This window comes from Hakea prostrata, chromosome 9 (assembly GCF_041222555.1).
Source record: "Hakea prostrata isolate BN-2017 chromosome 9, UWA_Hpros_2, whole genome shotgun sequence".
NCBI lineage: Eukaryota > Viridiplantae > Streptophyta > Magnoliopsida > Proteales > Proteaceae > Hakea > Hakea prostrata.
Genome location: NC_142608.1, coordinates 10097932 through 10242110, shown reverse-complemented (window position 1 = coordinate 10242110; position 144179 = coordinate 10097932). Strand labels below are relative to the sequence as shown.

General features: G+C 38.0%; 8 protein-coding genes across 8 annotated transcripts; 3 read left to right on the top strand and 5 right to left on the bottom strand.

Annotated features, from left to right (window-relative positions):
* Positions 1-4665: 4665 nt before the first annotated feature.
* On the top strand, positions 4666-5397 carry LOC149004588 (cell wall protein precursor). Its single transcript, XM_089168986.1, has one exon. It carries the CDS (start codon positions 4750-4752, stop codon positions 5146-5148), a length of 399 nt encoding a protein of 132 aa, XP_089025112.1. The 5' UTR covers positions 4666-4749; the 3' UTR covers positions 5149-5397.
* A 3734-nt stretch (positions 5398-9131) lies between these two features.
* On the bottom strand, positions 9132-13647 carry LOC149004587 (uncharacterized). The gene is made up of 7 exons (XM_089169363.1): positions 13014-13647; positions 11917-12057; positions 11689-11802; positions 11420-11593; positions 10926-11041; positions 9665-9746; positions 9132-9570 (listed from the first exon to the last, which is right to left on the bottom strand). The coding sequence occupies exons 1-7, from the start codon at positions 13524-13526 to the stop codon at positions 9565-9567; spliced, it is 1146 nt and encodes a 381-aa protein (XP_089025489.1). The 5' UTR covers positions 13527-13647; the 3' UTR covers positions 9132-9564.
* Positions 13648-18202: 4555 nt separating this feature from the next.
* LOC149004586 (chalcone synthase-like) lies at positions 18203-19781 on the bottom strand. Its single transcript, XM_089168093.1, has 2 exons — positions 19495-19781; positions 18203-19361 (listed from the first exon to the last, which is right to left on the bottom strand). Exons 1-2 carry the CDS (start codon positions 19670-19672, stop codon positions 18355-18357), a joined length of 1185 nt encoding a protein of 394 aa, XP_089024219.1. The 5' UTR covers positions 19673-19781; the 3' UTR covers positions 18203-18354.
* Positions 19782-20738: 957 nt separating this feature from the next.
* On the top strand, positions 20739-22425 carry LOC149004585 (chalcone synthase 2-like). Its single transcript, XM_089168092.1, has 2 exons — positions 20739-21077; positions 21199-22425. The coding sequence occupies exons 1-2, from the start codon at positions 20900-20902 to the stop codon at positions 22203-22205; spliced, it is 1185 nt and encodes a 394-aa protein (XP_089024218.1). The 5' UTR covers positions 20739-20899; the 3' UTR covers positions 22206-22425.
* Positions 22426-23916: 1491 nt separating this feature from the next.
* Positions 23917-25613, bottom strand: LOC149004584 (uncharacterized). The gene is made up of 3 exons (XM_089168897.1): positions 25439-25613; positions 24506-24711; positions 23917-24391 (listed from the first exon to the last, which is right to left on the bottom strand). The coding sequence occupies exons 1-3, from the start codon at positions 25526-25528 to the stop codon at positions 24115-24117; spliced, it is 573 nt and encodes a 190-aa protein (XP_089025023.1). The 5' UTR covers positions 25529-25613; the 3' UTR covers positions 23917-24114.
* An 8670-nt stretch (positions 25614-34283) lies between these two features.
* On the bottom strand, positions 34284-38287 carry LOC149004583 (serine carboxypeptidase-like 31). The gene is made up of 10 exons (XM_089168194.1): positions 37935-38287; positions 37045-37152; positions 36772-36867; positions 36373-36465; positions 36204-36286; positions 35689-35973; positions 35161-35291; positions 34967-35062; positions 34732-34837; positions 34284-34631 (listed from the first exon to the last, which is right to left on the bottom strand). The coding sequence occupies exons 1-10, from the start codon at positions 38224-38226 to the stop codon at positions 34485-34487; spliced, it is 1437 nt and encodes a 478-aa protein (XP_089024320.1). The 5' UTR covers positions 38227-38287; the 3' UTR covers positions 34284-34484.
* Positions 38288-50271: 11984 nt separating this feature from the next.
* LOC149004582 (Cyclophilin-like peptidyl-prolyl cis-trans isomerase family protein) lies at positions 50272-74068 on the bottom strand. Its single transcript, XM_089167611.1, has 12 exons — positions 71923-74068; positions 61509-61769; positions 61292-61381; positions 60500-60595; positions 56429-56536; positions 56305-56354; positions 54244-54346; positions 53448-53501; positions 51747-51905; positions 51528-51650; positions 51320-51369; positions 50272-51174 (listed from the first exon to the last, which is right to left on the bottom strand). The coding sequence occupies exons 1-12, from the start codon at positions 72094-72096 to the stop codon at positions 51063-51065; spliced, it is 1380 nt and encodes a 459-aa protein (XP_089023737.1). The 5' UTR covers positions 72097-74068; the 3' UTR covers positions 50272-51062.
* A 4824-nt stretch (positions 74069-78892) lies between these two features.
* CLUB (TRAPP II complex TRAPPC10/CLUB) lies at positions 78893-143432 on the top strand. The gene is made up of 21 exons (XM_089168177.1): positions 78893-79212; positions 81511-81740; positions 94877-95058; positions 98273-98456; positions 98859-98949; positions 99769-99932; positions 100414-100503; positions 108196-108357; positions 108730-108791; positions 108985-109075; positions 121280-121443; positions 125466-125676; positions 128347-128895; positions 129009-129221; positions 129403-129793; positions 129886-129976; positions 130088-130172; positions 136453-136642; positions 141384-141682; positions 141905-141995; positions 142281-143432. Exons 1-21 carry the CDS (start codon positions 79149-79151, stop codon positions 142454-142456), a joined length of 3780 nt encoding a protein of 1259 aa, XP_089024303.1. The 5' UTR covers positions 78893-79148; the 3' UTR covers positions 142457-143432.
* Positions 143433-144179: the final 747 nt, after the last annotated feature.

Sequence of the window (144179 nt, the reverse complement as noted above, 5' to 3'; positions counted from 1 at the left end):
ACATGGCCCTCGATATTAGAATTTTTTTTTTAGTTTTTTTTTTTTTTTTTTTTGTATTGATGCTTTTTTAATACTGAAAATGAAATGCCATCCACAAAAGTTGAACCCAAGACCTCTCCACTCAGAAGTATGGATCTTTACCACTCAACCAACCTTGTTCTTCAATGGTGTCTAGTTGACTTTTGACCAAGTCTGTTCTGTCTTATAGGCTAACAATATAAAATTATGCATTATATCATTGTTTTATGATTAGGGTCAAGGATTGAAGTTTAGTGCATAACCCTAGCTCGGCCTGACCTGACTCAGCCCTCAAAGACCAAGATAGAGGTAGGGAATTCAAGTTAATGTCATGATTGTAAATATCCTGTTCTTACCTCACCAGACAACTTAATTATACTCCCTCATCTTTTTGGATAGATTATGGGTTTGTGGTTTTGAAAGATTGAATGAAAGCTCAAGTTCTATCAAAGAAAATTTAAGACAAGCTTTTTTCCTCACCCATAAATGAATCTAATTTATAAATCTTCAATCCTAAAACTTCGTGTTGCACCCAAATTTGATTCTTTTTGAGTGGACCACACATGATTCTAATTTATTAGTATCGGATCTGTCCACAAAAGAGAAAGTGAGTGCAGGGCAACTGTATGGTTAGTTATTCGTTTCTCATAACCTTTAAATCAAATTTAGGAACAACACTACTTTAGGAAGATTTTTAACAGAACTTAATAGGTAGAGCAGGAGTAAATGAGCATTACCATTAACTGATAGGTTAGTATGCGAGGGTATATATAACTAAACTCGACGAATCACAATTGCCGTTGGATTTGCTTAGCTGGATAAGAGTTTTTTTCGCAGGCCGACATGTCATTAGCTCAAGTTACCCACTAAAAAAAAAAAAATCTCAAATCTCTCAATAATGTGGTAGATGAACATAAGATACATAGATATAGACTCCAATCGGATAAATGTGTCGACCCATCAGGTCGGGTTGTAGCATATCGCAGAACTCCACCCCTCACTCCCTCCACAGATCTTTACAAACAGGTCATTCGGGTCGCTCACCAAAATATATTGGTACGAGTCTATATTTCAGATCGGGTTAAGAATTCGTATCAAAACATAACTTCTTATGTGGTACATGTATAATGTATTTAATTCAACTACTTCCTAATATAAGACTCGTGCATGTAAATACAAATTCAATTCTACCAACAAAAAAAAAATACAAATTCAACATCATTACAAAATCATGGAATGCAAGTGCTGAATGCAGCTGCCGCTAGTATAAGACTTACGATATTCAAGTGGCCTTATAATCTGGAAGGTCAACTGTAGATCATGAATGTAAGTAACGGAGGAAACTTCTCATAAGAAAAACAAGAACGTGAAGGAAACTGGAGCTACCAACTGAAGATTTTCCTTAGAGGACTAATCTCTAGAAAGTTTAACATTTTGGGCCGCCTCATACGGTCCCACCAGATAATGGAAGAAACTTCTCAGAGAAAAAGGAAAAGCAAAAAAACTAGGAAAATGAAACCAACAACTAACATGTTCTTAAATTTAAATCTATAGGAATTTGGTTGAATCTATAGATTTCATTCTATAGATTCATCCTAAAAAAATAATTTTATAAATGTAAAAATGTTTAGTGCTTTTATAGTATTTGGTAAATACCAGAGAGTAAAATCTCACTTCATACTCATAAATCTACGAATTCACGTATTTAGTGTAAAAATATGAATATTTAAATTTTATAAATTCGAAAATTTTTATAACCAAACGGGTATAAATTTTAGATTCATGAATCAAAATATTTGAAATCTTTGTATTCATGTAACCAAATAGGCCTTTGAATTCATGAATTCATGTTCCGTTAATCACTTTTTTTACCAAAAAAAAAATAGACCCTTAGATGATTGATCTCTATCTGTGAGAGTAGAGAAGAAGAGAAAAATTCATCTAAACAAGGGACTTCGGATTTTATCTTTTTCTTTAATGGTTGAAAATTCGATGTGAAGGAGTATTATTGGAAAAGAATAATTCTTTGCATTCCTTAGCGGGCTTAACCAGTTAACCCGTGGACATGGGAAAGGAAAACTTTCTACGACCATCAGCGTGTAAACCGTGGTAATGGGTGTACATCACAGAAAGGAATCGTGCACTCAGGAGTGGCGGGTCCCACTCTCAACTAATGCAAAGAAGGGTCAAGTCAAGGAGCTCTCGTAACGGTTCCAACTCCACACTCTTCCAGTTATCTCTAATATGGGATATTCCTTCTTTTTTTTTTTTTTTTGTTTTCAAGTCAACAAAAGCAAAAAATATCTAATTACCTCTATTTTCTTCTAGTTCCAACCATTGAACCGAATTAGTGTTGACTGGTATTCATCAAAGCCGACGCCTTCGTAGTCAAAGTCTTCGAAGACACAACGAAGGAGGGGAAGCAATTGAGCAAACCGTGTCTCTCTGTTTCTGTAATTGTGCCCATGTATATTTATTCTTGACAAGAAGAAGAAGAATTGCCCAACAAGGCACAAGAAGAAAGTAGGAGAAGGAACCCCCAGTTCTGGAGAACTAATCAAGAAGAAGAAGAATTGCCCAACAAGGCACAAGAAGAGAGAAGGAGCCCCCAGTTCTGGAGAACTAATTAAGAAGAAGAAGAATTGCCCAACAAGGCACAAGAAGAGAGAAGGAGAAGGAGCCCCCAGTTCTGGAGAACTAATTAAGAAGAAGAAGAATTGCCCAACAAGGCACAAGAAGAGAGAAAGAGAAGGAACCCCCAGTTCTGGAGAACTAATCTCGCTTCTCAGCTCAAGAGAATGGCAACTATCAAAATCCCACGAACTCCCACAAGCAACAGATACAACAGAGAGATGGGTTCATGTCAGAGAGAGAATTCACCAATACCATTTCCTACAAAAGCACGAGCCCAGGCTTTCTCATCGTCCATGTTCCAGCTCAGGAATCGTCGTTTTAATAATACAGCAGTTTCATGTACAGCGCTGCAGCAGCAGATCAGAAGGTACCCTTCTCAGCGAGAGCTCCTCAAAAGGGCACTGGCACCACCTGTTCGTCGCTTCACTCACCGTAGGCAGAATTTCCGTCCCACCCCTAGTCGTCTCTCTAACATGTCTATGGCATGTGAATCTTGATAGAACTTTTTTTTCTCTTCTCTTTCTATTTTAATTTAGAGAGATTAACGTGTACATGAAGGTCTGTATAATCCTAGTGTAATCAAATAATTGCTTCCGATATAGATGTAACTGCATGGGTTTCTAATGGTTCAATCCAATTGAATTACTTCTCAGCAGTTTTCAATTCATATGGCCTCATAGATTTCTGTTTATTTCTTTTTCTCTCCTCTTCTTCTTGTGTAGAGAGAAATGTTCAATTAGTTTTTTTTATTGTTGATTGTTTTATAATTTAGCTTTTAAGTAGTGAGAGAAAGGAAGGAAGGTGGGGGAAAAATCGAAGGAGAGGAAAATTTAAAGGAAGTGAAATCTTACACTAAAAGGAAGAAAACTTGAACATGGAGTAAGGAAGAATCCTCTGAATAGCAATTACCGAAGACTGTACAGATGATTTTGGGGAGAGATTCACACAAATCAGTTATTACATTATCGTTGCTGTATTATTTGTTTTTGTTGGGTTTCCAAAAAAAAATCCTAATGGTTTAGGGTCGTTGTGGGTACAAATTGGGATAATAGTTCAGATGGTGTTGGCTTTCCAATTACCTTATGAAAAACATTGTGTAAACCTAAGGTAGCAGAAAATTCTTCTAGAATATAAGAATTCTTTTGTTCATGAGTAAATTCTTCTAGGCCTTGGAAACGCAACAAAGTTAAATTTTATCAGAAAAAAACACCAGGGAATTTCCTTCATTTTCATCCACAGCTCAAACCACCACCCACCACACCATACCAGTAAGAAGGGAAATCAAGAAGATAATAAATCTGTAGAGTACTCAGGACACATTAACTGACGACATGGTGGTGAGAACATGCTGCTCACTGAACTTGTCAGTTATGGTGCCCACTCCCCACTAAGCATTATAGTGAGAAGCTTTATCTATCTACGTCTGCCCTGCCATAAGCAGCTTTGGTTCCATGTCACGGCTATATTAAATAGCCACCACGAGCAGGTAGCAGAGTAGGGGAAGTTGGAATTCAGAAATGAAGAACCAAGAAAAGAAAAACACAACGAAATATAATTACAGACCCAAGAGCCTTTGCCGTGGGTGAAGGGATTAGTACCTCCAGGCAGATATAAGAGAGCGGAAAAGATCCAAACCTCAAAGATAAGAGCCCAAGAGGTGAGGTTAGCTGGACTGCTTGAGACCGATCCTCCCCATTGATTCTTGAATGTGCATTTACTTCTGCAACGTTATGACGTCCTCCATCTGCCAACGCTATACGTTCAACATTACTATGTTCAACCAAATGGGATGTTTGACAAGAGACATTAGATAATCTTTCTCTGTTTGGTACTATGTTCTCTGTAAGTTTCTGCCCAGTAATTCTTAGTTTGTTCTCTGTATGTTACTGTCCAGTAATTCTAACTCTGTTCTTCTACTGTCCATGGTGTCCTTCAGGAACAGTGGTATCTTAACTCACCGCCAGGACACCACCAAACTCGCCAAGTTTTCATAGTATAAGAAGCCATAGAGCGTACCAGTACCTCGTCAGTAAAGACTCATTTGCTCTTTCTTCTACTTCCCAGAGTGAAGAGTCCAGCTTCTTTTAGGCTCTAGAAATGGCAAACTACTCATTTTCTTCTCTTTTCACTGTGTTTCTCATCTTCACCATCTTAGGTGCAGTGGCAGGGCGTGAGGTTCCAACCAAGGCCAATGCAACAGACAAGAAACAGCCCGAGTGGTTCATCGACAGTGATGGAAGTGTGCTCATTCCAGGTATAGGAAGAGTGCAGGTGCCTGCCCTAACTGGTTTTCCACACTTCCCACCCAATTCAGGTACTGGTACAGGTACAGGTACAGGCAACAATGGTGGGGCTGGAAATAGTGGCACTGGTAGCACAGGGGGAGGGACTCCCAGTTATGTTCCAGGTGGTGATGACACCTTTATTCCAAACCCAGGTGTCGAAGTGCCCATTGGAGGTGGTGGAGTTCCTACTCCTCAAACAACTCGCCCATGAGTTTCCTCTTCTTAAATTTGCTACCTCAAGAGTTCTATTATTATCGTTAATGTTTTGAACTTAATTTGGTAGCTGGTTGCAGCAAGCTTTCTATTTTGTATTTTGGTTGAATAAAATGCATGTAATGTAATAAGTAGCTTTTAGGAAGTCAAGAGTTCTTGAAGTTGTTATGTTAGGTTCCATGTTGTTAACAATGTAGTACACTGTAGTACACGCTTTAAATAAAAATCCAGTGAGTCATTCTCTACATGCTGACAATGCCAATGTTGTTTTTCTCTTCACGTACTTCTCTATGGTTTCTTTTGTCTATCTGGTTATATATTCGGCAGTAGAGAGACAAATGTGGTAATTTTTAAAAGGGTGTTATATTGAAAGTGCATTCCTTCATATCAATAAATACAGTAGTGAGCAAGGGGGCCATTCAATAAATACAATAGTACTGCCCAGAATTTAATCTGATAACTTTTAGCAACATAAGGCAAGCATCTTTAAACGGTGTTATAAGGTGTACAAATAGAACCATTTAATAAACACAATGTGCTCCACAATCTGATCAACTTCATTAACCATATCCATCAACTTTGTAAGGCAAGTATGTATAAAGAGGGTTAAAAGCTACAACCAGATTCTAGTAAATTACCAAAATCTGCAAATTGAGTTGATAATGAACCTTACAAAACGGGAGAAAAATAAAGGTATACTTTTACACTCTATGGCTTCAAGTTGACACTCTGGGTTAAAATCTGATTTGGTACTTAAAGGACAGATCAATAATACTTGGAATGTTTACCTAGAGATGAGCAGACAAATTGCCATCATACAGGTCATTTTCATCTTACACACACGCACACACAGCTATGCATGGGTTGACATTTATTGCAGAAGTAGAACCTAAACAGACAACACTAAGCTTAATTTACTCGGACCCATTCCAGAAAGGCTACAAGTTTTAGACTTTTTTTTTTGTTTTCTGTTCCCCTACTAACCACTTTCCCCCAAACAAAAGAAAAATAAAAGAAGCATTAGCAAGAGAAGAAAACTATGGCATCTTCTATGTGCTAATGTTGATAGATCCAGCATAAGCTGACCTTACTTTCATAACATATTCTTGGTATGGGCATGAAATCATCATTCACATTAGGTTGATTAATGCTCCTAAACTCTTTAAGGTTATCGAGCAGCCTTGGAAGGCATAGTTCTTGCTCATGTTATATTTTATTGTTATGATGATCATGTATATGGTAATAGCAAATCTTAGAACCACAAGATCAGAAAATAGTCCAAGCAGACCTGTAATATACCCATAGATAGTTTTGCTCAGAATTTAAATCTTTAAAATAAAATGCAATGGAAAAGCAACCATTGCATGATTGCAGGAAAAAGATGAAGATAAGCAAATAAATATATAAAACAAATTACAGCATCATTTTACAAACAGACGATAGGAGGAGATCGTCCAGCCCATTTAGACCGAATTCTATTAAAGTCCTTAATTGTGATCTTAAGCAAGCACACTTCTTGCTCCACTTCTCTGAAGATCACTTTAAGCTTTTCCCTTGCTCATCCCACCCAAAACATTAAAAGATATTTGTTGGAAATGAACTGCTTCCAAAGCTTAAGTCAGTAGACATGGTCGGATTAGATAACGTACGGATTTCCTGATTGCTGACCATGAGAACCAATTTTTAGTCAACTAGATGGCATGGATCAAACCCAGCAATTTCACTATTTATCATTAAACCAACTATTACAGTATAACCATCCTGTACCGCATAGAAGTATCAAACGTAAATGCATTTATGTTCATTGACGTGTAAAATATAACTGTCCATATGTTTTGTTGCTTATACTACAATTGCATATAAACATGGTTGATTGGAATTTCAAAGACATTTAACCAATGAAGAGAAACTTAAAATTTCATCTGTTCATATCAGTACAAAGAAATTCTACAACAAGCACAATCAGGCATTGCTTGGCTAAATCGCAGTAAAGATTAGAATACTAAGTTGAAGATGATGAAATTCAATCACCTCATTCTGGCTGCAGATCCAAAGGGAGCACTTAAAGATCTTCCCTTCTCTCTATCATATTCTTTATCTTCTTCAGCTTCGCAATGAAAATCAGATCCACATGATCTTAAGCAGGAAAAAGCAGAGTATTCCAAAGAATATGAACAGGAACAGGTAATCAATGAAGACGAAGAAAGCAGTGGAGCCATGATTCCTGTTCTTCTTCTGATTCTCCAGTGGTTCCACCCTCGCCATTGATTAATCCTAGGCGAGACTGAGCTCTCAAGTTTCCATGCGAAAATAACAGATTCACTGATTACCAGATCTAGGGTTTTTCCTGTCTCGGGCTTCTTTTGTAACGGTTGACCGGGTTGTGGTTTTCCTGGCAACATAACCCGTTTGATCTACCATGGCCCAGTTTTAAGATTCCCGCCAAGCTCGCGCGCAACGCAAGGCATTCCTCCAAGACTGGCCATACGCGGCGTTGCAGAGGGGCATCAATGTGAACGTCTCGTAGATCCAGGGGAAGAAAGATCCTTTGCTCTCGACTGGTTGGGCCTAGGGGTGTAAATGGATAACCGAAATCCGCTTCCGAATTTGCATCCGCATCCGTTTAGAGGTATCCGAATCCGTCCGATTACTAATAGGATACGGATATGGTATACCCCTTTCAATCCGGTTATTATCCGTCCGATAAAATTATCCAATTAAGTTACTTATTTGGATTTGTTTTTCTTATTTTATATATTTTTTACTTGAAATATGTGAGTATTTTTCTAAATTTTTTGTTAAAATAACTACTAAAGTTGTTAAATTCTTAAATTTGAAACCTAACCCTTACAAATAAAGTGGTAAAGATGTTACTAGGTAGACGAAAACTTGTATTCAATATATATTCATTGCCATTTAGAATAATTTATTCAAGAAAATAACTATCCGATTATCATCCGAATCCGGCTGAATCCGTCCGAAATCCGATAGGATATTATCCGAATCCGTCCGAATATAATAGGATGCGGATATGGTATTACCACTATCCGATCCGAATCCAATCCGTTTACACCCCTAGTTGGGCCTACTTGGTTGTTACAGCATAAGGCCAAAAACAATTCTGTGGTCATTGGCCTCTACTTCTGATTTTTTTTAATATTTATATGTGTACCCCGCCTCCTCTATTATATGGTTCAAAACTATTAGAGAAGCACATTGTTCTCTCCTCACGGGGAACTGATCCAGACTCTGCTTAGGCCAGGGTATGGAACTTTTATTTGCTATAATATAATACTTGGATTATGACACGTGATATTTTTAGATCCAACGTTAATTAGAAGAGCATTAAAAAGAGAGTAGGATGGTTATCAATCAATGCCTAATGATTAGAATCTCAATTGTTATAATACGATGGTGGAGGCATGCGCGAAGCTAACCCAAGACCGCCATGGCCCTGATTTTTCTTAATTTCAATAGAGTCTAGGTTATCAATCAATGCCTAATGATTAGAATCTCAATTGTTATAATACGATGGTGGAGGTATGCGCAAAGCTAACCCAAGACCGCCATGGCCCTGATTTTTCTTAATTTCAATAGAGGCTAAGTGATTTCGCCCATTGGCCTTCTTTTCAGTGTGTGAAACACCAACCCCAAGCTGCACCCCCCTAGATTTTTTTAAATTTCACCAAAGAGATCGCTCTAGCCCTCTCTCTATGTGTGAAATACCAATGGCCCCAAGTGGATGTTAAATCCTAGCCCCACCCCTGGGTGAAGGTCAACCAATGCCCAAGAGCGGAAGTGCCACTCGATAATCCTTATTGTCATCCAGGTAAACCTTTTTCTTTTCTTTTTTTTTCACATTTACAAGCAACAGTAGAGGCTCAAGAATTACTAAATGAGACTCTGTTATGAAACTTTGTTGAAGGACATAGGAGATTTGTTTTAAGGAATTAAGCCAGGACAATAATTTGCATGTGAAAGAACACCAGATCTTCCCTCCTAATAGGCCTGCTTTTTACATTCCCAAGATTAAACTTTTGAACAAATGAAACCTTTCGGTAACACAACAGGAAGACGGAAACAAGGAGGTTTGTTCAAAGAAGTGGGCAAAGGCAATACTAGGGATGTGAGAGAAACTTTTCAAATGTGTGCTCCAAATATAATCTGTTAGATACATTTGATTATTGGTATCAAGGATCAACTACATTCTTATATGCAAATGGAAAGGAAGATGCTATGTATACGGATACAAGTTCCTCATGAGGCTTGTGATGAAGGATAAGCCCAGGTCCAGCTGCATTTCCCACCAGCTGTGATTGATTTCAAGCATGTCTTAACAAGAACTTGATGAACATGCTTTCATGTTTTGCCAGTAGCATAAAACTAAGCTCAACGAGTTGGTTTTCCCATTTCATTACTCCTGATAATGATGAAAGATGGGAAAGAAACACGTTAGTATCTGGCAGTAACGCAACGTATGCCTGGATTAGACAAACATAACTGCTATGCTATACCTGAGTATCAATTGAGGAAGAAATTGTTTTGGCTTCTGGCAATTCCTCCGAGTTCCTTGCTTCTGATTTTTCATTTGAGTACCTGGAAAAAACAAATATAATCAATTTAGGTATAAGGACTTAGCTAAAACAAACGGGCCATATTGATGCATGAGAATAGAGACGATTGCCATATTATTTTGAAAAATTATTTCAAAGCATTTGATAAAATGGCCAAGTATGTGACATGAACACAACCGAAAAAAAAAAGTGATACGAACATAGAAGGCTAGGACGCATAACATTTTGGCCCAAAGGACAGATTCTTCGCATATCTCATAATCACAGCTTATGATTCCTAAATGGTCCACACATGAAGTTGCTGGTTTCAGAATATGTCTTGATAGAGAAGCTTCCTTTGTTATGTCGACCACAAGAGCATACAGCCTTGTGGCTTCCACCATGATTCATGTCTGAAATGTCATCAACCATTTGATGTACAGATACCTATGCAGATATCCTAGCATGATTGGATGGGCATGAATTAAGGTTTTTAACCACGGACCAGTTCTTAAATGGTTCAAGAACAAAAGGTAGTCAGTCTATCCAACTGCTTCGTCGACGATCCAAATGTAATGAAACAGAATATCTGAAATTTTAAGCGAACGTTCCAAAGAACAGCACCAAGGTCTGGTTGCAAACAGACTGTAGTCCAATGGACTTTTTCTATAAAAGGTATTTGTTACACAGGGATTGCCCACTGTCAATAGAAGAACTCCTTGAAGGCACACAAATGCACCTCATAGGTGAAATACCAAATCTTCATTTAGATAAAGTGAAGGCTTTAGAGGACCTGGACTTCCCCATGTATAAATTTTGCCCGTGCAAGTGCAAAATATGTAAGCTAAGATAAGAAGGATAGGAGGGTGGGCTTTGGGGTGGGTTTGGTGCAACAGTAAGGTTGCTCCATTATGATTAAGTGATCGCAGGTTCAGGTCTGGAAGCAGCCTCTATATGAAAACAAGGATAACCACTGACCCTTTCCAGATCTTGCAGTGGCTGGAGCCTCCTGCATGGGGTACTCTCTCTTTTTAATATGATCAGAGGGAGTCAAACCTATGAGGATAGTTTTTTGATGGGACCAAGAACAAGAGCATAATACAATAGAGTCTTCCTCTGTATCTGGTCTGAATTTGCTTTATATGAGAAAACTTCGCCTTGTTGAAGAGGTTACTGGCCTAGAGGGGCCTAAATTGGATGAAAATAATTGACTTATACTTACGTAGAGAGTATTGTAACCCATATTAGCTCCACGCAGTCCACCCAAAGAAGCCTTTGTTCCACGGGTACCACACCATAGGTAATCAGGTGGGCGAAGGGCCAAAGCTTCCATCCTGCCTGTCAAGCAAAGCATAGCAAAGCATAGCATAGCATAGCATATCATAGCAAATAAAATTTGTCAACCACACCATGTTCCACATCTATATGACATAGGTAACATATATAATAATAACCAGATTAAAAGTAATAGCATATATGATGTCCTAATTAAGGGATTGTAAATTCAACCCATTTCAACAATCAAAAAAGTGTAAAAAAGTAGCTTCTGTCATTTTGACAAAATGATTGAGCCTGACAAGTTGTGCTTCAGTTGCATGAAGGACAACTCAGGAAAGACCACGGAATCTAGTTACTTTTGATTTTCCTAAAGGGTTCTGCATCCGAAGAACTCAAAACAGAAACAAACAAAAATGCAAATTAGAAGATTTCACTTACAGTAAGCAGGGGCCAAAATGTTGCCTTAAGTTCACTGAAAATGGTGACTGGGGATTCAAATCGCAAGAATCCAAGTACAACATAGTAGATGCTGTTCCAAATTGCAGCCCATACAGTTTGGTCAAAAGCAACTTTAGCAGGGACCACCCACCAGTCCTGGAAAGGAATAAGAGCCTGGAAAACAAAGGAATATGTTTCAGTTTTCCAAAGAGAATCAAGAAATGAGTACAGACAAAAACCTGATTGAGAATGCAAAATAATTTAGTTACCTCACAAAACTGGTAATAGTAGTGAGAAAGGGAGCCATGAAGAGAGAACCCAACAAGGCCTGATCTGAACATCCGTGTTCTGTCAAACTCAAAAAGTGGTTTTCCTTCATAGCACTGCAGAATTACTTAGGCTATTAGGAAAATAGTAAAATAAGTCAGAAAATTTAGGAAAAGAAATAACTTGAAGAAGAGGCAACAACAAAATCTCCTTTAAGATTTAAATCATACCTGTGCAATCCAATCTCCCAGCGAGTAGACAACCCCACTTATCACCATTTTGGCCAAAACAGGATTTTCTTTAAGAGCTTCCTCGTAAGCATACCAGTTGTGCTCGGGTGCATATCTCAGTATCTCATAGATAGTCCACCCCTAAGGAGAATAAGAAAGCACATGAATTCCGATGAACAGAGAAACAAAACAAACAAATTTTCTCTGTATAAATAGAATGACATTAGTATTTAGAGATACAGATGAACTTCATCTCCCACCCAAAAAATAATCCATTTTCCTAGACCAAAAATAGAATTTCTAAACCCCAATATGCGAAGACAAAACAAAGTGTTCTGCATTCAAGCATTATATGGAATCTGGGCAGAATACCCCATCTAAGAAGTCCAGGACCAGGAGAAAAATCTGACTACAATGTAAATAATTGTCAAAAGCAATCAATCCAAAAAATCAGGTTGAAAAGGTTGCAATTGACCAGCCAAAATCCTACATGATTTTCACTTCACGAAGAGCAAACAATAGCAAACATCGGAATCTTGCATTGCAATATGAAGATTTCAAATTCAAATAGAATTGAAGTACAACATCATTGAAATTGTAATAAAACCAAATGACAGAGTAAATAGAACCCAAAATTAAAGTGCAAGTCCTCCGGGATTCGGGTTTGGGCGAAATGGGTGGAATGAATTTTCATTTTAAGCATGCCACCAACAACTTTTAGTTTTAGCAATGCCACCAACAGATTCATCACTAAAGATAAAAGGTGAAAACCAAGTATAGAAACAATTCTACATAAAAATGACAACGAAGTCTTGTTTTTCTCCCTCCCCCTTCCATCAAGCAGCAGTGATAGTAGTAATACCAGTAGTAGCAAGCTAAGAACTCTAATGGGCAGGAAAAGAAAAGATGTCCACAAACTGTCTAACTTAAATGCATAATATGACATGGGAACAAGCATAGAAATTGTCAGCATATTTACCAGAACCCTCAACCCAGTGATCCACATGAACATTACAATTTCATAGTAGTTTAAATATTTCAACTTTAAAAACAGGCAAATTGAAAAACTGAAAGGAAGAAGAAATGAAATCACTCACATGCCAGTAATCACGGTCGATGGTGAGCAATTTAGTGATGGCAAAAGTACCAGCACCGAGGACTATAGCGGTGTTAATTGCTCTATTAATTAACTTGTACATATCTTCCCCCTCTGCCTGAACGTCCGAGATGGATGAAGAAGAAGAAGAAGGGAACCCTCCAGCTCCCTCAAATGAAAACTGACCCTCACTAGCGAACCCACCGACCTGGTTTGCGCTATCTCCTTCTCCATCTGTTTCTCTTTCAGTTAGAACTACAACTCTATCTTGTTGGTCTGTTGAATCACTACTCTTCACCGAAATTACATCAAGATCATCCACAGCTGAACCAACAGATAGGGTTCTTCTCTTTCCTCTCAAGAAACCCGAATTCGCTGATTGGAGACATATGAAGAAGCCATGCCAAGACGAACCAGAGCCCTTTACAGAAGAACTACATCTTGGCTTCGATTCTGTAATAGATTTAGCGATGGGAATAAATCTCTGGGTTGCGACACCATATACAGAAGCCATGGCTGGCTGAGTTCGGGAAATAGACCACCCAAGTTTCTCCGAGACAAGAAAGGATCGGTTTGAAGATTTTATACAAAACGATCAAATTTTCTGCTCAAACGCAGAGGAATAATACAGGCCACACAATGTCACAATGAAGAATTTGATTTTGCTTCGATTTTGAGTTTAAAACGTATGCCCCTTAAGATCTAGATAATGAGCATTCACACTTAAAAACCAGCCCAACTATATCCATCAAATTTGTATTGCCAAAAAATAAAAAAAGCTACATGCTACGAATTTTTACCCAAATATTAAAACTATATCCTTCAAATCCTTTTTGGGAAACTTTGAAGGGTAATGATATTCAGTCAAGATCGTCTATCCGTCCGGATAAATGTTTGTTTTTCCCTCACAAATTTTTTTTTTTTGTAACAAATAAACGGGGTTTAGCAATTCTAAAAAAGAAAACTACTCAAGAATGTAAATCTTATCCGTCAGTAGGATCTCCTCCAATTTTTGGGGTGGATCCAGAAAAAATCGCGAAGGTTCCCCTCTAAGAAGTCGGTCTCTTTGTGATCCAGTCAGCAACGTAGTTGGACTCCGGATACGCATGTTGGAATCTAATTCTTTCATAATTTTCCACTTCTTCTTTTGTTGCATGCACCACTCTTGCTATTTTTCATTGTATTCTTGCATTAGGCTTTAACAGATCAATAGCTTTGAAAGAATTTGATTCCACATATAAAGCCATAAAATTCTTTTTGCGTGCAACGTTAATTCATTCATAGATCGCCTGCAATTCAGCTTCTAAAATATTTATCTTCATTTTTCTCTTCACAAATCCTCCAAAGAAGTTGCCTTCTGTGTTGCGAATTACACCTTCTATCTGATTGTATTCTCCTTTGCATAGTTTCATTATATAATAGAGGTAGAGTTCATGTTTGATCTAAGGGATTTTTAATTTATTTCTTAACATTGAGACATGACATTTACTTTGTAGTAGAGAAAAATCTTTTAAATTTTTAGGAGAATTTTTTTTTTTTTTTTTTTTTAAAAAATTTTTGTAGAAGATAAGTACATACACCGACTAAACATTGTGTAGCCGGGGGGGGGGGGCCCGGGGGGGGGGGGGGGGGGGGTGAGCCCACCCCCCAGGGCCGGCCCGGCGGGGGGAACCTTCCTATTTGGGGTCCCATCGCTAAATTATTTTATTAAATTAAAGAATAGACCCATATATATTTTGTGCGGCCCACACATATTTGAAAAAATGATAAATTATTGATAATGATATATTTTTTTTCGACAAAATATAGGTAAAATTAAAGCAACAATATAAAAAATATATATACACATGACTTCAACCCTAAAAAGTTAAATGCAAACCAAAATTTTCATTGGTAGGAGATGTAAACCAAAAATTTTTTTTAGGTAAGAGATGCAAATCAATGGTAGTTAGTTACCTATTAACTATAGACATTTTATTCACAATACAAAATCAAATAACAAAAATTGCAGAAGAAATAAAGAAACATAGAATATAAAATCAAATTAAAAAGAATAACAAAATAAAAGAGAAAAAAAGAAACAATGAATAAATTGAGAAAGAGAAAGAGACTTAATTGTGGAGTAGATTTTTTTCCAAATTTTCTTAAGCCACGCTTATAGAAGGGGAAGAGAATAAATAGGAAAAAAAGAGGATAGAGGAGAGGAGATAAGAGATTAAATAGGGATGAAGAGTTAGTTTTTAATTATAAATAATATTTTGATTTTTGAATACCTAATAAGATTTTTTTTTTCCAAAAATTTCCTTTAACCCACGTTTATAGAAACATAAGAGAATAAATAGGAATAAAAGACGAGAGAGAAGAGAGGGAGAATAAATAGGGATTGATGGATTAGTTTTTTTTATTAGGAATGACATTTATACCCATCATTTTACATTTAAAAGTTGTTCACAATATTGGGGGGGGCCAAATAGTGACATTTCACATGTAGGAAGAGAAAAAACCGGAAAAATTAAAGGAATTGGGGAATATGGATAAAATTTAAAAAAATCCGGGGGGGCCATGGCCCCCTCCGGCCCCTTCATGGGTCCGCCCCTGCCTAAGATGATGAGGAATCATTGTCATTTTCATACTTGTCTTCCATGTAAAAGTGAGAAGTCTAAATGTCTCCACATCATCATTTTTTTCTTATGTGATAGACAATATTTTTCCTTTCCTTCTCTCTTATTTATGGATCTTTTTTAGTTGATAACAAAGTTCAAAAACTCTTTTTTTTTTTTGGTAATAAAATGCTTTATTGATGACATGTTCCAGACGTGGCTGAGCATAACTCTAATAACCACTCAAAGGAACACGGCTAATCGATTGAGCATGACACACCGCAAACACGTTTAGTGCTAGAAATTTTTTTTATCTGATTTGATTTTCTAATGATATAATTGGGCATAAAAGCCCAACAGTTTCGAGAACAAATATATGAAAGTATGATGTCCTCCAGTGGCTTCAAACTAGGAGTGGACTTCTTGATTCACAAGAGAATGAAACTTGGGAATCATATTCAACCTCCACATAGTCGTAGCCTTACCTCGCAGCACATCACAAACCATACATGAATGCCATTGCTTCTCCTCTGAGCACAAAATTGAGTTGGAAAGGGATAGTTTTCCAACAAAAAATATATATTGCAAAGGGATCAAGATCCTCTTCTTACCTATTTTATGGCAATCAATAGTGTTTCGCTTGTTGGCCAAAAAAATGGAAATCAGTAGTGGAAACCTATTTTCCTAGAACACAAAAATCTTTTGGAAACCTCTGGTGATTAGTTTACTACTGATTATTTTTAATAATATTTTAAAAGAATAGTGAACGTGTTTTTTTCTGTACCCATCTTTTAGGTCGGTTCCTTCTGGAAAAATTACAATAAAACTAAGAAGATGACAATCACGGTCGGAATAGTCTCATCTTCAACTTAAAGCCCCAATGGCCGACAACTTATTTCATGCCTTCACATGCAAACAAAAACCTCTCTTCCCTTCCTTACCTCTCTGCCTTTTTTTTTAATCTTTTCCCCTTCCTGTTTTTGAACAATATCCAAGATTAAACAAACCTATATATATATATATTATTACTATTATAAAAGCATGTACTCTTCTTTTTCTGCAAATCTTTTTCTAATTTTCCTGTCCTTTTCTTTTTTTCAAATACCAATAATTTTGTACTGTTTTTTTTGTTTTTTACTTACTTTTACTTTTACAAGGATAATTTTGACATTTTAATCATGAATCATTATCAATTTATCATTAATTTTAATCCCTCTTGGTCTCTCACAATCTTATTTCAAAATTCGAGCTTGGATTCTGGAACTGGATGGAAAAGACTACCGGCCATGCGCGGAGAGGACCGTAGGGTTGGTTTAACATTCATGTTACATAATGGCTTTTCGATCAAGTTCTCACAGACGGTGCCAATTTTTGATACGAAATCTTGCTCGTCCTTCCCTGTCAAGTACCTGCAAAACACGTGCTCGACCTAGGGGGTCGAAGTACATTTCCGACGAGCAAGTCAGTACCAATGAGATATGATCACAACTACTCAATAGAGAATTCAAGTAATTGATCACACAGAATATGAATACTTACTACATAAAGCCTGCCTAAGGTGCTTATATAGCTTTAGATATCAGAGTTAGACTCCGAATATAACTCTAAGAAGAGTTGTGTTAGGAAACTAACTCTAGGAAGAGTTATTTACCTGACTTATCCTTCTAGGTAGTTGACAATTGATAAAAGTTTACCTTGATCGGGCACCCTTAACATGATGGTCGGATCGTCCATTAACACTATAGTCGAGACAACTGTATTAAACCCACTGGTCAGATCGGTCAGGGTAGAATGACTATTTTAGTCATTAACATTATCCATGAACCATATCTCCCAAACTTCCGAGAATTTACGAATGAGAGAAGTAGAAGTTGCAGACAGTAAAGGAAGATGAAGAAATGAGTCATGCGTAAGGTTTTTGTTCAAGGTTATTCTTGTCTTTCTGAAATGTTTAACTTGCTTAAATCAACATTTAACTATGATTTCCTAATTGCAAGGGATGTTACTGATGTATTTTCACCCTATAAGGGGTTTGAATGATAAATTGGATTACTTAGGGATATTGCTGAAAATTTTCTTTCTTCAAAAAAAGAGAGTGAAACACTTTTCTATGTTAAGTAGAGAAGTAGACTTATGGAGTGTTGTCATATGCCACACTCTCGAATTGAGCTCTTTTTCTATAAATTCATGACTAATATAAACATTGATTTTCCCTTAGAAGGGTGGTATAGCAATTCCAACTTGGAATGACAAAGTACGTGTCAAAAAATAATTTCATTACCCTTAAATTTATTACACAAGTACATATAAAACATATATGATACAAAAGTTATTGTTACCCTTAAATTTTATTACAATGATTCATAATTCCTTTGTCCCTAGGGAAAAAAAATGCCTAGAAAGAATGTAATGCAAAAATGATTCAAATGTATCATTTCAAAACAAGATCTAATAGTTATTGAATTGGAAGAAAATGACAAGCAAGATTGCTTTGCTTCGCTCTGGAATGAGTTTAAAATAGAATAAAATAAGATTAAAAAAATGAAACATCTTTTTCTAGATAAAATTCAATATGATACTTTATTGAGATGACAAAAAAAAATTACAACAATAAAAATTGAGGAAAGAGGCCATTGATTTCGACATTAAGACAGAGCTTCTACAAAATAGACTATGGTAAAAATAAAGCAAATGAAATGATTAAATATTAAGCTATAAACATACATAAAGAGAGAGATTTACTTAATGAGTTGAAATTGTGGGAATGCTGCGCAACACAACTGACTCTATTGTAAGACCAGGTCCAAACCCTAATAGCACACCCCATTCAAAGCCATCACCAGTTGTAGTTTTCCCTTCCTCCTTGGACTTCCTTCTCATTTCATCCATAATGAACAGTACTGTGGGGCTAGACATGTTACCGTATTCACTTAACACTTTCCTTGATGCCTTTAGTTTGTCTTCTTTTAGTCCAAGTGTCTTCTGGACAAGGTCCAATATTGCAGGCCCACCAGGATGACTAACCCAAAAAATGGAGTTCCAATCTGTAATGCCCACTTTGCTAAATGCTTCTTCCAAGCATTTCCCAATATTAGCGGCAATAGTTCTAGCCACATCCTTGGTTAGGCTGATCGTGAGTCCAGTTTGACGTAGGTGTCCAGCAACCATTTCTTCTGAATCTGGGAGTATTCGGGTCCCTGCTGAGATGAGCTGGAATATTGGACGTTCGATTGAGGTGTCAGGGTCAGCACCAACTACCAAAGCTGCAGCACCATCTGCAAAAATTGCCATCCCTAGTAGGGCATGTAAGTCTGTTTCATCGGGGCCTTTGAAGCCACTGATGGAGTTCAACTCTGAGCAAACAACGAGCACACGAGCCCCTTTATTATTCTCTGCAAGATCTTTGGCTACACGGAGCACTGAGCCACCACCATAGCATCCTAGATGGTACATCATCACACGTCGAACAGTTGGGGAAAGGCCAAGGAGTTTGATAAGTTGGAAGTCAACACCCGGTGCATCAACACCAGAAATGGTAGTGAATACTATGTGAGTGATCTTTGATTTTGGCTGCCCCCACTCGTTGATAGCTTTGGTTGCTGCTTCCATGGCCAGCTTAGGTACCTCAGTCACCATAATATCTTGACGTGTGTCAAGAGATGGAGCTATTGGATCATAGAGACTAGGGTTCTCTGCGATCATTTCATCAGTGAGGAAGGTGTGGCGTTTTATTATCGTCGAGCTTTTACCTGTTTTAACAACATAAAAATGGATATTAGCTTTGAGAAAGTTGAAAATCAATTATTGTGATGAGAAGATCATCGAATTTGCCATCATTTGATGAAAATATAAATGTTGCAGGAAATGATATATAGTACTTACAAATACGTTTGAACTTCTCCTTCAACTCAAGCTTGTCCTCACTCTTGGTGGTTCTGAAGTAGAAATCTGGGAAGTCAGTTTGGTACATGATGTTGGATGGATTTGCAGTTCCAATAGCCAACACAGTTGCAGGACCTTCAGCATGGTGAGCATCATAGACATCTCCGATTGATCCCATTGCTTCTTGTTTTGCTTTGCTGTGAGGTGATCGATTGCAAGAGGAGTACTACTGTCAAAGACGAAAGACCCGAGAGAAGATTGAAAACAAAACAGCAGGTGATGACGAAGTAGCCGTGCCAATGCATATATTTATAATGAATGGATGTTTGGATGGATTTCTTTAATACTTAAACTGAATTATTACTTAATACGTGTGGTGTATCAAGGAACAGAAGAACTGGTCACTGTGATTTGGGCTAGTTCCTGATGACTAATTCATATAAAAGCCAATATTAATGAGATTTTAAAATGGCTCGCCTAATCTGAAGATGCTAATCTCCATGGGACTTTGACGAGGTTTCCAAAGCCCATATCCTTATAATTAAAGTATTTGAGAAGTAAGTCAACAGAGGGAGATGGAGTCAAAATAAGCGGCAAAATCCTTTTTTTGACCAGAGAAGTTACTGTGAAGGTTCCTGAGAGTTTGCCCATGGTTGTTCCATATAGGACCGTTGTGCAGAAATTCCAATGGTTGAGGACAGATCATCCCCACAAAACTTCTGCTGATGAAAAACCAAATAAACCTTGGATCCGTATTCTCTCCTGCCTAGCACTTCATCATCTTGACTGAAACTCTTTTTCAGAGGTACCCTTCTTTAAGAAGTTAAGTAAATTATTATGAATTTTATCAAAAAGAAAATCTATTTAAGAGTTTGGCCTACATTCAGAATTATAAGTCTATAAAATGTTTTCTTATTTTGAGGAAAAATTAAATTAAAACTATTTCACTAACTTTCTAATATCTTCAAACGGTCAATGTAATTGGAAAAATAAACCCACCTTTCAAAGCTAGACAAGAAAGATTTGGCCACACTTTGTTGACTCCACCTCCCTCTTTTAATTGACTTGGCAATAATACTCGTCACCCACCAAAATAGAAGAAGATATTACAAAATTCTGGGCTTTGGAAATCCCGTCGAACTTCAAGAGGTCTACTTGACTTAGCTGTAGAATTGTATTATTATCGTTCTCCTTGTTATATACACATGTTAGAAAGCCAAATTAATCAAGTTAGTTGCGTTATTGATGACGAAATGGTTGTTTTCCAATCTATTCAACCATTCTTGCTTTATAAATACCTGCATCCATTGGCTCTGCAACTTCATCATCACTCATAGTCATTCTTTTCTCCAGTTTTCGTAGTATTTCTCTTTCGATCACCTTCAAGCGAAGCAAAAGACAAGCAATGGGATCGGAGGGATACATCTATGAAGCTCAGCATGCTGAAGGTCCAGCAACGGTTCTGGCCATTGGAACTGCAAATCCATCCAACACCATGTACCAAACTGATTTTCCAGACTTCTATTTCAGAACCACCAAGAGTGAGCACAAGTCTGAGTTGAAGGAGAAGTTCAAACGTATTTGTAAGTACCATATGTCGTTTCCTGCAGCATGTTTTCTTCAAATGATGGCAAACGGATCATTTCATATAGATTGATTTTCAATTTTCTCAGAAAAATGACCATTTTGATTTTGTCAACACAGGTAACAGTTCAACAATCATCAAACGCCATACCTACCTCACCGATGAAATGATCTCAGAGAATCCTACACTTTATGATCCAAAAGCTCCATCCCTTGACACACGTCAAGATATTATGGTGACTGAGGTACCTAAGCTGGCCATGGAAGCAGCAACCAAAGCTATCAACGAGTGGGGGCAGCCAAAATCAAAGATCACTCACATCGTATTCACTACCATTTCTGGTGTTGATGCACCGGGTGTTGACTTCCAACTTATCAAACTCCTTGGTCTTTCCCCAACTGTTCGACGTGTGATGATGTACCATCTAGGATGCTATGGTGGTGGCTCAGTGCTCCGTGTAGCCAAAGATCTTGCAGAGAATAATAAAGGGGCTCGTGTGCTCGTTGTTTGCTCAGAGTTGAACTCCATCAGTGGCTTCAAAGGCCCCGATGAAACAGACTTACATGCCCTACTAGGGATGGCAATTTTTGCAGATGGTGCTGCAGCTTTGGTAGTTGGTGCTGACCCTGACACCTCAGTCGAACGTCCAATATTCCAACTCATCTCAGCAGGGACCCGGATACTCCCAGATTCAGAAGAAATGGTTGCTGGACACCTACGTCAAACTGGTCTCACGATCAGCCTAACCAAGGACGTGGCTAGAACTATTGCCGCTAATATTGGGAAATGCTTGGAAGAAGCATTCAACAAAGTGGGCATTACAGATTGGAACTCCATTTTTTGGGTTAGTCACCCTGGTGGACCTGCAATATTGGACCTTGTCCAGAAGACACTTGGACTGAAAGAAGACAAGCTAAAGGCATCAAGGAAGGTGTTAAGTGAATACGGTAACATGTCTAGCCCCACAGTACTGTTCATTATGGATGAGATGAGAAGGAAGTCCAAGGAGGAAGGGAAAACTACAACTGGTGATGGCTTTGAATGGGGTGTGCTATTAGGGTTTGGACCTGGTCTTACAATAGAGTCAGTTGTGTTGCGCAGCATTCCCACAATTTCAACTCATTGAGTAAATCTCTCTGTATGTATATTTATTGCTTAATATTTAATCATTTCGTTTGCTTTAGTTTTTACCATAGTCTACTTAATAGATGCTCTCTCTCAAGGTCGAAATCAATGGCCTCTTTCCTCAATTTTTATTGTTGTAATTTTTTTTTCCTTTGTCTTCTCAATAAAGTATCATATTGAATTTTATCAAGAAAAAGATGCTTAATTTTTTTTTATCTTATTCTATGTTAAACTTATTCCATAGCAAAGCAAAGCAATCTTGCTTGCCATTTTCTTCCGTTTCAATAACTATTAGATCTTGTTTTGAAATGATACATTTGGATCATTTTTGCATTACATCTCTTTCTAGGGCATAATTTTTTCCTCGCAGTTGTGGTGACTATTCCCGATGCACATGGGTTTGCTTCATGTATTTCAAAGCACATGTTAATTCCTCTATTCTACATTTCTTGGCAATGGTTTATACCCAGCTTCATACCATTGTTTGATGCACTGGTTTTGACAATGGAGTCGATTTTTCAATAAACAGATAATTTTATTTTTTTTGGGGTAAAACAATCAGATAACTTTTTACTTTCCATGCAATGCGGGTAATCCATATATCTAGTTGTCTCTTTACCCTTCAACAAAATAGGGTTTGGACATGGTCTTACAATAGAGTCAGTTGACACCCTTACCATAATCCATAATAGACAATGGATTTTTTAGGCTTTTTTATTATTTTAAATAAATAAAAAATTGATAATAGATGCCAAACAATTTAAAATAATGAAAATTTCTCATAATTGAGAATGATAATTGATACCAAAAAGAGCCTTAGACCAAACTACAAATAAGTTCTCTATAGTTGCAAATAACCATTGGCCCTTTTAAATTCTTCCCATCATGGAGGTGCGAAGTCTTGGTGGGATATCGTTGTTCTCTGGTTGCCAAAACCAACAAATTAGCGAAATCTCGCCGATATACCCTGCACGTGATAGGGTATAAAACTAGAGTGACTGACATCGAATTACGTGTGTGGCACTTACAAAATACAAATACAACTGTCATATGTCAACTCAACTTTTTAACTTTAACAAAAAAAAATTCAATTTTTAACTTTGATGGAATACAGCTACACAAGATGAGTTCGTCGTCTTCTTTAGTTCTTCACTTCTTCTCCATCAAAACATGGACTTTGCCGGTGATAGAAGGATTTTGAACATAAAACTGAACACTGAGATAACGTTTTTGGTCAATCGAACCGAAGAGGCAAAGAAGAACATGTAACTCGAATGTAGTAGTAGATCTAGGTGGCAATCAATCCATTTCCAGCAATATTTTGCAAGTTTGGTGGCGATTTTTGACAGATTCGGCATTTTTCCGGCAATATTTAGCGATTATCTGGCAATATTGTTTAACCTCATGTTTTGGTGCATCTTTCCGTTCGCTCCTCACCAAACTGGGCAAAATTTCAGCAAATTTCGCGGAAATGCTTTACCTTCCCACTTGAGCATCATTAATATCCATAATACCCCTGAAAGAAAGTGTTTTAACAGTTTTGCCCTTTCATAATCCACCTCATCCTGCAAGAGCTCCCACCCCAACCCCTGTCCACATAGCATGGGCATCTCCATTCCCATCTCCATCTCCACCTCTATCATTTTAAATGCAAAAACATCACAAACCATTTTCAAGAATGGATTCCTTCCAAGTAAGCATCTCACTGTTACCCTTCAATTTATTTCTCCTATATGCAAACTCCGTTCAACTAGCTTTAAATTCAAGTTTTCAAAATTTTATTTCTTGAAACCATTCAAAGGAAAAGGGTTCTCCACACAATAGTTGTGACAAGGTAACAACTTATACTTGCTAACTGAACATTGCTCTAATGCAACAATTTACAAGAACTGCAGCAAGGGATATCTCCTCTAGGCTTGCTCAGCAACCTCAGCTACAGTAACGATCATTGGCTCTGTTATGAACTGATCAGAAGACAACTCAGTGACAGCCTTGGCAAAGTAACGGTGGTAGCACTGTGTGCATATGGAAGTGAGCAACGTGAAAGCAGCACCTGCTGCAAAGACACCTTCTCTTAGGGTTTGGCAAGAAGGAGGTTCATCACCAAATATAGTCCTGTATCTGGTGTGTTGAGCATTAATCAAAGAACCCCAAACCAAGCATACTTCCGTAGCAGAAAATGTGATCCTGTGAACAATTTAAGTAAACAAAAAACAAAAATAAATACTAGAGATTCATGTGAAGAAACCTAAACACTACATCAGTATGAGTGAGAATGTAAAGGGGAAATGAATAGCTCACCAGGATCCAACAAATAAGGTGATTGTCCAAGCCCTTGAAACCTTGGAATTTAGTGCTTTGTCCAGAAAGAAGAACCCAGTTTTAGCCATAACAAGGATATGACTGGCCATCAAAAGTAATGACGCCCCCATGCCTAACTTGGTGGCGATGTTGGAGCCATATAAACAATAGCAGTAGTTCGCTTCAGAATCCACAACGACTTTGGCCTGATCAAGACAACCGGATGGATAAGTACCAAGAGTCAAAGCCGGGCTTGGATTGTTTAATTGCAGAGCAGACAGATCAAGATCGCATGGAATTGTTCAAAACAGAACGAAACCAAACCAAACTGACTTACTGTAATACTTTTGGCCGTCACCCAAATTCCTAATGCAAGCAAAATCCTAAACAGATCCCGTTTTATCTCTCATATTTCAATCCAATTTGGCTTTCTCAGAGGGCAAAACGAAGTACTTATTGAGAAATAATGGGCTTTTAATGGAGGATTTTGATTCCTCGCCTTCAAGACCTAAAACCTTATTACCCCTGTTGTGAGTTATTCGTATCGTTATCTATGCCCAATTGGCATAAATACCAGATTAAGCATCAAGTGTTCGAATCCCCAGTGGTACCTGGGAGAAGGGCTACTTGGAATAGAGTGAAAGGCCACAACCTGCAACTCTTTCATCCATACCCTTTTCTTTCCTGTGTTCCCGCCCCTGATTTCCTCCCTCAAACTCCACTTCTATCTCCTCCTCCCTATAGCCTGCTCTATTTTCCTTTCCACACTAAATTCCAGACTCATCAGCACAAGAAAACACAATAATCACACCCATTATGGACAAAATTTACGGGGAAAGCACATATAGAGCTCGATTAAGGGAGGGGGGGAATGAAGTAGAATAATATGTAATTGTTCCTGTGCAAGAAAATTCCAAGCAGAAAAAAACTTACTGTACTCCTATTAAGCTCAGCTTCGATAGCCAGGATGAAGGCTACCAGGTTCAATACGAACATGATAGAAGATACCATGGTGGAACCCATTAGTTCAGAGCCTTCAGAGCGTGAAGATTCAGAGAAGACAGCGAGACTTTGTGATCAATAGAGAGCGATGCAAAAGATTTTTTTTTTTTTTTTTTTTTTTTGGTAGAAGCGATGCTAAAGACTTTAAACAGTGAAAAGGCAAGGTCTTCATTCTTGGAAAATAAAAATAATGCTCTTTGGGTAAAGGTCTTCTGATGTGAAATAGACAAACTAACCTTACCCCAAAAAAAAAAAAAAAAAATAGACAAACTAACAACTCCACCATTCTTAGGTGTGAAATAGACAAACTAACTACTCCACCACCATTGATGATTGACTCCTTCCTTTCTTTCTTACTTTTCTTTTTCTTTTTTTTTCTTTCTTTCTTTTATTTATTTTTTTTTTTTTTTTTTGGTGGGGTCGTCCAATAGAAAGGATTGAAGTAAAGGAGATCACTTGAAGATTAAAAAAAAAATCTTTGGAGGGTTTCACAAACCGAAGGGGCATTAGTGCTGAACTTCTTAAATGTAATATAGTCTTCACATTGACCAAATCCGGTTTAGAGTCAATATTGAACCAAATGTGAACCTTTTTATTTTTTTGCTTTTTGGTAAAGAGGTGAATTTATTTAAAAAAAAAAAACCTCTAGGGTATGGACAGCCAATGGCATCAAAATGCAAAGACTATAGAATAAAAGGGGGAGGAGAAAAAAACAAAAAATAAACTTAATTAAGTGCAGCATGAAATGCGAGTTTATCAACAATTGAATTTCCTTCTCTAAGGGAGTGTTGAACAGTAAGAGAAACAAAAGCTTAAGTTAGGTTGAAAATATCCTAAAGATAATGCGTGATCTTTCATGGTGGAGTTCTATTTCTATCGTTGATCATATGAACAATCGCTTCATTATCGCTCTCAATGATCACTTTCTTAATGTTATGAGTCATGGCTCATTGGATTCCTTTCCTAATAGTTGTTGCTTCCATTTGGATTATTGGAGCATTTTCTCCTTTGAAATAGAAGCAAAACATAATTTGTCCTCAATGATTTCGAGCCACTCCTCCAAAATCTGTTTGGTGTGTATTATTTCCTTTGTTTATAGAAGCCCCTGTCAACATTAATTTTGATGAAAGATGAAGGTGGGGCTGTCTATCTGATATCCATATAATTTTTTTTTAAGTTAATGTAATGTAGATGATATGATCTATTCAATAGTTAAGGATTGAGCAAGTCTCCAAATCTGAGTGGGGTTCTTATGAGGTGTTTGGTGACTTGCATGATTGAGAGCCAACCAAATCAACCACAAAGCAAACAAATGTAGAATGAAAGCTTTCATCTCATTTGATTTTCTTTTCCTGCAAACTTGACCCAAGCTGAAATTTGTTCAAGAATATCAAATGAATGTGCCCACCATCAAATGTTAAAATGAGCCCAAACTTGTTTCGCACAATTGCATTGAAGAAAAATGTGATTTTGTTGATGTTTTTTCCTTCCAACAGAGGGGGCAAAGATCATGTATTTTTCAGCCTCTTTTAGATAATTACACAAGTGTGGGAAGCTTATCATGTAAAACCTTCCAAATAAAGTGAAGGATTTTGGGAGGAAGTAGAAGATGCCATGGATGCTCGGCACTTTGATTATGATTATGTGAAAACAATCTATATGCTAAAGCAACAAAAAAGATACCTGAAGAAGTTTGATCCCATACAATTTTATCCTAAGCATTGGATAAGGGCAACGGTAAGCTAAGAATTTTCTTAGCAAGGTCATTTGGCCACCATGTTCGAACTCTATTTTCATTCCATGAGGCTGTCTCATAATGAATAAAGAAAAGAGACTTTTGTGGGAGCCTCATCTTGAAGGGAAAGAGGGGCTTGAAGAGTTGAAATACATGGTATCCATTTATCAAACCATGGATTAATCAAATCACCATTGCCTACCATCATAAGAATGCCATCCATCATCATATTCTTTGCTTTAATAATTGATTTCCAACCCCAGAACGCATTAGGGGGGGTTGTAGCTTGAAGGAAGCTACAATTCTTATAGTATTTCTCCTTCATAAGTCTATACCACATTGTGTTTTTCCCTGTAGTCAGTTCCCAAGCTTTCTTTGCCAATAAAGCCATGTTCCAAGCTTCCATATTTTTGATATTCAAGCCACCTAATCTCTTTGGTATTACAGATTGTATTCCAGTTGAACGTGTGTATGTGAGACTTTTCTCCATTAGACCAAAAAAAGTTCATGTTAGGTGCATCTATTTCATTGAGAGACTTCTTTGGAAGGAGAAAGCAAGACATGAAAGAGTGGGCATTGCTTGAGTGATTGATTGTACAAGTATTGTTTTCCCAACAGAGCTTAAAACTCGGCTTTCCAACCTTGCAACCTAAGATTCATTCTTTGGATTAAACCATGACAGTGAGTTAATTTTACTTGATTTTACCATTGAAGAGAGGGATGCCAAGACATATATATATATATATATATATATATATATATACACACACACACACACACATACCCATTTCAGAGGCACACACAGACACTAACACACTCAGCTAAAAGTCTTCTAGTCTAATTAGGAGTACTTTTGTTGTAGTGGACTCTTGTTTTTTGAGTGTTCAACAATTGTCCTGAGTATTGACAATACTTTTGGATGATTTTTCGAAAGTGATCAGCTTCTTGTAAAGATGTTTGATCAAAGAGAATTAAGTCATTAGTAAAAGCCAAGTGCAAAATACTTTTCCCTCCCCTACATATTTTGATTCTTGCTTTCTCAATGTGGCTAGATAGCAGCTCAGCACATAGCACAAATAAGTAAAATGAGAGGAGATCTCATTGCCTTAGACCTCTAGATGATTTGAAGAAATAGGAAGGCTTTCCATTAATGTGAATGGAAATTGAGATGTGGTTATACAAAACATGATCCATTTGATCTATACTAAAGGAAATTCATATGCATGAAGCACTCTCTCTACAAAGACCCATTCCATTCTATCATAAGCTTTGCTCATATCTAATTTGATGGCCATAATCCATCTTTTCCCTTCCTACTTTGATTGATTATGTGCATTACTTCATGTCCAATCAAGATATTATCTTGAATGTGACGACCCTTGATGAATCTATTCTGATTAAAAAAAATGAGGTTGGGGAGACTCTGTTTGATTCTACTATCATAAGTTTAGTAATGATCTTGTAACTAACATTAAAAAGGCTTATGGGCCTAAACTCATTTACTGATCGAAGAGGGAATGTCAACTTTAAGTATAAGGGAGATGAAAGTTTGATTGATTTCAAAGGAGAAGGTTGCAATCTCAAATAAATGTTTAACATGTGCTCCAATGTCCTGATGACAAATTTACTAGATTGATTCAAAGAAACCACTCAAAAAACCATCGGGACCAGGGATTTTAGACTTGATATACTCATTAAGGTTGCATGAATTTCTTTTTCTATGAAAGGTTTAGACAAAATCTGAATGCGATCACTTGTAATTATGTTTCTTATGGGATCAAAGTAAGGTTCATCCATGGTGGGGTTGGTAGAGGAGTAAACTGACTTGAAATGGGATACAAAAGCAGCCTCTATGTCATTTTGTTCATTGAGAAAATTACCTTGGAAATTAAGGCATTTAATTATGTTTCTAGCTCTTCTCTTCATAGTGGACACATGGAAGAAGTGAGTGTTTCTATCACCAAAGAAATTCCATTGGATTCTAGACTTTTGCTGCCATTTGATGTCAATTTGATTTAAGGTTAACCTCAAGGCATCAAAGAGATAGTTTTCTCTAATTTCCCAATTTGTATCTCTCAAATTAGTTAAACATTTTATATGTATATCCTGTCCTCTCTAATCGAGTTTCTCTTTTATTTAAGTCCCCGACTGTGGACTTATCCATATGATAAGTTTTTGTTTAAGATTGTGAAGTTTGGAGGAAAGGATAAAGGAAGGGGATCCTCTTTGCTATACATTCCAACGTTGGTTAACAAGGTCCAAGAAGGTAGGTTCAAGAAACCAAAATTTCTCGAATCTAAAAGGTTTTTTAAGTTTCAAATTTGGAGGATCAAAGTGCAACAAAAGGGCATAGTGATCAGATCTAGTAAAAAGGAGGTGTTGAATATAAATGATAAGTTGATTTCATACATATTATTTTATATGATTAATTTATTATATTTCCATGTATTTACAATTGTTTTATATCAATTGGCCTAATATGACATGAAAATGAATCTGTTTCTCCCTTTCATATTTCTATAATTTTGGTGATTTTATATATTTCCTAACAAATTCTAATCAAGTTTATTGCTTTTTCGTGGAGGAAATTATCAATCAAATCCGGTATTATTGCAAGGGTCCATTTCAAGTCAAAAATATAAGAAAATGAGTCCTTATGATTCTACGTCTTTATTTCCTATTTAGGATTTGATCAAAGACCGGCAAAGAGGAAGATGATCATTCAAAAAAGAAGGAGAGTACAATCCCGATTTCGAGTGACTCAAGTCCAGTTTTGATCAAAGATCTTCATCGGAGTGGTCATAGGGTGTGCGATCGCTGACTTTTGGGGGGGCCTAATATTTGAATAGGGACTTCAAATCCAAAGGATGGGATTATGCATTGCATTTCCTCTAAGTTAGTCGGATTCACACGTCAAGACACCCGATGGAAGTACACCAATTTGATTCCAACGGTTTAATTAATCAAGAAAAATGGAGAGCAAACTCCAGGAACGAGGGGGAGGACGTTTTTGGAGCTTTGGAGGAGCCGGAGAGATCGAACCAGGAGACGTTGGTTTGCTTTGGAGATCTGAATCTTGGGAATAAGTTTTTCTGGATCTTCTTTCAATGTTCTTGAACCCTCTATAATGTTTTTCGAAAACGTTAGATCTTTCTAGTATGAACTAATTTAGTTTTTCTAGGGATCAGATGTAGCCTATCTTTGAATTCCCACTCTTGACTTCATCAATATAGTTTTGAATATTGTTTCCCTTGATTGAGTTTTAACTTCTATTCTTCATGCTTTTGATTAATTGGCCACTAATCAACCGATTTGTTAATCATAATGAACTGAGAGGGGATTTATGTGTTTAGTTCATTGGAGTAAAAGCCAAGAATTGCATGTAGGATAGAGATATACTTACATGGATCGTTGAAGTTGAATACATGGGAATCGCCACAAATTTAATGATTTCTCGGTTGTTGAAACGAAGATAGAAAGAAAGATGGGTTAGCAATTGAGGGAATTTCTATTAGAACCGAGAGGGACTAGTAGATAAGAAAGGGAATCTTGATTATCAATCAGGAAAATATTTCTCAAATTATAAAGAGGGAGAAAAAGGTGGGAATGCTTAGTTATGGTGAAATCTGACCCCTAGGTCTTTAGCAATTAATAATCTCAATTTAACTTTCAATTTGCAATATAGTCTAGAATAATTATCTTCCTTATTATTTGTTCAAATAAAATTGGTATAATTAATTTGGTACTTAATCTATAGTCTTCGAGGGATCGATCTTTTATCATTATATTACTTGTTACGACAGCGTACACTTGCGTTGTACTTTTTCACAACAATAAACATCAAGGGAAAAGGTGATTCAACTAGGGTTAGCAAGAAACCTATCAACAAGGCCTTCAACTCTCTTTCTCCCTTTTTTCTTATTGCACCAAGTTGTTTTTAAACCATGAGCTTGGAGAGGAACAGGATTTGCAACATTTGAAAAAATTTGAAAATCAATAATTCTACTCTTTTTTTAAGGCAAGACCTCCAACTTTATCGTGATTTGAAAAATAAGAATTCCAATCCCCTCCAATAACCCAAGCATTATCAACAAAGTTTGCCAAGTTGTGAAGTGTGTGCCATTAACTTTTCCTAATATTTGAATAGGGACTCAAATAAAGAAATGTTATATTCCATTTCATCAAGTTGTTGCACACAAGAACATGAATACACCAATTTGAAGACCACGGAATATCAAGAAAAATGGAATACTCCCAACATAACAAAAGACCACTACTACCATGAAATGGAGGAACAAAAAAGAAATGATCAAAGCCAAACTACCTACTAACAGTTCTAGGACACAAAAGAAGGTCTAAATTTTTTGATATTTGCTTTTCATTCCTTTTGTGTCGAGGGGTGACCAAGCCCTCGATAGTTTAAGCTATAGGCTCTCATTCCTCCTCTGATGGCTGTTTCCAGTCAGCCATCACCACCCCAGACATTTCATGACTAACTTTCAATTTCTTTAACTCAGCTTCAGTATCTTCAGACTCATATGTCACTTCCTTGATCAGGCACTTCCTCTTATAATTCAGCATAGGAGAAACAATTTCAGGGAACGTAGCAACTCCTTTACCTTTTTTGAGTATAAAATCTTCTCCATCACTGCAGCCAGCATGTTTCATATTGATATCTTGATTGTGAGTTGCTACTCCCATTTCATTTAAGAACCATGTAGGGTATTGATTGTGAGGGGTAAATGATGGTGGTATGGGTTTGATAACCCCTTTGAAAGTTCCCATAGAACTCTCAGCTCTCTTGTTATATTGAATGGGATCAGTGGGGGAGGCTCAACGTTAAGTCAGTTGGTGGGTTGAAATACTGTTTTGATTGGCTTATTATGAACTCCAATTATTCAAATTTAGGGAGGATTTGGCCTTTTGAGCTCTTACTACTAAAAATTGGTCTAATAATGTTAATATGTGTTAAGGCAACCTAGAGGGGGGTGAATAGGTTGCAACTAGTGGACTTGTCTAATTTTTTGGTTTAATTGCAAATACAAAGTAAATTGTAGATTTCAATGATAATTAAGTAATGCAATCAATCCATAAAATAAGTATTTTATAGTGGTTTGACTTTTCAAGTCTACATCCACTCCTCTCTTGACCTCAAAAGAGTATTCTACTAGTGATTCTCTTTCAATACAATGGGTAGAGATCAAACCCCTTACAGTCTATGTTCAATAGGGCAAGAGCACCCTTTACAATCTTTGTTCTAAGCAGGGCAAGAGCACCCTCTACCAATTCTAATCAACCTAGACTAGAATTGAACAATCAATACAATTTGAAGAATTTGGAAGATACTACTTAACAAGGCCGGGGTGTGACACTTTACCCCTTGTGTGAGTATGATGCAATGATATGAATGTTCAATGGAAGAAATGCACCACTATTGAAGTCCCAATGGTCTTCAATTACTCCAAGATTTACTCCAATGAGCTTGCTTGACAACTTTGAAATGTCCTTCAAAGTTGAGTGAAGTTGAAAGGCAAGTGATCGTTACTGTTCACCAATTTGAGAGCTTTAAGAGTTGTGAGATAGTAAATGCTAAATAGACAAGGTAGAGACTCTCAATGGGGGTGGTTGGGCTTATAAAGATGGCATTGAATTGTTTGGCCGAACTTCCCAATGGATAGAAAAGTTTTGTGAAATTTCAGTCCAAATGGACGTCTGTCTCAAATTGTAGCCGTTAAAATAGCCATTAGGCTAAGTTGGGACTAAACGGACGTCCGTCTAGCTTATTATAGTTAGAGGATTTTTGTCTGGCCAAATGAAAAATCCATCCGTCTGGCACTCTGTGACTAGACGAACATCCATCTGCAACACAGAGTGCACAAGCAAGTTGAAACTTGGACTTGATTGGGTTTTTGGTATTTCTAGTCAACCCTAAGCTTCATCCACTCTCCTAATATGTCCTAGGTAAGTCTAGTGACATAATATACTCATAATTTAACACAATTATATGTGAGTGCATATGGAGGTGTCCGAAGTCCTAAATTCATCTAGGTCTTGAACTTGACTTGATCTTCGCATCTTCTTGTGCTTTGAACTTGATGTTCATCTTAAACTTGATTCATTGTCCAAGATTACTTGATTTTGATTTGGGCTCGAACATTTGGTGAGTTTGGCCCAATGAGTCGAATTAGGTCCACTTGTTTTAGTAATGAGCTGGACAATCACAACTTAATGTAAACATTAGTAATTTGTGTTTGTTATCATCAAAACTAATGGAGGCTGATGTGGCAATGCTGACATGGCATTTCCCAACAATAGGGATCGGGACATCCCTATTAAGGAACCTTAGAATCTCAACATTGAAGGCATGGGCCAACCACAGAAGACCTTTAAGAAGCTCAAGTTGTCTCTCACCGGTATATGGAGCCTCATTAGGTGGATTAGGGACATTGCCAAGGTCCAACGGATCAAAAGGGATATTCCTCAGGAACAAATCATTATACACTCTGTGAGCATCCACTATGACTCCTTGCCTTCTAGTAGGGATGGCATATTTCGGGAGGAGGAGTTTAAGGTTAGTCCAACTTACCTAATTAGATTCGGTCCAAGCTAGTATTGCAATCAGACTTGGTTGGGGCCATTAGGTCAAGCTATTTAAAGTCCTAAGCCCCTGAGTGCCTTAACCTAATCCTAACCTTGACCCTTAAGGATGAGTCGGGTTGGGTCATGTCAAGAACTCAATCTTGACCCTAACCCTAACCTCGAAACAACAAAAGAAGCGATAATTTCATAACATTGCCTATATTTAGCAAAAATATCTTAAAAATGGTAGTGTCAGGTCCTATTGGGTGAGTCAAAAATTCGACCCTAACCTAACCTGACCTATGCCAAAGCTAGAATTTTGAACCCAAACTCGATTAATCGAGCTTTAAACGAACCTCGATCCATCAAGAGTGAAAATTATGTATCTCAAGATTTTGGTTTTTGTTGTGACAATAATAATGTTTGTAGAGAAGAGTGGCACACTTTCACAGATGTGTGAAGACTTTCAACTATAACTTTATTATGTGAAGATGGAACATACAATTCTCCAAAAGTTTCTTTTTCTACCACACACAACTGAAGGTATTTTCATTTCCATCCTAGTAACAAGTTACACTTGATAGAGCGAGTATATTAGTAGTTAGATCAAAACTTTTGCAGAATCGCAGTGTGCCAACTAGTGATCGATCAACGGAATATGTTTCAACGTTCAGAAGGCAAAGATTCTCCAGCAAGGAAGGATGCAAAGAAGGCCTGGGATTCGCTGGGTTTGAAAAGAGGCACTGCATGTCCTGCTCCTCTAAATGTTGCAAATGTTAAGCCTTTATATTCTTGAAACCACCCACTAACCTGAACATTCCAATAGTAGTCCACATTAGTAATCTGCCACTGGGTTGATGTTATAGTTAATTACTTCATACTTAGTTAATGAAACATATGTCTAAATTACCTGCTTCTGGTGGTACCAAGGCCTCCAAGCTTTCATGATAGGAAGTTGTAAGACACTCAAGCTATATCTTGTGGACAGGACAGGAACTCTTCCATCAGTGTCTCCACTGATCATGAATGAAATAAACAACTCGTAAGGCTTAATTGAATTACCTACTATCTATCAAAATAAATTTGTTCTTGAGGTATCAAGAATTCAAACAATGGATTTCTCTCCTTTCTTGATAGTCTCTTACCTGTAGACCCATATCCTGAGTCCTGCTGCAATTAGCTTCTCGTATATGGGCAGGATAGAAGGTCTTGACTCTGACCATTTATGAAATATTGTGTAACTGCATCATGAATACGCTAATTAGTTTAATTTAATTTCAAATCATCATCAATGAAAAGATGGTAGCTGCCACAGAGAGTGAGAGAGAGAGAGAGTTACTTGCAGATGCTCCAGTTCTTGAGCTGTTTACCATCATTCACATGGAGAGCCTTCTGGACATCGGGTCTGTTGTAGAAAGTCTTTGCATAATCGTCGAGGCAGGGATCATAACCACCCATGATCCTTGGCATCTGTAAAGTAATTTCAGTATTAGATCAGACAATGTTGTTACTAAAAATTTTTCCATTTTTGGCAAGGAAAGTGAAGTATAGCTTCAGACTTCAGTGTCCGCTACTCAGTCATTCTGATTTGGGGCTCATTCAGAATTGAATCAGATGTGTGAGATTTGTTGCTCTCCAGGTAGCTAGAGGCAATAAAAATATAAGGAACTGGTGTGCCAACGACGAAGCACTTCTAGGCGACAGAGAATATGCCTAACTGTTACCGAAACCAAATAGAAAGAGAGGGGGGGTTAATCTGCTGTTGTCTCCACAAGAAACTATGGCAGCTCAAATTTCAAGCATTTAGGTTTATGTATTCAGAATGATAATCATTTGTGACAGAAATAATAGGAACTGAACAACTCACCATCTTAGCCTTGGTGTGGAACATGGCTTTCATCGTTCCTGTGTCTGTGTTGGTCGAGTTGGCGCAGACAGAGGTATAAAGGCTATAGATATCAATCTCCCTATATTGATTCAGTAATTCATCCACAGCCTGGCTGCAACTATCGTTGCTCCATGTATCATTGCTGTCAAAATTACAGGAATCCTGTATAATTTTGTGAGTTTCATCTGATATCACAGCATGGCTCCAAGCATAATCCACCATGCCTCGCCAATCATGAGGATCTGATGTTTCAGGGTTACCCAACTGCAATTTTTTTCACAATCAAAACATCATTAATTTTACACCCTATTGTAATCCATTCAAACTAGTAAAAGTTAGCTCATACTGAGCCTTTTCCCAACTAAACAGGGTTTGGCTACAGGGATCCAGTTTTGCAGTTCAAGTCTGCTCAAAGACATTAATTAATTGTCCACCAAATTGTCAAAATCTTTTGTAAATTTACCAATCTCCAGAAATCAATTAAGGATCATTACCATGAAACCCTTGAGATTAATATACAGAGAAGCATCCTTGTTCATATCATAAATGAGCTCAGCCAGCTCTGGAACATATTTTCCTGTTCATCATATACACGTGTATACAAGGAACAATTAGAGACTGAACCAAAATGAATAATGTGAAAGTTTATGAAGGTGAATATACCTGCGTAGCTCTCCCCTGCTATGTAAAAACTTCGGTTTCTATACGTCGGGAATTTGTTGAACCACTTATGCAAGAAAGTGTATGAATCGTTCGCTAGCAGAAATCAAAATAGGGCAAACCAGTAAGACCAATAAGAAGATTAACAAAGTTCATAATTAATCTTCTTTATTACCTAAGATTTCATAATATGACTGGGGGCGTATTTGGAATGTACACAAGATTGGTACTGTGATTTAGACTCATTATCATAGATGTGAGCAGTTTAAAACTGTCCACATCAAGCTCTTTCCACAAGATTAGTTAGGTGCACTAGACATCTCTCACATCCAAACAGGGTCCTTTTTTCTTGTTCTTGTTTAGAAGTTTGAAATCAATGACATGGATGTGTATCAAACTCACCTGTAAAGCTGTCTCCAAGAATATCATAATCAGTGGTTGTATTTGAGTATGAAAAGCCTACTCCAACTGGGGATTCCAAGAATAACATGTTTGCTTCTGCATCATTGTGGACATCATGGTAAAATTAAATACTTTTCTTATGTTCTCAATCAACTAAAAGCATTGATAGATGAGCTCTCTGTTGGCCATATACCCCTATGCATTATTGTTTTATGAATATAAGCATATGCATCATGCATGAGTATGATTATTGAAATATATTTGAATGCAAACCTGTATTCCATGAGTAAGGATTGAATTTGAGCCCACTTCCATCTGTATCAACAACGAAAGGACCAATCTCTTGCGTAGCTCCATATCCCACAGAGGAGCACCCAGGACCTGAAACATATATATATTAGTTTGCCACCTTATCGGATAACATGGAATCATAGCACCAAAGCAGTGGAGTAAATTCAATTGACCATTAGAGTGAATTGGAAGCTAAAATATTGAACATGGAAGAATATGAAATGAAAATTTAAAGGAAAAGAGGAACCCCCACCATCAAAAGAAGAACGTAATAAAGAAAAATGAGGTAATCATGCTATCTTTCATTATGATCTTCCATTAAACCATCAAAAGCACTAGTAGATTAATATGAGGGATTGTCCAAAGACAAGGCAGCATGAAACTGTTTAAGGAAGAATATGTGCTTGATATAGGGAATCCGGTAGGGCAATTCTTCCCCTATAAAAATGCTAAATATGCAGTTGAGCTTATCTGTTTCTTTACCTTTGAAGAAAACAATTAAATTACTCGAGTGAGAGGTGTATAAAATTCTGAAAATCTAGATTTACATCCCAATTGAGGTAGAGAAAGTGCGGAATAATATTTAAAATTTTCAAAAACAGGATAGGCTCTGAGTTAATGGATCTCCTTTCTAGGCCATGGAACTGGTTTGATATCAAGATCTCAACTTGCAGTAGCGTAAATCCAAGTCTTTGCAGACATGGCAGGAAAGCTTATTAAATTTGTAGAACAATTCCATGAGAGATGGAACACAGAGGAAAGCAATGGAGAAGCCATTTCTGTTTGAAAGGCTCCACCTGAACTTTGTGTGGCTTTAAAGCAAACGGCTTGAAGTCATTCTATATGCAGCAATTAAGGAATCACACTATTACCTCCATTAAGCCACAGCACCAATGGCTTTTCCCCTGGTTGTACAGAGGCCTCATAGAACCAGTAAAAGAGAGCTCTCCCATTATTTTCATTCACTGTCACATATCCAGCATAATGCTTGAAACCCACCTCAGGTTGGCCAGGCAGTTCAGTCACAAGATCATCGCTTCCTTGTACTATCACCTGCTTATTCGCATGATATGCTTTATGCCTAGCAGTGACAACAGGAACTATAAGAATTAAAGCAAGAAGAACCCAACTGAGAAAACCCATCTCTTGTACTCTAGAACCCATAAGAACACTAAAAACCTCTTTACTCACAAACCCTTGAATCCCTCAGAAGATGTGAAAAACCCAGAAATGGCTCACGCCTATATATAGTTGTGGTTGCATGGATAAAGTGCATATGACGAAAGACAAGACTAAATTAAATCGGAAACGGGGTGCCGAGTCCTACGTGGTGAATCGTCTTTTGTTAGTGATTTGGTCAGCAACTGTGTCTGACAGCACACCACCACACAAACTGTACCGATTCTTATCTCATGGAATCACCCGCAGATGTGAGAGATGTCAATCTCCTGTGATCATTCACAATTCTATCCATGTAGCTAGTTCAAAATTTATTAATACAATACAATGGAGCACAACTGGTCAAGGTTGACCAGCTATCTCTAACATTTAATCTTTAGTTTGGTATCTGATGTGGTGTTTAGGCAGGGATGAGAACCTCCTTTTTTCTTTTCTTTTTTCTTTTTTTTTTCTTTTTTTTCTTTTCTTCCTGCAGAGGAAAGGATAAGTGGAGCTTCCATAATACTGTCTGACAAAGCTTTTCTTGCTTAGGGAAGCTTTGAGTGGAGTTTAGCATAGCTAGGTGTGAAAACACCATCTGTGAGGTGGGTTGTTGAATGCTCACATGAAAAACATTCATGAATCAGAGGAAAGTAAGGATTTTGTGACCTAATGCAGAGTCACTTGAAATTGAATAGGACTTCATGAAAAAGGAAACCATCTTCTGTAACAGTTTGAAAAAACTTCATTTTCCTTATTTACTGTTAAACCCAATTGACTATTTCAAACCTCAGTTTTTTAAGTAGTAATTATCCAGCAGAATGGATCAAATTGTTCTTGATCCTGTTTTATCTGAAATTCACTGTGGTTCCTGCTGAGTTTTGATTTTCAAAATGGTAGAAACTCGGGTTTATTAGAGAAAAAATTAAAATGAAAATAACCATTCCACATAACTTTGCCAAACTAAGATTAACAGAATCTCTTCATGGATAGAAGAAGAAAAAAGAAATTAAGAGTATTGCTTTTTTCCTTCAAAATTTTCTAGTTTGGCCCACTGAAGAGGAACAGTTTTCTCTAAGGATAATGCTCTCATTGCAACTTTGAACAACCCTAAAGATTCCTGAAACAGCACTTCAACCTTTGAAAGCCAATGGAGATACCAACTTACTGAGCACCCATTGGTTCAAGCTTGATTTGTTGAAACAAAAATGGTTTTAGGTTAATATTTATTTGGATTTAGATTGAAATGAAAACCTGAATAAGTTAAACAAAACAGAAAGGGAAAAAGAAGAAAAAAAAATCTAAAGGGCATGCTTCTGTTCTTTGGAATGTTCTAGCTTTGGATTAAAAAAAGAAAAAAGGACAAAATCGGTCTTGTATGTCCAGTGATAGTGATGAACATAATTTTTGAATTCTGGGTTAAAAGATAATTTAAACCAGTCACTGAATTGGTGGTAGAGGGGCTATGCCTTTTGTTGTAGATGCACCATCTTAAGCAATTTTGTCCTCATTCATTCTTGGTGACATCTTCATGGGACCAACAAGAAAACCTAAAAAGGTATAAGAAAATAAAGAAGGATGCTCTCTAAGGAATAACACAATACATGCCTCACGGTAGATTTCAGCTTTTAAAGGAATTTCATTCTTATAGAACAATATAATTTAGAACAAATTACATATACACTCCTTAGTTTAAAAATTATTACGTTCGCAATCTTCAAATTTACATATACATCCCCGGACATACCCTTAATCATGGACCAAATGACCAGTCGATCTTGTTCAATAGGGAATAAGAAAGAGAAATAAAATAAGGGAGTGAAGAGAAGCCATTCATGCAATGACCCAACAACATATTCTTAACATTCTCTAGTGTTCTTTTGAGTGAATAAATTCCTTGATTTAGATGCTTAGGGTTGTCCCTTTCTATCCTTAGATTCTCACAAAAATCCAAATATTTGTTGCCTTGAGAGTTATCCAAAACTCCAAATCTTTGATTATTTTAATTGAACTTTTTCCTGTTACCATAATTTACACTCAATCATAAATTAAGTTATTGTATTATCCTTTTTTAGGATTGAGGTTCATTTGAGTCAGTTTGTGTGCATATTTATTCGACTACATCCTTGAAGAGATCATTTTATAAGTATTTAAATATACAACGAGTCTTCGTGCCTAATCCCAAGAAGATTCAAACTCTTGACCTCAAGTTATTTTAATTGTTAATAAAAACCTATAACTTGATATGCTTTGATGGCTACGTAGGACTTGTTTGCAACCCACCAAGTGTTTTTGGTTCATAAAAACACCAAAAACAACTTTGAGTTTATCTAGAAACAAAAACAATTTTTTAGGTGTCTGATAAAACTTACTTCTGTAAATAAAAATATTGGTAGGTATCCCTTCTAATCTCGTTAAACTTTATTTTAGTAGGATTGTTGTGTTTAGAGTGTTTCAAGTTTCATAATTTCCCTTTTAAAACTGTTTCACTTAAATCTAACATGTGCCCAGTTTTTGCCTTGAGAAACATATGCAACAACAAATATAGTTATTGCGTCAAAAATGCTTCTTAAAGCAAGAATTTTCATAAATTTTAATTTATGTTGCAAAAATCAAACGAAACAAAACGGTTTTATCAAATGGTTTTCACCAGCTTTTCTAGTTTTCGAAATAAAAAACACTAACTAGAAAATGTTTTTCAATAGATAATCAAATGGATCCTTAATTTAACTATTATTTGTTTTCCTATAATGGTAAACTCTAGGTGTGCTTTGACATAAAGGATTTATGCTTCATCTTTCTTCTAGAATCCAATACTAATATGATGATATCTGAACCATAGAGAAGCTTGTACACCAGAGCTTCACCACAAACACTACGGAACATCATCATCATCAATAATGAAGAATTTGTTTTCAAAATTCTCTATCACCTGGGTGTGACATCCAAAAAGATATACTGATGCAACTGACTTCACAATCAAAGATATTCTCCTTCTTTGTGTTCTTTTGGTAGGCGGAAAAATTAAAGGTAGCTACGCGACAATAATGACTGTTTGCTTTTCGAATAGAATTTTCTTCACAGGCAAGGATGGTGACTTTGAATTTGTGTAATCCCAAATCAAAATAAGGTTTGATTGATGGTTTGTTTTTTTTCTAATGAAATTGATTGATGGAGAGTTAAACCAATCCAATGAAGGGTTTATTGTTCTCCATGAATGGAGATTGATGTTTAAGTGAAATGAGAAGTAATCTTGTCTCCACTGATGCCAAAGGGGCTCGTGGACGCAGAAGGTATTAAGTACTAATCTCAAAAGTGAGTAGCCCAATATGGAGACTCATCTGTATTTGTGCAGCCTCTCCTTAATGACTAGCTTTCCAAGAACCGATGCATGCATTAACAATGAATGACCTGATCTCTTCTAGATAGGGAAGGCAAAAGATTTCAAGATTCAAGAGTCATATTAGATTAATTGCAGACATGTTTCATATTGCTTTTCTATTAATGCAAAGGAGGCATTATACATGATTATGGGAGGACTTCTTTCCACTCTTGGCTTATAAATTTGTCTTTGTGTACTTTTTTGTTGTTTTCTTTAGTATTTGAATTATCCATAAATGGGACTCTGTCATCAATCTTTATATGCTTAATGGAATACTGCCTTTTAATTAGTGCAGTATGATAGTTTCATTAACCTTTTCCATTGCAATAAACTAAAAGACAATGTAACATAAAAAGGGAATCGAAGCCATTGGTGGTTTTTGAATTGCGCAATTCAGAAAACCATTAATAGCATCATAATCAAGGACTTTCAGACTAAGGGGGCATAAAGTCATTGGCTCAAATTAAAGATATGGTAATAGCCAGTAGTTGCATCTCATGTATATTCTGATTGAGCTGATTCAATTCACACTATTATTCTATGCTAGTAAGTAGTAACTTCAAGTAGTGATTGTTTGCATTGAATTGACTAACTTGGCCTATCATTGCTGGCCAACTACAAGTAGTGCTTGTTTGCATAGAATGACTAACTTGGCCTATCATTGCTGACCATGTATGTTGCCTTAGAAATGCCTTGTGAGTTTTAAAATGGGGTAGCCTAACAAAAAATGAAGTGTTTTCTTCAGGAATCTCATCATCAATAAGTGGAAAAGAGGTTTTTTGTGGTGAAACAAGTGGTTTCTGAGTTGGGTTTCAGAATTCACCAGAAGTCAAGAACCCAAGAGGTGGTGGCATGGAAAGAACGACAGAACAGTAGAATAGCAAAAATGATGATTGAACCATGACTGGACTTCAACTTTTTCATCATTTATTAGTTTGAAAGGAGCAGATTCAAGCATTGCTCTCCATCTCTATCTACATCTTTTTTTTTTTTTTCTTTCTTTCTTTTATGCAGATATCCTATCCTTCTTTTCAATTCTAACTATCTTTCTTTTTTTACTGATTTCCACATAAAAGTTCTTTACTTAGTTGGCTTTACTGTTTCCATTTGAGAAATTTGGTAGCTGCTGTTAACTAAATGAAAATGTCAGTCGCTGATAGGAGGTCATTCAAAAAAACCTTTAGGTTCACTTTGGGGATCGTTTAAGTAATGATAAATCTTATGACCTTGAGGTTATGCATCAAATCAGAATGTCAACTTGGTAATTGGTTGCCTTCCATGAAGATTAGGAACCTTAATTAAAGCGTGGCCAGTTGTGTTAGGTGGACGTTTTTTCATGACTAGACTAGTTCCATACTTCCATACAGACCCAGTAGATTCTGCACCAAACTATGCAACTGCAGAACCTAGAGAGCCTCTCAAACGTCCAAAAGACATCAATGGGTTTCCATGGTATCCTTGAAATAAGCGAGGGATGAGTTTCCTTCTGTAAAAAAATGAAAAGGAAAATTAAAAATAATAATCACAGAGACCCAAGGATACAAGGGATTTTGACCCAAAAAAATAAAAAAGATAGAAGGATTTATGTGGTTTAACATAACCCATGACATCTTTTTATTATTAATGGTGAATAGGGTTACAATTCTAAATTTGGCTTCATGCTGAATTACAAGGTCTTGTATTCCGACCCAAAGCTATGGAACTCGAGTGTGGATCTTTTGTCGAAATAGAATGGCCTTATTATTTATTATTTTTATTTTTAAATCATTAAATATAGTATGTCTTGCCCAAATCAGCATATTTTTGTGTTTTACTCCCCATTTGAATTTGTGAGTTGATTCTCGAAGATTTTTAAAAAGCCATAGGGTTCAAATAAGGACCACACAGGTATTTTGGTAAAATTATGTCTAAATTTTGGAATAAATTTTTACTTAGGGGTCAAATGTTCTTTATTGTATTATTTTTTAATATTAATGGCTTATAATTTCTTGGAATTAGTCGCCTTTAAGTTCTCTTTAGTCTCCCATACCAAGGACATGGAATTTGAGCATATTATATTGCATTTGGGTGTATTAAATAAGGGCCTCTAGTTAGCATTAAATTTAATTAAGATGATTAATAGACATACTATGTTATGCATGTCAGGACGGTCTACCATCTAAGCTCAAAGTGTGGGCCATTTAGGTGGTTTTGGCACACTCCTAGCACTTAGCATCCAACAAGATCTGATCAAGACCATTTATTTTGGTCAATGGTTAGTGATCCTTTATAAGCATCAAATTCCAAAAAGATCTAATGGTTAAATTTACTTTAGTGATTGAACCATTAAAAGAACAGATTTACGTCGATCCATTCAATTTGGACCATCAAATGTGCACCCAAACGATCTTAATGTCGAAAAATGGTTCCTCCGTTGTGCATAACAGGTTACTGAAAATCTAAGAGTGCCTAATAGAATAGATTTTGGCCTATGCTTCACAAAACCTATGAATGGACTTAGTTGGGCTTCGTTGTATCCTAGAAGACCGTTTGTTCGAAGAACCCATTTAACATGCAGTGGTAAGGGTAAATGGTGTATTAAGGAAAGTGGTTGACATGCATAATAAGCTTATAAGGTAAATAAGTCAGCACTTTTCTTTTCTTTTTTTTTGGGCCCAAAAAAAAAAGTGCCCACTTCCTTTTTTTTTTATTTTCTTCCTCCCACACCCCCACAACCCCCCCCCCCAAAAAAAATCTTTTTCTATTGTTCAATTTAAATAGCTTCTCTATTCTCTATCGATAATAAAACAAACATTACCCCAACATCAAAAACAATCTTACTGAATTATATAACTCCTTGTTTGTATCATATAATTATTTATTTGTGATTTTCATTTTCTTTCATCATTTTTTTGGGTAATAAGGAAACTTTATTGCGAACTATCTCGAAGAGACACCTGAATCGGACAACTCTTGAATCCAAGAAATGGAAACAAACCAATTTATCACTCAAGGCAATGAAAAGACCATCTTGACCTAGAATTTTTCAACATTATAAGCTCCATTTCTACACCTCACATGTGTTTCAGATTGTTTATAAAGAATAGCCCTCAAGAAATTTATGTAAGGCACTTTACCACACTTTTGATGGTTTGTCTACTCATGCCACTGTTTATGGGTCTACTTCTATCTTTCTTTTAGAAGATGTTGGTGACATCATTGTTGATATGTGAAATGAAACATAAAATTAGGCCAAAGGATGTTGTTAGGAATAACTCAAATGTGCAGCGGAATCAAGCAAAAAAGAGAGACAAGAGACAACAATATATTTGGTTCAGTCAAGTGGCCTAAATCCAAGGATGAGTCCAGAGGACTCAAGATAGTATGCACAATTAAATAATGAAAAGTTGGGAATAAAGAGATTCTCAATAACACATACAACCTCTCTACCGAAGGAACCCTCAAGAGATCAATCAAGAAGACTAGACATTACAACCGAATACCAAAGGAATGATCTAACTAAAACATGCATAGCAGCACATCCGCGCACAGCATGAAGCCAACCCCAAAGATTAGAACACCATCAAATGGCAGAGGCCTAACCACAAAGCCTCAAACTAGATAACCAAAGAGGAATCATAACCCAAAGAGAAAGAAAACCCAACGCCTAACATTCTGAACCCTAAACCCAAAATAGGGGTTTAAATATACAACATTAGATATGACTGAAATGCCCCTTCAAATAAATACAAATTACAAATAAACCACTTAAACAGAGAATGTGGACCAATAGGCCCCTGTTAAGAAAGAGATATTCCAAGAGAAGCCTTCCCTAATGCCTTTGGAAGATCAAAAAGACAATACTTTGGGTCCCATGATATCTTCAAATAAACTAGCAAAGAGATGAGCTTCCCTAATCTTTTTATGTTGTCTACTCATGTAAGTCTTCAGTAGACTACTTTTTATCTTTTATTTTATATAAATTATTATTATGTCTAAGCATTAAATATATGGACCATGGTGTTCTTATCTTCCCTGGCTAGTAATAATAAGTGAATAGAGATTTTGTCAAATGCCCATCAACTACTAAATCTTTTATTTAATCAAATGACAAAGATGCATGCATTCCATGACTGAAATAGTTGCTTTGAAAATATCCCAGTCAAAACCCAAAACCACCAACTCATCACTTTCTTCATAAATGTTTTAGACTTTGATAAAATGATTCTTTCTCCTTGAAATATTACCTACCATGTCAAAGTAAGATTATTTCCGATATTTTAGACTAAAACCCATAATCCTTTAGTCACGCTTACCTACCAATGTGGTAGTTTTGCTTTATCTTTTGACTGTATAGATAGATAAGAAACTTTTCTCATTGACTTGATCTTAAGGTTGGAGAAAAGAGCCCAATGCTGAATCTCCTAATAATATCATAAGTCACATTCTTGTAAATTGTAAGGTTGGTTTATCCATGGAAACTGGTAAGAAAATTCACCTTCGTCAGCAAATTACATGTTAAATCAACTAATTTTCTTTTTTTCTTCTTTCTTTTTTGTGGTAATAGTCTTAAAGCAACTAATCGATGTCTTGTTTACACTTTAATGATTAAATCTGATGTTGTGAAGTTAAGTTCCTTAATTTTTTTTCTTTTTTCTTTTTTTTGGGGGGTTAGGAAAAGTTTCTTAGTTAAAATTAGGTAAAAAGAGAAAGAATGGTATCTGCTCTTATGCATTTTATGTGAGTCTGTAGATAGACACAAAGCACCATGACTGTTTGAAAGTGATCACTCTGAAAACCTTTTTAACTTTTTCTGCTTAAGCTCAATGTTAAAACCAGGTAGTTAAAACTAAAGCTGGATACTCTAACTCATGTGGAGAGGAAATTTTCTAACTACATGGCTAGATTCTTGACATATCTCCATATGAGTTAGAGGTCCAAATTCAAAGCTGAGTGGGATAGGTGACCCACGTTTTGCCCAGACATAGATCCAAACGAAAATATCACAAAACTGATCCGATGATTGAAAGCTTCCTTTCTCCTCTTAATCTACGAAGTCAAAAATGCCCTTCACTGTTTCTCTGTCTATTCATAGGGTTTGGCAATCCTTTTTTCCTGATCCAGGTAGCTCCCTGCCTCCCTTTAGCTTTGGGTACAATGAAGGTGGAAAATATTACTTATCAAGGAAATATTTGCATTGTCCTTGAAATCAAATTCACTAAATGTTTTTCGTACCCAAAAAAAAAAACACAAAATATGAGTAGTGAGTAGTAACTGCAAGTAGTGCTTGTTTGCGTAGAACGACTAACTTGGCCTATAATTGCTGGCCATGTATCTTGCCTTAGAAATGCCTTGTGGGTTTCAAAATGGGGTAGCCTAACAAAACGTGATGTGTTTTCTTCAGGAATCTCATCATCAATGAGTGGAAAGGAAAGTTTTTGTGGTGAAACATGTGGTTTCTGAGTTGGGTCTCAACAGAAGTCAAGAACCCAAGAGGTGATGGCATGGAAAGAACGACAGAACAGTAGAATAGCAAAAATGGTGATTGAACCATGACTGGATTAATCCAACTTTAACATCATTGATAATTTGAAAGGAGTAGATTCAAGCATTCCTCCTCCATCTCTATCTAAATCTTTTTTTTTTTCTATCCCCCTTTAATGAAGATATCCTATCCTTCTTTTCATTTCTAACTGTCTTTTCATCTTTTACTGATTTCCACATAAAAGTTCTTTAACTTAGTTGGCTTTACTGTTTCCATTTGAGAAATTTGGTAGCTGCTGTGAACTAAATGATAAATGTCAGTCTCTGGTTGGAGCTCATTCAATCAAACCTTTAGGTTCACTTTTGGAATCGGTTAAGTAATGATAAAAGCTATGACCTTGAGGTTATGCATCGCATCAGAATGTCAACATGGTAATTGGTTGCCTTCCATGAAGATTAGGAACCTTAAAGCGTGGCCAGTTGTGTTTGGAAGACGTTTTTTCATGACTAGACTAGTTCCATGCAGACCCACTAGATTCTGTACCAAACTTTGCAACTGCAGAACCTAGAGAAGACATCAATGGGTTTCCATGGGATCCTTGAAATAAGCAAGGGATGTGTTTCCTTCTGTGAAAAATGAAAAGGAAAATTGAAAATAATATTCACAGAGATCCAAGGATACGAGGGATTTTCACACACACACAAAAAAAATACAATGATTGATGTGGTTTAGCATAATTAGTGAGATTTTACTATTAATAGAGAATAGGGTTAAGTCCTCCATCTTCAAAGTTTTGAAATAAATTTAGACCTAGGGATCGAAGGTTTTTTATTGCATTAATTTTAATATTAATAAGAATAATGGTTTATATTTTCTTCGAATTAATTAGTTGCCTTTAAGTTCTCTTTAGTCTCACGTCGGATATCAAAGACATGGAAATTGAGTATATTAATGTGTATTTGGGTATATTAAATAGGTGCATCTAATTAGTTTTAAATTTAATATGATTAGTAGACATATGATGTTGTGCATGTGAGGATGGTCTACCATCTAGACCAAAATGTGGGCTATCAAGGTGGTTTTGGCACATGCACCTAGCACTTAGAATCCAACAAGATCTGATTAAGATCACTTATTTTCTTTAGTTGTCAAGCAAAAGTGATTGGTTTATAAGCATCAGATTCCAAGAAGATCTAATGGTCAAATTCAATTTAGGAATTAAACCATTACAAGAACATATCTACATCTATTCATTCAATTCGGACCATCAAACGTGGAAGCAAATGATCAAACTGCTCAGATATGGACGTAGATAGTGGTACCTTTACAAAGAGGTACATATACCAGATAGTTATCTTAATGTTGAGAAATGGTTCCTTCATTTTGCATAACAGGTTACGGAAAATTTAAGAGCATTCTACGGAACAAATTTTGGTCTATGATTTACAAAACCTAAGAATTGACCTAGTTGACTTCTTTGTATCCTAACTCCTAAGTGATGGTTTGTTGGAAGAAACCCATATAAAATGCAGTGATAGGGGTAAATGATATATTAAAGAAAGCAGTCAACATTCATAAAAAGCTTTTAAGTTTCAACTTTCTTTCTATGCTATTTTCTCCCCCCCCCCCCCCTCCCCCAAAAAAAAAATCCCAACATTCTTTATCTACAGTTCAATTTAAATGGCTATATCCAATTCTCCATAGATAATGAAACAAATATTATCTCACTATCAAAAACAATCTTATTGAAGTATATAATTCTTTGTGTATATTTTTTTTTTCATCATTTCTTTTTTATAATAAGGAGAGTTCATGCAAATTACTGCAAAAAAACTCCTGAGTCCGGGAAACGAAAGATAGAGCAATCTATCACTCGCAGCAATGAGAAGACCATCCTGACAAGAACTCTTTCATCATTATAAGCTTCATTTCTACACCTCACATGTGTTTTGGATTGGATATAAAGAAGTAACTCTCAATAAATTTATTATAAAGCACTTTACCTTCTAACACTTTTGATGGTTTGTCCACTCATGCTACTGTTTATGGGTCTGCTTTCATTTTTTTTTTTTTATATGCAGAACCCTTTTTAGAAGATGTTGGTGACATCATTGTTGATAAGTGAAGTGGAACATTTGCCAAAGGATGCCTTCCCTAATGCCTTTGGAAACTCAGAAAGACAAAACTTTGGGTCCATGGTATCTTCAAATAAACTAGCAAAGAAATGAGGTTCCCTAAACTTTTTTATCTTGCCTAAACATGTAAGTGTTCAATAGACTACTTGTGATCTTTTATTTTATATAAAAGTATCATACCTAAGCATTGAATGGAGCATGATGTTCTTAACTTCATTCCCTGGCTAGTAATAATAGGTGAATAGAGAATTTGTCAAATGCCCATCAACAACTAAAGCTTTTATTAATCAAATAACAAAGATGCATGGATTCCATGACTGAAATAGTGAATTTGAAAGTTCCCATCAAGTCAAAATCCAAAACCACCAGCTCGTCACTTTCTTCATAAACATGATTCTTTCTAGTTCCCTGAAAGTATTACCTACCACGTTAAGTAATATTATTTCCTATAATTTAGAGTGCAACCTAGCTAATGACACTTACCCATCAATGTGGTAGTTTTGCTTTATCTTTTGACCGTGTAGATAGATAAGAAACCTTGGAGAAAAGAGCCCAACTGGAGCTTGTGACAATATCACAAGTCACATTCTAGTAAATTGTAAGTTAGTTTATCCGTAGAAATTGGGGATTATAAGATGTATGACTAACTACTGCACTCTGCACTCTCGTCATCAGCGAATTGAAAGCATGCACATTAACCGTGTTAAAGGCTTAAAGCAGCCAATTTTGATGTCGTGTTCACTCTTGAAGTCAAGTTTCTTAATTAAAGTTAAAGTAAAAAGAGAAAGAGTGTTATCTGGTCATATATGTATTTTATGTGAGTCTATAGTTAAAACGCACAAAGCACTTTTGAGTGTTTGAAAATGATCAGCTTGAAGTTTAGTACCACATTTCAGTGAAATTTCGCTATATCAGTACTTGGTGGAACAAAACAAGCAACGAAATCAAAAAGTTTGAAAAATCGACAAAATTTGAACAAAAGGTTCCAAACTTTTGCAGAAATTTCAAAATTTCGATCGTCTTGATACCGACTGAGATGACCGAAATTCCGCACCTTGCCTTGAAGACCTTTTTAAACTTTTTCCATTCAAGCTCAATGGTTAAAACCAGGTAGTTTAAACTCATGCTGAGTGGGATGCGGGTGGCCCATGTTAAAACTTACATTGTCTAAGCATTGAATGGACCATGCATATCTTGGCTTCCCTGCCTAGAAAGATAGCTTTACTTTCCTTGCAATCAGTGGGAATACTGTCAACAGTAGGTAATCTTGCCGTTAATCAAATTGTTCGCACTAACCCTTGAATTAGAATAGTACACATGACTAAATCCTATAACTCACAGGACACTCACTAGAAGAGCCCCTCTAAGAATATCCAAATTGATCGTTCAAGCAAAGAAATTGTCCTTCAAATTAATGCATGACAAAGAAAGAGAAAAAGGCTCTTCACAGGAGTCGAAAGATGAACCATTCCATGCATCGATTATTTTTACCATAGAGCAGATATGGGAAGCCATTACTTCCGACTATGTCCATCAAGTTGATCTCATTGCACAAATACAGCGAAAAACAACGTAACTTTCATGATCGTACACGTACAGCAGAAACAATGTAAAGAAGCATTCCGGAGTCCATGAATATGGCTATTTCTTTTTACTTTTTCTTTTCATTTTTTCTTTCTTTTTTTTTTCCCCTCCTCTCCTCTCCTCTCCTCTCCTCTCCTCTATGAATTATGTTCTATTATAACATGGGCAAGAGAACAGAACCAGTCTGCACAACTTATCCCTAGAAAATCAAGTAAATGCCATCTGAAGAAGAAACATAATGAAGAGAATTGAAATGAGACACAAGGTAGAGGGAATATCAGCTCTCATCTGGTAATACAAGGCGATCACTGCCTTCCACTAGTCTTGCTGATTGGATCACATCTCCAGTTTTGATCTGTGAAAGTACATCTCTCCCCAAAGTTGTGTATCTGCATATTGAAACCATAGAAGACAAAGCAGAGACAGCCACCAATACCCAAATCAAGTCCAAATTACAGGAAATTATCATAACCAATATGTTCTTGGGAGATGATACCCAAAATATAATGGGGTGTTAAAGATTTAGAGACATACCCAAAAACGGAAAATTGGCCTTCATCAAAAGACAACCCTCCTAATCCAGCCTGTGGTAATTGAATATGCACACATTGTTAATTACTAAAAGTAATTCCAGTGTTATGGATGCCATAGAGGATAATGCACAAGATTGAGAGAACTTGACAGAGGCTCCAAGACCCTGGTTCAATTACTTATGGTGAATGATGAGAGCAGTTAAACTTACATTTCTCTTATCATAGAGATAAAAGAAAAACTGGTATGGTGATGAGTACTCCTCTGAGACTTCACTGTGTGCCATAGCAACTGCCCCATAAACAGACAGTGGCAGAACCGGCAGTTCCCCATCCTACCATATGAGAGAAAACATAGCAACATTACATTGTACAGAAACAGCATCTTGAGTGCCATTAATGAACCAAAGTGCAATGAAAAAGAAACAAACCTGCACACTTAGTGTTGATCTGTATAATGGTTCAAATTGCCCAGATGGCATTATTTCTAAGGGGATGTCATAACCTTTATTCTTCTTGAGCTCATTGTCTGCTAGAACTGCTTGATTCACACATTTAACCTTCACCCCATCATATGCCCCATCTACCACCTGAAAGAGCAGCTCCCTTAGGGCCATTCAAATCAAATGATTCTGACAATAGCTCAAGTTTTTTCCACCAGTGAGCAGAGATATGAAAAAGGAAACAAGAATTACCAACATATGTTCAGATATGTATGGGATATCTAGGAGTTCTGATCCATTAAACTTAACATGACAAATGGTCTAGTAAGATTTGAAAAGAAAACAAAAAACAACCAAATTTCAAATTGTGTTTTCCCTCAATGGAATAAGGGCTTGGTAGATAGTCTTTCTTTCTTTTATGATGGTTCAAGCTGTTAATTTTGTGCATATATAGATACTCTCTTAGAAGAATAAATAAATAAGTAAATGTAAAATCCCAGTGACAGGCATTTTATATGAATGAGCACCAAAATATTGTGAGAAAGAAATGAACGACATTCAGATAAGTGGGAATTAGTGGAGTAAACAAATAAGTGGGAATTAGTGGAGTAAACAAACATGGAAAATAGCCTTTTGTGGGAACCATGGTGCCTGTGCCTGGAAAAAGGAAGGTTAAACAATCGCCCTGCCCAATGAATTGCAAAATGACCGCCCTATTTGATGCCTCCATGCACACTTCCATTAGCCTCCACACATGTGCAGGGGCCTCACTCTTGACATGGGAAACACTTTCCCATAATACATATATGATGTTCAATGCATGAGTGGCAAAACTAGGAAGGATAAGACAAGGAATGATCATAATAGAGTTGGCCTGGGAGTTGCCCAAATAAGTAATAAGTTACGAAAAAGTCGTTTGAGGTGGCATGGCCACAGGAGGCCTATAAATGCCCTTGTATGGATAAGTGATATAATCCAGATTGAGGGAATTAGAAGAATTAAGGGCAGACCTAAGATAACCTTAAGAGAAGTGGTTGAGAAAGGACATGCGTAGCTTAGGCCCTGCAGCTAGCAGAGCCTCAAATAGAACTGATTGGAAGGCAAGAACTCATATAGCCAACCCTATTTAGTTGGGACAAGGCTTGATGATGACGATGATGATATGTTGTTCACTCATTAGAACTCTAACCCCATTTAGTTGGGACCAGGATTTGCTAGTCGTTCAGCCAAGACCGCCGGACAGAGTGCTTATGATTGAGCCACTTGGAACTCTGATGTGCCCATTCCAACCATTGCATAGGTAGGCCATCTGGCATTTCCATATTTCAGGTTCATGGGTCACCGTACAACTTCCTATCCCTTATTGTCAACCAAATCATTTCTCAAATTATAGACCTTATAATCAATTTTAAACTCTTTGAATTTTTTTAACATTTCTATTTTACCACTCACTCATATGCCTTGTGTTGAGACTCACCACATTATGGGTGAAGCAGGAACATCAAACATGTCTTCAAAGTGGACGCAAATCTGCAATATGGCAGATATAGGAACCTGTCCAGGAAAGCTTTGTTCTATGTATAGAAACCCATAATGTGATATCAAAATAAAACTGTAAACAGCGATGACTATGGTTTGTTTAAGAAATCTGTAAATACAGGAGGCCCAAGTATAGTTCAAGTACCTTACCAGTTTTGCAAAGTTCCCTGCTGTCAGTGGTGCAGAATACCCATCAAGAACAACCTGAAGATATAACTTACTGATCAAACTCCAAATTCAGAGATTTGCATCAATTGGACTACAGACTAGTTAGACCTCGATTTAGCGCAAGAACATACACCTATAATGCCATGTATGCTAGTCACAAAAGCCTACACATCTAGGTTGACAACAACAACATTATACACCCTTGGCTGGCATTCCAAATTTTACCAATCCAATGATAAATAATTGGGTGCTGAAAACCACACATACGACATGACAGTTGAAAACTAACCATACAACCAGTATATCTCAAGTTAAGGCCCCACTCTGAAGTATCATATTGATACATTCAGCAGCCAATCAGCCATGTACAACACATATGGTGGCATTTCACAGGAGACATGGATTAGGTCTACAAAGCATCTTAATACAAGGACAAGTAAGGAAAAATTGTAACCATAGCAGGTTAGAGTTTTTTCAGGTGTTCACACTTCACAAATGACATAATGCATCACAAATAGGTATGCGTAAGGTTATATTAATTAAACCGAAAATCAGCCTCATAAATAGTACAAATTTTCGAATTAAATTGACCATGAAACTTCACCATATTTTGATACTTAACAGTGTAGCATTAAGGAAAAAATGCAGAATATCTTGGTGGGTTTTGTACAGTACTATTTACAGTGCAGGAAACTTCATATATGCTACAATTTGAAAAAGTACAGATGCTTATCAGGTTAACCATACGTCACTCTAAACAATAGGAGGTTAAGCAAACCTGCATTGTGACAACATTCCTTGGTTCCCCACCAGCAGCCGGAGAAAATGCTGAACCATCACTTCTCTGGATGGTGAATTCAACAGTTCCTCTGCCAGTAAGCCTACATGGAATTGCCACATTGAGGGGTAAGAACCTAAATGAATGGAAAAACATCTGCCTGCAGTACATAGCAGTGCAGCACCACATGCTGACACTTGGATATTATCGAATTTAACAGCTGAGATTAAAATGGAATGAGTAATATGAAGATTCCAAATTTAAACCCATCTAACATACCCCACCGTAGAGTTAAACCCATACCCAGCCACTCTGATCACTCATTTTCTCTCCTGAGTCCTGCCTTTATCTCCTCGTCTCTCACCTTCCTGTTCAGGTTCTGTGACTCCTTGGGCAGAGGAACACATCTCCCCCCCCCCTCTGCCACCGGTCACTTCGCAGGATCCTCCCTCGGAGGTCGAAGATCGACCTCCAGCGCAACAGATCTGGCCCCATTAGTTACTATAATAGACATTTTTAAACTGTAGATTCTTTCTACTCAATCAGTCTTCTTCACTTTTCCTCTGCAAATGAAGAGAAATCCCATTGGGAAGAGTCGCCAAGAACACTCTTTCAGTTTTCAAAGATCCCAGCCGATGGTTGATCTAAAACCTTGTGGAGACAGCTGATCCATCCTCAATATTCTTGATATATATTCTAATGATTTCAAGGTTGTATCTCAGTTCTTCCTCTTTACCATGGAAGGAAAAAAAAGCTCAGTTCTTCCTTGTGAAGCAAGCAGAGTGGGTTAGTTATGCGAGGAATTATTTTCGATTATTTAAATCCTCTCCCTTGGTTCTAATGAGTGCAGTTGATTACAAATTCAAGGATTAAAATATTGAGAAGCTTTCAGGATTATTCAAAATATTTCAGTACAACAAATCATTTGTTAAATCTCTGAGTCATGCACTACAGCCTAAGAAGTGGCACTCAAGGAAGGAAGGTTGGGTTCTAATTTCCAATTTACAGGAGACTGGGAAAGTATTAGTTCTTTGAGACGGAAGGATGGAGGGGTTGTGCAGCAGAGTTGCAGCAGTCTCAGAATCGACTATGTTAGGAGCATTTTTCTAGAGTTGTAGGTGACAATAGTCTTATCAATGGGAGTTCTTGAATCCCTGACGACCATATATGCAGAAGCACAGCCGGCTGATTCCCAGAGGTTGGCGAATTTGATTCGGGCATAAAAAGTGAACCCGACAAAACAGGTCCTGTTTGGTTAAATGAAACTCAAAAAATCCTAACGTTGGATTGTAATCTTCCACGTGGCATTCCAAGAGAGTGCACCGTTGTGCACTGCAGGCGATCTGCACAGCAGACACTGTTTTTCCACAACACCCCCAAAAACAAAAAAAAGAGCTTATCCATATTATATAAACCTTTGCTTCTGCACACAGGTAAGAGAAAAATATAATCAACTTAACATATGTTGTTTGGCAATAACTACTAACCTTCGTTTGTTTGTAAGATAAAAAGGGGTGGGAAAAATAAACAGGTGGGACCGGAAGTGGGGTGGGGGAATAAGAAAGGAAGGAAAGGATTTTGTGGAAAAGTTTAAAATGTGGGTTCCACTTTTATCATTTCCCTCTCTTTCCCACAAAGTCCCCCTAAAAATGTAGGACTTTTAAAAAAGATAGGGTGAGAAAAGTGGGATGCCCCAATAAACCAAACAAACCTAGATTTTGAAATTTTGCGGAAAAGTTTACTTTTTCCCACCCCACTCCAAGTTCTACAAACAAACAGTACCTAATGTTTAAATTTGAAATATGAGAATAAGCGCTCTTGGGATTGAGGTCCCTCTTGGTTCCCATCTGTGGATACAGTAAGCATGTTAAGCGTTTCATGCTGCTATCTCCAGTCTCCACGCTCCATCTGAATCTAAACTTACATAGAGGATTAGGGGCAAGGCTCTACTTTTTTTCACTTACCACTATCATTAGCTAGGTCAAATATCTCCAACAATTTAAAGACAAAGAATCCAATTGTAAATTGAACATTTCCAGAAGATCCATGGGGGAATTTTACCTTGGGTATTTCAAGTATTGCTGTGGCAACAAAAATGACAACCCTGGAGCCTGTGAAGAATGGAATTGTGGAGAGGTTTCAGCTTTTTTTAAAGTTATATACATAGTAAAACCACTAGCAGTACCTGTAACAACTCAAGCTCTGCAACAGTATCCAGTGAAGATGCAAGACCTACTGATACTTTATCTGGGTCCTTATCCTTAATTGATTCAAGAAGGTTCTTCAAACCACCCTGCAAAGCAAAGAAAACCCAAAGAATTAGCTACATTTTGCTATTCCTATAAATAGGATAAGTTTTATTCCTATAAATTAGCTCCGCCAGCGTTTACTGCCAGTCCCAAGCCCAGGTAAAGGAGGAGGGTTGGTGTGTCAAGTCGACAGCCAGCACTGGAAAAAATCTAGCCAAACCCTTTTCATGGATTCGACCTTATATGATAAACGGTATGCTAGGATGTCGCCCGACAAAAGAAGCAACACGCTACACTATGGCCCGAATGTATTGATAAGTGGGCAAGGGTAGGGCGTCCCTTGTAAGCAAGGCGTCACATCGGCGCTCAAATGCGGTGATAAGTAAGCAAGGGTTCCCGCACCATAGACGAATACGGGTAAAGAATCTAGTCCAGAAATGTAGAATTAGATTGGCATCTTGGAATATAGGATCTTCGACAAGTAAAAGCTTAGAATTAATAGACGTTGTGAGAAAAAGAAGGTTAATATAGCTTGCATTCAAGAGATTAGATAAAAGGGTAAAAAAGCTAAAGAGTTAGATGACTTTAAACTTTGGTATACTGGGAATAAACCTAATAAAAATGGAGTAGGGTATAATAGTGGATAAAGATTTAAAGAATGATGTGGTGGATGTTAAAAGAGTAGGTAATAGGATTATTGCTATCAAGCTTGTAAAGGGGAAAAAGATTGTAAATATATGTGCATATGCACCTCAAGTAGGATTGGATGAAAGTCTGAAGTTAGAATTTTGGGAAAATATGGATGGTTTAATGCAAGGAATTCATCAAAGAGAAAAGATTATCATAGGTGGTGATCTAAATGGATATATTGGAAAATATCAAAGAGGCTATGACAGTGTTCATGGAGGTTATGGTTTTGGAGAGAGGAATGAGGAAGGGATCTCAATTTTAGATTTTGTAGTTGCTTTTGATCTATCTACTATAAATACTTACTTCAAACAGAGAGAGGAGCATTTAATTACCATTAAAAGTGGACATCATAGAAGCCTAATAGATTTCTTCCAATACTAGAAGGACTGATAGATTGTTGTGCAAGGATTGCAAGGTGATACCAAGAAAAAGCTTAACTGCATACATAGACTTGTGGTCTTGAATATGTGTCTAACCTCAAAAACTCATAAATAGTGCAAGATTAACTATCCTAGGATAAGATGGTGGAACTTTAAATGAGAATGATTGAAATCCTTCACTAATGAAATAATCAAACAAGGAAAGTGGGAATTTAAAGGGGACACTAATGAGAATGAACTGGTTACGTGTATAAAAAAAGGAGGCTACAGATGTCCTAGGTGAATCAAAAGGAAAGCTCCATTCTTATAGAGAGACCTAGTGGTGGGATTGTGAGGTTCAAATTGCCGTTAGAAATAAGAAGGCTAGTTTTAAAACATGGCAAAGGACTAAGGATGTTGAGGACCTTCAAAGGTATAGGTTGGCTAGAAATGAAGCTGAGAAATTGCGGGAAAAACAAGGGAAAAGAAGTATAAAGAGTTATATAATAAGTTGGGCACCAAAGAAGGGAAAAAATCTATTTATAAGATAGCTAAAATAAGAGATAGGAAGAGTAGAGATCTTAACCAAGTTAGATGTATTAAAAGCGAAGATGGTAAAGTATTAGTTTGTGATGAGGACATTAAGAAGATATGGGAAATCTATTTCTCTAGTCTACTAAATGAGCACACTTCAAGTATCTATGAGTCGGGCAATTACACCATCTACCAAGGCACCGATTTTCAAACATATATACTGAGAATTACAATGTCCGAAGTAAAAGAAGCATTAAAGAGGATGAAACTAGGCAAGACACAAGACCTTGATGAAATCCCAATAAAAGTATGGAAAAGCTTAGGAACCCACAGGCTAGCTTGGTTGACAAAGTTCTTTAATAAGATTATAAGCACAGGAAAAATGTCAAATGAATAGAGGAGAAGCATTGTGGTTCTAGTTTACAAAAGTAAAGAAGATATTCAAAGCTGTAGTAACTATAAAGGCATTAAACTAATGAGCCATACAATGAAATTATAGGAGAGAGTAATTGAAACCCATTTGAGAGTTGAGACACTTAACCACAATTACGAAGAATCAATTTAGGTTTATGTTGGAAGATCTATGACAAATGCTATTTACCTAATTAGGAGACTTATGGAAAGGTATAGAGAGTGTAAGAAAGACCTGCATATGGTATTTATTGACCTAAAAAAAAGCTTATGATAGAGTTCTTAGATTGTTAATTGGCAAGTACTAGAAAAAAAAAAGGTCGCAAATAAATACATGGACATAGTTAAGGATATGTAGAATGGTTTAGTGACAAGCGTAAGAATAGTGGGGGGCCAAGGTAACGAATTCCTAATTACAGTTGGGCTATATCAAGGATCAACTTTAAACCCATATCTATTTGCACCTATAATGGATGAATTAACCAAAGACATTCAAAACGAGCTTCCTTGGTGTATGCTTTTTGCTGATGATGTTGTGTTGATGGATAAGACTCAAGTAGGGATTAATACCAAGTTAGAATCATGGAGAGCAGCTTTGGAATTAAGAGATTTTAAACTATGTAGAACGAAAACAAAATATCTATTGGCTTAATGGGTGGTGAACTGACAAAAGGGTTCCCGAGTGATGTTTTAGGCATGGTAAAAAAATTCGAGGAAACCGAGGTGGGGAAAATGGGAATCTATGGTGGAAACTTTAGGAAATCAGGATTTCACAGCAAGACAAGGTTTTGAGGTGGGATCCTGTATTTAATTATTGAGTTGAATGCATATTGTAGCTAAAAATAATGGAGGTATTCAAGAATAACATCATGTAGAGTTGTCCAAAGTACATTGTAAACTACTCTTAGGTAACATTATATATAATTTATAACTCAGTGACAATAAAAGAGGTGATATAGAGGATAATGTTTCCCAAAGAATCAAAATAGGGTGGATGAAGTGGAGAGGTACGTCCAGGGTCTTGTGTGATCGACGTATTCCATTAAAGCTTAAAGGAAAATTCTATAGGACCGTCGTTCAACCAGCTATGATGTACGGTGCAAAGTGTTAAGCTGTTAAAAAAATCATGTAGATAAACTTAGTGTAGCAGAAATGAGGATGCTAATATGGATGAGTGGCAAAACTAGGAAGGATAAGATAAGAAATGATCATATTAGAGTTGGTTTGGGAGTTGCTTCCATAAGTGATAAGCTACGAGAAAGTCGTTTGAGGTGGCATGGCCACGTTCAACGGAGGCCTTTAAATGTTTATGTACGGAGAAGTGATATAATCCAAATTGAAGGAACCAAGAGAGCTAGAGACAAATCTAAGATAATCTTAAAAGAAGTGGTGAGAAAGGATATGCATAACTTAGGTCTTGTATCTAGCATGGCCTCAAACAGAACTGACTAGAGGGCAAGAATCCATGTAGCCAACCCCATTTAGTTGGGAAAAGGCTTATTGTTATTGTTGTTGTAGTGATGCAAGACTTTTTATTTTTCAATTTTGGCAAATTCATCATTTGGAATAGGTAAAACTATCAAATCTGAGAAACAAAACCCAAAGAAATGGTGCTTTTGATATACAACTCAATTTACATATCTTTAAGCTGCCTGATATCATAAAGTTAAGCAAAAGGTCAGTTTGTAAAATCCCCCTAGTTGGTTTCTTTTTTTTGGCCAAATTTAACTTCTTCATTTTTTTACATTTTTTTTATGAGGTTCATCCGGGCCAGCTTGCGCGCACCACGATTACATCCTCAAATTAATGCCGCCGAATGGGTGCGAACCCAAGACCTCCCCGTGGGAGGTAGAGTCTTTAACCGCTTTACTACCCCATCATTGGCCCCCTAGTTGGTTTCAACCAACACTCAAATTGGCACAAACTTTAGCTAAGACAAAACATTCACATAATATTGCATCACAAAACAATGAAAAAAAGGTTCTAGTCTACCTGACATTCATCCTATTGTACCTTTCCATCTATAAGAGAGGCATACAGAACAGAACCCTTTTCCTTAAGATCTGTCGGTATACTACCCAGGATGGACTCCTTCTCGTCTGTTGCAATCTGAAAGAAGAAGAATGTGAAAATTAAGATTCAATATTTCAGAGTTAAATTACACAATGAAGAATTAATTTTTTTCTTTTTTTTTTTAATCTGGAGTTGGGATGCTTAAACATGGTTATCAAAAGTGGGGAAGCCCCTAGAAGTCCTGGAGAATGGAGAGCTCAGAGAAATGACTGATGAGGCCATGTACCACATAACGATGTACATCTCTGCTGCTCTATCATGACAAATAATTGAAAGTCATCCTTCACTGAGTTGGAACCATAATTGTGAAGGCACCACATTGTTGGTGTCAGATTGCATCTAAGCTCCTTCAAATGCCTTGGTTCTCCTAGACACCTTGACAACTATGTTTGGAACACACATAATGCTCTTAACACGTTGAATGAAAGTAAACCGAAAAGACTACATATCACTATCTCAGATTGACTGGAGACTGGAGAGGACAAGTTTCATCGTTCAATAAGGCCAACCCAGTACACAATGAACTCCCAAGAACATTCAATACTATTGTATGAATCTTAACTCTGAAGAACCTGATTGGGACACAATACGTATTTTTTCTTGCTTTTTGGTAAACATAGCATCAGAAAACCAACCAATGTTAAACCAAGAGAATATGGCTAGTCAAAGTTGCAACTGTACTAAGGTGATTACACTTGAGAGGTGCCAAAACCAGACACAAGAAAACAATACCTTCAGAGCTCTCTTCACATTCCCTTCCATGGTACCATAGGGCTTTCTCTGTGGAATCCTTAGCAGGAATGAGATTTCCTCAAGAGATTCCTAATAAAAATTTAGGAAACTAGACAAAATCAGTTTTGACAGATGAGATTCTTAATTGAAAATTATGCAACCAAACAAAACTACTTTTAACTTTGAGAATAATGTCTCACATGGGAAATGCACTAACCTGCATAGTTTTCATGTTTGTGTTTGCTGGAATTGCCTTTCTCAAAGCAAGTTCTCCAGTTCTTGGAACCTTCGTGTCAGGTGAATAAAGCACAGCTTCTGCCACAGAATTTAGCCATGGGTTCCAGCCCTCCAAAGGTAGTGGAGAAGAGATTTGGACAAACATGATGATCACAAGAATTGCACTCTTAAGTTTCTTCATTTTATGAATAAACGCTGAAATATATGGCGCTGTAGGAAAATCATGCAGGTCTGGTGATTCCTGAACAGGATTTAAAAAAAGAACTACAAAAATTAGAGGCTCATTGCAGGAGATGGGATTCCCTTTTGCACAATGCAACACCTTAAAAAATATTGTTATTACTCTTGGTCAGTGTTAAGTTGTACCAATAAGTCAAATTCAACTCTGCCATAGAAAAATAGGCTTCCCCAAACACTGGATGTCAAAGCATAATAGTGGACTGTGGAGTCAATAAAGCTGCCTAATAGACCTCAAAAACAATTAATCTGCATTTTAGCATATCAGTTGTAGCTGAGACAACAATATGGTGATACTGCACAGAGGATCTCATACTGCAACTAGACACAAAAAATCCTCATGTGTAGGCACTCATTCTGTGAAGATTGAGCTTAATTTGGAAGCACAAAGTTGAACAACCCCAGATTTTAAGAAGTAAATTGTTTCTTCAAATCACAACTATGAAACAGGTTCACATGCTCAAGAGCATGGTAGAAGATCTCGCTCTCGAGCGAGATCTCACTACCATGAAAAATCGAGATCTTGGTCAAGATATGTCATTTTTTGGGCGTCAACTCGGTAGCCCATCTAGATGGGTTTTAGGGACTCATTTGGGCTAAAACTTGGTATTTAGCCTATTTAAGGACTTTTGAACACACTAGTGGCCTCAGATTTGTGAGAAAACAGCCCTAAGTATGAATTCTAAGTCTACCCGTAGTGTGAAACCGAAATGCTGTAGGATTAGAGAATGCAAGGTTATATAACATGTAATATAAAACTATTAAGGCATATAAATGAAAATCAAGTGTATCAAATACATCAAATAACTTAAATGTCATCAAGATTCCATCCATATGAGTATTACAATCTTGACTTTCGAGAATAGAATGATAAAAGTATACAACCGTTAGAAATTTTATATAAGTCATTAATGCATAAGTTCATAAGACAAGTAGAGGATGATTGAGCTTCCTTTGATGTTGTCGATGTGCTAAGAATAGTTGCAAGTGAAACTTTGATTGAAATATGCAAAAAATGGGGCAAAAATTGAGAGTTCCAGCGAGATATGGCAAGATCTGGGGTGAGATATGGCGAGATCTAGGGTGAGATATGGTGAGATATAGCGAGATATAGCAAGATATGGTGAGATCTCGAGCGAGATATCCCATTTCGCATATCTCGACCTTGATCTCGTATCGGTTTACGAAAAAACCAAGATATCTCACGAGATCTCCCACCATGCTCAAGAGTCAACAGAATCTGATCTCTCTCCATGTGGTTACTTGTCCACACGGGATCCAATTACACATGGGGTCTGAGTCGTCTGACCACGAGTCAGACAGCGTCTGATCCCTTTTGGAGGGTTGGATCCATGTGGGTGGGTAACTCCACATGCTTATCTAGATTTGGTCAAATATGAAATATCCTTCAAAAGGAACCCATGTTACAAGTAGATATGGAAGGAACCATGACTGGTCATATTCAAATGTGCTCGTAAATATTTTCTTCACATGTGAACAATGGTGAAGGGAGGATCTCCTCACAATGGAGATCTGACCCTTTGTATAGCATGAAAATAGTATTTTAGATCTTGTCCAATAGGGATAAGAGTTATCAATGACGCAAGGTAACATCACTAGTGGTAAATGAATTATTCCTTATCCACTTGTGAAGGAAAACAATACCGTTTTCTTTCACTATTTCAAGGATTTAGTTTCAATAAAGCAATAAAGTTAGAATGCAGTAACGCTTCCTTTTGTCAAACATAACTACACCTTCCCAATTTTTTGGCGTCCATTGTCGACCCTTAGACTAACCAATAAGGCTTAATGTTGATGGGGGCAAGTAAAAGAAATCCTGGTATTCCTAGTGGAGGAGGCATTATCTGTAATCAGGATGACTCATTCGTTAAGGCATTATTTGTAGCCAATGGATCACGATCTCAATAAGGTAAGTATTTAGTAACACAGTTTATATTTTGCATGTTAACTACTAGTACCAAGTGGTTAATGCGCTGGGTCGTTGCAAGGCCATACAATAAGGCAGTAATCCCATTACATGAAAAAGTGAATAAGGCAAAAATCAACCAGCTGCACAGCTGGCCACAGTAATCTACACTCTCTAGCTTGGTATTACTGTCTTCTGAAGCCTATAGAACAAAGGAACTGAATGTCAACAACTGTAAGCAAAGGTAACGGCATTTTATTCCGGATAATACGTTATAAGCTTTATCTAAGCCTAGACTGCTAATTAAGCTTGAATGTGGATTGTCGGGCTTACTGCTGTGGTGAAATACATTCCACAACAATTGGTGCGTACAAAGCCAATACGGTATAAGACAAAATATGAAAAATAGAAAAGATGCAATGACACAATTTATGTGGTTTGGCATGGTGGCCAGTATCCACGAGGCAATCGCATAAAACCAATTCACTAATTAGGTAATATTACAATGGACACACCTCACCCACACTATATGCGTGGTCCACTCAACAATGAATCTCTCACTTACAATATTACCCTCACTACTCTTACCATAAGGGTAGAAATTACAAGAAGGTAATACAACAATGAGACCCCACTAGTGACAACCAACTCAATACTTGAGATCCCATTCTCTGACTCCACACACCTTGAGACTTAGCTAGTGAGTTCTCGGTTTTGAAACCCAAATTTAACATGTTTATTTTTAATAATACTATAGATGGTGGACGGCACCATCCAAATACACCATTTTATTCATGCGGGTTGAATTCACACTAACATCCATATTTTTTACATTCAAACGGTGCCATCCAAAATACTCCATCTTATTCATATGGATTGAATGCATATGGATCGAATTCACACTACAATCCATATTTTTCACATTCTCCCATTTGAAGACTAGTTGTAAGAATAGTCTTCATAATTCTGAATTGCCTAGTGTAGCCTTCGATCAAATAACAAGCCTAAAAGAATCTTTGCACCATATGAACTTCACCCTCACAATAGGTTTCATGAGAGCATATTTCACGTCATTGTTGGTCTGAAACTTTTGCAAAGTGAAAATAGGAAGATCTGGATAACTCAAAGTGATATTTCACGTTAATGTGCTTTGTCCAAAAAAGGGAACATTGTGTTTACCGCCAAATGTAATGCACTTTAACTATCGCAATGAATATTATCATCTTCTACTTGATTCTTAATTCATCAAGTTACCTCTTTAGCCAAATACCTTCTTTACATGCATTTGTAGTTGCAATGTACTTTGCCTCAGTGGTAGATAATGTCACCACAGATTGTAACTTTGACATCCAACTGACTGCACCACTAGTTAAGAAAAACAGAATCCAATGGTAGATCTCCATTTATCACAGTTTCCTGCAAAATTTGCATCCATAAAACCAACTGTAAACTTTGGCCATTGTAACAGATAACTATATCAGAAGTACCCCTCAAGTACCAAAGGATCCACTTCACAGCAATCCGATGATCTCAACAGTTCGGCATGTATTCACTGATTGCTCCCATTGTTTGTGTAGTGTTTGTTTTAAGTGCACACCATGGCAAACATAAGGGTTCCTAGTTCCTACTTCCTACTACAAATGCATATGGTACTCAAGAAACTTTTGTCTTCTCTGCATTTGTGCAAGGACTTTGTTCATAAGACAGTTTAGGACCAATGCGAAGTTTAGCATTTTGCAAATTGAAGCACCACAAAACTTTTTGAAAATAACTCTTTTGAGTTATCCAGATCTTCCTAATTCCTTCGAGTACAGTCATCCCAAGAATATGGTTCATGGCAGTGATGGCACCAAGATCTTTCATATCAAATTCCCTTACCAAATTTAGGTTTGTAATACCATCTTTATTGGTACTTGCAACCAGCATGTCATCGACATACAACAACAAGATAATGAAACCCCCATTACTATGATTGTGAACATAGGCACAATGGTCTGGTTCACATCTCTTAAAAGTTAAACCCAAAGCCCACAATGAAAGATTCAAACCACTTATACCAACATCTGGGCACTTGCTTCCATCCATAAAGTAATTTATTCCACCACAAACCAAATCCTTCATATTTTCTTCAACAAATCCTTCAAATTGATTCATATAAATCACTTCATCGAGATTCCATGCAAAAAGGCAGTATTAGCATCCAGCACCCAAAGCTCTAAATCAAGTACGGTTGCCATAATTAATACAACATGAATGGTTGTCATACAAACGACTGGAGATAAGATTTCTTTGAGATTGATAACTAACTTTTGGGCATAACCTTTCACCACTAAACGAGCTTTGTAACATTTGAAATTCCTATTAATTTCTCTTTTCAATTTATAAACCCATCTACAACCAATGGCCTTGCATCGCTTGGGTAACTTGAAAAGATCCCAAGTTTTAATTGTACTAGGCCTCCATCTTCTCATCAATAGATGCTCTTGATTGGGGAGTGTCGCTAGACTCATAGGCCTCTTGATAAGTATAGAGCTCACACTCTTAAAGTGATACATATGTAAGTTGTCAGATAATCATTAAGCCAACTGGAGGTTTAGAAGCTCTCCTCGGCCATCCTTGGTCACGTTGAGTTTCACTAACTGGTTCTTCTGTATACCCACCATCAGCTTCATCTCCAACACCTTTATCCATTTCGGTCAATTGTTCTTCAACAGGTTGAGTTTGAACTTCTTCAAGAGACCCAAGTTCAAACATCTGAGGCAAATCTTGTCTTTCTATAACAAATCTTCATTGAAGACAACATCTGAGCTTACAAATAGTTTGTGGATAGTAGTATTCTGCAACCTGTATCCCTTTTTCCTACATAGCCGACAAAAATGCACTTTCTAGACCTTGCATCAGGCTTAAGTCCTTATTCCTTAATTATTTAGGGATCCACATATAAGCGTCGCAATCGAAGGTACAGAGACCGAGTAGTCAACAAGTTTGCCAGACCATACCTTCAAGAACTTTGCCACTGAGAGCAGCAAGCAATTGTTCGGGAACGGTTCACGATATAATAAGTTTTATTTACAGCTTCAGCCCAAAAATGTTGCTCCAATCCTGCACAATTCAGCATCCTTTTAGAACTATCCATAACTGTACGATTCATACGCTTGTGGAATCCTTGGAACCATGTTTGTCTCTCAGTCTCTGAACACCACGCTCAATGCAAAAATCCATGAACTCTTACAAAGTATATTCTCCGCCATTATCGGTTTCAGACACTTTATATTTAACTACTTTTGATTTCCAACATAGCTTTAAATTTCTTAAATGAAGCAAAAGCATCACTTTTTCCTCTAATGACATAAGTCCGAACTTTTCTGGGATGGTTATTGGTAAAAGAAATTAAGTATTTTGAGCTATCCAAAGATTTAACATCTACTTCCCAAGTTTCAAAATGTATCAAATAAAAAACATTCTTAATTCTAGCAGTGGAACAAGGAAAGGAAGCTCTATGCAGCTTTCCATATAGGTAATCCTCACAAAAATCTACATTAATAGATTTTAGACTAGGTAAAAGGCCTCAATCAAGAAGTACCCAGAGTCGATGCTTGCTCATATGTCCTAAGTGTCTGTGCTAAATTATAGCAACTTTGTCACAACGTTTGCGGCAATAGCTTCACCAAACATAGTATCTCCGATCAACTTGTACAACTGCCTAATAAATCACATTTCCCAATGATGAGTGCTCCTTTAGTAATCTTCAATTGACCTTTTTTTAGCGTAATTTGAAGCCATCTTCATCAAAACTCACCAAAGATAGTAGACTCTTCCGTAGGTGAGGTACATGTACATTATAAATTGCACAAGTTATGTCATCGAATATCATAACTCGAACACTTCCAATTCTGTAATATTACATGAGTCATCATTACCCATATACATTTTACCACACAAGATTACTCATAAGTATGGAACTAATCTCTATGCGGTGTTATATGGAAAGAAGCATCCGAGTCAAGAATCAATTAGTGGTTCACATACTCAATTGAGGCCGCCAACATCACCACACCATCGTCAAAAGAATCCTCCATCTCAACAATATTAGCTTGAGAATTGTCAAACTAGATGCAAGACAAAAATCTAATTTGAAGTGTTGTTGATTCTCCTTAGATTTACAATCTTGATGCAAATAACCCTTTTGTCCACATATCCAACAAGGACCATTTTACACTATCAATTTCAACCTTAATAATTGACTCCCACTAAGACTTCCGTATATGAATCTCCCTCTAGCCACCACTATGTTACCGAAAGAGGCTTTAAGTGTTTTTGTACTTGACTTTTCTATAAGCAACATAGCCACAGCCATCTCCATGTCAAGATTAACTCCGGCACTGAGATTCATGATTAAAGGATCCCATGAATCCGGTGTAGAACACAGAAGAAGAGTTGCCTTTTCATCATCTTCAATTTCAACTCCTATGGTGGTCAATCTGACCAACAAGGTGTTAAATACGTTCAAGTATTCTTGGAATGAGGCGCCTTCCTTCATCTTCAATTTCAATTAACTACTAATAAAGAAAAAAAATTATTGGACATGGGTTTCTTTTTGTAGAGATTCTTCAACTTGTCCTACAAACCTTTGGCACTAGTTTGATCAGAGATATCAAAAAGCATAGAATCATCTGCAGCAAGTAGTAGGTCCGTCATTGTGATCTGATCTTTCACTGCAATGACACATTCTTCAATATCTTCTTCATGTCTTTTTCCCTCCAGGGCAATTAAACATGTGTCTTTCACCAACACCGCTTGCATTTTCAGCTTCCACAATAGATAATTTAATCTATTGAATTTTGAACATCATAGAAGTTGATCAGTCATTCTATAAAGCTGAAGCACATACATCAACATTGATGACTACTACCAAGGTTCATCAACTTGTGGCTCTAATACCAATTATGGTGGAAATACGTCCCACATTGGTTGGTATGTACAAAGCCAATAAGATAATAAAGACGAAATATGAAAAATAACAAAGATGCAAAGACGCACAAGCTGCATGGTTTGGCACGGCAGGTTATGTCCGCAGGGTAATACATGGAACAATTCATTGATTAAGAACAATTACAATGGACACACCTCTCCCACACTGTATGTGACACCCACTCAACAAGGACTCTCTCTCTCTTATAATATTACCATCATTGTCCTTATCATAGTGGTAGAAATAACAAGGCGGTAATAAACCAGCCTTAATGTGAACACGGTTGACCCCCCGGCCAAACCCTAAAGTGGGCCCCTCTAGGGTGACTGAACCCTCTAGGAGGGGTATTTTGGTCACTTTAGCCCTAATTTAGCGGCTTTTCATTTTCAGAATTTTATCTTTTATTTTCTGAAGAGTTTCACTCAGTTAGGAAGTCTAGTTTGAGTTGGTTGGTTAAGTTGTGGATAAGATAAGATTCTTTTACAAGAAGTGTCCTTATCTTCTAGGAGTTTTCTTTTGATTAGAATTTGTCTTTATTAGTTGTTGAGTTAGTAGTTAGCAGTTATCCTAAGGAGTTCTTTTTCAAGTGAACTTCCTTAGATAGAGTTCTAAGTTATCTAATGTTTTATTTTCAGCATGTGCCTTTTAGATATTTAGATTATATTTTAAGGGAAAAGATATGTGGTGGGATCCTAATCCATAAAGGAATCCCACTTAGAGTTTAATTATTTAGTAAGTTATAAATAGCCTATTCTTTCTTTGTATTTCTTCAAGTCTGATTATTGAATGAAAAAGTTATTGAGTTGAGGACCAGGGTTCTTGTTTGAGGGGGCATCAACAGATTTGAGTAAGTTCTTCTTCAATATTTAGCATCTATCTTCAAGCTACTTCGTCTTCCAATTCTCTGAAGCCTTCACAAATTCCAGCAACCATTAATAGCAACAGCAGTCACGAATCAAGCAAGTACAATAGCCCACCCCTTCAGCCACCTCCCTATCCTATCACACACCCTAGGCAGCCCCTTCCCCACCTCCCCTAGACCCCGCAAGATCTCCCTTGCCCCTCCCGTGTCCTGCGCACTAGGTCCCTCCCCCTTGCTGCCATATCACAGCAGCAGCATTTCCCACCCCCTGCAACCCCCCGGCCCCTGCCCCTACCACCTACGATGCTTCCCAGCCCATCCCCCACACTCTCCTGTCCCTGTGAATCTGCGATAACCCCATCCCCCTCCTCTCTGTCTCAGACTCTCTTTCTCTCCCCTCTCTGCCTTCTGGCAGATTTGAAACAGAAAAGGCAGAAAAGAAAAGAAGAAAAAGAAGAAAAAGAAGAAAAAGGAAGAAAGAAAAAAGAAAAGAAAAGAAAGAAAAGAGAAGAGAAGGAAAGATTCAAGAAAGGTTTTCAAAGATCCATCCTATATTGATCCTTCCCTAGCTTCTTTCCCATTTTCCAAATATCCCATATTTAGATCTTCATCTTTATTATCCTTTTCCCATTATTTTTACTACATCCCATAAAAGTTAAGAACCCTAATGTTATCTTTCTTCCCAATTATCCCTACCCATATGAATTTTGGGTTAACCCTAACAACCCTCAGGATGTTAATTCTTGTTTCCTAATCTTTCCCTCCAATTTCCATCTACCCATAGGATCCCATAAGATTTTGGAACCATTTGCTAGAAGATTCTAGGCAAATCCCAAATTCTAGGGAGATTCTCCTAAAAACCCTAACCCTATAACTGGATTCACATCAGATCCTACTAGTGATTACCCACCCAATTGAAAAAGAGGAAAATTTTCTTGATCTACTGTATTGATAAGGTTGTTTTAAGAAAATTACCTTGATGGGTTTTAATTTTGAAAATATTTACCTATTATCTATTTTAGTGCTTTTTGTTCCCACCTAATGAAGCTTTTGACCTTAACTACCTAAAATATCCTTTTCAGAGTTTTTTTTTTTTTTAATTCCTAAAATTTAGTTACTCTTCCTCATTTTTTTCAACTTATTCACAAAATAATTTACTCTACACTTTAATTATCAAACATCAGCTTTTTAAAAGTTTTCTTTTTAAAATCAATTTGGATTTTTACAATGATTTTCTATTTGCTAAACCAATTTCACCATATATGTTTTAAAAAATCACAATATCTTTGTTATCCATTGTATCTTAATTCTTTTAGGAATAAATTATTAAAAAAAATTGTAATAATCTTTTTTTCCCCGGTAAATTATTAAGAAAATTATGAAATTTAAATAATATTTTTCTAAAATAATTTGAACTTTGACAATGATATTTGCTAGCCACGATACTTTTTTCTTTTCTTTTTTCTTTTTTCTTTAAGGAGTAAATTATTTAAAAATAGAGCATAAGGATTGATAACAAAATTGTAGGAGAAAATTATCGAAATAATATTTAAAAAGGCAAGAGGACTAAAATTCTTTTGAAAAACATAGGTACTGGTTACTGAATTTTAGGAGTAAATGATTAAGAAAAAAACTTTAAAGGGATAATAAGATCAGTTTTGATCAAAAATTTTGTTGGGCAGAAAGGAAAAGCATTAAAATAGGTTATAGGTAAATAGTTTCAAAATTAAAACCCATTATGGTGAAACTTTTTTCTAACTACCTTAACAAGTAAATCTTTTCTAAATACAGTATATCAAGGAAATTTTCCCTTGAAAAAACCCACTAAATGCTTGAAATCTGGTTGTCTAACTCTACACGCCTTCAGACTTGACTAAGGAGTTGTCTGTTTCGAAACCCAACTTCACTCCCTCTATTTATAGAGATAGAGGAATGGGACTGAATTTGCATCTAATGTTTTTTTTCCCCTTAATAATACTACGGACGGTGCCAAAATACACTATTTTATTCATGTAGGTTGAATGCAAATGGGTTGAATTCACACTACCGTCCATATTTTTCACATTAGGATGGTGCCGTCCAAAACACACATTTTATTCATATGGACTGAACGCATATGAGTTTAATTCACACTACCGTCCACATTTTCACATATGCATCACCATAATTGTGAACCAAATGGAATCGACTTGTGATAAGGAAGAATCAGAACTTCTTGTTTAGGTCAAGAAACGGGAGAGGCAGGCATGTGGCTTCCGGTAAATTTGCAATTGCATAAAATTGCAGGTTCAGCATTCGAATAAGGTATATCTAGCTATTGCTAAAAGCTAATTTTCCATAGAAGAAGTAACCATGAAACAGAAACAAAACCTCAAATACAGAAATTCTTGACTGACCTTCGAAGGATTCTTAGCAGAAAGGCAAGGAATTTTGATGCTAGCGGCGGTTACTAGTTTCCTTTGTCTCGTACTCGCATGGTTCAGACGAAACAGAGGACGAATTGAAGGTAACGTTTGTCTTTGAAGACAATGGTTAAGTGGTACGATGGCGAATGACAACAGCGACGCCATGAGATGGAGGCTGAAATTGCAGAGGCTTTGGCGCCTCTCTTCCTCATCCTAAGATGTGAATCCACTCAATCCAGTCGAACAGTACGTTTGGACCCACAGGCCAACTAAGCAGGTCTATATATTTTTCTTTTCCCACCTAAAGCTTCCTACGGGCTAAATACAATAGGATAAGGTTAATTTTTGGAGTAAATTACATTTACATCCCCTACATTTGCATACAATTATGTTTGTAGTTTTGTACCCTTTAGATTTCATTCTATTGCGTTTACACCCCTTATCTTTTGAATTATATAGGGAAAACATTTGTAATCAAATCAATTACGAGTTTTTTTGAAGCTATTCTTTATGAGGTTTCCTAAAGAAGCTGCTTCTTTTCAAACTTCATTTTCTTGTTAGTCGGCGTCTTAAAGTGTTACCTGGTTGGATATCAGAGGTGAGCTGTGTGAGGATGCGACATTAGTGGAGGAGATAGGATGCAGCATGTTTTTTTCTTCTTATCTATTTATGTTATTGTCATCTCTCATTTACTTCTCCACCAAACTGAAGAGATCGAAATTTCGGACCGTCGGCTTGAATAATACGCATTAAATGGACAGCATTGAAGAAACACACACGCTCTTTCCTTTCTGGTGAATATTGAATTCATGGATTTTCCTCCCTGTGAGTGCTCTTATTCCTCCCTGTGAGTGTCTTTTACTCAGGTAATAGTGTTTCATAGCTTGCCGGAACAAGATATTATCCTACCTTTATGGCTCATCTTAGACCTCCGATGAGGGGCAGAGGCAGAGGCAGTCCTTCACCACGCCGAGAAACATGGAGAGAAGACTACACCGCAGAAAGCTCTGAAGTGGTGTTCTCTGATGACGAAGGGATCGACGTTGACAATACTATTGAAGACAAGGCAGCTATTACCAAACTCAATACACTAGTAGGAAAAGTCTTAAACGAGAAACCATACAGGAAACAGGCTTTGTATGAAGCTCTGCCGAGAGCTTGGAATCTAGTGCAACCAGTGGAAATCACTAAAATGGAAACGGACCAATATATGTTTTAGTTCAATCATCATCAAGACATGTTTAATGTTATAGGAGAATCACCTTGGTCGGTTTCAGGGAATATGTTGATGTTAGGACCCTAGAAAGCGGAAGGAAATTGGGCGTTTACTCATGCTGATTTTTTGAGCATGGTGTTCCGATGGAGCTGATGTCTTTGGAGTTCAGATTTCATCTTGCAACAATGTTGGGTGAACCTGGAAGCGGTATGATTGTGCGAGGAATGCAAATGGGTGAAAGAGTTCATTATTTTCACTGCCAGATTACTTTGGATTGCAGAAAACCTCTACGCCACAGAATCAATTTGCGTTGACGATCCGGAACACAATCTGAAGCCCTTGTCAAAATCGTAAAATTACCATTATTTTGTTACACTTGTGGGATCTTAGGCCATGAAGAACAGAGATGTCCTAATCTATTTGAAGAAGCAGTTCGGCAAGGCAGGAGAATCCATTTGGGGCTGCAGGTCAGAGGAGGTATACCGGATGCTCACTTGGTTTACAACGCTTCCACTATGCATTACAGTGAGTCCGACATTTCAAGAAACGCTGCAATATAACGGAGGTACCTGACAACACCGATGCACAAGGAAGAGAGGCCCTTGAAACGGAACAAAATCCGGCAACATCTATGATTCCGGTAGCTCAGATTTTCCGGCAACTGAACCAACAATTTCACACAGCCTCGACCGTTCTTGCCAACAACACACCTTCGGTTCTTCTGCCAAACAATCCACTTTGTCAGACAACCACTCTGCCAGATCAGACGCTGCACGAAGATATGCTCCCTAACAATTTCAATATGACACATCTCCACTCCCCTTCCCATTTGACATACCTCCAGCAACAAAATCCTAACCCTCAGATCCCCACATCTCCAGCGCCTCCTTCGAATTTAGAACTCCAACGTCTTCTTCTCTCTCTCCTCCCGAATCTTGCAACCATTTCACTCTTAAACCCTAATGCCTTAACCCATCCCATTAACTTGAGTCAATATACCTTACCTAATACACCAACCCTAGTTAATCCTTTAGTCACTTCCAGCCCAATCCCACTACCACTACAAACGTTCATTCCCAACACTCCAGCCCACGGTCAAATTGAATCCCCACCCCAAACCCATTTATGTTATGCAAGTCTAAATATTCAACCACCACAACCCACACCTCAAAGCCCAATCACTTTACACTCATCTTCACAACTCACAATACACACCAACTCACCCGTAACCACTGAAAACCCACATGAAACAGTTGAGCAGGGAGGGAAAAAAGTTCAAAAAAACGCAGAAGTTCGGAAGCTAACAAGTACTCTGAAGATACTAGTATGGAGGTTGAATCTCAATTGCATTTTTTAATGCAGAACCCCGTGGAGGCTGGGGAACTACAACCCCACAGGCAGTCATGATCATTACAAGCTGGAATTGTAGAGGTCTTGCGAGCCCCTCTACCATCCGCATTTTGAAAAATCTCGTCAAACAAAGGCAATCGGATGTGGTTTTCTTAATGGAAACAAAAATTTCCCAGAAGAAGGTAGAGAACATACAACGAAGGCTAAAAATGGATCGTTGTTTTGTAGTTAATCCAGATGGTTTAGCAGGGGGGTTAGCTCTGATGTGGAAAGGAAAGTTTACAAATAGAGGTGCTATTTTCTTGTCCCATATTTATTGATGCTGACATCAAATTTGACGAAAATCATCATGCTTTTGTTACATTGGTTTATGGTGACCCAATTAAAGAGAGAAGACAGGCAATTTGGGATGAATTGGAGCATCTGGGAGCAGGAAGAACAGGGGATTGGTTAGCAATAGGAGACTTTAATTCCATATTATCCTGGCAAGAAAAGAGTGGAGGTAATCGAAAAGGAGGGAAGCAGGTTTGCAGTTTTCAAAGCATGGTGGAGGCATGTGGCTTTACTGACTTAGGAGCTCAAGGTGCAGCTTTCATATGGAGTAACAAACGATTTGGTATAGGTAATGTGTGAGAACGTTTAGATCGTGCATCAACTGCAGTCGGATGGATCAAATCCTTTCCATAATCAGTGGTATACGTAGAAACAGCCGTCATATCAGACCATGCTCCAATCACTCTAGATACTTAATGATTGCCAACATCTAGCCCAAGACCTTTTCGCTTTGAGGCAATGTGGTTGAAAGAAATCTGCATCATAAAATTCCTATACTTCAGAAGGAGTTAGCATACTTACAAGGACTTCCAGTCAAGAAAGAACTCAATAGAGAGAAAATGAGCTCGCAAAAGAACTAGATCCCTTACTAGAATCTGAAGAAATTTGATGGAAACAGAAGTCACAGGTGCAATGGCTTAATGAGGGGGATCAAAATACAACCTTTTTCCATGCTTCGACATTGATACGAAGAAGACAGAACCGTATTTTGAAAATGAAGAGTTCAAATGGTGTGTGGTGCTCACAGGAAGCTGCCCTTTACAACTTATTCTCTACATACTATGAAGACTTGTTTTCATCATTGGAGATCGATGATTTCGAACTAGAGAAGGCTTTACAATGATTACCCAAGAAAACAACCAATTGTGAAAATGCAGCACTTCTTATAACACCCACAAAGGAGGAAGTGAAGGCAGCCCTCTTTGACATGAGACCTTTAAAAAGCCCTGATATTGATGGTTTCCCACCTCTCTTTTTTCAGCATTTCTAGGATTTGATTCATGAGGATTTGCATAGATTTGTTGTAAATTTCTTTGAAATAGGCTTCTTCCTAGAAGGCTCAAATGATACGTTGGTGTGTCTCATACCAAAGAAGGAGTGTCCGGAACAAGTGGAGGACTTCAGACCGATAAGTCTATGTCCTGTTGCAATCAAGGTAGCTACCAAAGTACTGGCAACAAGACTTCATCAGCTCCTCCCCTCATTAATACCAATGGAGCAATCGGCTTTTGTCAAGGGCAGGGAAATCTCAGATAACATCTTTAAGGCACATGAGGCTTTCCACTACTTGAAGCAAAAGAAAAAAGGCAAGAAAGCCATCCTAGCTATGAAGGTGGACATGAAACGTGCTTATGACCAGATAGAGTGGAAATATATAGATGCTATAATGTCATAGAAACATAAAAGAAAATGTAAAAAATAATAATAATAAATCATTACTTGCTACAGAAAATTCTAAGAATATAAACCTTGAATCGTAGGCCATGTGTAATCAAAATTTTATGACGTCGAAGATTCATATATTTTCATCTTACTACAAAAATGAAATTTCTAAACATATTATTAATAAAACCTTAAATCATAAAAAATAAAAATAAAATTTACTTACAATCACCAATCAACTAATTAATTAAAGAAGAAAAAAAAAACTGACAAAATATCTTATTATTTATTTGACTCTAAGATTTAATAAATCACATTCATTAATCACGATTCACTTATATTGCAAGATGAACAAGACAAACTCCATTATTTACAAAAACAAGCACGGGAAGGTTGATTACCATTTTCACATTTGAATAGAAAGCATAGTGATATATAGTCTGTCGTATTTCTTCTCAAAATGCAATTAATTTGAGCAAAGTGGTGCTTATAATGTATTACAAAATGGAGAAGAAATATTAAAAATAATGAAGAAATTAGGACAAGAGGAATTAAATTATTTTATTAAATTGTGTGCATTATATATTTATAGTAGAAACGACATTTTATCTGGTGAAAATATCGAGTCTACAAAGAAATACAATATATGATTATTGCAGACAACTAATGCTCTTGATATAGAATGATAGATTGTTTTAATTTTATTTTTTTGGTTACAAAACGGGGTCAAAAGACCCAAAAAAAAGCAAAACAAATCAAACTAGAGCACAACTCTTGAGACAATTCTCTCTAAGGATGTCTATCATTTCTTGCAAGGGATCATTGAAAAATACCAGTTCATCTCTTCCAATTAGCCGCCTCTTAGACAAACAATCAGCCGCCTTGTTATTTTGACGCTTCACATGACTAAATCTAACATGGCCTCGAGAAGCATATAGGCTTCGAATTTCAGCAACTAATCTTCCCATCGATCCTTACTCGTTAACTTCTGGGTCCAGTAACCTTATGGCCTTCAGCGAGTCTGATTCTATTTGAAGTGGCCATGCTCCCATATCCGACGCTACCTTTACCCCTTCTTTGATTGTTCGCATTTCCGCCTCTACTACATGGCATAGAGGAATCTTGATAGCAAATCCTCCTCTGAATAGGCCTTATGACCTTTAGTTAATATGGAAATGTAGATCTCCAAGATTGTATGCTGGAATTGTTGAAATATTTATTTGGAAGTTATATCTTTTGGTATTATCTCTTTAAGTGTGATGGACATTGACAAATAAATATTATTTATAACACATAGAGTGGAAGTTTTTTTTTTTTTTTTTGGGTGTGTGCTTAACAAATAAGGGAGGTGTTTGATACATTTGACATGTAAAAAGGAAGGTAAGTGATTTCATCCAATTAAGAGGGTGCAAATGCCATCCAATCAATTAAGATGAGAGGAAGCTAATATTTACCCTAGGTCAACACCCCTCTCCGCGTTCATTGTCGGTGGTTTTTGGTCCCTCGTCCCCCACCCTTGTCTCGCTCAAGTTTGGTCTTCCCTCCCTCCGCTCTCAAACACCCCCCACGACCTTACTGTTTGGACCCCCTCCCCATCTAAAACCTTCACCGTTTTCTCAGTCTAGAACCTCCTCCGCCCCCCTCTCCCCTTGCCTCTTGGATCCCCCTAGTTTGGTTTAAAGGCCACATCCCTTGTCATTCTCATACCTTCTAGAAGGCCTTCTGCCTTGGCCTCCCTATCCAAGACTTTCTTACTAGCCGTTGTATCCCGGTTAATCCTAACTATATTATATGTTTTAGAGGACCTTGAGCACCTCTTTTTCACTTGCCCCTTTTCCCATCTCCTTTGAAATAAGCCTTAACCTCCATTTGGCCCCATTTGAGACGCTCTTTAGGTTTCATTCAAGATTGACATTGGATTTTGAGACTGTACTATGGGTTGTCCATTTGTGATCAAGTTAGCAAGTTGATTGTCAATGCTACCATTTACCACATGTGGTGGGAGCACATCCCAAGGAGATGGACTTTCAAATCTCGCTCCATTGATTTGATTTGGAAAACCATCTATTTTGATGTTTCTTTTAGGCTACAGTTTATCTCTCATCCCCCGGTTTTGGATATCCCATAAAACAGACTCATTGTTGTTATCTGGGTTCTTAATTCTTCTTTACAGCCTCTTTCCTGATGGCTATCTCCCCGCTCTTTTTCTTCCCCCTTAGTTTCTCCTTGTAAGTTAATATAATTATTTATTCATAAAATAAAATATTTACCCTTTTTTTAGAGTTTTTTTTTGTATAATTAAGAGGGTGCAAGTGGGCGAAAGGATTCTCCTTTACTCACCTAAGTGTTAGGTGTGAGAGAATATTAAATGAGGTTAATTAAGTCATTGTACTACCTAAAAGGCATTTAGGTCATTTTACATTCCACTTAACAGAAAATAGTAACTGTGGGTAACTTATAACTTTTCAAATGGGTGTCATGTAATTTATAATATAATAGTGGTGGTTACTGGTTAATAGTTTTACCTAAAAAATAATGGGTGCCAGGTATATATATATATATATATATATATATATATTATATTAAATATATATTTTGCGTTAGTGCAAACCAAAAAAAAAAAAGAAAAGAAGAGAAAGTACTGAATTTTTACCAACTCTTTAAAAGATCAAATGAAATACCGATTATATACTGTCCGTTTACATCCCTGCGAGTTAACCGAATTCTTACATCTGCCGGAAGAGAACTTGACGGCAAGAGAACCCGCTACTGTACAGTTAACCAGTAAAGCGGTTCTGGTAGCAAACTTGACGGCTGTCTCCTAGTCTTTCTCGCCCTGGTTACAGCCACTTATAAGAAACTTCTTTTTTTTATGTTAAAACACTTATAAGAAACTTGATGTCGAGATCTCCGATCCCTTGAGGCGGGATCGGTCATGGCGAACTATCTAGCTCAGTTTCAGACAATCAAGAACGCCTGCGATCACCTGATCATAGCAGGTAATTCTTCTGTCTCTCATTTCGATTTTAATCATTACATTATCCTTAAAACCTATGGAACTGCATTCTCTTAGGTCGGATCTCAATTCCGAGTGCACTACTATCCGTTAAGAGTTTACATTGGTAATGACTGGGAGCTGATAAGTCGATGTTCATTGTCCTACTTTGTCTGATATCGTTATATCAAATCTATCTTTGCATCAGCAGCCTTTCTTTTTGTTGGTTTTCTCTCCTGAGCTTGAGTCTATTAAGATTTGAACTACAAATTAATCAGAAATGGGGTTTTAGTTGGGGACTGGCTGTCCATCCAGGCTGCGTCTGGATCAGATTTTGGACTAAATAACTATCAATATGGTGGAACTTGCTGCTTTTACTTCTGGAAATGAATTGAGCTGTTCTTATTTTAGTCCGGAGGACAATAAATCAAGAATGTTTTGATTCAAAGACTGTTCCAATGCTGATTTTTATTTTTGATGCTGCATAAACAACTGATTAACTTATCATAATTCTGAACGGGTGCATCTCCCAGTGCAAGTAAAATATAAAAATAAAGGGTGGGAAAGGGGATCAACAGAATGAGAAGAGAACGAAGAAGACAGTGAATATGGAAAGATGGAAGAGGGTTATCCTGGTTATCTATGACAAGAAAAGATTTGAGAAGATAATGCGTAGATTTACACCAGGTTACTTGAATTTTCCTGAATGCTAAAACATGCATCTGGATTCTGCATTTGTCAGCTGTGTTCTGTTAAGCTTTGGATCTAGAGTTTAACTATATTTGTATTAAGGCCATGGATTCTTGGGTTCCTCAATATATACAAAGGGTAAAACTGTGCTGAGAGGGAGGAAGCACTCATGATAGGTTACAAGTTCCAGTTTTATTGAAACAAATAACCTTAAAGGAGGACTCCCTTAATTAAAGTGAATTTCGTCAAACAATTAATAATATTAGGCAACAGTTAGATGATGAAAAATTGTATTGGGAGAAACAAAGACAATGGTTTGTGATTGGGATGCTAGCCCAATTTTTGCTAGTCATTATCCTATTTTAAGGATTGATGGAAGTAAGTTTTGTGTTTTCCAGTAATAAGTTTTGCAGATGTACAGGAGTTTTGTAGATCACTAGAATGTGAGTTATTGGAGTTTGTAATGGTGGGAAGGTCAATTGGCTCCGGAGAGTGGGTTCAAATATTTGAACTCATTGGCTGGAGAGATAATGTGCGATTGCAGAGTATGATTTGAAGAGCTAATGAAATCAAAAGATTTAGCGAGCTGCATATTATTTGAGTCAAGACTCAACCAACTGAATGGAAACAGATGTGAATCTGGAAGTTGGAATCAGTCTAAAACTAAGACAAATAAACTTCAAAGTGGATCTGATTGATTAGAGAGAGTGGCTGTTGGAGTGAGTCTGTAGATCTTGGAGTCTGAAGTTAAGATAAAAACTGGGAGGAGAGAAAAAAGGTTGACGTTCTGTTGGCAGTGAATCTATACCATGGTAATTCAGTAGGCAAGGCAACTGTCGTGCTAGAAAGTGTCTGAAAGGTAAGGTGAAATTAACATATTGTACAACTGCATCTGTCTAGGATCTATATAATTACAAATGAAGCCAGACTCTACCCCACCCCCAAAGAGAAAGAAAGAAAGAAGACTTGATTGCTGAAAAAAGGCCTGGTTAAATTCAAAGTCCAACTCGAGTGAAACTTGTCGCATATATGAATCGAACCAATTGAACCATAAAAGAAGTAGAAACCAATTAAGTGCACAACTTAATCCTCACGTTGTAATTTAAATATAAGACTTTATGCAACTCAGAGTAAATAGCACAAGCTCCCATTATAACTACCACTTATCTTTGACAATACCAAAAAAGGAAAAAGATCATAGTTGTCAAGGTGTCCTGGTGCTACTTGGTCTCCTTGGTTTTTCACCTCCTCAGTTGCCTTGGTTCACCTAGATGCCATGACAACTATGCTGCTGGTTTCCTGGATGTAACCTAAACAAAGAAATTAACGGAATGAAACTCAAGAAAATGCCCATGGTTGAACAGTTCCAGGTCCAAAGAGGGGCATGGTTATTAGATCCTGCTTATGGGCTTTCTTGATGCACAGATTGTATCAGTTGAATATCACAAAAAACCACTTCAATGTATTTCTTATATCTTCTGGCAAAAATCAAGGATTTTGTCTCTAGCAGAGATGCAAATATCTTTGTATGTTCTTCTATTACTTGTTTACAGTTTTCTTTTGCCTTCCCTATTGTAACTATATTTTTCTGTTGTTTTCTTTTAAATTTCAGTTGAAGATGTAAGTGATTTATGGCCCACTGTAAGAGCTGGATTTGAAGAACGATTGCCACTCAAAAAAGCTTCCTTAAATAACAAGACTCGTAATCCTGTTTATGTGGAACAACTGCCTGCTGAGTTCATATTAACAACAGACTCAAGGCTGCGCAGCCGTTATCCACAGGAGCAGTCAGTATTTTCATTCCGGGAACCATATGCTACTGTGGTTCTTGTTACTTGTGAGGTATAATGATGATCTCTTTGCAGTAATCGTGTATAAAATATCTCTTTTCAACTATAGGAGTTAGTGAAAATGGCTGTTTGCCGCTGAAGAGAGGCAAGCCAAGACCTTAGCCACTTAAACACTCCTCGGATAGAAATTCAGGTTCACCTCCCCAACACAGTGATCCATCCTAGACACAATCCAATGATCAAACCAGAATGTGGTCTCTTGTCCATTTCCCACCTTGCTAATCACCATACCTGCAAGGAGAGAGGCAATTTTTCTTAGACTGTACAAACCCAAGAACCAGATTTAATATGAACTTTGGGGTCAAAGAAAGTTGTTTTAGGAAACTATCTACCTTTTGAAGTTTTAGCTCCAAGAGTCTCAGGTTGAGACAAGAGTCTTCACCCTAACCTGACAAGAAGGGCATAATTGACATCTTCCAATTTCTTAAATCCTAGTCCCTCTAAATGCTTTGGTAAACAGAACCTATTCCAAGAGATTTAGGCTTTTTCTCACATTGGGTGCTGCCAAGCCAGAAAATCTGCTAATGGAGTCAATTTTCCTGTGAGTATTCTTGGGTAATAGGAGACATTGCATGTGGTAAATGAATAAAAGTGTAACATAGATTGTATGAGGACATTTCTTGCAGCAAAAGAATGGCAATTGGATTTCCAGGAAGAGAGTTTAGACTTCATCTTGTTTGGTAAAAACTGAAGATCTTTTATTCTTTGATCTATGATGGAACAACTTAGTACCTAGATACAATGCATACTTAGACATTTCCTTGATAGCTAACACATATTGGAGTCTAATTGTATCACTTACAGCCTTATAGGAACATTTATGCTGAAAAAAACTTCACTATTGTTTGAATTTCATAAGACTTCCCGATCTTATGCTCTTCTGCAAAGCGTCCTATTCCTCTATCTCCACCATCCTTTCCTCCCTTTCCCTTTTCTAATCCCTTTCCCGTCTTAGCCTTTTTTTGCAAAAATCTCTCCTCTTCTTGGCCGGTGTCTCTGATTCCACTGTGCTGAGCTTTTGGAGTTCACTGGGTTCTCCCTCAGTTCCTTCCTCGTCTCCTACCTTGCTCTCCCCCTCATCCCAAGTTGCCTCACCAACTACCACTGTATCCTTATCCTTGACCAAATTCGCAAGGAGCTTTAACTTTGAAAGGGTAGAATTCTCTCCTATGCTGACAAGGATGGTCCTAATCAAATAAGTCCTCCAGTCCTCCTACATCTATTGGTGTGGTCTCTTCTTCCTTCCTATAGCCACAATCTGTGCCATGGAATCCATTTTTGTGCCTTTTTTTGGAAAGGTGAAGACTCCCCCAACTTCCTTCATCCCATTTTTTGGTCCTCTGATTGTCGGCCCAAATCTGAGGTTGGTCTTAGTTTTTGTAGGATTCGAGACTACAATTGTGCCAGCTTACTTAAATTCATATGGAAAATCTCCTTTAAACATGACTCCATTTGGGTTTACTCTTATCTTCTCTGCAATGACTCCATTTGGACCGTCTCCCTCCCCCCAAATCCTTCTTGGGTTTGGAGGAAGTTACTCCTTAGGCCCATAACCTTGCTAGCCATATCCAGTCATATTGCTAATGGGATGTCCACTCTCTTCTGGTTTGACCCTTGGCATCGTTTTGGTATTCTCTACAATCTCCTAGGGCCTTGCCAAGTTTATGCCCCCAGAATCCCCAAAAACACCCTCCTCTCGGATTTTATTTCTGGTAATTATTGGTCCCCCTCCATTGCTCCCCCTCGAGCCTCACTCAAGTTTGGTCAAACCTGTCCCCCATCCTTCCCATCCCCCAGGATTGTGTCAAATGGCTTCCCTCCCCCTCTGGCACCTTCTCCACCTCCTTTGCGTGGTACTTCATCCATGTCCCTTCCCCCTTGTCTCTTGGCATCCCTTGGTTTGGTTCAAAGGCCACACCTGTCGTTCGCTAGCCACTTGGAGAGCCTCTAACCATTGCCTCCTCACCCAATCCTTTCTCATTCACTGTAGCCTAAATCTTAACCCCAACTGCATCATGTGTTAAAATAGCTCCAAAGATATTGGCCACCTCTTCTTCTTCTGCCCCTTCTTCTGCTCCTTCTTCTGCTCCTTTTGGGAGAAAGCTATTATCTCCATTTGGCCCCAATCCAGGTGCTTGTTTGGTTATATAGGGATTGGGTTTGGTTTTTGAGACACTTTTCCGACACTTCTATTTGGGATATGGTTGGCAAATTGGTCTTCAATGCTCTGATGTCTCATTTTTGGCGGGAACGGAATCTCAAGAGATGGACCTTCAAATTTAGATCTATTGATTGGATTTGGAGAGCCATTTGTTTTAATGTCTCTACTAGACTTTAGTCCTTTCCTCACACCCCAGTTCGTGACAGCCCAAGGTACATGATTATTGTTATCTCCTAGGCTTTGGGCTCCTCCTTGTTGCTAGCTAGTAGGCTGTAATCTACTTTTTGCTTCTCTTGTGCTTCTCCTCTTTGGGGCTTTGGTTAATGAATTTTCTTATTTAAACCCCCCCCCCCCAAAAAAAAAAAAAAAAAAAAAAAAATATATATATATATATATATATATATATATATATATAAGAAAATGTCAGAAAACAAATCTAAAACAATTTTGATTGAAAGAATATCCTCAACATTAGCGCCGCAGGAAGAGATTTAACCTCCTATACTCTGATATCAGTCTTGAGTCTCTTCACAGCCCCTCCATGATGAGGAGGAAGACATAAAGGCTGAGGGGGCATCCTTGCCTAAGCACTGTAGAACTATAGAACCAATGGAAGGGGGACCTTTCTAGCTTGATGGAGAAAGAAGGGGAGGAAATAAGAGTATGAACCAAACAGAGCACCATCTATTACCAAAGCCCAAAAATTTAAAAAGATTAATAAGAAGGCTCCATTCTACCCTGTCATATGCCTTGGACATGTCGAGCTTAAGGGCAACATACCCGTTCTTGGCTTTAGTGTGGTTCATGAAATGGAAAATCTCCTGAGCTAAGATGATGTTATCCAGAATCTGTTTGCCAGGGAAAAATGTCCCTTGGCAGGGTGAAATACAGGAATTTAAGAATGGTTTTAACCTGTTGGCCAAATGTTCTACAAGGATTTTATATGATATATTACATAAGCCTAATGGCCTAAATCAGTAATAAGACATGCATTATCCTGCTTGGGAGTGAAGCAAATTAGAGTATGGTTAGTTCTAAAGGAAGAGGTTTACCATTGAAGAAATCCATGATGAAGAGTAGAATATCATTGCAAGTAAGGTCCCAGAATTTCTGAAAGAAGCATGCTTGAGCCTTCAAAACCAGGGACTTTATAAGCATCAAGAGAAAAACTACCTGTTTTACCTTCTCTAGGGTAGCGATGCTTGTTGAAGCATGCACTTCAGCAGAGAGAGAATTGAAGGGAATAAACTCTCAATAAAGTCTGCCCTGAAAGGGTTTGAAGAGGTTTTTGAGGTTCTGCATGAAGTCGACAAAGGCCCTTGCAATGTCTTTAGGTTAAATAAGTCTAGGCCCTTCAGAGATAATGAAGTCGGCAAAGGCCCTTTTATCATGGTGGGAGATCTCGCTCTCGAGCGAGATCTCGCTACCATGAAAAACCGAGATCTCGACCATCTCGGCGAGATCTCGGTCGAGATATGCCATTTTTTGGGCGTCAACTCGGTAGCCCATCTCGGTGGGTTTTAGGGTCCCAGTTAGGCTAAAACTTGGTATTTAGCCTATTTGATGCCTTTTGAACACACTAGTGGCCTTGGATTTGTGAGAAAACAGCCCTAAGTATGATTTCTAAGTCTACCCATATTGTGAAACCGAAATGCTCTATGATTAGAGAATGCAATGTTATATAACATATAATATAAAACCATTAATGCTATAGGATTAGAGAATGCAAGGTTATATAACATGTAATATAAAACCTTAAGGCATATAAATGAAAATCATGTGTATCAAATACATCAAATAACTTCAATGTCATCAAGATAACATTCATATGAGTATTACAATCTTAACTATCGAGAATAGAATGATAAAAGTACACAACCGTTAGAAGTTTTATATAAGTCATTAACGCATAAGTTCATAAGACAAGTAGAGGATGATTGAGCTTTCTTTGATGTTGTAGATGTGCTAAGAGTAGTTGCAAGTGAAACTTTGGCTGAAATCTACAAAAAATTTGGTAAAAAATGAGAGTTCCAGCGAGATATGGCGAGATTTGGGGCGAGATATGGCGAGATATGGCGAGATATGCCGAGATATAGCGAGATATTGCGAGATATGGCGAGATCTCGAGCGAGATATCCCATCTCGCAGATCTCGCCCTTGATCTCGTCTCGGTTTATGAAAAAACCGAGATATCTCGCGAGATCTCCCACCATGCCTTTTATTTCTGTCCCCATCTTTTATGAACTCATGCCTAGACTTTTGGATCCAAAAATCTTCCTCTGCGTTGTAAATCCAGTGCAGCCAATTGGCTTAGATGCCAGCAGTTCCCAGTCAGGGGAGGGACAGATTCCATTTTAAAACACTATCATGAAAAAGAAGTAAGATTGTCAATTCTGTCAAACTCATTAATGTTCCAGAGTCTTAAAAATCTGAAGAGCTTTGCCAATTTCCCTTCCAGAGAAGCACAAGTCATTTAGCCGGACTGGACTCCACATTCGACAATTCAAGGGGATGGTGATGCCAAGTGATTTGGTAATGAAATAGTTTCTTAGGTGGACATAAGGATTGGGTTATGGTCAGAACTGATGGCAGGTAGTTTAGTGAGGAGGGTATTACAATGCTTAGCCATCCACAAAGGGCAAGCGAAACCATGATCCAATTTTTCTTTAACCAGATGGAGGGGGGCTTTCGTTTGTTACACCAAGCGAAACCAGGGCAAGGGGTTAAAAGTTCCAAAAGGGAGTGGGTGAGAAAAATGGACTTGAGCAGAGGGAGGGAGGGGGAGGGTTCAAACACACCACCCATTTTATCGTCTTCAGATGCAATCTCATTGAAGTCACCACAGAGCAGGAAAGGTCCCTTGATATTATCCAGAAAAGAAAAAAGATCCTCCCAGCATGCTTTTCTGAGAGAATACTGGGGCGGAAGCCACGGAACATAATTGCAAACCAGGGTCCAAGACCAATTGTCCACATGCAGGTCAATGGCAATAAAATGGTTTAAAAAGCAGTTAACTGAGTAGACCACATGAGCAGCTGCGTGAACCGACCTTTAGAGCCTAAAAACTATTGACAAGCCATAGAGTAAAAGCCTTGGATTTTTTTTTTGTCTTTTTTCAGAAATTCTTTTTTAACTTAAAACTCTTGTGATACTTAATTTTAGTTTCATACAGAAACAAAATGTCAGGATAATACTTTTTAACAAACTTGGAGAGCTGCAACTGAGAGAAGTACCCTTGGATCCCTCTAACATTCCAGAAAAAAATATTCATAATTCTAAGCCAAAAATGAGCAATAGGAACCACAGAGAGTCATAGTAAACCAATAATCTGAATTTAAGGAGACAACTAAAATACAAAGAAGGTAAAACACCTGATCAGTGATCTACAGAGGACAGTTAAGGGGAAGAGAAAAGGAGCAAAAACGATAGGCGTACAACAACATCAAGGGAAACCAAAGCAATTATGTCAAGGGGGAGAAGCAGGGGTAATGTAACCAGTGTCAGCAGGCCCAGTGGCCCGAAATTTGGGCCTAAAACAACCCCCTGGGCTTGAGGCATCCAGGCCTGGCCAAATGCCCTAGGGGGTATTATGGTAGTTTTTATGGCCCCTGAAGTGCCCTAGGTCCAGTCAGAGACTCTGCCTCTCAAGGAGTTCAAACTATTTTAATTTTCTTAATTGGTTTTGTTTTAGTTTAGTTATTTAGGAGTCCTAATTGGAATCTACTTACAAAATTCCTTGATGTGAATATGTTATTACCTCTCCTGGCTGAAACCCTAAGTGAGCCTCAAGGCACGCCCAAGCATGCTGGCTGAAACACCCTATCTCAGGGGCATTTTGGGTATTTTAGACCCTACTGGAATCTAAATTCCAAAATTTTAGAAGAGTCCCAGTCTATTTTGACTTCTAATTTGAGTTATGTTTTTCTTTTAGGAGGGTTCTTTTTGAGAGTTTTCTTTTTGGTCTAATTTGTTTGAAGTTAGTTATATATTTCTTGGTTATTTTAAACTTTACCACATGTGCCACCAGAGTTTTAATTAAGATAGAATTCAGGCATGCGCTTATTGGAGTTTGAGATAACTTAAAGGTCTATTTTCAGCATCTGCCTTTTTTAGATACCAATTCAAGAGTCCAGATTATGTGGTGGGATCCTAATTTGTTAAGGAATCCCACTTAATGTTAGAATTTAGTTGGCTACAAATAAGCCTATTGTTTTTTGTAATTCCTTAAGTCTGATTATTGAATGAAAAGTTATTGAGTTGGGGACTGGGATTCTTGTTGAGGGGGCCTCAGTGGATTTTTAGTAAGTTCTTCTCTATTATTCAGCACCTTCATTCAGGCTTCTTTAAAGTTCAAGCAATCTCTCTACAGTCTTCAACAATTCCAGCAGCCAGTACAACCACAGCAGCCTTCAATCAAGTACAACACCCCCACCCTTACCCTCACTTCCCAACCCTGTCGCATCCCTAGACAGCCCCTTCCCCTCCATCACAGACCTCCTTATCCCCTTCCCCTTGCTGTTGTAACCTGGCAGCCAGCTTCCCCCACCTTCTGTAGGCATTCCAGCCCCCTCCCTCATCCCAACTGCTCCCTAACCTTTCCCCAGGCCTTCCCCTATTTTGACAGCAAGCATCCCAGTCCCCCCCCCCCCCCGGATAGCCCCAGCCCCTATCCCACCCCCTGCGAGTCTTCTTAAAGCCCTCCCCCCTCCTCTCAACCCCAACGGCACCCCTCCCACTCCTTTTCTCTCTTGCAGCAACCTGAAAGAGCAGAAAAGAAAAACAGGAAACAGAAAAAAGAAAAGAAGAAAGAAAAGAAAGAAAGAGAGAGAGAGAAAAAGAAAAGAAGAAAAGAAATAGAAAAGAAAATAAAGAAAAGAAAGAAAGAAAAGAGAAGCTGCCCAAGATCTTCAATCCTTGAATTGTTTCCCTCCAAAGTTTTCCTTAATTTTCTCTTCAACCCATACCCATCATAAAACCCCTTCTTCAACTCAATTATGCTTTGTTAGAAAATAGACTTTAATGAACCAAAACAGTGCATAAATAAGAAGAACAGAGAAGAAGAAAGGAGAACAGGAAAGAAGAAGACAAAGTGAGAGGAACCACCAGCAAGAAGAACTAGAATCGCAGGTAACCTTTATTTATAGCCTTCAATACTACAATTTGAGAGACAAGGAACTTGTCCTCCAAAAAGGAAATAAAAATTACAATCTGTTGACAAAAATTACTAGCACTCTAACTCCTAAGATCTGTCCAAGATAGAAACCACAGAAAAGCAAGGTTCTAGAATTAGTAATGAACAGAAAATTAGAAAGTCTGACTTCCAAAACTCCCAAACCTTGGTCACCAAGGCTCCTACACCAAAAATAGAAGGTAATGCAACACATCAAAAAAGGAAAGATCCTCAAAAGTAAGCTTGCGCACCAAGGGAGCAGCCTTGGTGCTTCTGCACATTCTGCAACATGCTTCTTTATTTTCCTTTCAATTTCCATCTACCCATAGCATCCCTTAAGGATTATAGGAATAATTTGCTAAAAGATTCTGGGCAAATCCCAAAATTCTAGGGAATCTTTCCAAGAAACCCTAACTAACCCTAACTCTATAGTTGGATTCACATTGTTCCTTCTAGATAATTAGTAATTAATTATTTTTTGTGGTCCTAGTTACTTGGCAACTAGTTAGAGTCTTACAAGTATCTTGAATTTTCTTTTTCTGTGGTTGAGTCTTATTAGGTTTTAAAGTTTTAGTCCAAATCCAAGTTCTTTCATGTAAGGCTATTTATAATCCCCACATCTCCTTTTTAAAATCAGTTGAAGATTAATGAATTGAAGCTTGGAGTCGTGGAGTTAACCACATAGCCTGGGCTGAGTGTTTTGAATTCCAGCATTGTTCCTCTATTCAAGTACAGCAGCATCTTCCCCTCCCTTCCAAGTAAGTCCAGCCTCTCCCACCCCTCCCCCCCCCCTCAACAGACCCAGGAACCCCTCTGCTCCACTTGCAAGTCTCCCCCAGCCCCCTCCCCCTTGCCATCGCAACATTCCCCCAGGCCTCCCCCCCTCTCCCTGCGACAGCAAGGAACCCCTTACCCCTCCCTCCTACACCCTACGGCAGCTCCCCCCCTTCTCTTTCTTGCGGCAGACCTTTCCTCTCCTGTTCTTTATTTTCTCCTCTCTTGAGTCTTGCTGCAGATCTGAGACGAATTTTTGTTTGTCTTTATGATAATTTCATAATTATGGCCTTTTAATATTTGTTTTGCTTATAGTAAAACTATTTCAGTTTTTGGTTTGCACCTTGAACGTCACATAACCATCACCAAACCACCCCATAGATGACCCTAACCTTGTGGATAGCCCATATATTTGCTGGTTCTAATTAAAGAGGATTCTGGAAGGCTAGACCAGACCCTAGGTTTCATTGGTGGTATCAAAGCTAGAAGAACCAGCAACCAAAGGTAGAAGGACCACCAATAATTCTATCCATGGACAATGCAATAATTGCCAGAGAACTTGAGCAAATCCAGAAAATTCAGAATGAGATGCTGGTATAACTACAAGATATGGCAAATCAAGTGCAAGATCTAAATACAAGGTTGACCCGTCTGGAGCAGACAAGACTTGGAGATCCCACTCAGACTCCACCACCAGCACCTCCAGCACCATGAGTGAACTCACGGATCTATCCCACCGAGAAGAGACGAGTGAAGTCTAGAGGTATAGAGATGAAGCTGAAGGAGATCCATACCATCCAAGGACATCCAGGGACATGAATGGTCTAACTAGGGAATCTAGGTATGACAACCCAGTTTATGAAAGTTATGATATTGAGGGGAGACCATAACACCGTCAATATCGAGATACGACAATCACAGAGTGAAACTAGAGCTGAAAGAGTTCAACGGATCCTTGAATCCTCAGCTATTCTATGATTGGAGGGCAGCCTTGGACTATTAGTTTGAATGGTATGATTTATCTAAGGACAAGGAAGATGTGATTGGCTAGAGCCAAGCTACTGGGTGCAGCAAAAGATTGGTGGAACACCATGGAGCATGGGTACTACTATGAAGGCAAGAACTCACCCCATGGAACCAGATGAGGAGAGAAATAATATAGAGGTACTTTCGAGAACACTAAAAGACCAGGCTGCAAGAACAGTTCCATACTCTGAAGCAAGGTAACTTGCCATTTTTAGATTACGTCCAACAATTTGATTCTTTGGCTTCTAAGACTGGTACTAGAGAGAGTAAGCCTCATGCTGGTGTTAAAGTCAGATATCCAACTAACTCTAGGGGTCACTGACATTATTGATTTGAGAGACCTATTTGATAAAGCCCTAAGGGCCGAAACCTTATTGGCCCAAAGGAAATAGTCTAGTCAAGATGGTAGGAAAGATCCTGCATATGCCAGACAACCTCTCACTGTCACTACCCTCACTATTGCTCCATGCCTCCACCACCATTACTGATGTAAGGAGAAGTCTCCCCACAACCATCAATCTCGTGGAATGTTATTACTATCATGAGAAGAGCCACTATGCTAAGGATTGTTCCCAAAGAAGAGGAGTTGCTGTATTCAACTCCAAACAATAGGAACTTGAGGAGTAGGTAGTTTGTCTCCATTTGAAGTAGAATCAGATTCACAGTTCATGGGAGAGTAGTGAGTACATGGAACCCAACAACCCCCTTAACGTGATGGCCAAGATCCTAGTGTCAAACATTGAACAAGAAGAATGGAGGAGAAGTAATATATTCTACACTAGAGTGAAGGTTGGCGGTTCTTAGCACAAGCAATAGTTGACAGTGGCAGTAGTGTCAATGCTATGTTAGAGACCATAGGAGAACAGGACTCAAGACTGAAAGGCATCCCCAACCATGCAAAGTACCCTCTTTTACAATGCAAGAATGGAAGTAAGTACGAGGTGTGTAGTACTAATAAGTCTACACTCCAATCGGAGGAAATATGGTGCGATATAGTTCCCATGAAGCTCTCTGACATCATCTGAGGAAGGCCATAGCTCTTTGATAATAATATCAGCATTACTAGCAGGGAGAACAAATGCACCTTCAAGCATTAGGGCAAGAAAGTTGTGATCTTGCCACTCAACCTTACTGAAGAAGCAAAGAAGCAAGCTGTCCGAATGAACCAGTAGAATGGCAGTAGAGACTACCTCCTCCTAGTGGTCCCACACATGAAGGTACAAGAAGAACCCATCAAAGATTTCAAGAGCATTGAACCAGGATAAGTCAATATCAACACCAAAGATCTCAAGAACAAGGAACCAGGACTAGTAATATCAGCTATTCATCAGGGATGAATGATTTCAAGAAGGGGAGAGCTGATTTAAACAAGGTCAGCAGGCCCAATAAGGTCAGAATTTAGGCCCAAAACAATCTCATAGGCTTTTGGCAACTAGGCCTGTCTGAATGCCTGGGGGGGTATTTTGGTCATTTTCATGTGCCATGGTGTCCTAGGTCCAATCAGACTCCTAGTAATGTAGTACTGTATTTGATTGATCAAGACAATAGCCAAATAGGACCTTTCACAGGGAGTAAAGTTTAGATTTGATGTACTTAAGGTGAAACAGAGTTTAGATGGGAAAGAGGGCTGAAACTAGAATGATTACAAGGATAATAACATATAACGAAACGGGCTGAATAGATCTTCAAATAGGGGCAGAACTATAATGAAGAAAGTGACAATAACAATGTAACATGTAACACCTGGGCTTCACACCGCAAGGTGGATCGATTGGATTGAACACCAACCTACCTTGATCAAACACAAGGGTTCTCCAAAGAGGAGGAATGGTAGCAAGCAATTTGATTTCAATTCATAAGTTGTTTTTTTTTTTCATCTCTTACATAAGTCTCTTATATAGCACTTTAAAGAGACCAAAACAATAATGGAAACATCCAACCACTACCCAACACAACCTACTACAAAAATTAATGGAAACATCCAACCACTATACTCCACCACTAGCCATCACCACTTACTAGCTTCTTTTATTGACTTTTCAAAGCTAGACTTAGGCTTAGTTCAAAATATGTGGGCTGATCTTTTCCCACTAAAGTAATCCAAGCCCATGAAACCATGGGCTCATTTTAACCCACTACAATAGTCCTAGCCCATGCAAGCCATGTGCTGTTTTGGATCATATCCTTAGGCTTTGATGGGCTTGACCATTGGGCTTTTCTCTTTGTTGTATATGCCTGCCAATTTTGCATCACCTAGCCTCTTACGGAATCTCTTACTATTTTAATTTTCTTAATTGGTTTTGTTTTGTTTTGGTCAAGTTATTTAGGATTCCTAGTTGGAAGCTACTTACAACATTCCTTTTGGATAATTAGTATTTTATTTTCTTACCTTTTGGGGGCCTCGTTAGTTGGCAACTAGTTAGAGTTGTACCAGTATATTGAATATTCATTTTTTTGTGGATGAGTCCAACTAGGCTTTAAAGTTTTAGTCCAAGTCCAAGTTCTTTCATGTAAGGCTATATATGGCCCCCACTTCTCCTTGTAAAAATCAGTTGAAGATTAATGAATTGAAGCTTGGAATTGTGGAATTAACCACACGGCGTAGGCTGAGTGCCTTGGATTTCCAGTATTATTCCTCGTCCAACTCAAGTACATCAGCATCTTCCCCTTCCTCCCAAGTTAGTCCAGCCTCTCCCCCACCCCTCCCCTCCACTTGCAAGTCTCCTCCATTCCCTTGTCATCGCAACCTAACCCAACCCTTCCCCCACCCTGCGACGGCAAGGAATCTTCCCCTCCCTCCTACACCCTACGGCAGCAACCCCCCTTCTTCTCTTTCTTGTGGCAGACCATTCCTCTCCTTTACCTTTTTTTTTTTTAATTTCCTTTCTTGAACCTTGCAGCAGATCTGAAACAGAAAAAAGAAAAGAAAGAAAAAAGAAAGAAAAAAGAAAGAAGAAAGAAGAAGAAAGAAGAAGAAAGAAAAATGAAATAAGAAGAAGTCAAGAATCTTGAAGAATTCCAAAATCCATTCAGGAATTCTTCAAGATCCAATGAAGAACCCCCTCCTCCCTTGCTGCCAGATTCCCTACCCCTCACCCTCTAGCCAAAATACACTAGAACCCATCTTTGTTAGACCTAACCAGCCCTAGACTCAATCATAGTTTTCCCTTATCCTCCGTGGGTAAGTTTAGGTATCTCAAAACATACCCATATCCAATTTGCCCATCCTTAACTTGTTCCTAAGATTCCCAGTAAATCCCAACTCATTATCATCTCAATCCCTGCTACCGATTTATATTTTTGTTAAATCCTAAACCCTTCCCTAACCCATTCCATACACAAGACACAAAATCCCAAATAGATCCTACCCTCCTAGGGATCCTTATTATCCTAAAATTATCCCATCAGTGATTCTGTTAAACCTTGAACATCACAAAACCACCCAAACCATCCCATATATTACCATAATCTTGTGGATAGCCTATACATTTGCTGGTTCTAATTAAAGAGGGTCCTGGAAGGCTAACCCAGACCCTGTGCTACATCAAGGGGTTTTAGAGGTAACACCAAAATACCATCTATGTCCTAAAGCAATAACTAAAATGACAAATAAGACCACAAATCAAAGAGTTCAGCAGCAAGGTTTAAGGAGGCTACCTGGTTTGGAGCCAGTGAGTTCTTTATCTCTGAGACTTGAAAAGGGGGCAGGATCTATGTTAGCCACGGCTTGACCGGATGTCATCATCAGCAAAGAGACAAAGATCTACTTTGGTTTTATAGGATTTTGTTGTCTGAGGATAATGCTATTGGAATCAAACTTGACTAATCTAAGGCACACTAAATTGAGCTCTGTGTAATATGACATTTTGCTTTTCTGCTTTGTATTTGTCTGTTATACAATTTATCTGGTTTGATATAAACCCTGAAAGAAATTGTTTTTTATTTTTAAATTGATTTTTCATCCTAATACCAGCTATTTGTTTCTCCTCTTGGGCAGGACCTTGATGAGTTCAAGACCATTTTGAAACCACGTCTAAAGTTAATTGTTCAAAATGATGAGCGGGAGTGGTTTATCGTTTTTGTGTCTAAAGCTCACCCCAGCAATGACCAGGCCACCAAGTCAGCCAAAAAAATATATGCCAAACTAGAAGTTGATTTTAGTTCAAAGAAGAGAGAAAGGTAGCTTGAACCTACATGTGATGTCCATTACACTCGTTAGCATTTTCAGTTTTAGTTACTATTTGAATGCTCTAATTTTTACTTGATAATTTCCTTTTTTTTGGGAGGGATGTTATAATTTTTACTTGATAATTCCCTTTTTTGGGAGGGATGTTATATCATATATGTTCTGTCTTCCATATACCATTATCTGTAGAGCTGTTTTGACAAGAAGTGTATTCTGGGGATCATAAACTCATAGTCATCATGGTGTCTAGGCGATCTAGGGCAGTTTAAGGTAGTCTAAGCGCTTAGGCGGTAAGGCAGTTGCTGAGGTGGTTAAGGTGATTTAAGCGTACAGCCGTACACCCCCTCCGCACCTCTTTTCTCAACATAAGTATTTCATTTCTTATATAATTAAAAATTAACATTAAGCTACACCAAGTCACAAGCAGATAAAAAGCATTACATGAAACACCGAAATTCAGAAAAATCATAAATTAATTAAAGCATTAGAACAGATAAATGAACAGTAAATTTCCTGTGTGAATGAAACATATGGTGGTCCTATACAGCAACATTAATCCATGTAAAAATTAAAAAAGGTTTGGCTAGGTTTTCTCCGTTGCCGGCTCCCTACCTGATGCACCTACTATCCTTTACCTGGGCTTGGGATTGGCAACAAACACTGGTGGAGTTATAGTGATGCAATAAAGTGACATAAAAAAGGCAAACCAGAAAAACGAGGAGAGAAAAAAAATATATAACAAACAAAAGCAATTAAAAGAATAAAGCCTAAGCTAATTGTTTAGATTTTAGGTTGTTAATGATTTAGTATTCAGTGGACTACTAAATAATACTATTAGTAGTACTTTTATACCGATATACTAATTTGTAAGTAGTTAAATATTAAGTAGTAACTAGTAAGCAGGGTGCAAAATTTTTCCGGTTTTGGTCGTCTTGGTAGGTACTGTGATGATCGAGATACTGAAACTTCAGCGATATTTCCCCGAAACTTCGAAATGTTTAGGCCAGATTTTGACTGCAATTTCGGGGGGTATTTGGGGTCATTTTAACCTAGTTTTTGGTGATAGCCTAATTTGAGGCCAATAAACACATTGAGAGTGTTGTTTTTGCCTAAATTTGACCTAAATGGTGTTCTTGATCGGCACATGCGAGGCTGTATGCGGGCAAAATTGGAAGTCTGGAACATTAATTTAAACAATGTAAGAGAATACAAAGATCTTCATTAAATTGCAAGAAAAAAGTCTGCAACTAAAATTCATTGTACAAGTATACAACTAAACAAGTAGTCAAGTACGAGTGTATGACTATGCTAGTGTAGAATAAGAAATAAGAATAACCTAACTTATGCTGCTGCCTGAGTGCTATGGTGGCTCCATCATCTCAATACTAAGATGAGTGCCTCGGTGGATCCATCCCTTGGCTTGAGCACAAGTTTGTCACTATGATCCTCTTGTCCAACAAATGTACATAGACATCCCATGCCGTGTTTTGCTGATGGTTGTGGATGTAGTCGGTAATTGCAGCTCTGTATGCCACGCCATGACATGTTACTAGTAAAGTTATCCATATGGTCCGTTATTGCCCCTCTATAGGTAGCACCATCAACATTATGTAGATATGCTGCCCTAGGGAATGTGTTGTATGGGTAGGGTCGTAGAACAAGCATAACTAACTGGCTGTGTTGGTCTTGATGGATATCCAAAGTTTTTTTTTTTTTTTTGGGTAAACATGGATATCCAAAGATGGAGTCCACAAATGATGCACCTAATTCCTCTCCGTAGCCATGTGCAAATATGTTACTGGAATCAGTGGATGAACAACTGCATGTGCCACCATATCCATATTTATAGCCATAAGCGATGTACAATACAACCCCTTGGAATTTTCAAAATTTAACTCCAAAATTTTCGAGATTTCGAAGAAATTTCTGAAATTTAATAGCAATTTCACTGTAATTTCCAATTACTAAAATTTCAGTGGAAGTTTAGTAAAACTTTGCAGACTTGAATATCAGCCATGCTTTTGTTTTGCTGAGTACCAAAATTGCAAAATCTTGCAAAATTTCATACTATGTCTGTGAAACTGAGTCAGCAGTCATAACAGAAAAACCCACTGTTTATTCAATCTGTCTACAACTCTGTTAACCAAAACAATAAATAGTAAATTACTAAGTGTCACTTTTTTAGCCATCTCATATTTGCCCCCCTCGTGCAATTCTTCAAATGAAATAGCAAGCGTTGATTTAACAAAAACCTACTGTCCCTTTTCAACTGAATATTGAGTAAAGTGTTGCACTGAAGAACAATAACGCAGTTCCTATTTGCATTCCTTATCAATAGTGGAAGACATAAAGCTTCGAAGTTTGAGTGCCTTTTATGTTTCAAAGTCTTGGTTTCATTACCTGGTTTCACCCAGGCAGAAAACTGAATTGGGTAGGAAGATCTTGGCAAAGTGATGCATTCCCTTTTTCGGGTTGAAATTGGTGTTTGGTTTCAATGGGTATTTGACTTAGTTATGTCATGAAACTTGGTGTACTATAGATTGCCGAAAAATAAATAGAAAACATAACAAAATTATAAATTTTTTGAAGTAAATGATTGTGAATTTGTTTTTGGTTATCAAATTAGTACTGTAAAGAAATTCTTTATGCAGTCAGTTCAGATGATGAATCAGACACCTCTTTTTCAGACACGGAATATGTTCTTATTATGAATAAAATGTCTTCTCCCATGCACATTGGGCCATTCAAACATAATGGCACAATTACATTTTGAAAAATCAAAATCCAAGTAAGAGTTTGACTTCGGACCCTAGGTAGCATACACAGGTCTCTAATAGAGTCTGCTCAACTTGTAATTTAAGAAGTCTCAATTTTTTGGGATCTGCAGTGAGACCACAAAGACAACTGAAATGCTATTGAAAATTCTACTAGTTTAGGTTGAGATAAGGCCCCTCTTATTTCTGGCTTTGCTTGGGGCTTGGTTGAACCGAGATTTCAGTCAACGCATGAAATCTTGGTTGAGATGATGCTGATTCTTTATTTTGAATGCTGTGTCGTCTCAGACTTGCTGAGGTTTGTCTCTATTATATTGAAAAATTAAGATATTAATTGGTGCCACTTCTAAGTAAATCATAGTGCACTCTATTGTGTTATATTTTGAAGGTATAAAATTCTTTGTTTAACCTAGTGGTTTTCACATTTTCATAGGTGCTGCAAATTTGATATACATGGGCCCGAGTCAAACTTCTGGGAAGATTTGGATTCCAAAATTGTGGAATCTATAAGAAATACATTGGATAGGCGTATTCAATTCTATGAAGATGAGATTCGCAAGTTTAGTGAGCAGCGCCTCATGCCAGTGTGGAACTTCTGCAATTTTTTCATTTTGAAGGTCTTTTACAATTATATCTTATTGCCTCTATAGTAGTGATCAAGTGAATGTAAGTGAGAGGGAATATGGCTACAAGGACATGTTTTATATTGAGGATGAGAAGGGGGGATGCTACTGTATTTCTGCTTGTACTTTATGATTCCATATGTTGGTTGTGTTACATTGTTTTGATTCTTCTTCTAGGAGGAATACGAATAGTGTATTCATAGAACTTGACCTTTAATGTTCCTTAGAAGAAATCTCTAAAAACACAGATTTCCCGTTATGATTGGATGAAAAGGTGCCAGCCTTGGAAATATTCCTTGTCATTGGAACTAAGCACCTCCAATATTACTGTCCTATGTAATGTTCCACTTTTTGTAGCTTGTTTTGAAATCTACTAATTATCTTCTTTGGTTTCAGGAAAGCTTGGCCTTCATGTTTGAGATGGCTCAGCTCCATGAAGATTCTTTGCGTGAATATGATGAGCTGGAACTCTGCTATCTAGAAACAGGTTTTCGCTGATAATAGATATTTGTCCTCCGCCCCCTTTTTATTGTTGAAGATGTCATATTTTGCTATTATTCTTTACTATTTTTTATTAATATTGTTCCAATATGCTTATATGGATATATTCTTGCTAGTTTCTTCCCCCTCTTTATTGTTGAAGATGTCATATTATGCTATTATTCTTCACTCTTTTTTATTAATATTGTTCCAATATGCTTATATGGATATATTCTTGCTGGTGTCTTCCCCTTGCGAGGCATGTTGGTGAGCAAAACAACTTCGTATAGAATAACCACTGATAGATTTTCATTTATTCGTCCAAAATAAATAAGTTTTCATTCGTTAAACTTGCATGTGTTTACAGCTGTTTGTTCACAAGAGACTTAATTGGGTTTTATAATGTAATGGAATTTCTCACTGTGTGAAGATAGTTTCAAGTACTTCACTTTTTGAGTTTTTTCAATAAATATTATGGCAGGATAGGAAGATTGTGAAGTGATTCCAGTTCTCCTATCTTTTCCACTTCAGTTGGGAATGAAGATCGATGAAATCTCAAAACCTTAATTTTGGCCGCTTGATATCTCCATTTGCCTAGAGTTAATCCTAATTTGGGAGCTTGTATTTTGTATATCTATATAAATTCCTGTCTTTTTCTCTTGTAAGCTTTCAAGATTATTAACAAATGAGTCAGAATTTGGATAACTAATACTTGATGCTATGCTTGTTGAAAACTGTTGAATCTGTCAATATGCTTTAGTATGTTCATTCCTCTATCCCGGTGGATCTTATCATGAATCTGACTAGCTTAATTGCATGATGCCAGTCAATACAACAGCAGCAAAGCACAGGGAGTTTGGTGGAATGGAGCATGGTGATGATCATGCAGCGCTATTAAAGCCAGGATATAAACCATTGTCACAGATCGTTCAGGATGATTCATTTAGAGAGTTCGAATTCAGGCAGTATTTATTTTCTTGTCAAGCTAAGGTGTGCACACTGAAGATGGTGATTAGTGTCCGATTTTCTGATAGTGTACGATGAGTTAGAAGGAAAAGTGTATCTACCTGAGTTTCCTTGTTACTGTTTTTATAGTAAATATCTAATACTTCCCCCACCATCCCCATTAATGCGTTACATTCCTTTTACATATCATCCCCTCTAATTGGAAAAATGATGAGTTTAGGTGCTCCAATGTACAATTTTGAGTAAGTGGTGCGTCCAGTGGCCAGGGCTGTCATTTTTTGAACTTTTAAGTTGTGATATCTCTACAAGATCTATTGCTTGCATGTTATTCTAGCTTTAAGGAGTGTTGCTTGTTTTAAATTCCTTCATATCTTGACTCTGTTGTGTGGGGGAAAATTGCACATGCTCTTCATAGTTTTAAACAACGTTTTATCTGGCATGGTGAATTTCGCAAGTTTGGTTTAGTCTGAGCTGTATCTTATTTGTTATCTGCTGCATTCTGTAGCTACTATTCAAGTTAAATCGTTCAGTTGAGGTTGCATCCAGAGGTTATTTGTTTGTAATCAGCTTCTCTAAGGCGTTGGCACTGCATGAGGTATTTGATTTCTTTCTGGATCATATTTTTATTATTTTTTTTGTTATCAGTGTTCTGAGACCCAGCCTGTTCCTGCTGTCAAACTGGCTGGCATGCCATCCTTCAAAACAGATGACTTTTCTGAGTCCTTAATGTAGGAAAGTGCAGACAATCCTAATCCTGCAGACAATTTCTTTTAGCAATAGAACCTGACTGGGAAATTTAAGCTGTGGTATTGCAACCTTTTCTTGCATTTTCAAAACTTGAAAATCTCTTATGAAGCAGTGGGTAGGGGTTCCCTCCAAGAACCTGCAGTAACAGGAGTCCTGTGTACTTGATTGCTCTTTTATGAAGGAAAATGAGCTTCAATAGAACCACAGAATAATAAAAAATATTTATTCAATTGAGAAATCACCTCACCCACACCCCCGCAAAAAAAAAGAGGGAAAAGTAAAAGTCGTACGAGACAGTTAGCATCTGTAAAGTTCTTCGATGTTTTACATAAACTAGGCTCAGAATTGAAAAAAGTTCATGGAGGTGCAATATTTTAGCAAAGGAACCCTATTTCAGTCTATATAAACACAGTGAATGATGCAAATTGATTCCATGGACTGAAATGTTGAATCAGAATCAGCCAAGGATTGGCCCATGATGTAACATCTCAAACCCACAGGGTTCAAAGCACCAAAACTTTTGCGAATGCCAACAGAAAAGATTGCATAAGTAAATGCAGTGGCAAAGTCTAGTATCACATACAGTACAGTAGAAGCATCAGATATTAGATAACAGCTCAGGTCAAAAGTAAACACTGGTGACAGTTATCTTCAAAAGTACAACAACAGTAACAACAACAACAAGAAGAAGCCTTTTCCTAACTAAATGGGGTCAGTTACATGGATCCTTGCCTTCCAATCAGCTTTATTTGAGGCTATACTAGATTACTAGATATAGGGCTTAAGCTATGCATATCCTTTCACACCACTTCTCTTAAGGTCATCTTAGGTCTGCTCCTAGTTCTTCTAATTAAATTGCTTCTCCATGCAGGGGCATTTAAAGGCCTCTGTTGAATGTGGCTATGCCACCTCAATCAACTTTCTCCCATTCTGGCTCTAGTATGATCATTCGTTACTTTATCCTTCCTAGTTTTGCCACTTATCCATCGTAGCATCTTTTTTATTTCTACTACATTGAGTTTATTTGTATGATGCTTCTTAACAGCCCAACACTCTATACCATACATTATAGCCGGTTGCACGACAATCTTTTAGAATTTCCCTTTGAGCTTTAAAGAAGTATTTCACAAGACCCTAGACATACCTTTTCACTGCATCCACCTGATTTTAATTATTTTGGAAGCATCCTCCTCTACATGATCTCTTTTATTTAGAATTTTTTACCGATGGCCCCTTAAAGCGGGGGTCAAACTCTAGGCTCCCCCTTTAAGTAAAAAAAATTGATGGTGATCCAATTCCAACAAATTGCAATATTACTCGTTACCCACTATTATTCATTCAATTAACAAACTCAAAATTTGAAATTAAAATGACCATTTTGCCCATGGGGGTGTTATGACTAAATTATCCTCCCATACCCAACCCTTAGGTGGGTGAAAGGATTCTCCCTTCACCCATCTTCTATCTACACCTTATCGGAAACCGCCCACCGTTGTCGAAAACCACCACACGCCCTTCCCTTGCCGGCACCCACTACACCCACTACACCCACTTCCCCCTCCCCTTGCTAGCACCCACTATCCCCACTTCCCCCTCCCCTTGCTAGAAATCACCCACCACCGCTGGTTCAAAACCCTAAAACAAAATGAATAATCCATATTATAGGGAAATCTTGCTTCTCCTTTACAGTGAAGAGCTTTTTTTCGTTTGGGGGATGAATACAACAAAGAGCTTTGTTTGCACTAGATTTCAAAAACCTGTTTGTTTGCACAATTTCATAATTTTAAGTCAAGTGGGAGATCTTGCGAGATATCTCACTTTTTCAAAGAAGAGAGACGAGATGGAGATCGAGAGCAGAGAGTTGGGATATCTCGCTTAAGATCTCGCCATATCTCGCCTTGGATCTTGCCCTATCTCGTTGGAACTCTCAATTTTTGCCCCCCTTTTTTTGCGGATTTGAGCTGGATTTTCACTTTCAACTATTTTTAGCACATCTACAACATCGAAGGAAGATCAATCATTCTTTGCTTGTCTTATGAACTTATGATTTAATGATTTATATAGAACTTCTAATGGTCGTATAATTTTCTTATTCTATTGTTGAGAATTAAGATTGTGATACTCATATGGATGGAATTTTGATGACATTTAGGTTACTTGATGCATTTGATACACTTGCTTTTCATATTTATATGCCTTAAAGGTTCTATATTACATGTTGTATAACCTTGCATTCCCTAATCCTACAAAATTTCCGTTTCACATTATGGGTAGACTTAGAAATTGTACTTAAGGTTGTTTTTAGACAAATCCAAGGCCACCTATTTGTTCAAAAGTCCTTAAATAGGTTTAATACCAAATTTCAATCCAATTGAGACCTAAAACCCATCAAGATGGGCCTCTGAGTTGACACAAAAAAATTGCATATCTCGACCGAGATCTCATCGAGATGGTTGAGATCTCGGTTTTTCAAGGTGGTGAGATCTTGCTCAAGAGCGAGATCTTCTACCATAAATCCGACCATGGGTCCACTACCAATGCATCGGAACATAAAATTTTTGGGGAAAAAAATCTAATGTAGAGTTGAATAAACCCATATGAGGTAGAAAATTGAGCTAAATTACTCAACACAAGAACAAGGATGTAAGAATTTCAGACCTGAGCAAACTTCGACCCACACTTGAAGAGAATTCCTCTTAATTGGTTCTTGTGAGTGACGGAACCAACAACATCACTTACAATAGCATTACTCGTCATATTGGGGTTTTCAAGCTTTTCCAATTGACCGTGAAGTAGACTTGAAAACCACTACAGAGTTGATGAAGGGATCGACAAGGAAGGATTCATGACAGAGGCACCCAATCACTACCCATTGTTCATCCTTTCTCCTAGAATTGGAACTTAGATCAAGATTTCGGTTTTGGGAGTTGGAAGTCACCTCCACCTTGAATTCCAAGAATCAAAGATGGGTGAAATTGAAATTCCGGCCCGGGGGGGGGGGAAGGTGGGGGCTGAGGTTGTGGGCAGGGGTAGGGAGCGTGGTGGTTTCCGGAGTGGTGGGCAGTTTCTGACAAGGTGTAGGAAGAAGATGGGTGAAGGGAGAATCCTTTCACCTACTAAGGGTTGGGTATGGGAGGGTAATTTAGTCATAACACCCCCTAATGGGCAAAATGGTCATTTTAATTTCAAAATTTGAATTGGTTAACAGAATGAGTATCAATGGGTAATGAGTAATATTGCACTTTGTTGGAATTCGGTCACCAATAATTTTTTTGACTTGAAGGGGAAGCCTAGAGTTTCATCTCCACTTTAAGGGGCCATTGCTAAAAACCTTTTTTTATTTATGATTGAGCTAAGGTCCTAAAATATTCGCTTTGTGGAATCTCCTTCTCATCAAAGTCTTAATACCTCATCATCCGCCTGATCATGGCTAGGTTACACATTAGATACCAACTTAGGATCATGGAGAGCAACTTTGGAATAAAAAATCTTTAAACCAAGTAGAACAATTATCTTCAAAAGTGTACAACAAAAAATCTTGTTCTTTTATTCATTATCATTAGACATTCTAAATTTCTGACACTACTCAAATCCAAAACCACTGGAGCGGTATAAGCTTCCATACCCGACTCTTCATGTGGAAAACATTAACGTAGGTAGGGCGAGCTTACACATAGTGAGGTACACATGGTCTTATGCACACAAACATTTATAAGAACTATGAATTGAATAGAGATACATGTAGCTTTTATACCTGAATCTTGTTATGAAAGGGATCACAATACACAAGGTGAGCTTACACCCAATAAGGAACACATGATCTTATGCACAAGCATATATAGGATGAGCTGGTGTCCAGCGTGGTGCACTTGTATTTCATAACATAATTACCCAAAAGAACTATAAATTGAAAAACATATAAATGGTACCTCATGAAACTTCTCTTTATTTAATTAGGTCATGACTTGCCGAATCAGTGAACTGCCATGGTGCACATTCAGTTTTGGGTGGAAGTTGACTAGAAGCAATCCCAAGAATTGTAGCCTTGAGGTAGGACTCCTCATGTATATGGAGACAATATATGGCTTCAAAGAGATTGACCCAAAGGCAATGAATAGCTTTAAAGAGATGAAGGGAGTCGGTGATGGTGGAGACGGAGAGATTGGCTTTACAGATCATCAGGATATCAACGAAGGCAAGGTGAGTGAGGTTGAGTGTTTTGCACTTGGGGAGGGGAGAGATAAGGTGAAGGTTGGTTTTAGAGTAAATGTTCTTCAGAGAGACTCGAGTGACAGAGGAAAGGAAAGAGTTGGCATCCTTGGCAAAGAAGAAACCTGCAAGTCTACTAGGGGAAGAGATGCTATATATATATATCCGATGGACAAAAGGGGGGAGGGTGGTGGTGGTGGAGGAAATCCACAGCGGAAAGGTTATCACAAATGAAGTCCCAATGAAGAGAGTTGAAAGCCTTATGTATGCCAATCTTCAAGAGGGCAGTAGGGGAGTTGGATTTGCAATCGAATCCCCTCACGATCTTGGAGTAGAGAAACATGTTGTCTGAGATGCCTCTACTAAAAATCAATGCAGATTGATTGATGTAAACATGCCAACCCCCCTCCAGGACCTAGTAAAAACTGATCTCAAGGGCTTGTCAGGGTCCTACGGCCCCACTAGTAACCCGGCAAAGTTTGACTAACACCTAGGGGATTTTGGTAATTTTGCAAATTTGATGGTGTCCTAGGACTGGGTTCCATTGAGTCCAAGATGTTGTTTGGACCTTGGGTATAATTTATTTTATTTTTTTACTAGTATTTTGCCATTTATTTAAGAGTCCTAGTCTAGGTGAGATTTCAAGAGATGTTGAGGTCCCACAAGTTGGGTTCATTTTAAACTCCTTATTTTTAGGATTCCATATATACTCTTAGAATTTGGATTGGGGGCCTCAGTCCTCTAATGTTAGTTATTGAGTTTTCTTGGGTGAGTCGATGTCTTAATCAAGTAGTAGTTGAGTTAAAGTTGGTTAGTTAGTTAGAGTTCTAATTTCTTTCCCAATTTAAGAGTCCTTTTTGATTTCCTTATTTGTGGCTATAAATAAAGCCACCCCCTCATGTAACAAGGCAACCTGGATATTGAATTGAAAATCAAACTTGGAGTTGTGGGAACAGAGCCCCATGACCTGGGTTAAGTTCCATTCATCTTCTTCAAGCTCATGCAGCCTAGTTACAATCAAATTCTAGCAACCTTCAAGAGATCCTTCAACCCCAGCCAAGTAAGTAGAACCCCAACCTCCTACCCTTCCCTCCCTAACCCTAGAGCAAGGCCTGAAATCCCTCCACATAGCTTGCTGCAGCAGCAGCAGCCCTCCCAACCGAAACCCTATTATCTCCTTCCCCTTCAACTAATTTCCCTCTCCCTAGGACCGCACCCCCCCTTCTCTCTCTTTAATTATCTCTAAGACCCATTGCAGCACTTTTTTTTTTAATTTTTTCCCTCCCCATAGCTTGCGGCAGCAGCAGCCCTCCCAACTGAAACCCTAGTATCTCCTTCCCCTCTCCCTAGGACCGCACCCCCTCTTCTCTCTCTTTAATTATCTCTAAGATCCATTGCAGCACTTTTTTATTTTTATTTTTTTATTTGCAGAATTTGCTGCAATTCATCTTCTTTCTTAAAGCCAATTGCCAAATCTTCAAGAAGGGAAGAAAAATTCAGGAAAGAAAAAAATAAGGAAGCAAGAAAAGAAAAAAAAGGAAAAGAAAGAAAAGAAAGATTCCAGGATTCTTTCAATAAGTCAAGAACCCTTTGAAGATCAGCCATGAACCTTAGAACAGTCCAAATCTTCACTCAATCAACCCTAAACCCTCTCAAGATCTAACTGGAGGCTTCCCATTCCCACATAGGGTGAGTTCGGATATCCTATTACCATCTAAACCATCCCATCTTGGTTTTTGATAAAACCCTAAGGTTTCGAATCCCTTCCATTCTATGTTTGATCTACCCATCTAGGTTTGTAATTAAACTTTCTCCTAAACCATATCTTCCCAAATCCATCATTTTACATTGAATTGTTAAAATCCTAAGGCACCCCAAACCCTAAAATTCCAACCTTCCCCAATCCATCCTATCTTGTTAATACCCTAAACTTCCCAAATCCAACCCCCACAATCCGAAGACTTATACTGTGAGATTATCTTGATTACTGGTTCACAAAGAGAGAATCCTGGAGTCACCAAAATTTTAGGGCAAACTAATCAAGTAAGAAACCCTAGATTTTGGGTTACATCACTGATTGAGGCTGACAAGCATTGGGATCACCTGTTCCAGGCTGTTGGCCAAGATATTGGTACGAACTTGTAGAGGAGATGCTTTCCAAGTCATTAAGGTTTTCGATGGCTGGTTTAGGAAGATACGAGATTTCTTGATTTTTTAGGATCAAGTAATTAGGGTCCCCCTGCCCTCCCTAAGATTTGATGATTTTAGGGTCAGGAGTCTCAGATGGGCACAGGGTTTGGAGCAAGCCTCACAGGATGATGGTGGAATGCTATGTATGAAAGTTGGAAGCATTTCGATAGAGGGATATGGAGTTCTACAATTTCTTGAATGTAGAGAGAATAGGTCTGAGTTTAGGATTTAGAAGAGATGGGATGTGGTGGTGCCCTGGTGCCCTCAAGCTTACCTTGATGGAAGGGGCCTTGTAGTCAATTGTGGGAGATGGAGGGTCAATGTTGCTTCAATCCTCAACACAGCCAGATCTTGGATGTTATGTACCTAGTGCCCTAAACATCCCACCTTGGGTGTCGCTCACCAAGGTTAAACACAACTAATCTGTACCTTGATCACTTAATACCATAAGAGACAGCAAGAGTTGGAAACTTGAATCACATTAATCAATGTATCATGGTACTCAATGTAGCTGCTTATGTATAGCTTTACGGTTTCAACTTGAAGTGCTCCTTAGAATCGGAAATGGAACTCAAACTAGGACTTACAACTTGAACAGAGCTTGATACCTCAAAAAGCTGATTCTGCCTCTAAATCATGGATGCTAAATAAAGACTGAAAGCAATTAAGTACAAGACTGACTAAAACTGAAAGAACATTACAAGTTCACCACAGCCCAACCAAAATTCCCACTATGTATGAAAAGAAAGCACTAAGCCTAGGGGCTTTTCTTGGGCTTGCTTTTAGGGTTCTATGTCTCTGCACATGCATCACACTGGACTTGACCAGTAAGCTGGTTATAAATTTTATGCGCTATTTCCGACTGGGCTGCCACATGATTTGTGTTGCTCATTAATATTTCATTTCCAATTATTCGATATACAACAAGTAATCTTGTTTCTAAATCACTAACCTGAAACCTATATGCTCTGTGAGACGTTCCCAAAATGGACTGCTGCTGAGTCTCATGATCTGGTCCCTGGTTATGGTTTGATTATGTGGTCCAGATTCAACATTGTGTGTTACTACATATTCAGCTTCTGTTCTTGGTAAAAATTTGGTATTATGCTTCTTAATTTTTCATTGCTGGAGCTGTTTGCAGAATAGCTTACCCTTTTGTATGCGTGAAGTCTGGGTGATAACTGCTTGCTTGGCACTAATCAATGCCACCATTTCTCATTACAATGATGGAAGTGGGGCACCTGATGCAGAAAAGGAGTTCTACAGGCTCCAGGGTGATCTATATTCACTATGCCGGATTAAGGTAAATTACTTTGTGCTTAGCAATTGTAGTCATGGAATTGCATATCCAATCTTGTATAATCTTGGATAGTCTGGAATTACATGAAATACTAAGCAAGAGGTAGCGCAACAAAAGGTGGAGTCTGAGAACTTTCTACTGTTAAAGAAACAATTTTTGTGTTCAGAAACTTTCCTGAACAAACTGTGATGCAGTGATGATGGGTTCCTGTGAACTGTTGCCATTGTTACTATCATTTTGGAATGGAACAGATCTCAATTTCTAAAAGAATTTCAAGATGGTTATCTTGAATTTCTCAACCAATGCATTATTCATCCTTCTGTATCAATATTTACAACCTGCTGTACATGATGAAAATGCTTCTTAATCTGGCAGTTCATGAGGCTTGCGTATCTGATTGGATATGGAACTAATATAGAAAGAAGTCCAGTTAACAGGTATAAGTCCAGGTCCCAGTTGGCACCCCTCTTCCTCTTCTGTCTGACATGGTTTCTTGCTTGTAAAATATGATAATTTTGTTGATAGCGCCTGAAAGGCGGAAAATTTATGCTTTCTGTTGTTCAATAAAACTGCATAATGTACTATGGTTTTATGTGTCATGCTTATATTCTTTTCTTTATTGATGATCAGTGCTGCACTGAGCATGCTGCCTTGGCCCAAGCCAGCAGTTTGGCCTTTAGTTCCTCCTGATGCTTCATCCGAGGTCCTCACAAAAGAGAAGGCAAGTCACTCAGTTTGCATATGTGGTAAATAACTGAGGAAAAGCGAAAAAAATCCAGCATCACTTGATGATTCAATACTGATGCTTTTCTTGTTTCTTTGCATTCTCATTTTGTTTTCGGGTAAATAGTGATTGAATATGCATAGATAAAAAACTTGCCAACATTTCATCAAAAATTTTCTAGTTTCTAGGGTTGGTTGATGAGTTGATCACAGATGCAGCCTGACGTCAAAGCATCAAAACAGCCTCAGCAAAAAATTGTTGGGATAAGGTTGCATAGGAGAACTGCCCCCTGGACTCTGTGCGGAAGCCTTCTGCACTGAGGTCGCCCTTTAACATGTTTGAGATGAAACAGGAAACGAAACCCAGAACCAGGAATGATTTTGCTTTAAAAAATTGCATTGTTTCATTGAAACTCGGTTTAATATTTTTTCTTCTCATTTTGGTCACTTGCATTATTTGCACCCCTCTGAAAGGGCCAAGTGGAGCTTATGAAAACGTTATGCTGTTGTGGTGCAATTTATCTGAAAATTTGGTATTTCTTTATGTGAATAAATTAAAAAAACACTGTTCTGGTGCAATTTAGCGGAAATTTTGATATTTGTTCATTTTGGTTTGTTGACTGAAATGGCCTAACAGAACAAGATTTTGAACTACATTTACATCAAAAAATGATTCCTCTTTAATAGAACAAATATATGTTATCCAGGAGTAATGGATTTTTACCTGGAAGAAGGGAAGGGCGAAGATGAAAGGAGGGAGGGTTGGAAAGGAGACCCTCCATTCAAAATCTCGATTATATCATCATTTAGGGCTCTGTTATCTCTGTCCAGGTCTTCAACAACTTCATGATTTACAGCTGCATTTATTATATTGCGCCTCTGTTTCACCTTTATTGTAGAAGATTTGACATGATAGACCCAGTTCCGCGGACAAAGTTATAGACATATTAAAAAACCCGTATCATAGAATCCTTATCAATTCGGCACTCAGTTTTCCTAATTTAGGGTTTTCGATCCGGTTTGATACGCTTGCTCGTGAACCCTGGCCTTTTAAGTTCGTTCTATCTGAATAAAATAACTATTCCATGCTGAGCATTCAATGGCCCTGTTGATGTCTCTAGTTAAATCATCGATGATGCACAAACAAATGACGGCTTAAAGCTGATCTTTGATCCTACTTAAATTTTTTGGTACTAATCATATAAAAGGCCTAGGATCTTTGCCCATGCTTGAAAACTCCTTAATTTGAAAATTTCCTAAATCGAAATGCTATAGGTTCGTGATGTAACCCAATTCTAGTTTTAAGGATTCTTTAAAATACTTCCCTAAAATTTAGTGTTAGTCCAGAATCTTCTTTATTGAACCAGCAAGTAACTATCAAATCAGAATGGAATGGATAATTCGCTATGGGTAGGTCTTGGGATGTTCAAAAGGTTTAACAATATCTAAGATTTAAGGTAACAAGGATCCTATGGAAAGACTAGGGTAGTGGGATGATTTTGAGGTACCAAAAATCACCCTAGGGTTGAAAGAAAATAGAGGGGATTGATCTTGGGGAGAAAAGGGTTTAACAAATTTAATATGGAGTGATTAAGGGAGGTTTTAGGGATGATTAAAAGGGGTGGGTCAAGAGATGGAAAGGTTTTTTGGGTCTCTTGAATGGATCTTGGGCAGTCTTTTGATTCTTTCTTCTTTTATTTTATTTTATTTTCTTTCTTCTCGTTTCTTCCTTTTCTTTTCTGTTTTTCTGTTTCAGACTTGCCACAAGTAGAGAAGGGAAAAGAGAGGGCTGAGAGAGAAAGAAGAGGGAGGGGCATGCCGCAAAGGTTAGGGGAGGTAGGGAAGGGGTTTAAGGGTGACGCAGGGGGTGGGGAAGGGTTCCTAAGGGGCTGCAATGGATGAGGAAGGGATTTTAGAGGACTGTGACGGGAAGGAGGGGTTTCTAGGGCCCTGCGCAAGGAAGAAGGGGTGGGGGAAGGCTGTGGGGGAGAGAGGCGGAAGGGGAAGGGGGCTGCTGTGCTTACTTTTGGGAGTGCTGGTGTTGCTGAACTGATGCTGGAGATTGGAAGAAGAAGCTGGACTTGAAGATTTCTCTCACAATTCAGTCTAAGTTTACAGAGAGAGGAGTGACCTATTTATAGCCTTATGTAAGGAGGGAAAGAGTTAGACTTCAACTAGGAAATAAAGACTGACTCAACTAGAGTTCCTTTATTGACTAGGATCCCCTTTACAATTTAGTAAATAACAGCCACCCAACTTAAAGATTTAACTTATACTAAAAGATCTAATTATCCACAAGAAACGTTAACTTGAAATATATTCCCGGTGGCTCTAGAACTCACTTGCCTAACTCTGACAAGGAATTAAAACTGTTTTGGAGTCCAAAAAATAAAATAAAAATCCTGAAATTAAAATATTCAACTAATTATGAGGAGAAAATGACCAAATTTCCCCTGTAGGCATCCAGGCAGCCCCTAGTTGCACCTTCTTGGTTGGGCCTTTGGGCCCAAATTAGGTTTCTGGCCAGGGGGAATCTTGTGCTTTCATCAGTTTGTTATTTATATTTATTAACCTTCTAACCTTTTATGGTTCAAATATGACTAATATATATTTTTATAAAAAATTTAGAAAAATATACAGCATGATAGGTATAACTTTATGGGTTTCAAAATCCCATTACAAGGTAAAAAATGGCTATTTTTTAAGGTAGGTGGACAAGTACTCATTTCTTTATTTTGATTTTGCTATAGATGTTTCATATTTTTTGCTTTGGTTATGATTCGTACGCTTCATGATTTGAATGTTGATTCCATTATCTCTGACTCTAACCCCTCATTTCAATCTTATATGATTAGCTTCAGTACTGATAGCTATTGAAGATTAGTCAAGGAATGAAATATGGCACAAAACAATGACAATATATCTAGCTTGTAACTCTGGTTGTGATTGGACAGCCGATGAGGTGGTGAGACTCGATGAGGAGATTCCATAAAACGATTATTTTAGTTACCTTGTGATGTGAACAAGGGTTCACCCCTTGGCCGAAACCCTGGAGTAGGCCCCAAGGCCATTCCTATTGATGCACCTAGGTTCTGGGGTATTTTGGTTAATTTCAGCCTAATTATCTGCTGGAATTAATTTTCGGAATTTTATTTCTTAATTTTCAGAGTCTTGTTTAGTCTAGATTTCTTGTTTGGATTTTTGAGTTTAGTGGCTTGAGTCCTTTAGTTCTTAGGAGTCTTTCTTTAAAGGACTCTTTAAGTATTTTATCTCAAGAAGAGTTCGTTTCCTTTATGTTTGAGTCTTACTGTCTTAGGTAATCTATTTTCAGGAAGATTCCATTAATTTTTTTCAGTTTTAAGTCTTTTAATTGTATGGCTGAGATTCAATGTAAGGGTGATCCTAAATTATAAAGGATTCCCAAGTAGATCAAAGTCTTGTAGTTTAGGCTATAAATAGCCTTGTTTTTTCTTTGTACTCTTAAGTTGGATTTGAATAAAAATTGAGTTTTGAGTCAAGGGTTGTGGCCTTGTTGAGGAGGCTGAAGAAATTGAGTGTTTTTCAAATTCAGCACCTTCATCAAGCCCAGCCTTCTTTCAATCTCCAGCACCCATTGACAGTCACAGCAGGCCCCCAAGTAAGTTCCCCAACTCCAGCCCCCTCCCAAACCTGTTGCACAAACCCCTGCCCCCTTTCCCTGCTTCCGCAAACCCAGAAACCCCTCCCCCTTGCTGAGCTCCCCTGACAGCACCCTCCGCACCCCCTGACACCCATAAAACCCCTCCCCTACCACCTGCGACACTCCGCAGTCCCTCCCCCACCACTCCTACCCTGTGGCCCCCCATTCTCTCCATCGGCCCCTCCCAACCCCTCTTTTTGACTTGTGGCAACCAGCAAAAAGCAGAAAAGAAAAGAAAGGAAAAGAAAGAAAAGAGAAGAAAGAAAAAAAAAAAAAAAAAAAAAAAAGAAAAAAAAAAAAGAAAGAAAAAAAAAAAAGAAAGGAAAGAAGAGAAAGAAAGAAAAGAAGAACAAAAAGAAAGTCTTGAAAAGATTCCCCAAGATCCCTTCCTAGAACCCTAACATCTTCTTTATCTTTTGTTTCATCCAGGAATCATCCCCACAATCTTCTCGACACCTTCCCATATGAGTCCCATTATTCCTAGGATAATTTTTAGTCTTCCAAAACCATCCTATGGGAATTTGGGTAACACCCTTAGTTTTTCCTATCAACGACCCATATCATTGCTAAGAGCTTCCCCCAACTTTTTTAGACACACATCCCATGATATTTTTGACTTATTTATTGAAGATTGTGGGCAAACCCTTAATTTTAAGGAAATCATCCTAGGAACCCTGACCGGCTAGCCCTAAAATTGGGTTACCATTACCTTGGCTCAATCATAAATAGAAAAGGTGATATAGATAACGATGTCTCCCAAAGAATTGAAGTAGAGTGGACGAAGTGGAGAGGTGTGTCTGCAGTCTTGTGTGGTCAACGTATTCTTTTAAAGCTCAAAGGTAAATTCTTAGGGCCATCATATGATTGGTTATGATGTACGATACAAAGTGTTGGACTGTTAAGAAGCATCATATAGATAAAACTCAGTGTAGCAAAAATGAGAATTCTAAAATGGATGAGTGTCAAAACTTGGAAGGATAAAGTAAGGAATGATAATATTAGACCTGGATTGGGAGTAGCTCTGTTGAGAAACAAAATTTTGGTAGAATGGCTTGAATTGGTTAGTGTGATTTCAAACCCTCTATTTATAATAAAGTGAAAATAACACGATTACATAAATACCCTTACTTGGGTAACAAGAAATAGAAAATTATATAAATAAAAACTCTAATAGAGTTGAACTCCTAGATTCAACCAACACTCTCCCTCAAGTTGAGGTATAGATATTAGTCATGCCCAACTTGCCTAAAATAGGTCTCCTTCCTTCAAATCCTTAGTGAAAACGCCTTCCATTTGGTCTCTAGACCTCACAAAAGGCATGCAAAAGAGACTTTGTTCTAGCTTTCCTTTGACAAAAAACCTGTCAATTTCAATGTGCTTAATTCGATCATGTTGCACAGGATTATTGGAAATATTAATGGCAGCCTTGTTGTCACAATATAACATCATAGGGTTTGGAACTTGGACTCCAATATCTTCTAGCAAGCCTTTCAACCATAGTAGCTCACAAACTTTACGAACCATAGCTCTATATTTAGCTTCAGTACTAGATAAAGCTACCACATTCTATTTTTTACTCCTCCAAGTATTTAGATTACCTCCAACAAAGGTATAATAACCTAAAATGACTTCTTGTCAAGAGATCCAACCCTGTCTGCATCAATGTATACTTCTACCTTTAGATTATCAGTGGGTGACAATAGTATTCCTTTTCCAGGAGTCCCTTCAAATACTGCAATATTCTAGTAACAACCTTTATATGAGCTAAATATGGATCATGCATGAACTGACTCACTATCCCCATGACATAATTAATGTTTGGCCTGGTGTGGGACAAGTAAATAAGCTTTCTTACCGGCCTTTGATATCTTCCTTTGTCAATTGGTTCTCCCACTTTTTCATTAAGTTTAGATTCAGCCTCAATAGGGGTATCAACTGCTTTACACCCCAACATTCCCACTTCTGATAATAAGTCTAGGACATACTTCCTTTGTGATATGTATATACCTTTCTTTGATTGAGCCACCTCAATCCCTAGGAAGTATTGTAACTTCCCTAGATCTTTAATCTCAAACTGTTTGCTAAGAAAGTCCTTCAACCTTTGAATTTCCTCACCATTATTCCCTGTGATGACTGATGACAATATCGTCTACATAAACAATGAGAAGTGTGATATTGGTACTTGACTTCTTGACAAATAGTGTATGATTTGCATTGCTGTGCTTGTGCCCAATAGAGGTCACTGCCTTCTAGAGGCGTCCAAACCAGTATCTAGGAAAATGGGCGTACCTAGTGCCGAAGCTCCCACACTGTGGGGTCTGGGGAAGGGACTTTGTAGGCAGCCTTACCCTTGCTTTGCAGAGAGGCTGATTCGAACCCGCGACCTCCAGCACACAATGGAGAGACTCCACCATTGTGCTAGGCCCGCCCTTCAAACCAGTATCTAGGAGACTTTTTAATTTATAAAATGACCTCTTTAACCGATAAACTTTCCCTGCAGTATTGTAATCGGAGAAATCATGTGGGATTTCCATAGACTTTTTCCTCTAACTCCCCATATAAAAAGTCATTCTTTATGTCTAGTTGGTGCAAGTTCCAGTCTTTGTTCACAGCTATAGACAACAAAACTCATACAGTGTTTAGTTTTATAACACGGGCAAAAGTCTCCCAATAATCAATCCCATAGGTTTGGGTAAACCCCTTTAAAACTAATCTAGCCTTTAGCCTGTTGACCGATCCATCCATATTTTGTTTAACCATAAACACCCATTTGCATCCCACGGTTTTTTTTCCTGGAGAGAAAGTGTAACCAACTCCCAAATATCAATTTTCTTCATTGCCTGCATTTCCTCTACCATAGTTGCCTTCCATCTCTTATCAACATAGGCTTCTTGCCAACTTTTAGGAACATAAATAGATGATAGAGAAGATATAAAAGCACGGAAAGAGTCAGATAAAGAGTCATAAAAAACATATTTAGCTATGGGATGCTAAGTACAAGATCTAACCCTTTTTCTAATAGTAATAAGAAGATCAGAAGAAGATACCTTGGGGGGAACAATAGAATTTGATTCTAGAGCAAGGGACTGGAGTTGGTAGCGTGTCCCCTTTCCCCACTTGCTTTGGCCAGTTGTAATTCTTCCTTTGATAAGTTTGCACCTCCTTATTCTGGTCAATTTTTTTTTTAAAAGACTTCAATAGTGTGCCTTACAGGAGTAGTCTCCCCTTGACCAGGTTCTTCATATGGTTCAAAAAACGGAGGGGGAGAATTAAAGTCCTCGGGTATATTGGTTGAAGTCTTCCCTTGGTCAGGAAACCCTTCTTGAACTTCTAAGTTGTGCTGTGGTGGTGTGTGGGAGTCTATGTGTGTGATAGGAAGGTCTAGAGTTGGAAAGAATACCTCTCCTCTAGGAATCTCTCCCTGGAGAGGTGGATAGTAAGGGCAACACTCATTACAAATTACACCCATGGATACAATGGTTTAACTAGAAGGAGGATGATAATATTTTTACCCTTTTTAAGTAGTTGAATACCTCAAAAATATGCAACGTAGGCCGCGGGGAGCTAGCTTACTTTGGTGGGCTGTGATTTTGGCATAATACACATCTCCAAAAACCTTTGGAGGAATAACAAAAGAAGAGGCTCCCTGGAGAAATCTCATTAGGATATTTAAAACCAAGTATCTAACTGGGCATTCTATTCATAAGGTACGAGGTAGTGAGTATAGCATCACTTCAATATTGGTCAGGGACATTCATATCAATCATAATTGAACGAGCTATCTTTAAAAGATGTTGGTTCTTCTTTTGGCAACCCCATTTTGGGTAGCTGTATCAACACAACTGGTCTAGTGTATTATGTTGGAGTCAGAGAGATATCTCTGAAATTCACCATTAATATACTCTGTGTGATTGTCACTGTGAAGGATCTTCACAGTGGCATTGGATTCAGTTTTAATCGTACTATGAAAATCACGAAAACTCCATTTTTAAAGACAAATCTATGTAGAACGAGAGTGGCTATCAATAAAGGTTACAAAGTACCTATGGCCAGTAATAGACACACGTCCGTAGGGCCCCCACACATTAGTATGAATTAGCACAAAATGAATAGATTTTCTGTTATGAAGAGAAGGTAAATAAGTAGAACGAGTTGGCTTCGCAAAAATGTAAGCTTCATAAAAAAAATCATCCTTGTTACAAGAAGAAACTAAATCAGGAAATACTTTCTTAAGAGTTCTTAGAGGGGGGTGACCTAGCCTACGGTGCCACTGATGAAGGTCTGATATTACCGAATGGACTTAATTAGAAGATGCAATCAGAGCAGAAGTAGATCCTCTAATCGGCTCCAGCAGATAAAGTCTATTGTCTAGTTTACCATGTCCAATCTCTTTCCCTGTTACAAGATCCTGGAAGACACAGTAAAATGAAAAAAAATCACTTTACAATTCAAGTTATGTGCAAGACTACTGATAGAGAGAAAGTTAGTAGAGAAAGAGAAAACATGTAAAACTTTAGACAAAGAAAGTGATGGAGAATGTTGAATGGTCCTTTTTCAAGCAATGGAACAATAAGAGCTATCAACAATTCGATATTTATATTTTACGGAAGTGAACATGTATAACTTTAGACAAAGAAAGTGATGGAGGATGCTGAATGGTCCCTTTTCAAGCAATGGAAGAATAAGAGCTATCAACAATTTGATAATTATATTTTTCGGAAGTTGGAGAATAATGTAAGAAAAATGAGGATGAACCTATCATATGATCTGTGGCTCCTGTATTAATGATCCAAGGAACAGAAACTGAAGAAATATGGAAGCCTATAAAAGTTTTATTTGAAGTAGCAAGGTGAGTGTTGGTCTAGGTAGTGGAGTAAGCAGTAGTAGAGGCTGTACCGGTAGCAGAAGACTGCAAAATATGTCATAGAGTAGCTAACTCCTCCTGTGAAAAACCACGTCTTTAGAGGGTGTTGTGGAAACCGTCTAAAAAAAATTAGCCTTCGGTTTTCCCCTTCTTTGTGCCTGTTTCTGCTCAAAATCAGTAGGCTTCCCATGGAGCTTCCAACAATTGGTCTTGGTATGATGTGGTTTGTGATAGTGCTCACACATGACAGTCTCCTTGGTTAAATGACTTAAATCAAATTTAGTGCTAACAGATTATAAGGTTGACTTCTCCACAATAGAAGCATGAAGCATGGCTAATCGACGACTTTCCACACACTGAACAAGGGTATAAGACTGTTCTAATGTAGGAAAGGCAGAACGACTCAATACTCGCACTCTGATTTGATCATACAGCACATTCAAACCAGCCAAGAAGTCATATACCCAAATCTTATAAACATGCTTTCTATAACTAGCCACATCATCTGGATTAGTGGGGTGACAATCCCCATAATGATCCAACTCCTGCTGAAGAGATTGCAATTCGACATAATACTAAGCCACAGTTAATTCCTTTTGCGTAGTTTCATGAAGCTTCTTGCATAGCTCATAAACCTATGCATTCTTCCCGAACTGTCCATATGTTTCTGTAGTAGTCTTCCAGATCTGGGTTGTAGTATCAAGTAGTAGGTATCCAAGGGCAATATTTGGATGCATGGAATTCAAAAGGAATGACATGATAAAGGAGTCATTTGAGATCCATTTCAGATTTATCCTGAAAAACACATGTGGTAATAGGTTTGATAGTGGTACCCATAATGTGTCCAACAAGTCCTCTTCCGACAATATTAGTCAGGTATACAGATTGAGACCAGATCAAATAATTTGTGCCATCAAATCTTACCAAAAGAGGAGGAAGAGTGGGGTAATGTTCGGAACTATATGGAGCAGTAGTACCATCGGTGGTTGCTATGTTTAAAAAACTGTCTGTAGTTCTTCATTCTTCACCCTTTCAAAATAATTGAAACGTCGCAGAATGGAATAGCTGAACCACCTAAACAAATCTAGGGAATTATAGGATTCAAAAGGTTTATAGGGTAAGGAACACCATTTTTTTACTAAAGAGGCCCCTTGAGTTATGGGAAATTACAAATAAACCCCTTGGAGATGTGCAAAATCACAAATAAGCCCTTGAAAATATGTGAGTCACAAATTGGTCCCTGAGAATATGGGAATTTACAAAAGAGACCCCTAGAACATCAATATTTTTTTCTTTCTTTTTGGGCTAATGGAACCACAGGTTTGAAAGGAAAAAACCAAAACGTGGTTCGGTTAGGGTTGGGCTGGTTTCGTCCATGTGGATTTAAGGGATTGAATAGGTTTTTAAGTATTGTTTCAAAAGAAGAAAAAAACAGAAGAAAACGGAAGGAAGAGAAAGGCAAACATGGGTTCAAGTATTGGGCAGTAGGTGAAAGGATTGGGTGATGGTTTTTGGAGCAGGTGCAGGTGAAGAAAATGATATTGGATTGCAGTGGCAGTGGTGTAATTGCAGCTTGAGGTTTTCAGCGATCGAGCAGTTGCAACGGCAGTGGAGGTAGGTCTTCATCAGCAAGAAAGGTCGACATTTTTCTTTTTTCTCTTCCCTAATCTAACTTAGGCTATATCATATTGAGAAACACAATTTTGGTAGAATGACTTGCATAGTTGTTAAAGCAGCAAGGCAACCAAAGCGATGGGTGGGTGGGTGGTGGTGGTGATTAGGTAAGTAGGCGATTAGGCGGCAATAAGGCAACCAAAGCGATTGGGTAAAAAAATGTGTCATTATAACTACTTTTCAATACAACTACTTTCTGTATAAGCTAAACAAATATTCAGTAGTCAAATTCATCCCAAAAAAACAAGCATTCAAGAATCATAATTATGAAAAATTATTCAAAAAAAGAATACAAACATAAGTTCATCTCATCAAACCATGGTTGTCAAAGCGTTTGCCTAGGCATTTACTGATTCTTTGATTCTTGATGTTGAGTATGGCTTATGCTTCACATTCTGTTGCCGACGGGCATGGGGTCCCGCTCCCCGAGACCTTGGAGCTCCTTTGCAGATTGGTCGTCAATTAAGCGGTTGAAAAACCACTTTGCCGCCTAGGGGCGGCCTAGGCGGATGCTTTGACAACTATGATGACTTGAATTGATGAGTGTAATCTCAAGCCCCCTACTTATAATAAAGTGGAAAGAATACTATTACATAAATACTCTTACTTGGGTAATAGAAAATTACATGCAGGAAAATTCTTATAGAGTTGAACTCCTAGTAGAACTCAACCAACAAGCTCCATTAAATGATAAGCTACGAGAAATTTAATTGAGGTGGCATGACCATGTTCAATGGAGGACCTTAAATACCCCTATGCAACGGAGCCACTTAATCCAGGTTGAAGGAATTAGAATAACTAGGGGTAGATCTAAGATAAAGAGAAGTGGTGATGAACAATATGCATAGCTCAAGCCTTGTATTTGGTATGGCATTGAATAGAGCTGATTGGAAGTCAGGGATCCATGTAGCCGACCCCATTTAATTGGGACAACGCCTGTTTTTGTTGGATAGGTCAAACCAAAGTAGCTTTGAGTAGGCTTCTCCAGAATTATCCTCCTGTTCTGCAGTTTTGAGCTTTCAAACACTATAAGTTCTTTCAAGTCAGCATAAAGATTGTGTTGGCAATTGGCATTATTCAGAGACGTAGTTAACAATGATGATCACATGGGTTTGGATTCTGTCGTCCTATATCAAGACTTAAAAGATTTATATGGTAGCAGAAGTTTCTGAGCATACTTTGGAAAAAATGAAGTTGTGCACCCAAGATACATCAATATCATCTGAGCAGTGGTACGTACAAGGAATGACTGTGTATTAGATTGCATCTAGGGTCTCTACGTGCAAGCACAACTCTGAACCTGTTTTACCTTTTCTGGGCACATGTCCTTACCCTGTGTCTGCTCTTGCATTTTCCCCTGGCCTAAACGTATGCTGAAGTTTGCTGTTTGTTTTGTATGAGGTTTTCTATTCAGGAGAATCCTTTCCATCACTGAAGGCCGGTCTGATCTGCCTTGTAGATATGGTCCAATTGTTAATGATTTCAGTGTACAATTACATGTCAAGATACTCAATAAAGCTGTTTATTATGACCCTTTCTGCAAAAAGACCTGAAAAAAGAGCTCTTTTTTTTTTTTTAGGGGGGGGGGAGATAAGGCTTCTTATAACAACCTTCCCCAGACCCTGACCAGGGGAATCTCATGATTGCTTGTGCCCTTTTTCCAGTCAACACTTATATGTCAAGACATGCTATAAACCTGCCAAATGTTGATGGTAAAATTATTTAGTCCTAAAAAATGTAGTTTTTTTCTACACCTGATAAAGCTACAAATATGCTTTGGCATTGTGGAGTTCATACCTTATTGCTGAGTGCTTTTTCTTGTGGTATGAAATATTTAATGTTTACTTGAAATTATTGTCGATTAAATTTGTATCTTCAAGAAAGCCACTACGAGTCTTGTGTGTATAGAAACTGATTTCTTTGCATGATTTAATCTGATAGCATCTCTAATTCTTGTCTTTCCCGTGCCTTTTTTTAATCTTCAGATGATTCTTCAAGCGAATCCGAGATTCAAGCACTTTGGCATCCAGAGGAAACCTTTGCCCTTAGAGCCTTCTGTACTTTTAAGGGAGGCTAATCGGCGGAGGGCTTCACTTTCTGTTGGAAACATGTTTGAAATGTTAGATGGTCATCCAGGTTCTACAAATGGGTAATGAACAAGTGAACCTTAAGGTTTCTTTGGAATTATTCTACTTCTAGTTTTGGTGTTGTATCTAGAATAGATCTTGAAAACCAATTTTTGGTTCAGATTGAGAAATTGTTTGGTTACACTATACAGAACTGATTCTCAAATTAGACCCATTTGGTTAATTGTTCTTGTTTCTTATTCTCTATGCATCTGTTCTGATAATTTCATGAAATAGTGAAGCCGAGAAGATAGAGTCAACAAGAGCTGTGGACAAATTCAACCTTTTCCCCCTCATCAACACCTCCATTTAGCATGAAATCAGTCCTTTCTACAGGTAGGCAAGTGCACAAAACCCAACTCGGTTGAAGGTGTGATTACTAAAATAGCATTGGAATGATAGACCATCATTCCAAATAGCTGCAAAAGATCTTGTTTCAACTTTCAACTACATTATGAGAAAATTAGCTGACAGATGCACGTGGAAATTGCTAATTTGTTAAAGCATTCTTAGGAGGTGTAATTTAGATCAGGTATATGGGAATCAGACCATGACTCTTTATCTCGATGATCAGTTGATTCTTCAGAGAGTGGCAGGAGCTTGAGATGATTGGCTAGCGGAAGTAATTTCTTAGCTTATCCAATATATCAAACCGGTTACTGGGAGTGTGTCTGAACTAGGGGTGTAAATGGATAACCGAAATCCCCGACGCATCCGCACCGGAGGATCCGAACCGCGATACAAAGGAACGGAAGGTAACCCCAACCGGAATCCGCCGATAAAATATCCGATTAAGACTATTTGGATTTGTTTTTCTTATTTTATATATTTTTACTGAAATATGTGAGTATTTTCTAAATTTTTGTTAAAATAACTACTAAAGTTGTTAAATCTTAAATTTGAAACCTAACCCTACAAATAAAGGGAAAGATGTTACTAGGTAGCGAAACTGATTCAATATATATTCATTGCCATTTAGAATAATTTATTCAAGAAAATAACATCCGATTATCTCCGAATCCGGCTGAATCCGTCCGAAATCCGATAGGATATTATCCGAATCCGTCCGAATATAATAGGATGCGGATATGGTATTACCACTATCCGATCCGAATCCGATCCGTTTACACCCCTAGTCGAACTCTGAATACAAGTCATTAATTGGAGCCAGTGTATTCTGTCCCAACAATTGGTTGGGGGGAAAAGTGAGTGGTTTTTGCAAGTTGAAGTGAGAATCTTTCAGGGGAGTTGTACATCTTTGAACTCTGATTTCACACCCCACACAATCCCTTGGTCTTTGGCTTTTTTATTTTTTATTGTTGGTTCTTCTGTAAGACATTAAATGACAATTACATTATATGCACATGGGCGTTGAGCATTAGTTCCAGATAAGTTAGAATTGGTTTTTGCCTGAGAAAAAGAGAGATATGGTTAGCACAGAATAGGTTCAGCAAAGAACTGTTCTAGAATTGGATCATTAATAGTTGCACCAGGTCATCAATAATAGAAGAAAACCAGATGTTAGAGATAATGAGATAATGAGATAATATGATGTAACACGTGGTTTCCTTATTGGTGTAGGTCTTGGTTATTAGTGTCCTACTCTAAGTGAGTTTCCTACTAAGCTTGAGGCTTAATTAGGTAAGGTTAAGAGTTATATTTAAGTTATATTTTCTTTTCCAATTCTATTTCAATTTATTATAAATATGTGCTTGGTGGTATGGTAGGAGACAGATTCTATCGCTCAGCCCTGTTTTCCAATTATTCTCTCTTCTTCTCCCTCAATTTCTCTTTCATCTTATATCTACCTAGTACTGGTTACAGACCTGGGGATTGCTTATGCCAGATTTAGAAGGTTAGATGAGATCATGAAAACCAGTGAGAGTTTGGACCCCTAACAATGATTAATGTAGGCTCCATGGAGATAATGATATGAAGCAAATTTGGTGAGATTATGAAGGCAAGATGTGAAGAGATGAAGATGGATTGAAAATAGAAGGCTATATCTATGGAAGATCCTGCATGTATAATAGGCCAAAATTTGGATCAAGTGAGGGCCTCAGTATCCAGGTTATGGCTTCTAGATCTCAGTTGAAACAGAGTTCTGGTTGCAGAGACCCTGACTTCAAGTTGGTTCGGATTTGAGAAAGAAGCTGGTTCTGCAGAGATGCTTTGATCCTCTTCTGATGATGATCAACAGCTACAATCCATTCAGTGATAAATGGTTAATTTAGGTCTTCAAAGAGTAGTAGCAGTAACAATTAAAGTTTCGTAGTGGCAACAAGAAGGGGAATTCAAATGGATTAGAAGAGAAGATAGAAGAATGGGTAAGGGGATTGGCTATCTGTTCCAGCTGTTGAACTGGGATTACTTCCATAACCAATGGTAACATGGCCTGCAAATTTAATTTTTCCAACAGTCTAATCCCTATTTCAATGAAAGGGCCCTGTTTATATGTTGGGCAAAGCTTTACAAGATATAGAAATTACTAATTTCAAAATTAGGATCTACTGTATTGAGGAACAAATCGTCTCATTCACTTTTATCAAGCCATCCGCCTAGGTGCTTAGGCCGTTTTTTTGACTGCTTGGTTGCTAAGCCACTTTTTTGACATGCAAGATTTCAGCCGCTTTATCGTCTAGGCGCTGCCGCTTTGTGCGTTGTATTGCCGCTTGGGCGCTAAATTGGTCACTTTCTGACATTTTGTACCTAAACTTTTTTTATTGATTTTTTTTTTGTTAAGTCATATTTCTATTCTACAAAACCTCATACGAACTTAATTATTATTCATTTTGGATTCAGGAATCATTAAATGGAGAATTATCCAGAATAATATGATCCATTAATTCATTGCTTCGGTAAAAAAAATGTTAAAAAAAAAGCAGACAAATTAAATTCCGATTTGGATGTGAGGATTATTCGTTTACTTTAAAAAAGTTAGGTAAAACAATCGGATGTTTAAGTTGAGCAACAAGCTGATAATTGTATATATTCTAGACCACATCATGCATATTTTTCTCCTATACAACGAAAGATATTTTCCGTATACTTTGATTTTCATATTTATAATTTTATATAGTTCATAATCATATATTATGATGTTATTATATTATGTATTACCAAAAAAAAAAACATTATTACATTATGTTGATGTCTCCTATTGTATATTTGTATTATGATGAGATGAAATTATGTTTGTTTTTTTATAGTAATCTTTCATAAAAAAAATTATGACTCTTTAATATTTGTTTAGCTTATGGTAAAACCATATCAGCTTTTTGGTATACTATCTGTACCACAAAAAATAGTTGTCAAAAAAAAAAGTGCCCCAACTGCTTTGGTCTCCGTATTGCCACCTAAGACTTAAGCGGTGCGCGGTCGCCTTGACAACCTTGTTTCAATTACTCCATAGGAACTATAACATAAATTCTCTAAATTAGAAGCTGAATTGTATTTAGAGATTAGGCTTTATGAATCAGCTAATAATGCATACATATTAGAAGCTAATAATTATTGAAAAGTCGAAACTTCTAAGTCTGCAATGTAGTAACTAAACTACTACAGTCAAAATTTGCTTGTGAGTCCCATCCATATCTTCTAAAATCCTCAACAACACACAATATGGACTGTGACACTGTTCACTTGGACAATGTTCTTGCCTCTATTCTCATGTTTTGTCCTGCTGTTGCAGTACAGTTGAGTGGTCAAAATTGTGGTCAAGGGGACCTTCTAGTTCAGCAGGCTGGTTTGAGCTGGCCTCCAATGCTGGTTTGAATTGGTTCTATCTGGTTTGTTCCTTGGCTGGTTTGGATCTGCCAAGCTTTTACATCACTGATAATTTTTGAATGTCTACTTTTAGTTATAGAAATTGGAATCGACCAACAAGAATTTGGTCCTCAACATAAAAAGAAAAATTGAGATATAAAAATAGAAAATTGATCCATACTGATCTTGAGCTGAATGTAATATTAGTTGTTCAAATATCTTTAGTTGTCTTTTCTCATTTCATGAATCATGGTTCCTTACATCGATTATATGTTGGCAGCTCAGGTTTAGATTCATCTTTGAGGGTATCACCATCAAAAGGAAATGTGAGTTCTATGTCGCGAACCAACTCTTCACCAGGAAACTTTGAGAGCTCGGTTGACCGACCTATGAGACTTGCTGAAATTTATGTTGCTGTCGAGCATGCTTTGCACCAAACAATTTCTGATCCTGATTTATGGAAATCTTTATCTTCTATAGCGGACTTCGAGGCAAGTATCATACAATGTGGCTACAAGTAGCTTGTTGGATATTTCTTTTTGTGGATGCTAAAATCTTTTCTTTCTTGTATGACTCATTCTCTACTATTTTCTTGTTATTCTCGTTTCTTTTCTTGATAATGTTAATCATGTGCATGCCATTAGGTTCACGTCATTCATTAGTGTGCTCATTTATAGGCATGTGTGACAAGTTAAGTCATGGATGTTAAGGGGATGAACCCAGTATACAATTTTTATAATTACCAACACATGTAAAAAGATCTAACATATACTCTTTTGCCTAAGACAAGCATAGATACAATACAGGAGGAAATGCACAAACACAACACACAAGTAGAATCTGATAGCATATGTTGCACTGAAGCAGTCTGAAAAGTGTAAGGCACCCAAATCAAAGAATTCACATTGTGGAAGACCAAGATCATGCCAACACACATGCTCTGATGCTAGTACAACTCAAGAACTCAAAAAATGTGTTAGGGCACTAGTATTGTGCCACATGGAGGAGAGAGACGGAACCAACTGTTGGTTGGTGGGTTTAAAAGAAAAGGGGGGGGGGAAGATGTGAGGAAAAGCATGAAATGTTTGTGTGTTAGGGCAGCTGTGGCTAAGGCGCAGCATTGTATGTTGTAGGGGGTGACTGGCACCATTGTTTTATTTGTTTTGATATTAATCACTCATAGGCTGCCCTAAGACTCACATAAACATTCCATGCCTTTCCTCACATCTTCCCCCCCCCCCTCTTTTCTATGACCACCAACCAGCAGTTGGTTCCTTCCCTCTCCTCCATGTGGCATGATCCTGGGGTCCTAATATGAACTAGACCCCATCTAGCCTCTCCTTCCGCCCTTTCTATATAGATTAACTCCTTTGGCTCCCTCCTAGGAATTTGTCTTTCTCCACTTCTTCTACTTGGAACCTCATCCCATCTTCCTCCCCACCAGTCCCCTTGGCTTAGCTTGCTTGGTTCAAAGGCCACATTCCTCGTCAGGCCTTCACGGTTTAGAGAACTTTCTCACAATGCCTTCACACCAATCCATGCTCCACAACTACATTCAAACTGACCCATCCTTCATTTTCTGCAATGAAGACGGAACTACCCCCACCTCTTCTTTTCCTGTCCCTTTTCCAAATGTATCTGGCTCCTTGCCTTCTCCTCCATTTGGCATAGATCTAGATGTCCTTAGCCATTTGCTACTGAGAGCTATTGGCTTGCCTCCACTTTTGGGGGATCTATGATTGTTGATACTATAGGGAAGCTTTTGCTTGCTGCTTGTATGAGTTGTATCTCCCACATCTTGATGGAGCGTAACCTTTGCAGATGGACTCTGAAATCCAAATCCCTAAGCCGCTGATACTATAGGGAAGCTTTTGCTTGGTGCTTGTATCTGCCACATCTGGTTGAAGCGTTACCTTCATAGATGGACTTCCAAATCTAGATCCCTAAATCAGATTTGGAAAGCCATCTGCAAGGATGTACAATCCAGTCCCTCTCCGTCTCCCAAACTCCTTGTAGATACCCCAAGGTACAGGCACATTGTTGTTATCTGGGGACTAGATACTTGTCTTTTGTACACTCCTAGGCTAGCTTAGATTGGGTTGTGCTCCTGTTTATATATTATTTACTCAGAAAAAGGGGGGAAAAATCAACTCTCACTGCTTACATATTTAAACTTGATTCACACCCTCACCCATTGTCCAGAGGCACTCCCAACACATCCACACAAACACATGGAATAACTTAGAAAAATTCGTGGTCTTGTTGTATGGTTTGCTATCTTCTTGTTAACTATTTCACAAAGTGCATTCCCCTTTCTTTTTGTTGATTGTATGTTGAGTTTTATCTCGATAAGGGGATTCCTTCCTTTATTGAGATTTGGTGTCTTGGGACCAGACAACATCAGGTTGCTATAGACTGGATAAACAACATAAGGCTATTTTGGACTCATTAGTTAGTATTAATCACAACAAAGCAGAGGGACAATATAGATTGCTGCAGACCAGATCATTACCAAATTTATATGAGTTGTTGCTGATACCATCTTCACAGATAAAATTGTAGCTGAATGAATACATAATGGTGGTCCTCAGAAATATTCTTGAGCTGATGACACAAGCAGGTAAGGTAATGATAATCTTCAATTGCAGATAAAGGGTCATAATTTTCAATCCCTGTTAGCCTTTCTCACATGTAGCATTTTACGTGCACAAATAATTTCCACCAGTAATCAGCATCTTAAAGGTTGAGCATCACAAAAAAATTCCATAATCAAGAGCACCTGCAAAAATCTTGAAACTCCTCTTATGGCAGCTTCCAGCAGCGGTTGCTAGGCATCTCCATTAAAGTAGAAAATAATGTAAGACCTCAAATTTATGTGAAATTGGGGGACTGCCAGCTATTGTTCTAATGGCATTTCCCCTTTCTGTTGATACCTTCTCTTTCCTTCACCAGTTTTGGTTCTCAAGTTCTTAAAATTGTTACACTTCTCAAGGAATTTTTTTTTGGGGGTTGGGGGGGGGGGGTTGAGTAGAATTCCTTGAAGCTTGAGATTCATGAGAGAGTTATTTCGAAGTGCATGCTCCATGGGTATTTTGATGCATTGTATTGCTTGTGCCTCTGTATCTGTTTGCCAGCCTAAGTCTTGCACCGTACCTGTGCAGAAGAAGTATCTTGAACTAACAAAAGGTGCTGCGGATAATTACCACCGTTCATGGTGGAAAAGGCATGGAGTTGTCCTTGATGGTGAGATTGCTGCTGTATGCTATAGACATGGAAATTATGACCTAGCTGCGAAGTCATACGAGAAAGTTTGTGCTCTTTATGCTGGTGAAGGATGGCAAGACCTTCTGGCTGAAGTTCTCCCAAATTTGGCTGAATGTCAAAAGATTCTTAATGATCAAGCTGGTTATCTATCTTCTTGTGTGAGATTGCTATCACTTGATAAAGGTTTATTCTTGATCAAGGAACGTCAAGCTTTCCAGTCAGAGGTGGTTCAGTTTGCACACAGTGAAATGAAGCACCCTGTGCCCCTGGACGTATCATCATTGATAACATTCTCTGGAAATCCTGGCCCACCTCTAGAGTTATGTGATGGGGACCCTGGTACATTATCTGTAACAGTCTGGAGTGGCTTTCCTGATAATATAACTCTTGATTCACTTAATCTTACCCTGATGACTACGTCTGGTGGTGTTGATGATGGGGTTAAGGTATGCTTACTGTTGCATGTAATGTTATTCATTTTCCTTATTAGGAGGAGTTTATATTGGTCTGCTATTTCATTTTTCCCTTCAGTTTATAATGACGCGTTCTTGATTTTCAGGCAACTAGTAGCTCCTCTACTATAATACTTAAGCCTGGCAAGAACAGCATTACCCTTGATCTACCCCCACAGAAACCTGGTTCCTATGTACTGGGGGTTCTTACCGGGCAAATTGGGCACTTGATGTTTAGATCGCATAGTTTCTCCAAAGGAGGCCCTGCAGACAGTGATGATTTTATGAGCTATGAGAAGCCTACAAGACCTATTTTGAAGGTGGTATTCTGAAGTTTATATTGCCCCAAAAAGGATTAGGGTCCAGAACTTTTAAGTTACGCCAGTAGTGAATTTGTTAATGATAATGTGGTTATGCAATTGATTCTGTAGTCGGTGGGCGTGCGCTAGGGAGATAAATTTGCTGATGGCTTTTGCATCTAATGGATTTCTTCTCTTTCAGGTATTCAAACCGAGACCACTGGTTGATCTTGCTGCTGCTGTGTCATCTGCTTTGTTAATGAACGAGCCTCAATGGGTTGGACTTATAGTAAAGCCTCTAGACTACTCCCTCAAAGGTGGGGTCTTGCATATAGATACTGGTCCAGGACTGAAGATTGAGGAGTCCCATGTTATTGAGATGGAGAGCTACACTAAGGTTATTCAGAGTGCTGGTAGCACAGGGGATGTTAATAATGCTGGAGGGGGGTGCTCTTCTGTTCCTGAAGACTTTAAGCAGTTATCACTAACTGATGGTAAGATAGTGTTGCCTGACTGGGCAAGCAATGTAACTTCTGTGTTGTGGATTCCAGTCCGTGCCATTGATGACAGGCTTGCAAGAGGATCATCTTCAGGTTTGCATATGATCGTCAATAAGCAATTGGTCCAATATAGAGATATTGTTTGTTGCATCTTTTTGCTAAATTAGCTGCTGTTTAATTGACAGTTGTTCCTCAGACACAGAGTATTGTGGATGGGATGAGGACTGTAGCCCTGAAACTTGAGTTTGGAATATCCCACAACCAGATTTTTGAAAGGCATAATCCTTTCCATTTTTCTTCAAGCTTCTGAGTTCTGACTACAGAAATCATATTTGTTAAATATCTGTATATCGAAGTTTATTCTGAAATACCTTGCTTCAATTACAGGACAGTTGCTGTACATTTTACGGACCCTTTTCATGTGAGCACTCGTATAGCAGATAGGTGTAAAGACGGAACTTTGCTTTTGCAGGTATCTCTTTGTAATTTCAGAATGTTTTAATCTCACCTTATTGTGTCCAAGTTTTAGAGTATCGCCTGTATCGGTATTGGGTATCATACCTGTCTGGTGATTTAGAGAGACATATCACATTGTATTGTGTTGTATTGAAGACATATATTGGAGGGTGCAGAAACGCATGGAGAAACACATTTCTGGAACAGTAAACACTAAATAAGTATCATGCATAAATACTAGAATGGAGAATAATGTATTACCAAATAAACATGTTAAATTGATTTCATTATAACAGATTGGGCTTCTTACATGTTGTTATAGTTAGCCATGAAGGGTCCTAGATGCGAAGGATGATGTTTAAGCATTCCTTGATTTGTTTTCTAGTCCGGAAGTGTGAAGATCTGAGATCAAGTGCAAGATTTTAGACTCTTGTTTGAGAGTTTTCCTTAATTTTCTATTAAGATACAAGTTGTATCAAGTTTGTGAGAGAGAATTGTTTTTTCTTCTCTCCTTTTTTTTGGAAGTTGTTGGTCAAGTGTAATGGAAAACAGAGAAGAAATGAGGAAGAGAGGAGAGGTCAAATTTATCTGGAGCTTCAATTCTGAAATTATGAAGACTTCAACGCATAATACTTCTGTTTATAACCTTCAGAATACAATAAAATCAGAGACTAACTAGTGATGCAGGTTTTTATGTGTGTGTGTGTGTGGGATGAATAGCTAGTACTGCAGTTTGCAGACTCTTCTGCTTGAGCTTGCATTGAGGTTTTGGTTGATATCCCCCTTCCTTTCAAGGAGGAAGATTGCCGTTGGCTCATGCTACTAGATCTTGCTCTTGAGGGCAATCTCACCCTTGAGAAAAAGCGAGATCTAGATCAAGTTGGCGAGATCTCGCTCGAGATTTGGTACTTTTTTCCCTGCCAACTCAAGTGAACTTGAGGGCCCATCTCGGTGGGTTTTAAGGGCCAGTTTGGGTGCAAAGTTGGTATTTAGCTTATTTTAGGCCTTCTGAACACAATGATGGGCTTAGATTTGTTAGAAAATGACTCTATTTATGAGTTTTTCTAATTCAACCCCAAGTTTAAAACCAAAATGCTGCAAGAATGAACATGCAAGGTTATTAAAACATGGAATATAGAACTATTAGGGCATATAAATGAAAAGCAAGTGATGAGATACATCAAATAACTAAAATAGCAACAAAATTCCATCCATATGAGTACAATAGAACATCACATTAACGACTCTTGAGAATATAATAATACAACCACCATAAGTTCAATATAAATTGAAGGCATAACTACTTGGTGTGGAAACAAGATTTTGAAGGGGTCAAGGTTGAGTACATCAGGGATGAAGAAGTGGATGACCTAACATGTCTTCCCCGTCTTCGTCAACTCCTCCTCCCCCACCTCTGACATCCCATTCCCCCCCGCCACCCACAAATGACCCTCCTAAGTCTTGGACATCCCTCTTCTCCAACCACTCCACCATCACTGAAAATCTTAACCTCACCTTCGTCCCACCTAAAATCACCAACTCAACTTTGCTTGCTCACTGCCCATCCACCGCCATTGCCTCTGGTATCCATCGATGGAAAATCACCATTATTGGCCAATTCCTTGGCCTTATCCCCCCTAAGCATCCTATAAACCTCCCTTGCTAAACAATGGAAAGTTACAGGTCTCATGGAGACATACCTGTTAGATTCTGGGATCTATCTCTTCAATTTCTCCTCTCTGGATTGTCAAGCCCGTGCCTTATAAGGATCGCCTTGGTCTATAGGCAAGGCCCAAGTCTTCACTAAGCCTTGGTCTCCATCCTCGCCTCTCCGCAGGTTGATTTTAGCACCATAACCCCTGATTAGTCTCCCTGGTCTCCTCTTGAATTTTGGAACAACGATTGCCTCAACTGAATTGGCTCTGCAATTGGCAAACCTCTGCGTACAGATGCTAAAACCCTTTCGATGGAAAAGCTCTCCTATGCGCGCTTGTGTGTGGAAGTATTTGCTACAAACCCTCTCCCGTCGACTATCTCCATTTCTGACAATTATGGTTTGAAGTATGATCAACTAATCGTGTACGACTGGGTTCCTTTTTGCTGTGCTCTGTGTTCATCTTTTGGTCATGAAGAAAAATCCTGCTCCTCTTTAGATCCCACTCACCCTTGTAGTGCCCCCTTGCCGCCATGTCCGGAAGAACGTATGACTGCTGTTGATGGCCTTACTGAGGATCGATTACATTTTCTTGCTACTCAAATCGACGGTGTTCCTCGATGTACAATTGACGCCTTGGAAAAAATCACAATTTCCAACCCATATTTTGTAGTTGTTAGCCCATTTGCCTCTTCTCCCGTGCCTGTTAATCCTCCGGCAATTGTAAACACCTACCGTCGAAGAGGAAGCAAGCCAAAAAATCTGCTGCCGGTGATTTGTGACTCTTCTCCCAAGATTCAGATCCGTACCTGCTACAAAAGTCTGAACTTTATAGATCCTGTAGCCATGCTGAAGACTACCTCTGCAACTCAAAGACTAGTCGATGCTCTGTTTGCTCCCATCTCTGAAGGCTTGTTGCACACTGCTTAAGCTCCGCTTGAACCTTCTAAAATGTGAATAGTACCTCAAAACCTTGACGATCATGTTACTGATAGCCTATTGGTGCCTTCTTCCTCCGCAAAACCTACCTTGGTTCATTCTGAAGCCACCTTGCAAATTACTGCTGGTTCTCTCCTGTATCCTGAAGATAAAGCTCCCCTCACTCATCCCCCTTGTTTACCAACCCTTAAATCCAATTTGATTCCCGCGATGGCGGCCCACCACAAATCCTAGCCCAAGCCCATGTCCCCTGGCTCTTCTTCCATTTTGGGCACTTTACCTGGAACTTACCCCAAGCCCAACCAGTTCGGCCACTTACCCTCTTCAAAATTTGGACCCCTAACTAACCCATCTCACAAGATCTCTGCTTGCAAGCCCACAACCCAAACCCAACTTAAACTTCCCAACTCTATTAGCCCTATTTCCCAAGCTTTAACCCACCATTACACCCCCCAACCCAACACCCACTCCCTATTATCCAAGAGTACCCGTATCACTCTCTCTCCCTTGTTTCTCTCCCTTTGCCCACCCCCTTAAGCCACTAACCCTTCTAGATCCTGTTTCCCCTTCCTCTAGCTCAACCATTGACCCTGACCTTTTTGAAACTCCTTCCCCTCTCAGCTCCCCCCTTGTGTGAGTCTCCCCAATCCAACCCCCTTTACCCTCTCCCAAGCAACAATATGAATGCCCCCTTACTTTGGTCTAAATGTTGGACTTCATTATTTGGAATGTCAGGGGGCTCATTTCCCTTACTAAACTAGCCTGTCATCCCCTTACCCTTTGGAGGGCCCTTAATCTTGCCCTCCTTTCCCAATCCTACCTTAGCGACTGCCATATCCTTGTAATCCCAAGTTGTTTCCTTTGTTGGAATGGTACGGAGGCCCTTGACCTCCTCTTCTTTTCTTGCCCATTTTCCAGATCTATCTGGGAAAAAGCCCTATCATTCATTTGGCCCCGGTCGAGGCGCTCCTTCGGTTTTGCTAGTGATTGGCCTTGGATTCTGAGAAAATTTTCAGGTTCTACCATTTGTGATTAGGTTGGTAAGCTCATGTTTTGTGTCACTGTCTATCATCTTTGGTGGAAGTGCTATCTTCTAGATGGGCTTCCAAATCCCGTTCCAAAGATATGATTTGGAATGCTATCTTCTTTGTTGTCTTTTTAAGGCTTGTAACTTATCCCCTCCCCTTGATTGATGATACCTCAAGGATCAGGCTTATTGTTTTCTCCTAGGGCCTCATCTCTTCACTTCGGTCTCCCTCTTAAAGGCCTCTTAGTTTCCCTTTTCGTCATTTATATTATTTATTCATCCAAAAAAAAAAAGTTCAATATAAATCACAAGTTCATAACGGAAGTGTTGGGTATGGATCATGCTTCACATTCTATTGCTGACAACATTCCCCCGGGCATGTAAAGGCCATATATCACTTTGGGCCGCGTTTCCTTTGTAGTTTGGGCTTGGGCCCATATATAGCTATTGTGGCTTAGGGAAGTTGTTGATGAGAGGAGGCAAAAAATGAACTTGTGAAGCTGTCGGCAAGTTGGGTGGCGAGAGGAGGCGAGAAGAGGTGAGATAGGTCGAGGTCTTTCCTTTCCCCCCTTCCGTCGTCCCTTGACCCCCATCTTTTGCTAGTGTGGGCCATCAAGGGCCCACAAGTTTTCCCCTCCTCCCTTACCGCTCTTTCCTTTAAAAAATTGCATGGACTCCCCCTCTCTTAGCTCTCTCTCTCTCTCTCTCTCTCTCTCTCTCTTTAACCGTGTGCACCGTCCCCCTCCCTTACCTCTCTTTCGTTCTAACCATGTGGACCCCCCTCCCTTTTCTCTTCCAAAACCTTCTCTTTTCTAAACTAGACCTAGTCCACATCCCCCCCCCCCCCCAACAAAAAAATAAAATATAAAAATTTCTACTAGGTTGACCCTATCTCCCCCCACTCCTCCTTTTTGGACCTATCCTCCAACCCCCTCCCCCTTCCTCTCTCAACCTGCCTCCAGCCCATCCCGTAACCTTCTTGTTTTCTTCCCCCTGTCCCGACCTTGGCCCATCTCTTTGTTTCCCCTTTCTGAGCTAGACCCATCCCCTCTTTTGGGGACTTCCCTTGACCCCATTTTGATGTGTATTGGTGAGCCTGGGTACTTCTGATTCCAAGACCCCTTCCGCTCTGCTTCGGGAGTGGAGGAGAAGTTTCCGCTCTACTCAAGTTTCGAGATTGTCTTGGCTCTTTGTGCCCAACCTTTAGTGCCTAGCTTCTTGTATTTTGTTTTGTTCTTTGGCCTTGTTGGCTTCTGCCCTCTATTTTCTTCTTGTTCCCTCCCCCCACCCTTTTCCTTTCCTTTTGGTTAATGAATTTTTATTCATCTGAAAAACAGAATGCCAACAAGTTGATTCACAACTGAATTATGAATAACTCCTAGAAAATACCTGAAATCAGGGAGGTATGGCTGCCTTAAACCCTTAAACATAATATCTAATTCTTCTTATTTACTTCATATAAAGCCTTCTAGGAAAATAGCACAATAGGGTGCTGCACCCTAACTGAAAGAATACAGAACTATCAAGAGGGCAGCAGCAGTGGCTTACCAAGAAAGGACGGAAGACTTTGGAGTGGAAGAACCACGATAGAGACCTTTTAGTACACTCTAAATAGTCTGCTATTGTACCAGTACAATTGAAATTGAAATCAGAGAAGAAAAGAAGGGATGAACTCCATTTCACCTGGAGCTCACGTCTGAAATTATGAAGACTCCTAGTCATCATACTATAACTTTCAGAATGCAATAAAATTAGAGATAACAAGACTTTAAGGTCTCCTAGTTCAAATCTAACTTCATAGGACTTAAAAGTCCTATATTCATTCAACCTCCCAAGGCTAGTGCTTGATGCTAAATTTTGAAGGACTCTTTTCTCTGTTTGCCCTTTATTAGTGTCAATGGTATCTGATGTATTGAGATATATTGGTTAGCATGCCTTGATGCAACCATAAAACCCTATATTGAATGTGTCTATATGCATCAAGAGTATTGTATTGTATTGGTTAGTATGTATTAATGCACCCATAAAACCCTTGACTAAAGATATTAATGTCTATCAACAGATACATATTGATGCCATTTGATAAAAGGCATAAAAAATGTATCTGTGACTAAATTGGTATCTATAAATATCAGCTGCCACTATATGATATGGACTGTTACTTAATTCTCTTGTACCATTATCTGAACTGTGTTGAGGTGAAATACATTTTTTGTTGTATGAGAACCAGAGTCTATTGTGATATAGACATAGTTCCAGGCAATCTTGATATAAAATGAGTGAATATAGGTACTTCCCTTTCTATGATATGATTAAGCACTCAGACTTATTTTTTCTGGCTGAAGAAATAATTATATGGTTACATAAAGGATCATCTTCATTTTTTTGCTCGTTTAGGGTTATATTTATGCTCTGTTGACGAATTGTTCATATATTTTCCAAAACCGAGAACATATATATTATGCAGTAGATTTAATTTTCTCTCATTATATTATGCAGTGTGTAATTCATGCCGCTTTGGATAGGGTATTGCAGGAATCTACTTTTAAAATATTATGTGTTATCACTCATCTCTCAGCTTACATGTATATTCATTAACAAAGTCATATTACGTATTAAAGTCTATTTTAATGAATTTTGTTTTTCTGAAGTATCAATTTTCAATGTTGTTGCAAGGTGATACTACACTCCCAAATGAAGGCCACATTGACCATCTATGATGCCTGGCTGGATCTTCAACTTGGATTTTCTCATATAGGACAAGGAAATGGAAGACCAACTTCAAGCTTCTTCCCACTTGTCATATCTCCATTTTCAAGAGCCGGCATCCTGTTTGGGATACGCTTGGGGAGTGTTGCTTCTGGAGGTAATCCACATTTCTTGATATTCTGAGCTGCTTAGCATGGACAAAGTTATTTGAAGATCCCTCATTGGCCCCACGAATAAGATTAGCATTCTTGAAATTCACATTTTATGAACAGATACGCTTTTTTTTGTTGGGGGGTGGGGAGCACAGAATAGGGGCCAACTCTTTTCTGATTATTCAACTGCAGTTATCAAGGTGTCTGTGTGGATTAGTAGGGGCATATGTGGATCCACCCTTTTTGTAGGACACCTTGCACCTGTCTAATTGGCATCAAAGCATATTTTTACACTTATTTATGCCAAATATGGCTTACATAAGTTCTTTTGTATTTGTAATTTCATATATGTAAGCTATTATTCATAAATAAGTAAATACTCCATATTTCTGATGAAAGTAGTTAAAAAATGGAATTCCGTACAGATAATGGTCAACCCCCTTGTTTCCATTTGTTTGTGATCTTTTTGTCTTTTAGTAATTTAATTATTTATTCATTCAAAAAAAAAAAAAAAAAAAATAGTCAACCCCTTAGTTTCAAGAGCAAAAACTAAAATTTTGGTGGTAGGTGAAAAACATTCAAACTTTCTAATGCTGTGGTTTTCTTAAATCTAAAATTTCCATCAAATTTAATTCGATAACCAAAAAATAAATTGCTAAAAACAAAAGTGAGGCAAAATGTTCATTTGTTTTAATATATAATTATTATTATTATTATTATTATTTTTTTACTTAGGATAACTTTGGCAGGACTTCTGCATATAAATAAGGTTTGGCCAGAACGTAGCCTCCTAATAGCTTGCTTCTTCAGTTCCTACCGTCTTTTATTTTTGGGAAAATTTCAGGGATACCCCAATAATTGGCAAAAGCATGGACACCCAAAACTATGCCAAGTTGGCAATGTCCCCTCAAAATGTCTCTTAAATTTGCACAGTAGTAATACCATGTTAGCAATTTCTGTTAAGTCATGATTAGATAATTTCGTAATTCCTATATTGTCCTTAATCTCTTGTGACTTTACAATGTTGCCCCTAGTGAAAGAGAACCCTGAATTTCATTTTCTTTCTTCCTGCATTTGTCATTTTATATTAAGATATAGAATAATACAACTAAGGGTATATTCGGTTTATTTGTCATTTCCTCTAACTAATTAACGGTTCCGTTGGTATCTGATGACTACCAATTTGGCTTAGTTTTAGGGTGTGTATTTTTTTTTACCAATTATCTTGGGGTTTCCCTGAAATTTCCCTTTATTTTTATGTTTATATCTGATGACTTGATGAGGCTATGTGTTGATTTTGACGACTTATGACTTTATGTTGCGTAACTGATATATTTATGAAATAATACTGGAAAGTGATTTGTGTAGGCCTAAGCACCTAGGGAGGACTTGGAACTCCTAGACAATTTTGTGGTTGATTAGTGTCTCAGCAGTCCCTGTTAATACTAGATAATTAGTGTTTGCAAGGGTCTAAACAGCCCTGAGGTTTGGCGTGAATCAGATTTTCGTACAAAAAAAAAGGAAAAAAATACCAATTTTCATCCACATCCCCATTGATACCTAGAAATATCCATATAAGAACACATTGTAATCCTTTGACCAAAACTGTTAGGTTAAAGTTTTTTTGGAACCAAATTGCTCTTCCTACTAGTAATTTTAATTAGAAAAGTAAAAAAGGTACTGGCATATGCATGTGTCATCTCTTACACAGGAATCTCAACAATGGCTAGAGGAACATCCGGAAGACTGCTGCTGTTGGTGGCCATGGCAGTGGTGATCATCCATTGTCTTTTCATTGCAACTATTTCGGATGTCATATGGGTTTTTGGGTTCTGTTGTAAGCTAAGGAATTATTATTCAGAGAATTCTGGTTTATTCACAGCCCTAAATGTGGTATTTATACTTTACAATCAGTGGGTAGCCTACTTTGAGTAGGAAGGGGAACACAAGGTTTGAGAATGGAAGGGAAAAACAGTCTAAACAAACTAGGACATTAAGTAATAATGGAACAACTAAAAACGGCAACTAAACCAGGGAAAACTAGAAATAGGGGAGGGAAAGAGAGTGAAAATCCCTCTTGATATCTAGCAGTAGTATTAGTCTTGAGAGGGGTCTTCTGGGAACCTCTTCTAACAACAGTTCCCCTCAAGTTGGCTTAGATAGGATCGAACACAAGCCCAGGTAGCCCTTTGGTGTAGACATCTGCTTCTTGATCTTCAAACTACAAATGACAGAGAGTTATGCTGCTTTCCAACTTCTTCTTGATAAAATGCTTGTCAATCTTCATACGTTTGTTGTATCCTGTTGTAGTGGATTACAGGTATACTTACAACAGCTTTTTTTTACAATAGAGCATCATAGGATGGGATACTGGCACACCAAAATCTTCAAGTAGACTACACAGCCATAATAATAGTTCATGAACCCCTTTGCCATTAGTCAAATCTCTGCTTCAGCACTAGATCTTGCAGCAACATTCTGTTTTTTTCCTATGCCTGGTGACCAGATTTTTGCGTAAAAAAGTACAGTATTTCGAGGCGGATTTCTAATCTTGTGATTCCTCCTGTCTACATCAATGTAGGCTTTAATACAGAGATGATCATGTGGGGACAGAAGAACAACCTTGCTTGGAGCAAAGGGAGGTTATTGAGAAAGAAGCAATAGAAATGTCCTGGGGTTAGGGTTTTAAAAGTGAAGATGGAGAGAGCAAAGTGGAAGACATTTCACACCATGTTTTCCCGATCCAAAAGGCTTAGGACTCTGCCTGAGCCCAAGCACCAAATTGGACAGAGACATTTGTGTTTGGGTCCTCCATATTTATCCACCAATTTTATTTTATTTTTTTACAATAGAACCTAGAAATCTGATAAAATAATAATGATACACAATGCATTAGAAAGGGAGAAGCTTGATCATCTGATGAAAGTAGAAAGTTGTGGATAATTGCATAGAAGAGTGAACACGTAAGCTTTAAGCCTTTACGTTTACAGTTCTGATAACAAAGTGCTCCGGTGTGTTAATCGTCTCTGTGGGAATCTGCTGAAGGACCCTAACCAGGATACCTAAGAAATTCAAGAAACTCAAGATCATTCTGCCGAAATTATCTCCATCAGGCAAATCCATCTTTTGATCTTTCATTTCCAGTTGCAAGTTCATAAACATCGTTGACATACATATCATCTGTCAAGAAAAAGAACACCACTACAGAGCCGGTGGAAGGGTTAAGAATGTCCGCCCCCTCAAAGAATTGATTAGTGTAGGGAAGATGGGTGAAGGGGATATTCCTTCACCTACTTCTTTTGTTCACAAAATTTATATATAAAGTAAAAGTCATTATCATGGAATAATTGACATTACATTCCACTTAACAGGGAAATTTAATGATAGGGTCATTATTATCATGTTTCTAACAATAGAGGGGATGCAAGTGTTATTATCATACTACAAGGGAGTCTAACTGTCATTCAGCCAACTAAAGTGGAGGTAACTGTGATTTACCCGTTAGATTTCCATCTAACCCCGTAAATCCTGCCTCCCTAACTTCATAAAGGTGGGTCAAGACCTCCTTCAAATTCATGTGTGTGGATAGGACAATCAGCAGGATTTGTACACACAGATTCAAGGTTCCACTCTTAAATGCTTCTTATCTTACAGAACAAATCTTCTACCAAACTTTCTGTTATGGATTTAGTTAGTTGTTCCAATTGTAAAAGGATGAGGGCTGGTGTATGTACATTTGCCCTGATCTGTTTGAGGACTAGTCAGAAAAGCATAATATGCCTGGTTCCAGTTGCAGTTGGTTGTATCTGATGGTGATGGTGTTGGACACAGGAGCAGGGGCTGGTGATGGTGTTGTCTGCAAGGTGGAGCTGAGGTTATGTGTTTTTTGTTTTGGGAACATGAGTGAAGGGCATATTTCTTCACCCTCTATCCTGAGATCAGGATCATAGCATTTTGGGGGGTTTAGACGAAAACGTTGACAGTGATGTCGTCATTTAATATTTGTTTTTGTAATGAAATGAATGGGTATGCTTGCTATTTTATATGAATACGAGGGGAGTTTCTGTCTATTTTCAAATTAAGAGGGGCAGTGTACAGCATTAGTTAAGGTACTGGGAGAGGGAAATATCATTTACCCTTGTAATAATTTACTAAAATTCTGACTGAGCCTCAACAAATGGTTTGCATGTCTTTCCTTTGACTTGGAAGTCCTTATATTTCTATGATTTGGTATGATGTACCATTTAGTGAGGGCCACCAATCATTAGTCAAGAATACACCTTCATTAGGGTTGACAAGAGGAGAGCTGAATTTTAATTAATCTGATTGAGCATACCATGTTGGCTCATATAGCTCGCGTAGAATCTTTTTGTCTGGGGACTTGGAATCAGTGGTGTCAGCATTAATTAATAAAATGGTTTCAAATTCTGTTATTAAAGTTTCTATTTAAGGGTGGTTTCACCCCAAAAAAATGATGTATTATTCACATAGGAATCCGTGGATTAATACCCTTTTCTTTGGTACGTATTCTTCCCACTTACCAAGGGATGGGCCTTGGTGCACTGGTCTGTGGACTACAGTTGAAGCCCTGATATCAAGGCACCGAAATGACCTCTCTTGGTATCAAAGCCTTTGGTGCTGGGTTTGCCCTTTTTATTCTTCCCAGTTATTACACCATTAGACCCATCCCTCATTGTTTACATTTTGATTATTATGACATGCGGTTAATAATTTCTTGTTTTACAGATGAAGCTGAGTGTTTGCATCCTGACAGTATATTAAACATTCGATATGGAATCTCTGGGGATAGAACTGTTGGAGCACATGCTTCTGTGGCTATGGAAAATTCTGAATCAGTTGGTGATAAACAGGATTTGCTCTTCAGGAGTGCACTTATTCTACAGAGGCCTGTGCTTGATCCATGTCTTGCAGTTGGTTTCCTTCCTCTTCATTCAGGTGGCCTAAGAGTTGGGCAGCTGATCAGTGTGAAATGGAGAATCGAGAGGCTGAAGGATCTTGAGGAGAACGCAAATTCCAGTGACAATGCAAGTCCTAAGAAACTCATGATTTTGCTCAATAAGTAGGTTACGGTTTAGTAGAATCAGTGGGGATGGGCTTACCCACTTCTGTAATATTGAGGCCTCACTGAGCAATCAATCATGAATATTCATTATGCGTAAATCCAACAAGCAAGTTTCTTTGATTTATCAAACTGGATAATTTTTAATTCTCTTGATTGAAATACTCTTTTACCAATTCTTGAACAGGCTGAGGTGCTGTATGAAGTCAATGCAAATCCTGAGAACTGGATGATTGCTGGGAGGAAGCGAGGACATGTTTCATTGTCTGCAAAGCAAGGTTTGTTACTCATTTGATGTGCTTCTGTTTGGTTGATGCGTCAGTGAAATATAGGGTTAGTCCTGGGATTCCAAAAGTGGTCCAACAGAATTTGCTTTCTTTGTGTATACTGCAAATATCACCAATCTGTGATGTAGACAAATGAAGTATGTCATATAGGTGTTAACTTTGTATTTTCACTACCCACTCGACCATTTAGTAATTAGCCCTAGCTTTTGATCTCTCAAGCCTCACTTTTGTGCAGCGTCCAAATTTAGATGGGTTATAACTTTTGTAATATTGCAGGATCAAGGATCATCATCTCAATCATTTGTGTGCCACTGGTGGCTGGATATGTTCGTCCTCCTCAATTAGGTCTTCCCAATATTGATGTGGCAAATATAAGCTGCAACCCTCCTGGGCCTCATCTGGTCTGCGTCTTGCCACCACCTCTGAGCTCCTCATTCTGCATCCCAGCATGATTAACACTTGAGTTCTTCCTTCGTCCTCTCTCTCTCTCTCTCTGTGCTAGATTTCTAGGTGTTTTTTAATTTTTATTATTATTAAAAAAAACCTTGTGATTTGAAATCCCCCTCCCTCTTGAATCCTATTGATATAGCTTTGTAAATCCCCCTCCCAAGTTGGATAATAAATATTGTAGAGTGATCGAGTGTTCAATTTTGACTTCCTTTTTCCCCCATTTTGTTTTGTTGTCTTCACTATGTTTTGGTCTTTCATTTTTTCCGTTGCTTATCTAAGCTTCATGAGTTTCGAGATTTGATTGAAGAAGGTAAATTATTAGCATGCATGTATTGACTTTGATGTAATGGTCACTAAAAGGATCCTGGATATTTCTGCGGGAGTACAACATGGTTGATATTCCGAAATATTCACCTCTTTTTTTGTTCCTTGTCTGGTTGAAGTTCCTTCGAAAATATATTCCCATTGTGTGTTCTAGTGGTTGTGGAACGTCTATATATTCCAACCTTCTAAGCCCTTCAAATCCTGTCCCTAGTGGAATCTCAAACTATTCTAATGTGCCTTTAGAAACCCATTTTCTCATCTGCTGGTACTAAACACAATCATTTTTGAGTGGATAGGAATCTCACCTGCTGCTAGTTTGGGAGGAACTTGCATTCCTCACTACTGTGTCAATCGGTGTTCTGAGAAAATCATAATCCCTATGTGATCTAATTCTTGAGAATGGTTGAGAGAAATAATAGTGTGAGAAAGAAACTGCACAATGGTGGTGTGCAGTCTCATAACCTTGCAACTCACCTGTTCTAACAAATGAGAGATTTATACTCGTTTGGTTGTGTGAATCTTCGGAATAATGAAATTCAGAGATTCACCTTTTTGCGCTAAAAACGTAAATCTGTAGATTTATGTGTATGAGGTGAAATCCAGAGATTTCATCCCTATTGTAAAAGGGTTAAATATTTGAACCATGACTTCATAAATTGTTTTTTATGATGAAACTACAAATTTCATTCCAAAGATTCAGGCTAACCAAACAGTTAATTTTAAGAATCATGACTCCATAGATTTGAATTCTCTAGATTTTTTAAATCTTCAAACTCAAGTAACCAAACATGCCCTTAACTTATTTTGGTACAGCAGAGACCCACCTAGTCCCCTAATCAAATGATCAAAACAACATTCACCATAGAAAAATTGGATGATTCTTACTAATCGGTCACTCAACAGTTCTCCTGGCACGACACGGAGAATCATGGATAAAAGTTGTGGGAAAGGGTAATTTTGCAACTCAGCCACCTATCTACCAATGTTATGTAGAATAAAATTGTATTAAGAGAGCTACGATAAGCATTTTATTCCTAGGCAGCCTAAGAAAACTATAAGATGTAGCAATTATAGAAATGAATATCTTTTTTTGGTCAGAAAAACCCATGTATTTCTTGCTCATTGAGCAAAACAGACTAGCGACCAATTGTTAGAATATGATGTAACGATTCCCAGAAAGGAATTTGAACCTGGGTGTTTCGGCAGTTTCCTGTGCATGGACTCTACCCTTATTGTGTAGTAGAGAATCGTTAGGGAATAATATGTGCTTCCGTGACGGAAATTCATTGTCAACATAGTCGTTGACGTCTTGACTTACTCGTAGTGGTGTAAACAGATCGGATAGTGGTAATATCGTACCCGCATTCTATTATATTTGGACGGATTCGGATATTTGCTATC

Bases quoted from the DNA above. Each gene is read 5' to 3' on its own strand.
- LOC149004587 (XM_089169363.1), bottom strand. From the start codon at position 13,526: ATGGCTTCTGTATATGGTGTCGCAACCCAGAGATTTATTCCCATCGCT. The intron at 12,058-13,013 runs GTGAGTGATTTC...TATTCTCCTTAG, and splicing joins TCGACCGTGATTACTGGCAT to GGGTGGACTATCTATGAGAT. The intron at 11,803-11,916 runs GTATGATTTAAA...GTAATTCTGCAG, and splicing joins TGGGAGATTGGATTGCACAG to TGCTATGAAGGAAAACCACT.
- LOC149004584 (XM_089168897.1), bottom strand. From the start codon at position 25,528: ATGGGTTCCACCATGGTATCTTCTATCATGTTCGTATTGAACCTGGTA. The intron at 24,712-25,438 runs GTAAGTTTTTTT...TGTCTTGATCAG, and splicing joins CTGAGCTTAATAGGAGTACA to GCCAAAGTCGTTGTGGATTC. The intron at 24,392-24,505 runs GTGAGCTATTCA...AATTGTTCACAG, and splicing joins ACCTTATTTGTTGGATCCTG to GATCACATTTTCTGCTACGG.
- LOC149004583 (XM_089168194.1), bottom strand. From the start codon at position 38,226: ATGGGTTCTAGAGTACAAGAGATGGGTTTTCTCAGTTGGGTTCTTCTT. The intron at 35,974-36,203 runs GTAATGATCCTT...AAAAAATTGCAG, and splicing joins TTAATCTCAAGGGTTTCATG to TTGGGTAACCCTGAAACATC. The intron at 35,292-35,688 runs GTGAGTTGTTCA...ATTACTTTACAG, and splicing joins TCCACACCAAGGCTAAGATG to ATGCCAAGGATCATGGGTGG.
- CLUB (XM_089168177.1), top strand. From the start codon at position 79,149: ATGGCGAACTATCTAGCTCAGTTTCAGACAATCAAGAACGCCTGCGAT. The intron at 109,076-121,279 runs GCAAGTCACTCA...TTTAATCTTCAG, and splicing joins AGGTCCTCACAAAAGAGAAG to ATGATTCTTCAAGCGAATCC. The intron at 136,643-141,383 runs GTAATCCACATT...CTTGTTTTACAG, and splicing joins GGGGAGTGTTGCTTCTGGAG to ATGAAGCTGAGTGTTTGCAT.
- LOC149004588 (XM_089168986.1), top strand. From the start codon at position 4,750: ATGGCAAACTACTCATTTTCTTCTCTTTTCACTGTGTTTCTCATCTTC.
- LOC149004586 (XM_089168093.1), bottom strand. From the start codon at position 19,672: ATGGGATCAATCGGAGATGTCTATGATGCTCACCATGCTGAAGGTCCT. The intron at 19,362-19,494 runs GTAAGTACTATA...TTGTTAAAACAG, and splicing joins GGAGAAGTTCAAACGTATTT to GTAAAAGCTCGACGATAATA.
- LOC149004585 (XM_089168092.1), top strand. From the start codon at position 20,900: ATGGGATCGGAGGGATACATCTATGAAGCTCAGCATGCTGAAGGTCCA. The intron at 21,078-21,198 runs GTAAGTACCATA...TTGTCAACACAG, and splicing joins GGAGAAGTTCAAACGTATTT to GTAACAGTTCAACAATCATC.
- LOC149004582 (XM_089167611.1), bottom strand. From the start codon at position 72,096: ATGGCGTCGCTGTTGTCATTCGCCATCGTACCACTTAACCATTGTCTT. The intron at 56,355-56,428 runs GTACTGCTAGTG...CATTCTTCACAG, and splicing joins CAGAGCTTGAGTTGTTACAG to GCTCCAGGGTTGTCATTTTT. The intron at 54,347-56,304 runs GTAAAATTCCCC...AATTCCATGTAG, and splicing joins CAATACTTGAAATACCCAAG to GCTTACTGGCAGAGGAACTG.